Below are 144179 nucleotides of genomic sequence, written 5' to 3'. Positions count from 1 at the left end.
AGAGCTCAGACTCTGGGGAGAGGCTACCAGTTTTCAAATCTCAGCCCCATTGTTTACTAAATGAGTGAACTTAAGCAATTACTTAACTTCCCTGAATATCAGTCTTTCATGGTAAGATCAGAGATTATAATAGTATCAACCTCACAGGGTTGTTGTGAAGTTAAATGAGATAATAATATAGGGTAAAGTGATTAACCCCATGAATGGCACTTATTAAATTCTCAATATACATTAGCTATTTCTATTATCAACATTATTGTCATCATCCCAGCATACTATGAAACTTACAATTTTTTTTGTAGTGTCAACCCAAAAACAGAGTGCTTACAGAAATTTCTGGGAGTGAGCACAGATGATCATTAATAAATAAATAAATAACCATCTTTCTGTATTTTCACTGTCACTCAAAATATTTAGTTTTCTCATATACCAAAAGTAAAAATTAAATCCATGAGTTCTGAAGCAATGCATTTTAAATGTCAAGGTACCCGTTTGATATTAACTCTCTTATTTCTCAAATGCTCGGCTAATGCTATGCCTCCACCTTTATTATAACTAAGAATTACCTCTTTCATAGTTGCTGCCATGTAATAACAAGTGAGCACTCTTCTAAGTTCACTATTGAGTAGTTGTTTGCAGATTACTCTTAATAACAGTGCAATTTTGTTCTGAACCTATGATACATTGACTAAGTTGAGAACTAAAACGCAGAAGATGAGCCATAAATCCTGATTCTGGTGGGAGAAATAAAAATAGTTGTATTTTTATAATGGATAAAGAGGCAGTCTACACAAGATTTTTCAACTTGGGTTAAAAATAGAAATGTAAATAAAAGCAAAGAAACCACCAAGTAGTTAAGATCTACTTAAGCCAAAAAGAGCTACATCTGAGTTGAGCTGTATGTGTAATAAGGCCCACTGATGACCCCAGTCATTCTAAAATATCCCTTCATTTTCTTCTCTTTTCTCCTTAAAAGACAAAAACCAAACCAAACGAAAGCAAATGAAACCAAACCAAAACAAAACAAAAACACACAAAGGAGACAAGTTATATAATCTACACACTGCTAGACTAACCATTTTTATTTCTTATTGCAATTTGAATTGGAAAGGAACACTCAGTCCTAGAACATGGTAATTCATCTCCTGTTTCTTTGTCCGCAACTACAAGTAGGAGATAGTTCAGAGCCATTGCCAATCAGAAAACACAACAAAGCCCTATTAGCTTCTCATTTGTTTACTGGCAGATCACAGGCCACTTCCCTCGAGTCTCAGACATCCTGTTAGCTCTTAGAGACCCCATCCAGGCATACCTAGAGTACTTGGGAATAGAGAGGGCATCTGAAAACGCTCTTCTTTTTGTCTGTGAGCATGCCATAGTTGAGTTGAGTTTTTAAAATATTTCCACCCTTGTTTGTTTCTTAATGCAGTTCCAAGATGTAATTTGTACGGAAGCCAAAGTGAAGACATGCTGAATATGTGAATGCTGAGGAAGTGGTTTCCTTAGCAATAACAGGCATGTGAAAGTCAAAACTTCCTTTCCTTCTCATGTGACCTTTTTTTTTTTTTTCCAAAGCAATTCAGATAGAGGACAATAGAATTGAATTCCAAGCACCCACAGTGTTCATGAATTGCTAAGCAATGATTCACCAAGCACCCAAATTACCCTAGACTGCTTGAGCATTTTATTAGAGGAATTGCTTTGTATTTAAATTTTCCTTCCTCACTCTGCACATCAGTTTTACTCATTCTTCCGGGCCACTTTTCCATCACTCTGACGAAATGTAGATATGTGCACAGAGGTCCGAAACAGTGATTAATATAAGGACTTTAAAATGTTAGAAGTAGAACATTACATACAACATTCATAACTATTTGTTCCCATTGGATACATTGGATACTTACCAAAAAGTTTGTTTGATAATTGAAGTCCATTATTTATTCAGAAAAAGTAATATAATTTTTTGCCAACTCCTTAAACAATATTTTAGAAACACTGAAACTTTTATTCATTTCCATTACCGATTTATTTTGACTGACTTATCCTTAAAAAAAAAAAAAAATGCTATATTTGGCTTACAAATTACATGTCCCAGTTAGTCCTCAAAGGTTAAATGGTGGTAACTTCTTTAACAATATACTTAATACACCTTAAGGTATCATGTTCTTTTGCCTTTAATTAAATTGCAGTGTTCTTGAGGAACAAAGACAAGGCCATCCTAGAACACTTTATAGCCTCTGAATTGTGAAGCTCAAAGTCCCTACCATTATTCAACTTCTTACCATCATAATTCTGTGAAATGACTTGGAAGGGAGTCCGTCAGACAGTCAGACAGACACAGTACATGGGGAGCTGGGTGACCTTTCCCCTGTGATCCTTATGTGTCATAGGGATAAGAGTGACTTTCTAACTGGCTTATTATAGTCATAAAATAAGTAAAGAGAGGAGCTAGCAGAGCAAGTGTTACACAGTAGCTGCTTAAGTATTAGTTTTGCCTCTTGTTCTTCATGTCCTCTCCATCCTGATATCTTATATTCCATTTATGCTGATCTACTCCTAATTTAATGCCTCTTCTGGACTCAGAAGTGGTCCAACATAGAACCTTCATGTTCAAGTGGACCCCAACCATTATTTCTTAATAGTAAATAAAGGATGAATACCAACAAAAGTGGAAACATCTCCAGTAAATTCACTCTGGCCACTTTCTATAATGTTTATGAGCTTGTTTCACCAAGACAATCTGAGTTTCCCAGCCAGCAGGGTAATTTTCCATACCTTCAAAGACAGTGGATATATAAAATTCACAATGTTCTCTTTTGCCTAGCGCACACTGCACTTTGGTAGTGAAAGAGATCAGCCTTTGGGGATCCCTTTCTCAACCTGGATGTGTATCCCAATGTGTGTACACTAGGTACCCTCAGTGAAAACTGGTTCTTGTTGTTAGTGCCATCAGTGCTTTGAACATCCCCTTCTTTTCTACTCAAGGCTAAGTTCTAGAAGGTGGACACTGGCTCACATGGCTGATCTGACTAGACCTGCTGCCACTAGAACTGAAATCACTAGGAAAGTACTTGCCTGTCTTTTGGAGTAGAATGAAAGAATAGGGGAAGACAGTGGGGAAAATATATAACAAAGTGATAAGTAATTGCTTGCTGTAATGTTTTTAGTGTTTATTTGTGGTTGACTCAGCTGACCAGAGAAAGGTGACTCTGGAAGTTAATAGGGACCTTGGCTAAGTCACTTTATCTCTCTAGGCTCTGGAACCTTGGATTACATTTCAAACTTTGTTCCCTGGCGCCTTAGAGTTCTGCTGTGCTGGGGGCTAGGGAGAGTTGATAAAAGAGACACTTAAGCAGGTAGGATCCTGCAAGTCTGGGCTCAGAGAAGCTCTGCTCTTTTTTGTTTTTACACACTGATTTAACTTGTTAAAAGGGTTCTTTGGCAAAAAACAAAACAGAAAAGTTAAAGATATGGACTAGATATTTTCTGATTTCCTTCGAATCTTGACACTCTAGAGCTGCAGGAATACAGATTCATAGATTACAATTCATATAAGAACCGATTAGCAAATACAAAACAACCACAAAAACATGAATCACAAACTCTTTCAAGACCAGTCTATTCTAATCTTAGGGCCTTATAAATGCCTATGTTTGTCCACCAGGCACTGAGAAAGATGTCACAGATAATTCACAGCAAATCTGTAGTGATAGTAGACGGAAACAACAGAAAATGCAGCATAAGCCTGAGGTTAACACGTTTATAAATCAATATGGTTCTCCCTATTACTTGTGGGGAAAGAGGTCCCCAATACCAGTGATGCCTTTGGGGCCATCTCACACTAACCTATTTTACTAATTCTTTTTCACCTTTGAAAATGTCATAGGCACCATTGGATGTTCAAAGTGAAGACCTTAAAAGCAGATAATATTTCATCTACATCATCAGACATTAGGAAGAATCAGCCACAAAGGGATGGGAGGAACCCTCTTTCTAAGTGGTTCTCTTAGTAACAGACTTGGGATCATCTCTGTGCAGCCTATTTTTAAGAGGGGAATTTTTGATACCTGTTCCCTATTATCCAATGTCTTCAGAAAAGGCTGGAGGTAAAGCAGCCAGTCTTCTTGGCATGGTTTTACCCCCTATTAAAAAGGCTATTATTGAACTGTTCAAATTGGGATGCTTTGATTGTTAGCACGTTCAGCAGGCTGTGATTACAGTAATTACAGACCTGTGAAGGTCAAATTGACAAAACTGAATATAAACTGGAACTGAATATAAACTGGGACAACCCACTGCACTAGTTCTTTCTACACACCTTGAGATTTTCTGTTGTTGTTGTTGTTGTAACTGTTGCCAAGTGGTAAATCTATAATAAAAAATAAAAATGAAAGTCATTGATTTCACAATTTGGCTTTGACCACTTAGTCTCACTATTCGATGAACTGAAGTGAATGCTACATTGTACTTTCGGGTTCAGATATATTTTTGGCTCTATGACCTTCCTCCCTAGTCATGGCCTTGAGTTTGTATGATGTAGCTAGGTACTTCTAAAGCACACCATGAGTCTTCAATACCCCCCTCCCTTATCTGTCTCTTTGCAAGAGTATGATTCTGAATACAAAATGGACAGATACATTTTTTATTTGTACATGTGTGGTATTTTGGAATATTTAACAGAAACAGCTCTCGAGGAAAGAAAACCCACAGAATTATATGAAAAGAAATGAAATAATCTTCTTATAGTTACCTTTTGAAAAGCCAGAATAAAAATTATTTCTCAGGTACACTAAATATAAATGTCTTTATTTTCCTTTGTCCTTACTGATGGCTTCAAGCAATAGTTTAAGTAATAATTAAGCAAAAATAGAGTCTATTATCATGCATACAATGTGAAGGAGCAGAGAAAGGTAGAAGAAAAAAATGCTTTCTACACAACAGAGAGGGATGTTTGTAGAGTGTTAGGAAAAGGTATGGGGTCAGGCTGTGTCTGAATAAAGCCAAAACAGGAGAGGTGGATAGAAATTAATCAATTCACAAAAATCCAGATGTTTTATCTATTCAGAGCCAAGTATCTGAATTTGGCTGCCTGAAATGTTCATGTTTCCTCCAGATGTTTGCTTTCAGGTAGACATAGTCATAATTTCACATGCCTGATTTCATTATAATTTACCATATTGTTCAAAATTTAAAGTGTCTTATGACAAGAATAAGGATAGGATAGTATAAGCCATTTTTCATGTTTCAGTAGAAATGGCATTGTTAAAGCGTTATTTTTGAAGGATGAAATTATGCCTCTCATATAAATATAAAATGAGTATGTATCACACATCTTACTTAACTCATCGATGAATGACAAAAAAAGTAAAATGTTACAACTGGTTCAAAGGAAAATTCTAAGAACCCTGTGTGTGTGTGTGTGTGTGTGTGTGTGTCTGTGTGTATAAAGAATTTTGAGGAGAAATTATAAAGAAATGCAAAGTTGGTCTATCCAAAGGACAACAGTCAATTGTATTTTGCCAGACACAATTATTATTTTTTATTTCTGTGAATAAGAGTCACTACATTATTATCAATTTTCTGCAACTTACTAAAATGCTCAAAGACAATGAAAGGCAGAAATAACCCAGAACAGTGCACCAAACAGGACGTATGCCAGTCATTTTTATTCCAATTTCAAAGTCTTTATTATAATTTTTCATAAAAGACTTTGTTTATTAAATTAAAATTAAATACACAAATATTTCTGAGCTCCTACCATGTTTTTGTTTGTTTGTTTGTTTTTGTTTTTTAAAGATTTTATTTATTTATTTGACAGAGAGAAATCACAAGTAGGCAGAGAGGCAGGCAGAGAGAGAGGAGGAAGCAGGCTCCCTGCTGAGCAGAGAGCCCGATGCGGGACTCGATCCCAGGACCCTGAGATCATGACCTGAGCCGAAGGCAGCGGCTTAACCACTGAGCCACCCAGGCGCCCCATCTCCTACCATGTTTTTACTATCACCTAATCAACCACCTTTTTAGACATCCTCAATTACATTATTGATTCTTGTGTATGTCTTGCCGTATAAGCATCTCGTTGTTTTAATTGTCTCCTATTCACCCTGTTGGTGATGGAGGGATTCCTGCCCCAGGGTTTTGAGAATGACTAAATACACCTGACACTGGACAGGTGCATGCCATGCAGCTTCTCAGTCATATACATTCACAGCTCAGGGGAGGAGGACACCATGCCTGTACTTAGGAAAGAGTAAACAACCAGGGTTGTGGGAGGCAGGCACTGTACTATCAAAAGAATAAGGTGCTGGTGCCCAGACTCTTGGCATGTCTTCCCTTCTAGAGAAAGTCAATAAATAAAAAAGTAAAATACTCAGTATGACAAAGAGTAAAGAGGGCAATAAAGAAATAATAAGTAGGAGATAGAAAAAGAAAGTGCAGAATGATGAGGGTGGAAGCACTTTGTTGACATTTTAAACATGGTAATGGGGAGACCTCACTAAGATGACATTGACATAGGAAATAAAGCAGAGTGCCATGAGGACATCTGGTGAAAGAGTGTGCAGATGGAGAGACCAGCCAGCGCCATTGATGTGCAGCAGAAGAGTGGCCTCATGTTCAAGAGAAGCAAAGGATCCAGTACAGCTAGAGTGGACTGAGCTAGGGAAGAAGCAGAAAGAGATAGAGTCCCATACTGTGGTTGGTGTAGAAGCTGTGCAGGGATTTCTAGTCTTTGATTATTTTTAAAGATTTTGTTTATTTATTTGAGTGTGAGAGAGAGGAGAGCAGGGAGAACAGCAGAGGGAGAGGGAGAAGTAGACTCCGCACTAAGCAGGGTGGCTGGCACTGGACTGGATCACAGGACTCTGGGATCATGACCTGAGCCGAAGGCAGACGCTTAACCAACCAAGTCACCCAGGCACCCCTCCAGTCTTTGATTTTTCCTGAAAGAGTTGGGAACACATTGTAGGGATTTGGACAGAAGAATGGCCCATCATTTGATCGATTTTTCTCTTTTATCTCTTAGAGGGCCTACCAAAGTACAAAGAATACAAAGGCTACTCAATATATAGCAGTTAATTATAAAAGGGACAGACCCTTCCTTTATGGTTTTCTAGTTTTCTACCATGATAACAATTATATGTTGTATATGTTGAAGCTTCTCACCTAAAGGACACTCTCATGCAGAGAAATGGGGGCTCAGAAAATCCAACTTCTATGTAGCTGTTTCTGAGGGAATACATTTTTCTTCCCTGGTCACATCCCCTAAAAGATATGGTATCCCTTACATACATACAAAACATGGCAGGGATAGGAAAAACTAACACCCTTCCAGGCAGTGGGGGGATATAGACTTTTCCTGCCCATGGAAATTCTAGAATTTTCTGTAGCCCTCTACCATAGGACAAGGAACATTTGAGCTTTAATACATTAACCATATTTCAACTAGCTTTTCTTTATAAATTTAGCTTACACAATGGAAATATATTTCAAGAAGTATAGTAGTTATAAATTTATACGGAATGGACTCTTAAAATTTTTCCTTCTATGACCAAGTTCAAATATCAAAACAGCATGTGTTATAAATTCTGAGATCAGCAACTTGACTATATTTTGTGCAGTCTGACAGACAGGACTCATAATTTAGTCCAGTCATGCCTTTACTGCGTAAATATAGATCTATCACTGACATGATTATGCTGTCTTCCTTTTCCCCCACCTTGATTATGGATTTGATGTTTTTAACCATTAGCATTTAGAGACAGTGGAACATATAATACATTAAAGATCTGGCTGTAGAAAGAAAAAGTTAGAGGAATCACTTTATGTGCTGCAGGAATGTGCCATTCTGAACCCTGAAGCTGATTGTTTGCTTTGAATGAGGTATAGTTTCTTATATTTTATATCATTTTCAAAATACTAAAGGCTGTCATGGGAAAGAATCCCCAAAACAGGATGAGGAGAGAAAGTTGTCTGACGGAATTAGAGAGGGGCTCTCATGCATCCTTTTTCACACTCTTCAGTTCAGACACTTCTGAAAACCCAACACCACCACTCCCAACTCTGTCCTCCAACACTCATCATCAAGATTCAACTCAGGCATGACCCACTCGATGAAGAACTTTCTTCCTCCGCTCCCCTGCTCATCCCTTCCAGAATTGGCCATGCACTCATTGTATCCTATATGCATTTTTATTACTGTGTACAAGGCCACCATGTATTTCTTTTGGTCTGTTTCTCCTATTAGACTGGAAGCAATTTAAAGGCAGTGCCCATGTTTTCTATGTTTTTATCCCAAACACCAAGCCCAATGCCTAGTACATACAGGATTTAAAAATAACAGTTCGATCTTGTCATACTCACTAGGGAAGACATTATACTGCCCAAGAACAAAGCCTAACCCAGCTTTATGATTTGGGAAAGGCCATCCTTCTTTCTTCGAGGCAGCATCATTATGTAACAGAGCCACCACTCATGGCAGCCGAGTTTGGTTTATAGAGAGAAATGGGATCCCTAGCCTTTAAATAATTCTCTGTTTCAGCATTATGTTACAAGGTATTTATTTAATAGAGATTTTTCTCATATTGCTGCCTGTGCATTGTCACTGAAAAAACCCACTTGCTTTGTGTGAGAGATACCACTTTGCTGAGCCTTGTTTAGTCATGGGTATGTAATGAATGCACCTAACCTCTGTTCTCAGAGAACCCCTGACTTGTGAAACATCCAAATGCCCACAATTTGGAACCGAATTTACATATACTACATTCTTTTATTTATTTATTTATTTTTAATCATCAGTTGCCTCCTTGGAAGACAGCATGACACTGCTGGGATTATTATCAAATTCTGTAACAGTTTTTGCTTCCTCTTACAGGCCCAGAGATGGGGTTGGGGCTCTATGTTCTAGGAGGAGAGGGCCTACGAAAGGAAGTATGGGCCAGGGCACCGTAAGTGCCAGTTATCAGAGGCAAGAAGGGGGAGAAACCAAAGAGATCCTTTGAAAGGAAGCACATAGACTCTGACAGTGATTGTTTAAAAGCGTTTTCCACTCTGTATTTTAAATCCCCTCTTGTACCCTATGAATCTTCATTAATCCTGTCAAACACAATAGCTTTGGGTTGGGGAAATACGGGGATGGTGGCAGCGGCCTGGACAAGAATAATGAGATAGTTGGTGGAGTGTGGTGTGGGAGCAGTGGTCCCCAGTAAGAAGTGACAAGCAGAAGCTAGAATAACTGTATGCAGCATTGAGACATTCACAAGGGATTCTCAGAAATGTTCAAGAACAGCCCTGGACTTGCTTCAGTCAGGCAGGCTGAGAGCTCAGCTCACAGTTGTTTGACTCTCCAAAGAAAGAAGGAGCTTTGAAAAACTGGCAAAACTAGGGACACCAGTATTACAAACAGATGGCTTTTCTCAAAATATAAGGTAAGACTAAAATAGGCATATATTATAATAAGTCTCCCCTGAGGAGCAAAGGGTTCCCAGTGAAAATTCCGTACCCTTTCTGTCTTTACTCCTACACTTAATAAAAGGCATCCTAGATTGAAAAAGCCCTAGGTCTAGTCAGAAGAGGAGGCCAATGAGGAAGGACGGGGACAGGGAGACAAAGGAGGAGGAAGAGGTCAGAGAGGGAAATGTGGTAAGTTTCCCCGAGGGTGAAAGAATTCTTCTGGGAGCTCTCAGTGGCTTGGATTAGAACAAAGGCGACAGTCACAGAGAATAGGTAGCATGGCACCAGCACTCCCCAAACAGGACAAAGAACCAATCAAAACAGACCAAGTGGCAAGCAGGCAGGAAGGCCTGGCCATGCATGCTGGCCGACTGTCAGCAATGAGTCCTACAGACACCAGTCATCTCCAGCGGTCCTGACAAACTGGCCCAGATGCCAGCTCCCTAATCAGAGGGATGGCCTGGTAATAAAAAGTATCCTGTCTGTGGTGAAGAATTTTTCTGAAGGTGGATGTGTGCATGATTGGTAAGGAATGCTACCATTTGGTCAGTCTCCTTCCCCCATGTGCCCTTTTTCCCTCCCTACTTCTTTGCTAGGCTCAAGTAGGAGCTATTTTTCCTCTCCTCCTACTTTGTCTGTGTGTTCTGCAGCATGCACTCAGCTCTTTGGAATTCTGTGGGTGGCAGGGGTTTTCTCCTCCATTTCTTGTGCTCAGTGATGTGGAAAGGGAAGAAGTATGAACTCTGACACTTTCTTTTTGTGAACATTTTGATGACAGGACAAGTGATAGTCACAAATCTTAAAGTGGGTGGCAGAGATCTGGAAGACACCTTATTTATTACCAGCAGCAGGTCCTTTCTCAGATCATCCCAAAAATTCTGGCAGGTTCCCAACAGCCCAATTTGGAGAGAAGCCCATTTTATTCAAGCCCCAAATGGAATAAGCTATGCAATGGTTCATTGCATAAATACTCATTCTCTCCCTTCTCTAAGCTTTAGGTCTGTCCCTCTTGCACCCTAGTCATCTTTGCTATTTCTCTTTCATTAAATTCCTTTGAAGTGGTGGATTATTTTTTCTGTCTTTGAAAATTCCTTCTGGCTAGTGGATTTCAGAAGCGCAAGTGCTTTAAACTTTTCCCTCCTCTTTTGAATTAATACTGTACTCCACATTTTTTCTTTCCATTTTTGGGGACCAACTACTGTGTTGTTTTATATTGCATTTTCATGTCAGAACTGTTTGAAAATGGAACTCATGCCATGCACGTGAATATTTTGCCTCCTCTTAGCCGATTTAATCAGCATGGATACCATTATTCATACAATTGCATGAATAATTTATTTCACTGTTGTAAAAGTTTAATAAAAGTTTTCTTGTCTTTATCAAATTCCATGTTACCCTTTGTTCATTTTATGGCAGCAACATAATCAGAATATAAAGCAGCTCATATCAAAAAGCAGCAAATGGCATGGACTACATTAAAACTCCTGTGTATATTTTATTGCCATTTTATCTATGATTAAATTAGAGTTTATACATGGGGAAAATATAGTAGCTATATAGATCTTAACCCAACCACCACTAACCCATTGGTGCCACTTGTAGATTAGAAAAAAATTAGAATTATATTATTACAACAGAGAGGCCCAGCCTCATTTGTACCACTTAACAAAACACACGGTTCTTATCCATGTGCATATGTGCTTATGTGTGTGATCTCCCACTCACAGTGTAATCCTATACTAATGATGAATTCCTAATGCAGGATGATCGTTTTTTCTCACACAGAGGCACTAGAAACAAATATTTGTTCACAGTTAATTTTTCTGTTAAACTCCCAAATTGGCTACTTTCACCCTGTGAAATTACTCTATAGGTTAAAAGTATATCAATATTTACATATCTTCCTTTAATGCTAGCATGGTAGACTTTATGAATAAGAGCCATCAATATTTATATTTATTGTTAGCAAAGTCATATTATTATCAACTATGGTTGTTGAAATTGCAATTATGCTCTTTTCATATAGTTAGGTGCAAATTTCTTGAAAGTTATAAATAAATTCAAGACAGTCACAAAAAATCCAAAAAGGCATTTACCCAATAAAGGATGAAAGCATCTATAACTACAGAGAAAAAAAGATTGGTCGCAGTCCAGAAAATGCTCCTTTGCTGACACAAGTCCAAAATCTCTTATCTTAAATTCCTGGATCCAGGATGTGTTTTAGAAATCAGAATTTGAGGGACGCCTGGGTGGCTCAGTTGGTTAAGCAGCTGCCTTCGGCTCAGGTCATGATCCCAGCGTCCTGGGATCGAGTCCCACATCAGGCTCCTTGCTCAGTGGGGAGCCTGCTTCTCCCTCTGCCTCTGCCTGCCGTTCTGTCTGCCTGTGCTCGCTCTCTCCCCCTCTCTCTCTCTGATAAATAAATAAAATTAAAAAAAATTAAAAAAAAAAGAAATCAGAATTTGAGGGATTTTAGAAAGGTGATACAGTACATATATACCGCATCATGTAACATCACCTGGGGAGCCTAGAGCAGCACCCTACAATAAAATGTTTAATATATCCTAAGCTAAACTTATAAATGTTCATTCTGTGTAGGTTAATTAATAACTACATGTTTTTGTGTCAGTTCAGATCAGGTTTTCTTGTCAAGTGAGTTCAGATCAGGTCAGGTTTGCTACAAATTAGTCACTTTGGCTTTTTCAGATTGTGGATTTTTGTCTACATATTAATAAAACATTTAGAAGCATCAGCATGGTCTGGGTACTGTGCTAGATGTTGTACCTAAAATTAAATATGACAAAGTCACTTCTCCCAAAAAGTATACACTCTAATTGATGAGACACTTAAGCAAACCAATATTTACATGTTTGCATTGGATGATAAGGAAACAAAGAAAAAGAGCATCTAGATGACACTGAGAATCAGGGAAAGTTCTTAAAGAAGTTTCCATCTCTAATCTAATAAGAAATATTTTTCAGGAATAAACATATATAAATATTTTAAACACTTCCAGAAAAACTGTACTTCCATACTTGTTTTAGACACAAAGCCATAAACAGTACATAATTCTAACCCCCCAAAATTCTCCATTGGTAAACTTTTACCAGATTATGCCACCATAAGAAACAACTTCTATATTTCTATGGTTTACAACAAAAATTGTTTATTTCTTATTCATGTTACATATATATTGCTCTATGTATCTTCTTTGTTCTGGGGTATAGGCTGAAGGATCAGTCATTACCTGGGATATTGCTACTCTTAGAGCAGAGGGAAGAGAATAATGGCATTACTGGGGCACTTGGGTGGCTCAGTCAATTAACCATCGGTCTCTTGATTTTGGCTCAGGTCGTGATCTCAGGATTGAAAGATACAGCCCCGTGTTGGACTCTGCCCTCTGGGACTCTAGGAAGTCTGCTTGGGATGCTGTCTCTCCTTCTGCCCCTCTCCAGCTCTGTCTCCTTCTCTCTCTCTCACATAAATAAATCTTTAAAAAGAAGAAGAAGAATGGCAATGGCTCTCAGTGAATCTGCCCAGAACTGGAACATGACATTGCTATTCATATTTAATTGGACAAAGGAAGCTACATGGTAAAACCTGATAAGCATAATCTTCCCACAGGGATGGCTCATAGTAGTGCCCCATAAGGAGCAGACAGGCAATTTGGACATTAATACACTTGGTTTCTTTATTCTATGGTCTATGTCCTTCTTTGACAAAGAGATAGGACAAGGTGCCCTATTTCTTTGAGGCAGTAGCAAAGTCTATCTCTGTATTTGAACAAGTGGTAATCAACTTTCTCAAGTAGTAAGAGGACCATTCGCCTCAAATGAAATATGCATTTCATGTAGAGAAAATGGAAGTCTGGCATGATAGAGATTGATGAATGGATAGAGTATAAGAATGAGGAGCTTTAGGGACGCCTGGGTGGCTCAGTTGGTTAAGCGGCTGCCTTCGGCTCGGGTCATGATCCCAGCGTCCTGGGATCGAGTCCCACATCGGGCTCCTTGCTCAGCAGGGAGCCTGCTTCTCCCTCTGTCTCTGCCTGCCTCTCTGTCTGCCTGTGCTTGCTCACTCCCTCTCCCTCTATCACTGGCAAATAAATAAATAAAAAATCTTAAAAAAAAAAAAGAAAGAATAAAGCTTTAAAAAAAAAAAAAAAAAAAAAAAAAAAGAATGAGGAGCTTTAGAAAATACACTGGTAAATAATAAATAATTGGGCCCTTGGCAATGGGCAGAAAGATTTACCACCATTGGGTAATAGGTCAACAACAATAACCAAAAAAAAAAGAAACCATTCAAATATTTCTGAAACAATTCCAATAATTCAACTAAAACCTAAAATATTTCTGCATATAGCTGTTTTGAATATCTTCTTTAAGAAATGAAATATGCTGCGATCACTTAGAAAAATTAAAGTTAGAAAATTCATACACATATTTGATAACCTAGAAACATTTTTTTATACTCCTTATTCTGTGGACACATGATTATAAACAAATGTTTCTAGGTTATCAAATATGTGTATGAATTTTCTAACTTTAATATGTAATATAGAAGATTAATTATCTATTTGCAAAATCAACACATGATCATTTAATGCCATTTTGTCTGTGGAACATACAATGATCTTTGAAAGAAATAGGAACAGTTTTCTAAAAAATAATAAAACTAGTCCATACATTGTTCCCACTTGTATAAATACAATATCTAATTTTAGTTTTCCTATGATCATAGAATTATAAGAAATTGTAGTGGTCCCAGAAAAGAAGCAGGAAAAAATGATTAATGAAATCAAAATGTCTAAATACAAAATATTACATATTATATAAACTAATATATGTAATAAGTTAAAGGGTTATTAAGCCTGAGGCTATATAGAAAGATTATATTCATGTATTTATGAGGAAGGCTACCTTTAACTTATATTTTTTAAAAAAACTTGTTTCAGAACAGAAATAGAATGGAATTTGATTGAATTAAAATATTTAAGACCATGAGGAAGTATTAGTCATATTCATATATATTTGGCTATAGTAATTTCCAAAAATAATTATTTGACTGAGATTAAATAATTTAATAAATTAATTTATGTGATTGTGATTAAATTACTTTATTTCTCTTAATACATGATGAGTAATACCAATTCTGGTCCTTGTATGCAAACATCAAAAATAACTGACTAATTAAAGCAGAAAAGGAATTTATTATAAGGATACAGGTGCTTCTCGTCAGGATGTATAACATCATGAGACCACTTCTCCCACCCTAACAAAGAGAACAAGGCAGACAAATTATAAAATTATGGATTTTTTTTCCACTAGAGAGCTGAAGATAAAAAGATACATAGTTGGATCAAAGTACCAAAAAGAAATAACCTTCCTTAGGAGAGAAGAAACCCAAATCCATGGCCACAGGAGGAGGAGCAAACTCACTGTAAACATAAGTAAAGGAGAAACTAGCTAAATTTTCAATAAACGCTTTAGAGCCTCATGTGGCTGTCATGAAGGGGGTCCCAGGAGAGTGTGCTCAATCACCAATTTTATCAGAGCTTTCACTGAACACATGTATAGCCAACTGAAGAATAGAAGCTGAGCAGAGAGCAGGGAGATCTTCCTGCACTTGAAGTCTTACAGAGTGCACATGGTGGTGCTCTAAAGCCTGCAGACAGGGAAAGAAGATAGAGATTTCCTGAAAAGGTGGATCAAGTACACAGCAACTGAAACCTGGGTGCATGACAGGATAGCTGAGAAACATCATCCTCTAAGTCACACATGGCCCTTACCTGAGTGCAAGGCAGTAGCATGTCAAAAGCTAAGAGCACAGCAACAATGTAGAAATAGAGAAGCTCCAAAAGTCAGAAGCCTGGCTGAAGAGAGCCAAGAGAACACCATGGGAACCAAACAAAATCTAGGTGGCATGGAAAGATGGCTACTGGGCTGTAAGAAATAAAGAATTACACTGGTTCTCAGATAAACTAGTCCCAATCCTTCTCATAAAACATTTGAAACCTGTAGTGAACTACTGATCTAACTAAAGCTAGCACAAGCCTCAGAGCCAGTTCAACAACAGATCAGACTGCTCCAGCTTCATTATTTGCAGACTGTCATAGGCATGACACTTCTTATTTTTCAGTAAATAATATTTACAGTCCTTTTACACACAATTTTAGCATAAAATTAAAAATTATGTGGTATTTGAAAAAGCAGGGTGATGCCATCCATCAATATAACCAATCAATATAATCAACAGTCAAGAGAAGTAAACCCAAATATGATCAAAATGTTGGAATTAGTAAATAAAATTTTTAATATAAATATATATATTTTAAATTTTTTGATTTATTTATTTGAGAGAGAGAAAGAGCACAGTGGGAGAGGGAGAAGCAGACTCCCTGCTAAGCAGAGAGCCTGAAGCGGGGCTCAATCCCAGGACCCTGGGATCATGACCTGAGCTGAAGGCAGACATTTAACTAACTGAACCACCCAGGCAGCCCTATAAATACATTTTTAAAACTAATGGAAAAAGTGGTCAACATATGGATATAATGCAGAACTTCATTCCAGTAGAGCACAGTAATTAAAAAAAGAGGAAATTTTAGGATTTAAAAATATAATAAGTGTAGATTTATTTTATTTTACAGTAGCCTAAAAAGCCAGAAGAAAGGATATGTGAATTCCAAGTCAAATTAATTAAAATTATCCAAACTAAAATAAAAGGAGAAAAAAATTTTTTTAAAAACTGAGAAAAGCATCCAAAACCTGTGATCAAATGTACATGTACTAGATTCCAAGTAGAAGAGGAAGAAAATGTAGCCAAAGAAATATTTGAGGAGATGAATGTCAAGAGAAGTCCAAATTAATGAAAGATAAAATCCACAAATCCCAGACTCAAAAAAAAAAAAAAAATGTAGTGGATGTCAAATAGGATAAATATATAGTCAAACATCTGAAAACCAAAGATAGAGATAAAAGCAGATTCCTTCACTCTTACTCCCACTCCCACACACAAACACATGCTACATTCAGGGAAAAAAGCAAGAATACTGATGGCAGACTTCTCATTAGAATCAAGGAAAGGTATAATGACAATGGCATGACATCTTTAAAATGCTGAAGGAAAAAGATAAGCAGTTTCAAGAGAGTGTAGTGCAAATTATTTACATAAGTACTAGGACTCCTCTATTTTATTGGTTCTAAAATCATCTTTCTCAAGCTTCACCAGCCAAGCCCTGTACTTGGTTATCTAGGATTTAATATACCATGTAGCATATCCATCCAATGATATCTTTAAAAATTCTACAGACTGCTCAAATCACATTTCAATTTTTGAGGTTAAATTTAAGTTTAAAGTAATTAAATAAGCATTCATTCAATAGAAACAAGTCACAGAGTTACCACCTAAATAAATAAAATGTATATTTAATTTGCTTCAGTAAAAAAAAATAAAAATAGAATTCCATTACTGATATATAGCTTGTTTTCAGTTGTTGTAAGAATTCATAAGGGTGGTTATGTGGAAATTACTTTCATGAATATGAGGCATTTTTTTTCTTTTTCCTTTGACATACATGAATTAGAACAGTAGAAAATCATACATCCTCAAGCTAAAATCACACATAAGTATTCCCCCTTGCGAGAGGTGTGAGATGGTAGCTAACCCTCCAGCACTGTACTAGTTTAGGTAACACTAGCTACAGTAACAGATAAACCATCAAATCTTAGTGGTGCAACAAAAGTTTATTTCTCACTCACCTACCAGTCCATGTAAACATTTCTAGTTTGATAGAGACCCTGAAACTCAGCCTCCTTTCATTTTGTGGTTCTTCAACATATGACGTTCAGAGTTCATCTGGAAACCAAAAAGGTTGTATGAGGCAATCAAACCTAATCTAAAGAAAAATGGTTTATCACTTCTTTTGTTTCTTTAGTCACTAGGCAATAAGCTAATAGTGGGCATTAATCACTAGGGTTCTAAAATTAGACATTTTGGATAAATTGAAAAACTATTCATGATTACTGGTAGCATAATTCATGAGTAAGTTTACTCTTTGTTCACGTAATTGCCTCTGACATTTTTCCTGGATGAAAAACATACAGCTCTACTAAATAACAGATTTTATCTTTCTCTCATCATTTTCAAATGCATAAGAATTAAGATTCTCTATTAAAATTAATTTTTATGGTGTTCTATGAAAATGGTTCTTTTCTGCTGATTCTAAAGATATTCTTTACTTTAACAATTCCATTTGAAATTTATGGCTCAAAATGTGATGTATCCATGCCCAATGTAACTTGAATTTATTTCATCATATAGTGGCTTCATCCCAGTTACTCAGGTAATTTCATTTGGACTGAATGCTTATGATTTTAATTACAAAGTAAACAGATACCATGATATCATCACACAAAAATATATAATGGAGATATTTGGTCAAGATAGTACCATAGTTTGTGCTCTGACATACCCCTTTGCTCCAAATACATGTTATTAGTATTTTTTAAAAAGTTGTTTTAAAGAAAGCCAGAAAGAAACACCTAGGTTTAAAAATATGATAAACAAGTCTGTGGTTCAGAAATAGGATAAATACAAAGAGGTAAGCAGGAATAAGCTATAGGCCTGGGGATTTCCTAGTTTAGAAGCACGCAACATTAAGTAGGAGTTTGCTTCTTAATGGTATCAGGGATTTGAACTAGGCATCAAATGGCAATGGTGGGTCTGCCTTCTTCTCTGATAAAGAAGGCTCAAAACACAATACTACTGATCTTTACCTGTAGCTAAGGGTTATAGCAAGCTATGAATCTGGAGAGTCTGAAAGAAGGGAAAACTTTGTGACAAGACATACCCCTTGTTGGATAACTGGATCCATAAGATTTCCACAGTTACCAAGAAGGAGGAAGAAAATATCATCAATTGAAACTAATATCCTAAGACCAATTTCTGTACTGCAGTGCTGAGACCAACGGCGGGAGTCACAAAAGATATAAGGAAGGGGAGACACTGGAAGAGAGAAAGGATAAGAACATAATTAATAAACAAAAACATTTTCACTCAAAATTAGCCTGTAATCCAAAGTTCTAGAATATATGAAGAAATACAATTCTAAGAAAGATAGCCCTCCAGATGAAATTAGTATTATAAAACAGTCTAACAAAGACTTCTAATAAAAAGTATGTTTAAGATGATCAAAAGAAAAAAATAAATAAACACCTGTCACTCACTTAAAGCAGGAGTCTGCAAACTAACTTTTGTAAAGTGCCAGGTAGTAAATATTTTTTAGCTTTACTGGTCAAATCTCCTGCTATAGCAGAAAAGCGGACATACATAATACATAAATGAATGGATTTAACTATTTCAATAAAATTTATTTATATAAAAATAACAGTGAACCAGATAATGGCTATGAAACATAGTTGCATATACCTCATTGAAATAAATATGAAATTATTTAAAAATGGGTAGAAATGTAATAGGAATTGGTATGTATGCAAAAGAAATAAACTAGAAATCTTGAAATTAAAAAATATGATCATTGATATAAAACAATGTTTGAAAAGAAGGATTGATAAATTGCTTTTTAAAACAAAGCAAAAAAAATTACGTATTTAAAACTCATTAAGATCTTTGCAAAATTTGGGTAAAAAAATTAAAATATTACATAAATTTTAAACTTTTTAAGGAAATAAGCATAATTAAGTAGAAATAGTAAAAACATTTAATAATAATCATTAAAATAATAATAAATGTTTTATAGCTTCCAACCCAGCAGAGGAGGATAAAGGTTAAAGAGTCAATTGGACCATATACAAACATCCTATTCTATCTAGACACATGAAAGCACTGCATTTCCCTTCCCATTTGAAATCAGATATGTCCAAGTAACTTCTTTTGGTCAATGACATGGGAGTGGGAGTGGCCTATGTCACTTGTAGATGACAGCTTAAGAGCTAACTCGATGTTTGGCATATTTTCCTTTCTCTGCTTCTCTTAGGAAGCATGTATTGAGGTGGAGCCTGCATCAGTTTGGGTTTCTGAGTGACTAAATAAGTCAACACACAATGACCATGTAGAATGAGTTGAGAAATAATCTTGATTTGAAACCACCAAAAATTTAGGCTTTGTTATTCTAGTATTCCAGTATCCTAAGCTTTTCCTGACAGGTAGCCTCTAGCTTTTAAATTGAAACCATGAAATGGGAAAATTAAAGATGAAGAAAGAAGGCTGGCAAACAGAAAATAATGCAATCATAAATATATTATAAATCACAATAAAGGTAAATAGATTAAATCTGTCCATTAAAAGATTTGTTGGAATAGATTAAAAATTATATGCTTTTTAAAGATACACTTTAAAAGCACACACAATCACAGCATTCTAGTTCAAGTTTTCCAAGAAAGACACTAAGACAGTATTAAATGTGTAGGAAACTTTTTGGAGAAAATGTCTGTGAGGACAAAAGGAAAAGGTGGGAACAAAGTAGGAGCCTTCTGACTGTGATGTAGGTCTGAACCCTATGAAGGACAGAGGAAAGGAAGGATGGAGTAGGAAGAGTCTTGAACTGAGCAGTTCCAGTAAATTTTTTGACACTCTAATCTGGAGTCCTTGAGTCAAAGTCACCTGGTTGAGGAATCTATGTATCCCAGAAATGGGCCTGCATTAGTTATCTTGATATGCTCAGTCTTTGACTGAGGAAAGTGTTGCTCCTCATGAATATGGTATTGAATTCAGAAGACCAGAAGCCAGGGCACCTGCTTCCTGATCAGGAAATTTGAGATATGCATTTTTATGGCTACTTCCGGCAGACAGTTATATATAAAGTGATGAGAAATTCCTATTAAGCTAAACCTAAAACAAAAGAAAGCAGCATAAGAATAGTTATATCAGACAAAATAGCAGCTAAAAGCATTTAAAGGAATAAAGTAAGTAAGAATAAAAAGTCTGTGGTGGCTTTGTACTTGTCAATCCAGCTAAATTGGAACTAGGCTTCCCAGAATTCCCTTCCTTGTATATTTCCAGATTACAGTTGACCTCAGTAGAAATTTGCGTAACAGTTGGAACTCAGAAGTTAAGTAATAGCTACTTTTGTGCTCTGCAGCTCAGCTGTTGCAGTGCCTGGCAGTGCCCAGTGCTCCTCTGACTCCTGCTGGGTCTCCTCCTGAGGGTTCTTCAACTGCTATGTCTTTATACACAGTTCTGTGGCCAAAGGCCGCTAGCTTCTCCTACATGTCACCTACATCACCAAACATCAAGGCCAAGGCAGTGAAATACAAACATGGGTTCCAGTTTGTTCACTAGGTTTCCAGCTTGTCCTCCCTGTTCTGTATTTTTCTTGCTCTTCCAACTTCATGTCCACTTTTCCTTCTTAGATGTTCTCTTGTTGCCATCATGTCCAGCATCGGATAAGAGCCACACCAGAGTAAATAACCCAGAAACAACCTGAAGACTGGCAGAAGGGACCCTTCACATCTAATAGAGATGAGGTCACATCAAAGAGGGTAAGAAGGGCAGAGATACTATCAGGAGCTAAAGAGACCCATGGGATGGCCACAGAAGGAAGGGATGCTGTGGATCCAGAGAGGGGAAGGAAAACAGATCCTGGGCCATGGGGACCTGGCACAGGGAAGATGAATCCCTATAACATTTCACTTTGAAAACCAGAGGGGCATAATTTCCAGAGTTCTTACAATCAATGGGGTTTTAACACCTGGAACTTTAAAAATCAGCAGGCTTTGTTCTGGGGACCTTGGAGGACAAGAGTAAACTGAGTCTGTGCCCTTAAAGAGAGAGCACAACAAATAGCCCTGCTGAGATATAGCAGAGAAGCAGCAGTTTGAAAATCAGATGGTGTATATAGTAAGGAAATTTATTTACTAATCTCAGAGCACGTGTTGGAGGGGTAGGGATAGTAGAGAGACTTCTCCAGGAACAAAGGAGGTGGTGGGCATCAATTCTCTCCCCCAACTCCCCTACCCTTGACACAAGGAGACCTGTAAGAACCAGCACAGTGTCAACACTCTCAAACTAACTTGCTAAAACCCTGCACCCCACCCCTGCATCCTTCTGCAGGCCTGCCCCCTCCAATATGCCCTTGGTTAGAGCCATCCAAACTGGTATCACAAGGCTGGCAGTGTGCAGACAGCCTCAACAAGTACCAGACCACTCCAAAGTGACTTCTGCCCTGGTGAGAGGGGAAGAGAACCACACACACCAGTCCAACTGCAGCCCTAGCAGCAGGCTGGAAACAAACATCAATTCTGACTGTAGGCCCCACCCACCAACAAAAGCTTCTCAGGGTACAAGACAGAGAAAGTACCCTGAAGTTCAGTGTTATTTCATCTCTGGCAAATGCCTGGTCTGACTTAACTCAAGTGCAAGGTGGCCCCAGACTGGGGCCCACTAACAACGTAGAAACCAAATTCTGCCCACAACAGGTGAAGAGAGCCACTGCGGATGAGTGAACAACAGGCAAAAAAACTCAGCCACAACAGTAGGGTACATGCAAAACACATAGAAGAGACTACTGAAGTGCCATGTTCTGGTGAATAGGAGACATTACAATGCGGGGCACTACATGACCTTTTCTTCCTAAAGCCACTGCTTTCAAGAACAGATGACATAGCTGGCTTTCAAAACACAGAGAAACATACAAAGACAGAGAAAATGAGGAAACATGTGAATATGTCCCAGATAAAAGAATGGGGAAAAAATCAAAGTAAGAGACCTAAATAAAATGAAGATATGTAATACACCTGATAGAGAATTTAAACTAGTGGTCATAAAGATACTCACGGGACTTGAGAAAAGAGTGGAGGACTTCAGTGAGTCCCTTAACAAAGAGATAGAAAGCATAAAAAAGAACCAATCAGAAATGAAGAATTCAATAACTGAAATTAAAAATAAACTAGATGGAGGGATGCCTGGGTGGCTCAGTCAGTTAAGCTTCTGACTCATGGTTTCAGCCCAGGTCATGATCTCATGGAACATGAGATCAAGCCCTAAGTCAGGTCTTGCAATCAGCTTGGAGTCTGCTTGAGATTCTCTGTCTCTGCTTCCTCCTGCCCTCTCTCTTGAATAAATAAATAAAATATTTCTTAAAAATTAGAAAATTAAACTAGATGGAATAAAACTAGAAGAAGGAAAAGAATGGGTCAGTGACCTGAAGAGAGTAATGGAAAGCAATCAAGCTTAAGAGGACAGAGAAAAAAAACAATAAAAAATTAAAATGGGCTTAGGCAATCAGCAACATCATTAAGCATAATAACATTCACATTATAGGGATCCCAAAGGAAGAGAGAGACGAGGGGACAAAAAAAAGTATTTGAAGAAATAATAGATGAAACTTCCCAAGTTTGGTGAAGAAAATAGAAGTCCAGATCAGGAAGGCACAGAGAGGCCCCAACAAAATCAACCCAAGAAGGTCCACCCCAAGGCACACAGTAATTAAAATGGCAAAAAGTAGTAATAAGGAGAGAATTTTTAAAGCCAGACAACCAAAAGAAATAAAAGGCATCTAAATTTGTAGAGAAGCAAACCTTTTACTATGTGCAGATGACATGAATGTCTACATAGAAAACTCTAAAGACCTCATCAAAAAACTCAGACCTCATCAATAAATGAACTCAGTAATGTCACAGGATATAAAATCAATACATAATAATCCACTGAATTTCTATACACTAATATGAAGTTACAGAAAGAGGAATTAGGAAATCAATCCCATTTACAATGACATCAAAGGTAATAAAATACCTAGTAATAAATTAACCCAAAGAGGTGAAAGACCTATACTCTGAACACTATAAAACACTGATGAGAGAAATTAAAGAAGACACCAAGAAATGGAAAGACATTCCAAGCTCATGGACTGGAAGGACAAACATTGCTAAAATATCCATACTACCCAAAACAATCTACAGATTAAATGCAATCCCACCAAGATACAAACATAATTTTTCATAGAACTAGAAAAAATAATTTTAAAATTTGTATGGAATCACAAAAGACTCCAAATAGCCAAAGTAGTCTTGAAAAACAACAAAACTGGGGGTACTACAATCCCAGGTTTCATTATTTAGATATATATACACAAACACACTATAGAGCTATCATAGTCAAAACAGTACTGGCACAAAAATGGACACATAGGTCAATGGCATAGAATAGAGATAGAGATCCCAGAAATAAACCCATAATTACAAAAATTTCATACATATATCTATATGATATATATGTGATCTATGATATGATATATATGACATGAGATATATATAGATATCTACAGATATGCATATATATATAAAACTTTAAAAAGTCAAGATGAAATGGAAAACCACAATAAGGAAAGGAAGTTTATAGAAATTGGATTATTAATAGCTATATTATTATAAGATTTCACAAAGGACCTAAGCCCAGATGACTTTTTAAGGCAACCTTGATTCCAAAGAAAAAAATTATTATTGCTTTATATAAACTGCTCCAGAGAACCACAAGAACAACAACTACAAAGCAACAATCAATACCATAAAGAAACATATGAGAAAAGTAATCTCACATATAAATGTAAAAATACTAAATAAAATATAAGGAAGTGTAATTATACTATTATAAAAAAATATGCCAGGAACAAGGAAAGTTTACCCTAGGTGTCAAGATGGTTCAACATCAGAAAATCTGTTAGTTATAGACTTACAGTAACAAGTAAAGGGAACAATTATACAATCATATAAGTAGATGCTGAAAATATAAATAAGTTGTTAAAAATTACATTTACAATAAAACATTTTAGTAAACTCAAAAGATAAGGCTATGTCCTTACCTTGATAAAGAATATCTATGAAGGGGCACCCTGGGTGGCTTAGTAGGTTAAGCATCTGTCTTCAGCTCATGTCATGATCACAGGTTCCTGGAATTGAGTCCCACATGGGGATCCTTGCTCAGAGGGAAGCCTGCTCCTACCTCTCCCACTCGCCCTGCTTGAGCTTGCTCTCTTTCTCTCTGTCAAATAAATAAATAAAACCTTTTTTTTAAAAAGCAATATCTATGAAAAAGCTAAAGTAAGTGTTATCCTTAACTGTGAAACTTTGGAGCATTATTTTAAATCAGAAATAAGATAAATATGATCACCACCACCATTTTATTTAAGATTTTATTGGTAGTCTTAATCACTGTGATAAATAAAAGAAATAAATGAAGTAAGATTTAGAAAGACATAACTATCTTTATTTGCAGATGACCTAGTTGCATGTACATGTACAAATAACTTAAAATACCGGCAAGTCAAGAAAGTTTGTTGGTTGTGAGATTAGCATTCAAAATAAATTGCAGCTGAATACCATAACAATAACCACTAAAAAAAATATAAAAGAAAACCAGATTCTATTCAAAATAGCATCAAAACCTATAGATGTTAAGGTTCCGCCTAACAAAATGTAGATAAGACTCAAGTGTATGAAGTTTCAATTTCCCCCAAATTCATCTAAAAATCTGACATGATTACAGCCAAAATTCTAGCACATTTTTAAGGAGTTTGACATAGTTCTAAAATGTATTTGGAAAATTAAACAGCCAGGAATAGCTACTATAATTCTGAAGATGAGCATCAGACAGAGACTTGTCCCATCAGATAGAACTTTCTATATTTATTGTGATTAAGACAGTGATGTAGAAGGCCAAGAATAGGCAAACTAACAAAAGATACAGAACACAAAAATCAGAAATAGACCCGGACATCTATTAAAAATGAATATGCAATATAAGAATCATTACATATTAGTAAAACAATGAATTATCCAATAAATGGTACAAGGATGACAGGTTTTCCTTATGGGAGAAAAATCAGATATCTACTCCTACCACACACAAAAATAAATTTCAGATCTGGAGGAAGCAAGATGATAGAGGAGTAGGAGATTGAAGTATCATTAGGTCCCAGGAGTTCAGCTAAATAGTTATCAAACCATTCTGAACAACTACAGACTCAACAGAAGATAGAAGAGAAGTAGAGCAGCAATTCTAGGAACAGAAAATCGACCACTTTTGGGAAGGTAGGACATGCAGAGAAGTGAGTCTGAAGCAATGGGAAGATAAGATAAACTGCTGGGGAAGGGGCTGGCTCCCGCCAAGCAGTGGAGCAGCAGAGCACAAAATTGGAAATTTTAGAAGTCTTTCACTGACAGATGTTCCTCCAGAGGCTAAGCGGGAGTGGAGCCCTCATGGGGACAAGGTGCTCAGGACCCAAGGGGTCAGAGAAATACTGGAGGTGTCTGAGTATGGCAGAGTTGCCAGGTATCAGAGTGGGAAGCTGGCTACAGAGACAGAGATGAGGTGGGGGCTCTCAGCTTGGAGTTACCTTAAACCGTGATCCAAGGCACAGTCGGACTACTGCTCTTTGAGCAGGGACCCCAACAAGTGGCAAGATCCAGAGAGACACCACCCCTTCCTCCTCTGGGAGAAGTGGCGTGACAGCGCACGGCAGGAATCTGTACAGTTTGCAGACTCCAAATGGGGCCATGCACCATAGATAGAAACACTCAGTCACAGGCCAGGTGACCACAGAGTGCAGCTAGAGACCAGGAAGATGGGAAGAATTGACTGCTTTTCTCTGAGGCACACTAAGGAGTGGGCCCCAAGCTCTCGGCTCCTCTGGACCAGAGATTGGGAGGCCGCCATTTTCATTCTCGTCCTCCAGAGCTCTACAGAAAGCATTGAGGAAACAAACACTACTGAGAACAAACTGAGCAGATTATTTAGCCTGGCCCATGGCAAGGGCGGTGAAATTCCGCCTCGGGCAAAGACATTTGAGAATCACTGCAGGCCACTCCTCCAGAAGATCAGCAAGAACATCTAGCCAAGACCAAGTTTACCAATCAACAAGAACTGCGGAACTCCAGAGCTAGGGGAAAGCAACACACAGAATTCATGGCTTTTTCCCCATGCTCCTTTAGTCTTGCAAAGTTAAATATTTTAATTTTTTTTCTTATTCTATGTTTTGTGACTTCTCCTCTTTCCTCTTTTAACCTTTTTTTAACTATTTCATCTTATCAGTAACTTTTTTTTAAAAATCTTTTCAAATTTTCATTGTTATAGTCATATTTTATCCCTTCATGTATTTAACCTTATTTTTTGTATATATAGTGGTTTTTTTCTTTAAAATTTTGGGATATGATTTCTTCTAATAGAACAACATATACCCTAAATCAAGCTCCACCCTGATCACATTCTCTCCTCTTTTTTTTCTTTCTCCAAACAACTTATCTTATCAATTCATTTTTTAGAATTTTTTTTAATTTTCATCTTTACAGTCATATTCCATCCCTTCATCATGTTTACCCTTATTTTTGAAAATATATATGTTTTTATTTCTTTAAAATTTTGGAAGGTAATTTCTTCTAAGAGACCAGAATACATCCAAAATCAAGTGTGTGGCTTAGTTCTATTCACCAAATACACATATAGATATAGATATAGATATCCATATGTATATGTATATATAGAGATAAATAGATATAATATCTGCATATATATCTATTTATCTCTACATATACATATTTCTTTTTTATTTTTTAAATTTTTTAAATTTTTCCCCCTTTCTTCTCCACCCAGTTTCAGGTCTCTGATTTGGTTAGCGTATATTTTTCTGGGGTCTTTGCCACCCTTTAAGTATTTTATTCTCTCATTCATACATTCTTATCTGGATAAAAATGACAAGGCAGAAAAACTCACCACAAAAAGAGAATAAGAGGCAGTACCAAGGGCTAGGGACCTAATCAATATGGACATTGATAATACATCAGAACTCGAGTTCAGAATGACGATTATCAAAGTGCTAGCTGGGCTCAAAAAAGGCATCGAAGCTATTAAAGAATCCCTCTCTGGAGAATTAAAATCCCTTTCTGGAGAAATAAAAGAACTAAAATTTAACCAAGCTGCAATCAAAAAAGCTATTAATGAGGTGCAATTAAAATGGAGGCTCTTACTGATAGGATAAACGAGGCAGAAGAGAGAATTAGTAATATAGAAGACCAAATGACAGAGAATAAAGAACCTGAGCAAAAGAGAGTCAAACAACTACTGAACCACAAGGGGAGAATTTGAGAGATAAGTGATACCATAAGATGAAACAATATTAGTGATAAGTATATTAGAGCAAATTATAGCAGAGAATTTCCCTAATATGTAAAGGGAACAAGCATTAAAATCCAGATGGCACAGAGAACCCCCATCAATATCAATAAAATAGGTCCACACCCCATCATCTAATAGTAAAACTTACTAGTCTTAGAGACAAAGATAAAATCCTGAAAGTGGCTTGGGACAAGAGGTCTATAACATACAATGATAGAAATATTAGACTGGCAGCAGACTTATCCACAGAGCCCTGGCAAGCCAGAAAGGACTGGCATGATATATTCAGAGCATTAAATGAAAAAATATGCATCCAAGAATACTATATCCAGCTAGGCTGTCATTGAAAATAAAAGGAGAGATAAAAAGCTTCCAGGACAAACTAAAATTAGAAGAATTTGCAAACACCAAACCAGCCCTACAGGAAATATTAAAAGGGGTCCTCTAAGCAAAGAGAGACTCTAAAAGTAGTAGACCAGAAAGGAACGGAGACTATATAGAGTAACAGACACCTTACAGGCAATACAATGGCACTAAATTAATATCCTTCAATAGTTATCCTGAATGTAAATGGGCTAAATTTCCCCAATCAAAAGACACAGGGTATCAGAATGGATAAAAAAAAAAAAAAGAGCCATCAATATGCTATCTGCAAGAAACTCATTTTAGACCTAAAGTCACTTCCAGATTTAAGGTGAGGGGGTGGGAAACTATTTACCATGCTAATGGACATCAAAGAAAGTTGGAATGACAATCCTTATATTAGATAAATTAGATTTTAAGCCAAAGACTATAATAAGAGGAAGGACACTATCATACTTAAAGGGTCTGTCCAACAAGAAGATCTAATAACTTTAAATATCTATGCCCCTAACATCAGAGCACCCAATTACACAAACTAATTAATAACAAAATCAAAGAAACATGTCAACAATAATACAATAATACTAGGGGACTTTAACACCCACCTCGCTGAAATAGATCAGCTAAGTAAAAGATTAACAAGGAAATAACCACTTTAAAAAACACACTGGACCAGATAGACATCACAGATATATTTAGAACATTCCATTCCAAAGCAACAGAATACACATTCCCTCTAGAGCATACGGAATATTCTCAAGAATAGATCACATCCCAGGTCACAAATCAGGTCTCAACCAGTACCAAAAGACTGGGATCATTCCCAGCACATTTTCAGACACTAGATCTCAATCACAAGAGGAATGTTAGAAAGAACTCAAATACATGGAGGCTAAAGAGCATCCTACTAAAGAAAAACTGGGCCAACCAGGAAATTAAAGAATTGAAAAAATTCATGGAAACAAATAAAAATGGAAACACAACTGTTCAAAATCTTTGGGACACAACAAAGGCAGTCCTGGGAGGAAAGTATATGGCAATACAAACCTTTCTCAAGAAACAAAAAAGGTCTCAAGTAATCAACCTAACCCTACACCTAAAGGAGCTGGAGAAAGAACAACAAAGAAAGCCTAAACCCAGCAGGAGAAAAAAATAATCAAGATCAGAGCAGAACTCAATGAAATAAAAGCCAAAAGAACAGTAGAACAAATCAACGAAACTAGGAGCTGATTCTTTGACAGAATTAATAAGACTGATAAACCCTTAACCAGACTTACCAAAAAGAAAAGAGAAATGACCCTAATTAATAAAATCATGAGTGAAAGAGGAGAGATCAAAACCAACACCCAAGAAATACAAACAATTAGAAGAACATGTTATGAGCAACTATACACCAGCAAATTGGACAATATGGAAGAAATGGATGCATTTCTAGAGACATATAAACTACCACAACTGAACCAGGATGAAATAGAAAAACCTGAACAGACCCATAACCAGTAAGGAGATTGAAGCAGTCATCAAAAATCTCCCAACAAATAAGAGCCCAGGGGCCAGACAGAATCCCAAGGAAATTCAACGAAACATTTAAAGAAGAATTAATACCTATTCTCCTGAAACCATTCCAAAAAATAGAAATGGAAGGGAAACTTCCAAACTCATTTTATGAGGCCAGCAGCACCTTGATCCCAAAACCAGACAAGGATCCCATCAAAAAAGAATTACAGACCAATATCTTTGATGAACACAGATGCAAAAATTCTCACCAAAATATTAGCCATTGGGATCCAACAGTACATTAAAAGGATTATTCACCATGACCAAGTGGAATTTATTCCAGGGCTGCAAGGTTGGTTCAACATCCACAAATCAATCAATCAATGTGATACAATACATTAATAAAAGAAAGAACAAGAGCCATATTATACTCTCAATAGATGCTGAAAAAGCATTTGACAAAAGTACAGCATCCTTTCCTGATCAAAACTCTTCAAAGTGTAGGGATACAGGGCACATACCTCAATATCATCAAAGCCATCTATGAAAAACCCACTGCAAATATCATTCTCAATGGAGAAAAACTGAGAGCTTGGGGCACCCAGGTGGCTCAGTTGGTTAAGCAGCTGCCTTCAGCTCAGGTCATGATTCCAGGGTCCTGGGATCGAGCCCCACATCGGGCTCCCTGCTCAGCGGAGAGCCTGCTTCTCTCCCTCCCCCTCTCCCTGACGCTCTGCTTACTTGTGCTCTCTCTCTAACTCTCTGTCAAATAAATAAAATATTTTAAAAAAACATTAAAAAAAAAACAATTGAGATCTTTCCCACTAAGGTCAGGAACACAGAGGGATGTCCATTATCACCACTGCTATTCAACATAGTACTAGAAACTATAGCATCAGCAGACAACAAAAATTAAAAGCATCCAAATCAGGAAAAAAGTCAAAATCTTACTCGTTGTAGATGATATGATACTTTATGTGGGAAACCCAAAAGACTCCTCTCCAAAAGTGCTAGAACGTATACAGAAATTCAGTAAATTGTCAGGATATAAAATCAATGCACAGTAATCAGTTGCATTTCTATACACCAACAGCAAGACAGAAGAAAGAGAAATTAAGGAGTCAATCCCATTTACAATTGCACCTAAAACTGTAAGATACCCAGGAATAAACATAACCAAAGAGGCAAAGGACCTGTGCTCAGAAAACTGCAGTACTCATGAAAGAAACTGAGGAAGACACAAAGAAATGGAAAAACATTCCATGCCCATGATTGGAAGAACAAATAATGTGAAAATGTCTATGCTACTCAAAGCAATCTACACCTTTAATGCAATCCCTATCAAAATACCATCAAAGTTTTTCAAATAAATGGAATAAATAATCCTAAAGTTTATATGGAATCAGAAAAGATCCAAAAGAGCCAGAGGAATGTTGAAAAGAAAGTCAAAGTTGGTGGCATCACAATTCCAGACTTCAAGCTCTATCACAAAGCTATAATCATCAAGACAGTATGGTACTGGCACAAAAACAGGCACATAGATCAATGGAAGAGAATAGAGAGCCCAGAAATGGAACCTCAACTCTATGGTCAACTAATCTTCAATGAAGCAGGAAAGAATGTCCAATGGAAAAAAGACAGTCTCTTCAACAAATGGTGTTGGGAAATTTGGACAGCCACATGCAGAAGAGTGAAACTAGACCATTTCCTTATACCACACACAAAAATAGACTCAAAATGGCTGAAAGACCTCAATGAGAAAGGAATCCATAAAAATCTCTGAGGAGAACACAGGCAGCAACCTCTTCAACCTCAGCCACAGCAACTTCTTCCTAGAAACATCACCAAAGGCAAGGGAAGCAAGGACAAAAATGAACTATTGGGACTTCATCAAGGTCAAAATCTTTTGCACAGCAAAGGAAACAGTCAACAAAACCAAAAGACAACTGAAAGAATGGGAGAAGATATCTGCAAATGATATATCAGATAAACGGCTAGTATCCAAAATCTATACAGAACTATCTAACTCAACACTCAAAAAACAAATAATTCAATCAAGAAATGGGCAGAAGATATGAACAGACATTTCTGCAAAGAAGACATCCAAACAGCCAACAGACACATGAAAAAGTGCTCCACATCCCTCAGCATCAGGGAAATACAAATCAAAATCACAGTGAGATACCACCTTGCACCAGTCAGAATGGCTAAAACTAACGAGTCAGGAAACAGCAGATGTTGGCAAGGATGTGGAGAAAGGGGAACCCTCCTACACTTTGGTGGGAATGCAAGCTGGTGAAGCCACTCTGGAAAACAGCATGGAGTTGAAAATAGAGCTACCCTATTACCCAGCAATCTCACTACTGGGTATTTACCCTAAGGATACAAATGTAGTGATCCAAAGGGGCACATGCACCCGAATGTTTATAGTAGCTATGTCCACAATATCCAAACTATGGAAAGAACCTAGATGTCCATCAACAGATGAATGGGTAAAGAAGATGTGGTTTGTATATGATGGAATACTATGCAGCCATCAAAAAATGAAATCTTGCCATTTGCAATGATGTGGATAGAACTAGAGGGTATTATGCTGAGTGAAATAAGTCAATCAGAGAAAGGCAACTATATGATCTCCCTAATAGGAGGAATTTGAGAGGCAAGGCAGGGGATTGGAGGGGATAGGGAGGGAAAAATGAAACAAAATGGGTTTGAGAGGGAAACAAACCATAAGAGACTCTTAATTTCACAAAACAAACTGAGGTTTGCTGGGGGGGCTGGGGGTAGGGATAGAGTGGTTAGGTTATGGACATTGGGAGGGTATGTGTTATGGTGCATACTATGAAATGTGTAAGTCTGATGATTCACAGACCTGTACCCCTTGGGCAAATAATACATTATATGATAATAAAAATAATTTTAAAAAATAAATAAATAAACTTCAAGTTTAATAAATGCCTAAAAGTAAAAACTATAATTTTTAGAATAAAAACATGTAAAAAAAGAACTTTATGAATTCGAAATAGGTGAGAATTCCTTAAATGACACTCAATGAACCAAACTCCCTAAAAGAAAGGTTTGATAAATGTAACAACATTAAAATTAAAATTAAAAATAAAAACATTACTTATGCTCAAAGATATCATGGACACAATGAAAAACAAAGTACACATTGGAATATGAAAATTGCAAAACTTCAGAGTTGTGCTTTTAGTTTACAAGAAATCAATTCATATCGTATCTGATCTTTTTAATTTAAATGAATAGCTGTACTTGACCCATGGAAATGACATCTCTGCATGACTATTTCCTAATTTTTCTAGTGTTTAAGTCTGTCAAACTTTTATTTCATATATATTTTAAAAAGAACTCTTAAAATCTTCTTAGTTTTATGTCAAAAATATTTGTCATTCTTCCACTGTTGAAAAGATTTGTATAGTGTTACCCCGAATAACAACTGTCACTTCTAAAGCATTCAGTAACTGTAAAGCAAATAAAATATAATCTACAGGCTTAGCCCTTATGTTAACAACAATGAGTAATGTATCATTGGTAACCTGGGAGCTCTTTGTTGCGCCAGAATTAAGTCAAACAAAGAGAACTTTCACAAGATTTCAGTCTGTTTCTGTGAACTACCATCTTGAGTTGTGTTCTCAGACCCAGGCTCACTTAATCGGAAGTGTACCTTACACTTTCCCTCCTAGCCCTTCTCCTTAATTATTTGGCAGAGATAATTTTTACAGGCCAGTAGTAAGGACTTTTTTTCTTAATTAGCTAGGGAATGGTGTAGCGTTAGGGGCACAGGGAGTCTAAATTACTAGCACTGTTACATTCCCATTTCTAGTACCATATGGTTAAAATATGCTGAAGGGAAAAGCAACATATGGTTTATCTCTTTCACTAGAAATTTCGATTTAATAGTGACATACTTGATAACAGTTTGAAATGGAGGGATAGCATTTGAAGAAGCTTGAGAGAAGTTGTCCTATTAAGTTCCATTGACATACCAGTGCAAAAAGGGTCCCATCAAGTGCCCCCCTACTGTCATCATGAGAAGAAATATAGTGTCAGAGAAACTGGGGCATTGGAGAAAAGGGAATCCTTCAGAATGCGGTGATTTCTAGCACCCAATGGCATTTATAAAGATGGAGTAACTGAAAGGAACCACCAACCATAACATCTCTAAACTTCCACTGTGCTTCAATTACAACCTGAGTCCGTGGATTAACTATATTCAGTAAATGATTATAAGAATAAACCATGTTCCGTACAATTCAGAATACCCTTTTGTTGCATCTTTGATTGCCTATATAATTATTATAGCACCTGTATGCTTTTTTATGCTAATACAGGTTTTGGATTAGGACTGAAGGAAAGAAATTGCTATTTGTAGGTGTCTGTGCATGCGTGTGTGTGTGTGTGGGTGTGTGTGTGTGTTCATTCATCTGACATTCATCTGTCTGTCTGTAGAGATAGGACCAAGCAGATTTTGAAATCCGACAAACCTAGGTTGAATCCTGCTTCTTCTACTTATTTTTATGACCTGTACAAGTTACTTAGTGAACCCTGGTTTTCTCTTCTGTAAAACAGAATTTATGATGCATGCCAGCAGTAGTAAAAAGAACTAAGTATTGCTTTAGTGTGTAAAGTATAATTAAATGATATAATAATAACATAAACTGGTAATGGATTATCAATTTTTCAGTATTTTCAGTATTCTTACAGGTCTTTTAAATTTTTGGCAGTGCCATTATCTGAAAGAACTAAAATATTTCTTTCTACAATTGCATATATACTCTCTTGAAAGAAAATTCCTTAAAATATAATGAACTATTTTGTTTGTTCTCATTTTACTTAAAATTTGTGCTCATAATTAAAATGTATTGAAGCTATAAGTAGGTTTAAGGGCTGTTTATATTAATTTTAACCTAGATGTATCCACATCCATCAACAAGAACATAAGATCATAAGGATTTTATGAAATATTGAGCACAATCTTGATTGAAAATCTAGAATCCAGAAAACAGTGGGTTCCAAGTTTAACTTTCTGATAACTTAATCAAAGATGCACACATAATAGATTAGAATGTAAGGTCTTCATCAAAAGATTCAAAACTGTTTTAGATGAACCTCATATCATTCATTCAATTAAAAAAAAAGAATAATCAAGATCCAACCAAATTTTAATTACTCCTCTATTTGATCACCAAAGAAAGAAGGCGCTCAGAAGCCAAGAGTCTTCCATCTCCAAATCTTCCCATCACTCCACTGCCTTTCTCCATTTAAGCCTCTTCTGAATTATCAATTCCTCCAAGAACTCAAATCTCTATACAGAAGTAGCAAACTCTCCCTGTCACCCCCTTCTTTAATCACACAGCACTTGGGAATCCCTAAAGTCATTCTTAAATAGACAGATAATTCACTGAACATATTAGCAAATTGTCTAATCACCAGAATAACTCACCAACTAATTAAATATCTTCTGGGTATCTTGTTATTTGCATTGATAACAACGATATTTATTTATTTATATATAAACTATATTTTTAAAAGAAAGAGTACCAATTAACTTGCTCATTATAAGATAAACAATGGTGCTACATGAAAGTTACTTAGTTGTGTTTCTAGTAACTAATAACTCCTTAACTGTATTTCTTTCTCTGTTGAAGGCAATAGTAATTATAAAAACTTAGAAAATCTATTGACTGGACAGAAGGATTACTGTGCAAAAGGGCTCCCAAGCCAGCAAGATCAGAAAGGGAAGGCAGTTTCGGGAGAAAAGAAAGATGTAACTGTGAGCAGTAGGAGATGGGAATGAAGGTGCTGAGTGGGGGGAGAGGGAATAAAGTAGAAGAAAGTCTTGACAGCACGACACCTTCCCTGGTGCTATTTTATTACTAGAACTTAAGTAAAAGTAAAATATTCAAAGGAAGTAAAAGTGATACAAATTTAAGATGGCCACAAAAGAGTAAAAGGAAATTCTTAGAGAGTCAACTGTAGGTTTTGTTATAATTCAGCAGCCAAAGGCTTGCATACCCTTGTTTGGTTGGTTCTACCCACTAGCAGGTCTCCATCTGCATACTCCAAAGATTGTACTGATTACTTTTTTTAATTACCTTCCTGGTTGATAACTTAATCGATGATCACGTGATAACTCATTGTGATAATAAGTTCTACTTTTATTTCACTATCACATTATTTTAGAAACTTTTTATTGAAGTATAATATTCATACAAAAAGCACATATATCATAAGCATACTACTTGATGAATGTTCACAAAATAAACACACCTGTGTAACCAGAACCCAGGCTAAGAAACTATACGTTACCAGCACCCCAGAAGCCCTCCTGTACACAAGGGTCTCAATTATGTTGACTTTGAATAGCATGGATTAGCTTTGCCAATTTTTATGCTTTATATAAATGCACTCATACAGTATGCATTCCTTGAGTGTCTGGCTTTTTTCACTTAATATAAAGTTTGTGAGATTCATCTATACTGTGGTACGTAATAATAGGTCTTTTCATTGCTGTATAGCATGCTGTTATGTGAATATACCAAAATCAATCTTTCTATTTCAATGTTAGGAGCATTTGAGTTTTCATTTGGGGGCTACTATGACAGTATTACTGTGAACATTACATGCCTGTAAAATTACAATGAACTACCACATAAAACAATGTTCCTTGGGAAATAGTATGTTCACATTTTCAACTTAATAAATGTTTATGTGTTATTTTCTATGTACTAGCCTATATTCTCAGTACTTTATAGGTATTTATTTATTTTATTACCCTCTTGACCATCCTATGAGGTAATAATAAATTACTATTCCAATTTAACTGAAGAAATGGAAGCACAAGATAACATAGCTAGTAAATGGCAGAAGCAGAATTTAAGTCCAGGTAGTCTAGCACTACATTCTGTGATTGACTTTTAAAAATCTTTCTAACATGCACTAGTAGATATTGAATATTAGTTCCCTTCATTCCTTGGCACTTGGGCAATGGTGTTTGCTGTGATGGGTGCTTAGAGCTATGGTGCCCAGGGCGCCCTCTGTGAGGGAGACTCTTGGATATTTCTGCCATCAGAACCCTATATTTTTCTTTCCATGGATCCTATATATTGACTTAAACGTTTTCCTTTCCACAGAAACTATCCTGGAACTTCTGAGAAGTTTTAAATAGTTTCTGCTCCCTGCCCTAAGAAATGCCGCACAGTTTCACAATTTCTCCCTGCATTTCCATAGGCTTTGGGAAACTGTGCTAACAGAATTAGGAGACATACACATGCATCCTTCTCAGGCTAGCCCATCCACAACGGTTTTTCCTTCTCAGGGCAAACTAAGAAACACAGAAGTATATTCTCCTAGTATTTTTCATTCTTTATCCATACCAAAAATTTATTTAGCACATACTAGGGAACTAGAAAGTATTAGGTATCACAGTAAATATAAAACAGACTACAAAAGATTCAGAGATCTTAAAAAGCATACAGGCGAGGAGAAGAAACGAATAGGATTTCATTCTTTAAAGTAAGGCATATGAAGTACATGTACCTTACTTTAAAGAATGAAATCCTATACATTCTTTGGTGCTATTTAGAAGATTTAACACTTATCAAAATATAAACATTAGCCAATCAGAATTAAGTCATGCAGAGACAATGGCATGGCCATGTGCAGCTTCTGAATAGCAGCCTGGCATGTCAGAGGGACAGGACTGGACAGAAGGCTGTAGCCAGAGCATGGAACACTTCGAATGCCAAGTGACGTGCCTTGACTCTATTCTCTAAGCCCCACAGACGCCACGGAGCCATTCTGAGCATGGTTATGATACAACAGGGCTATGTTTATGGACCTGTTTCTCAGTCCTTTGGCCTACTGGAGACCCAAGGGCACAGAATACAGATTGCTCTTTCTTATTTTGTGACTTTATTTCTCAACAACCCATGACCCAAGCACCGGCGTATAATTTTTTCACTCACTATAGCTTTCCCAAAGTCCACAAAGACCAGATACGGTTAGTTGTGTTTGGACATTTGGAATATTGCAGAGTTGTCATCCATCAAGAAGCAGACAGCCAGCTGAGCTTTTGACTTGTGTGTGCCAGAGAACAACTGAAATGAAAAGCTCACAAGGGGATGTACAATATGACTGGAATTTCCCTCTGCCAGCTGGCTGCTCTGACACTTGTGCTTCTTTTCATAATCTTTCCCACTTTTGAAGCTACTAAGTAAGGAAGCAAAGGTTACGCTGGGGGCTAGGCAAATCCCTGTGAGTGAAACAAATGAAGGAATGTGAAAAGATGTCTAAAAGAGACACTTTTTTTGAATTAAATTCCATAAAAAGGTTCTCCTCAGCACCTATTTTTTCTTAAGTTTACCTTTTTGGTTTTGGTAGTTTGCTAATTTCTTCCATATGAACTAAGCCCTGTTTCATCCACCAAGGATTCATTGGCTAAACTTATCAACTTGGCTTATAAAACAGGGTTGAAAAATCTCTTGGCACACAATCTGGAGGGAGGATGGCATGGGGGGAAGAGTGTGAGCACTGGTCCAAGATTGCTTGGGTGTAACTTTTGGCTCTGCAATATGCTGTAAGGTCTCAGAAGGGTGTTTTGTTTTGTTTTGTTTTGTTTTGTTTTTGTAAGATTGTATTTATTTATTTGACAGAGAGAGAGAGCACTAGAAGGGGGAGTAGCAGGCAGAGGGAGAGGGAGAAGCAGGCTCCTCATTGAGGAGGGGAGCCCAATGCAGGGCTCAGTCCTGGCACTGTGGGATCATGACCTGAGCCAAAGGCAGATGCTTAACTGACTGAGCCACCCAGGCACCCCTCAGAAGGGTTTCTTATTGCCATTTTTCTCAACTGCAAAATACCTCATATGTGGTAGTGAAGGTTAAATGACTGTCAGTGTATGGAGAAAAGAACCTGACACATAGTAAGCACACACACATGCAAATGTGAGTTGTTTCATAATTATCATAAATTATTGTAATTACCTTGTGTTTTCCTGTGCCTCTTTCCATTCTTTAATACACTTTTGTTAATGAAGCCTAAGTATCTATAAGCCACAAACTACTAAAGATTCATGTATCTCTCCAAAGCATAAGTCATTAAAACAAACAAACAAAAACACCTAAAACATATAGAAACGTAACAGAAAGATTTTTGCACATTTTGCACATTTTTTCCTAAAAAATGACAAGTCTCCATTAAGACCTAATTTTCTGGATAAGCCAGGCTGTTCTGAATGCAAACACATAATAATTCTCTAATCAAAGATATGATAAGATCACTAAAATACATGCTAGCTTATTGAATAAAAGTATTTAATCAATATTATTGATTATCCCTAAAGCAGTAAATGTGAGGGTTTCACATTTAGCTGAACAAGTAACCCTTTCTTCCTCAATGGTCCTCAAGGTGTACTTGTAAAAGTGTTCTGTGCAAAGAGAACCAACTTCCCAGAGGGGGGTGCTGGCCAGTGATGGACTTCATAAACAATATACCCATTATAAAAGGGAAGGTTGCTCAGATGCTAAGGAATGGGAAAACCCATCTATCTGGAAATCACGTGATTTGGATCACAATATTGATTTTTGAGTGACTTTCTTTTGATTATAGTATAACTTCCCTGCTTTTTGCTTTACGTTGGTCATCTGTAAGATGGTAAGGATTGAAATGATTTTTCTTTACAATGACCCTGATGTACTTCTAAAGAGTTAAAAACAAAATAAAACCGTGAAGTGCTTTGAGTTCCACAAAGCAATCAAGGACTGGTACTAGAGAGTGTATCATGCACATCGACAGATGGCACTCTTTGTTAGATTCAGTAAGATCTGCACAACCAGCTAATTGTTGTGTTATTTTATAAGGAAGTAGGTCAGCAGAAAGCAACAAGCTGGAAAAAAAAAAAAAAAAGAAGAAGAAGAAGAAAAAATAGAATGTGTGTGATGATCAATTCTTTGAATTATTCATTCTCATCACTGATTGCTTAATTGAGTAATATGGATACAAAATTCCAAAGTACCCTCCAGAACTCAAGATATTAAGACAACAGTAAGTCTCTCTAGTTTCTCTGGCTTGGAAGGATCCGTCTAAGATAGATAAAGAGTTCTGTCTTAAAAGAAAACCTGACTAGGAGCCCCTGATGAAACTTTTCCTAACCTCTCACTCATTCATTTGAAGTTAAGAAAAATGTGAAAATACAATGCAAGGAGACAGTCTTACGCAAACCAACATCAGGATCTAGGAGGCATCTCCAGCAATCTCAAACAACTGGAAAAGACAGGAAGGTCCCTGAAAGCAGGGTACACTGGGAATTTTAGTTTTCATGCACTACAACTTCAGATGGGCAGAAAAATCTGGAATTGAGGCTTAGGTTTAGGAAGAATTCTGTCATAGGCCAACAAAATTGTCAACTACAACTTATGGTAAGAATTGTGCTAAGAACTGGCATAGCCTAACAGTGGAGAAATGGTGGTACTAAGATCCACTGACATACCACTTGCATAGAAAAAAAGATTGTCTTTTTAAGTGTCTATCTATTTAAGTGAGAGTAGACCAAAAAACAAACAAACAAACAAACAAACAAACAAAAAAATCCACAACAAATTGAAAATGGTGCAATTGAAGGAAAAGGGAAAAGGAACATAATTCTCAATTCCTATATTAAAAAGCATAATTTTGAAAGTTACTTTATCCACTTTAGAAAGATGTTTGTCATCCTTTATAAGATGCAAGAAAACATTTTCTTTATGAAATAGAAATTGAAAATTAAATGGAGAATGAAAGAAAAAAATGATAAAAGTATGAGACATGACTGATAAGAAAAAGACATACAAAACAATTAAAAACACAAATGTTACTCAGAAATTCCACTCACAGACATGTACCTAACCCTGAAGAGATTCTTTTCTCTCTTATATCTTATAACTGTATTAGGAGTTATATATCTGAATGTTTATCATGTAGTTATTTATAATAGCCAAAATCTAACCATAAATGAATGTCCATCAGCAAAATAAGAGATAAAGAAGTACATTCTTGAATATTTAAAATATCAGTAATTCAATTATATCCACAAAAAAAGCAATATACTCCAGAATTTGCATGAAAGGATCTTAAAGAACAAACTTGAATAGTTTTCTTAGAAAGCAGAGGAAAATAATGAAAAGATGAAAATCCTAAGAAAGGAGATAATAATCATTGAAGACAGAGAACCAAAACTCAAACTGAGAGTTACAGATAATTTCAAGAAAAAGAAAAAACAATCTATTAAAGTAGATGTGATCATAAAAGATATCCCAGAGTAGGGGGAAAAATCAATATTTTACAAGAATACCACCACTAAAACACTTTAGTATTAAAAAGTGTTTACCACACTCAAGGAAGAAATTCATTAAACAGGAAAATGAAATAGAATCACATTGAGTTATGTCCCGGAAAAAACCTTAAATTCAATAATTAAGAAAGTTTATTTTAAGCATTCAGGAAGGAAAAGAATTAATGGCTTCTAATAAAATTTAACCACATGCTATTTTAAGAGTTTATTTTCCACAAACAAAATTATGTAAATCCATTCAGCAACATCTCTGAATGGAAAAACTGTGAGGGCAAAAGTTGCAAGAGTTATGGTCCTAGAGAATGTGACCTTCAGATAAGAAGGAAACAGAAAGATAGTCTCAGGTTTGCAAGACCTCAGGAAATGAGTGGTCCTCAAAAAGGTTAAAGTTGTGCTCCTACTGACCAAGAGATGAACCTAATGAAGACCTCAAGCACAGAAGTCATGATATACATCAACCAGTACAATAGAAAGGCAATCTCAAGAACTATTGCTAATATTGCTGCAAAACAAAAGGCAAACATAGCAAGGAAAAAATGAATTTAGTGATAATTATATCAATCAAAACTTGTGGATTATAGTAAGGGAAAACAGATGTGAGGAAAAGACAAAGCAAAAATAAATAAAACAACTAAATTCCTCATTTTGTATGGAGTCAAATCTATCTTTTCTTTTATAATACTGATAATTAAAAATATAAATTAATAAGTATAATTTTGAAAAAGCCAAAAGAATTTTTTACACAACTAAAAAACAAATACTAGAGAGTGTAGAAGCTTATGACACAAGTAAAGTTACCAAAAAATTGAAGAAAATCACAAATCAAGATAAAAGAAATGTGAGTAAACATATTAGTTATAATAATAATTTCAGTGATTGAAAATTCCCTAATAGAAGGCAAAAAAACCTCAAATCCAGTTTAAAAACACTGAACTTCATGATATTTGTAAGAGACTCTGAAACAAACTGATACTGAGTGGTTAAAAATAAAGAATGAGCAAATATGCATCAGGCATTCACAAAAGAAAACAGGAAATACTAATTTAAAAAAGGACAAAAGATATTTCTTTTTAAGATTTTATTTATTTAACAGAGAGAGACACAGCAATAGAGAAAACACAAGCAGAGGGAGTGGGAGAGGGAGAAGCAGGCTTCCTGCAGAGCAGGGAACCAGATGCAGAGCTCCAAGGGGGCCTTGATCCCTGGACCCTGGGATCATGACCTGAGCCAAAGGTCGCTGCTTAACAACTGAGCCACCCAGGTGCCCCCAAAAGGACAAAAGATATTAATGGTGACCAAAGGGTCATTACATATTTATAAAGATACCTATCACAAGGAAAACAATAGTCATTCAACTTTACAAGCAGACTAAGATAAGGTCAATACATATAAAGCAAGGATGTTAGAAAGATTAGAAATGTGAAAAGAAAAGCATTTTGTTCCAGGACACTTTAACGCATCCTTCCTAGGCCCTGACAAACATACATCTTTTTTAAAGACTTTATTTATTTATTCATGAGAGACAGAGAGAGAAAGAGAGAGAGGCAGAGGCAGAGGGAGAAGCAGGCTCCCTGCAGAGTAGGGAGTCTAATGCAGGACTAGATCCTAGAACCTTGGGATTATGACCTGAGCCAAAGGCAGACACTCAATCAACTGAGCCACCCAGGCACCCATTTTTTTTTTTTTTAAGATTTTATCTATTTGTTAATGAGAGACAGAGAGACAAGCAGGGGCAGAGAACCTATATTTGATAAATACTTATAATTAGTAACTTTCAATCTACTGATATATTGACTTTTCTATCCTAAGAAAAAACATATATATACTAGGACACTATTTTCAAGATTAATATAACTTTTCATGAAAATTCAACAAATACTGTCACAAAGAAAATGTCCAAAAGTTATCCAAATCAGAAAGGCTACATTCTCTGACTGCAGTATAATAAAAAGGTATTTTGTTAAGTTTAATTAAAAACTCAAAAACTTTTTGCAAGTTATAAATGCACTCCCTAAATTACTATCTAGGAGAAATAAAAATAAAATTAAAATCTCCAACTTATTTTAAAATAATGAAAACAGGACTATGACTTATTACACTTTACAGAATGTGTGCAAATGTAGACACATGGCCTGAACTACTTTTTGTTCCAATTAAAAATGTAACCTAAAAAAATAAAACTGAGGGGCGCCTGGGTGGCTCAGTGGGTGAAAGCCTCTATTTTCATCTCAGATCATGGTCCCAGGGTCCTGGGATCAAGCCCCACATAGGGCTCTCTCCTTGGTGGGGAGCCTGTTTCCTCCTCTCTCTCTCTGCCTGCCTCTCTGCCTACTTGTGATCTCTGCCTGTCAAATAAATAAATAAAATCTTTAAAAATAAATAAATAAATAAATAAATAGATGTAACTTCAAGAAATTCAAACAGAACAAAGAATCTAAACAAAAGAAGAAAATATCTTAAAAAACATATACATTAATGTATGAGAAAAGAGAAAAACAGTAAAATTGGTCAACTATGACTTCCCAAAGAACAAGAACAGAAGAGTCACATCACCAAGATGGCAACACAGGTTGTTTCTGATTTCACTCTCCCTCACAAGAATAACTAACAACTACTGAAGAACAAGATGCCACTGAGAGAGTCCTAGAACATGAGGGTAAGGTAGACATAGTCCCTGCATCAAACAGACCTAGACAGATTGCATTAGAAGGGTACAAGTAGAGGCTACATGTTGACCACATTGCCCCACCCCCAGGCCAGCATAGCACCACGCAAAGAGGTCTCCCCTGAGCCTCCAGTTCCTTTATTAGGAAAAAAAGATCCCAAGGGGCATAACATCCAGCCTCCCTCAGCATTGTGAGTTGATTTGTGGGAACTCCTACTCTGATCTTGCACCATGGGACTGCAGGGGAATCTATAGCTCTCAAACACTGGTAATCTGCCCATGATGGAAAATGAGGGAGGAACTTGTAATGGCCAGCACTTGGATCTTGACAGCCTGGGTTTATTCCTGCAATGCCAAGTAGTAATCCAACCAGCAGTTTTGCTTATCTGCAGATCAAGTCAGGGGCATACTCTGCCCCCAGGAACTTGGTGGGGGTACAGATCTCCTTGAACCAGGTCCACAGATGAGGAGTTTTGCCAGCCCTGGAGACTGGTTTGCCTATGCCCAGGCAAGGAGTTGCAACACGGCCCCACCCATTATGGAAAGTATCTTCTGGCTCCATATGATCAGAATGTCTGGAGTCAAGACTTGGAAGCTATGTGGTCAGCGGCACTCAAGCTGAGAGACAGGCAGGCAGATCTGATAGTTTGCAAAACAAAGCTGCCCTGTTCCATCAGAGAACATGGGGTGCAGGTCAGCTTGAGTTAAGACAATAAATAAAAAGCTTTGCCAGATTTAGAGCTGCTTCTCTTACTAAGCCTGGGCAGGGAATATAATTTGTAACCCCACTTATCACTGAATACAGCCTCTCCAACAAAGGAACCTAACCAGAACACATGGAAAGCTGTGTAGCACATTCAGCATACAATGGCACTTGAATAGGAACCACAGCCCAAGGTTTCCTCTGTCTGCAGAGAAAAACTGGTGGACTCACCTAGCCAGGCAATATTTTACACACTCTGGACTGATTCAGTACTCAGTCCTGAACACCTAGCAAGCCTGACCTATTCTACAGTCTTGGGTAAGGAAAAAAGCCAGCAGTCCTATCCAGCTGTTCTCAGCTAGTGGCACACCCTCCCTATCCCTATCCTCAGAGCTTGAACAGTTGCCTCACCCCAAAATAGGCCATAATAGCAGGCCCCACCTACCCAAGAACATCATCAGCAGACACACCCAGAAACCCAAACTAAACTTACTGGCACAGAACTTTCTCTGCCAAAGCAAACCTGTAAAATCTAGAAGAGGAGCCTGACTACTCAAATGCACAGATACTAATATCAGGAAGTAAAGATCACAAAAAAATCAGGTAACTATGACAACACAAAACTACAAAAGCTCCAATAATTTACCATAAAGAAATGGAGATCTATGAACTGTTAAAAAAAAAAAAAAAAAAGAAGACTTCAGAACAAGCCTTTTAAGGACATTTGGTTAACTACAAGAAAACATATACAGATGACTAAACAAAGGTAGGAAAATAGGGTATGAACAAAATGAAAAGTTCAACAAGGATGTGGAAAGCATAAAAAAGAACAAAAACAAAAACAAAAAACAAAACCCAAATAGGAATAGAAATCCTAGACTGAAAAATGCACTAATCCAACTGAAGAACTCAATAGAGAATTTCAAAAGTAGACTCAGCCATGCAGAAGAAAGAATTAGCAACTTGCAGGACAGGACATTGGAAATGTCCTGATCAAAGAAGCAAAAAGAAAAGAGAATGAAAAATAGTAAAGAAGCCTATAGGAATGATGGTACACATGAGAAGAAACAATTATGGGAATTCCAAAAGGAGAGGAGAAAGAGAAAGGGACAAAAAGTATATTTAGAGTAAAAATGGCTGAAAATTTCCCAAACCTGGGGAGAGAAATGGACATCCAGATCCATGAGGCCCAAAGTACCCCAAGGGGTTGAACCCAAATAGGACTGTAGGAAGACACATTACAATTAAATTACCAGAAGTCAAGGACTGAAAGCACTTTAAGAGCAATAAGAGAAAATAGAGCAGTTACGTAGAAGGGACCTCTTCCCCATAAAGCTTGAGGTGAATTTCTCAACAGAAACTTTTCAGGTCAGGAGAGAATGGGATGGCATTCAAAATATTGAAAGAAATTAACAGTCAGCCAAGAATTCTATATCTGTTGAAGCTGTCCTTCAGAAAAAAGGAGGGATAAAGACTTCCCTACACAAAAGCTGAGAGTTCATTACTACCAGACCTACCTTAAAAGAAATGCTATAGAGAGTTCTTTGAGTGGAAGTAAAATAATACCAAATAATATCATAAAAACATAAAAGGTAGTAAATCTCACTGGTAATGGTAAATACACAGTCATAGTTAGATTCTACAATATGGTAGAGTGGTGCATGATCCACTTATAACTCTAGTTTAAAAGTTCAAACAAAACTAATGTAGTAAAAATTACCATAACTATAATAATCTGTTATTAGTTACACAATTTAAAAACCTAACCTAAAATGTTGAGGATGGGGAAGTAAAACTGGAGTTTATGAATTCTAGCAAAGATAAATTTCTAAGGAAAGACAGAACAAGTTTTCTAAGAAAAGAGAAAACAAAATTATACCTTTGGGAGAAAGAAGAAAGCAGGCGTCTTCACACTTACTGGTTTCAATCGATAGTATAAAACTATAGTCATCAGTCTTCTATTGGCACAAAAACAGACAAATAGACTAACAGAACAGATTCGAGAGCCCAGAATTAAACCCAAGCATATATCGTCAAATAATATATGACAAAGGAGCCAATACTGAAAGGTGAAAAGTCTTTTCAATAAATGGTGCTGGCATAATTGGATGTTCATATGTGAAAGAATGAAACTGAACCCACATCTTACACAACTCACAAAAAATTAACTCAAAATTTGACTCAAAAGTTAACTCAAAATGGATTATATCTTAAATATAAGACCTGAAAACACAGAACTCCTAGAAGAATATACAGGAATAAAGCTCCTTTCCCTGGGTCTTGATAATGATATTTCAGATGTGACATCTAAAGCACAAACAACAAAATTAAAAATAAACAAGTGGGACTATATCAACCTAGAAAGCTTCTGCACAGCAAAAGAAACCATTAAAGAGTGAAAAGAAAATCTAGAATGGCAAAAAGTATTTGCACACCATTTATCTGATACGAGAGGTTAACATACAAAATATATAAAGAACTTATACAATTCAATAGCAAAAAAAACCCCAAAACCTAATTTAAAAAATAGGCAAAGGATGTGAATACTCTTTCAATGAAGATATACAAAAGGCCAACAGGTACTTGGAGGGATGTTCAATATCACTAGCCATTAGGGAAATGCAAATTAAAACCACAATGAGATATGACCTCAAGTCTAGTCAGAATGGCCATAACCAAAAAGACAAGAAATCTCAAATGCTGGCAAGGATGTGGAGAAAAGGGAGCCCTTGTGCACAGTCCCTTAGTGGGATTGTAAACTGGTGCAGCCCCTATGGAAAACATTATGAAGGATACTCAAAAAATTAAAAATAGAACTACCATATGATCCAGAAATTTTACTTCAGAGAATATATCCAAAGGAAATTAAAACAGTAGTTCGAAAAGATATCATAGTGGTATTATCTACAATAGCTAAGGCATGGAAACAATCTAGGTGTCTATCAACGAAGGAATGGATAAAGAAGTTGTGAGATATATGTATTATTTAGCCATAAAAAAATGAAGAAATACTACCATTTGTGACAATATGGATGGACCCTAAATGCCTTATTCTAAGTGAAATAAGTCAACAGAGAAAGACAAATATTGCATGATCTACTTATATGTGGAATCTAAAACAAACAAACTCATAGAAAGAGATCAGACTTGTGGTTACCAGAGGCAGAGGGTGGAAGAAGGTGGTCAAAAGGTACAAACTTTTCAATTATAAGTTAAATAAGTACTAGGGACTTACCGTACAATGCGATGATTATAGCTAACACTACTTTAGATAAATAGGAAAATAGTTAAGAATGTAAATCATATAAGTTCTCCTCACAAGGAAAAAAATTCTTCTTTATCCTGTCCTTTTACTGTATCTATGTAAGAAGATAGATGTTAGCTGAACCTATTGTGGCAATCATTTCACAATACATGTACATCAAACCATCATGCTGTACGCTTTAAACTTACATAGTGACACTTGACATACTCAGAAGTCAATTATTTTTCAATAAAATGGAAAAAAGTATATAATATATATATATATATATATATATATTTCATATATATAACAGGAAAATCATCTAAAAGTCCTGGAAAATCTAATCAAGGAAAAAAGAGTAAATAAATAAAATTTGTAGAAATAATATATAATCCTAAAAGGATTTAGGGCAATTTGTTAAGTGGCCGACTCTTGACTTCTACTCAGGTCATGATCTCTGGGTCAGACTCTGTGCTCAGCCCGGAGTTTGCTTGAGATTCTCTCTCCCTCTCCCTTTCCCTCGGTCCCTCCTATTAGTGCACTCTCTCTCTCTCTCTCTCTAACATAAATAAATAATAAATATTTAAAAGAAAAGTAAAAGGATTTAATAACAGATTTATGAATGATTTTAAATATGATTTTTTTTCTTTGTGTATTTTCACTGAAATTCTAGTTAGTTAACTTACAGTGTAATATTAGTTTCAGGTGTACAATATAGTGATTCAAAACTTCCATACATCATCCAGGCTCATCACAAGAACTCTCCTTAACCCATCACCCACTTAACCCATCCCCTCCACCCACCTCACCTGTGGTAACCATCAGTTTATTCTCTATAGTTGGGAATTGGCTCCTAGACTTTCCTCTACTTTTTTTTTTTTTTTTAAAACCTTTGTTGGGCTTAAGTGGGTAGGAGAAGAATAAATGAAACAAGATGGGATTGGGAGGGAGACAAACCATAAGTGACTCTTAATCTCACAAAACAAACTGAGGGTTACTGGGGGGAGGGGGTTTGGGAGAAGGGGGTGGGATTATGGACATTGGGGAGGGTATGTGCTTTGGTGAGTGCTGTGAAGTGTGTAAACCTGGTGATTCACAGACCTGTACCCCTGGGGATAAAAATATATGTTTATAAAAAATAAAAAATTAAAAAAAAAAAAAACCTTTGTTCATTTGTTTCTTAAATTCCAGATATGAGTGAAATCATATGGTATTTGTCTTTCTCTCACTGACCTATTTATTTTAGGATAATACTTTCTAGCTCCATCTTTGTTGTTGCACATGGCAAGATTTCATTCCTTTTTTTCCCTCTGAGTATTATTCCATTGCGCGTATATAGTAAATCTTATTTTAAAGTATTAACATAAATAAGTTAGCTTAATAAATTTGAAAATCTTAATAAAGAGCATTCAAAGATAATGAAGAAAAATATTTGTGGGCCAAAATTTAAAAGATCATTATCAACGGAAGAATTGAAACTGAAAAAGTTTTCAATAACTACCTTCAAGACAGCTGCAGAGTCATGAGTCTTATCAATGAGTGCTTTAGTTTCAGAAATAAATCATTCCTGTGATATATAGTCTGCCTGTGCATGGGGGAAAAAAATATGAAAAATGTTCCAATACACTTTAGAAAGCCTGGGTGACCCTCATAGTAAAACCTAAAAATGCTTAGTATAGATGCAAAAATTTGAATTACAAATTAGCATATTTGAATCAGATTATAGTAAAATAATACTTTATTCTGAATAACTCAATATTACCCTAAAAATTCAGATATATAATTCCTAATGAACAAAAATCACACCAATAGACTGCAAGATACATAAATGTCTCAATAGATGTAGAAAATAATTTGATAAAGTTTAATGAACCCTTTCTGGGTTTTAAAACTTGCTTAATAAGTTCAGAATAAAATGATAATTCATTGGCATAATAAGGAATATTTATCTTTAACATACAGCCAACATCATATTTTATAACAATACACTGTCAAATCACAAACTAGTCAAGAACGTCTATTCTTAGGAGCACCTGGGTGGCTCAGTGGGTTAAGCCTCTGCCTTCGGCTCAGGTTATGATCTCAGCATCCTGGGATCGAGCCCTGCATCGGGCTCTCTGCTCAGTGTGGAGCCTACTTCCTTCTCTCTCTGCCTGCCTCTCTGCCTACATGTTATCTCTCTGTCAGATAAATAAATAAAATCTTAAAAAAAAAAAAAAGAATGTCTATTCTTAACACTAACATTTCCACCTGTTCTAGAAGTGATAGCCAAAACAAACAAAAGAACCCCAGAAACATAAGGTGTATTTGTTAATTTAAAAAATTAATTGGGGACAGATACAATTTTATTTATAGATAACATGATGTTTTTACCTAAGTAATCTAAAAGAATTAACTGAAAAAAGTAAACAAGTACAAAATAAATATATATAAATCAATCAGATTTGTGATACTAATAATATATAATCAAAATATAATGAAAAGGAAACAGTCAACAAAATCAAAAGACAACTGACAGAATGGGAGAAGATATTTGCAAACGACATATCAGATAAAGGACTAGTGTCCCAAAATCTATAAAGAACTTAGCAAACTCAACACCCAAAGAACAAATAATCCAATCAAGAAATGGGCAGAGGACATGAACAGACATTTCTGCAAAGAAGACATCCAGATGGCCAACAGACACATGAAAAAGTGCTCCATATCACTCGGCATCAGGGAAATACAAATCAAAACCACAATGAGATATCACCTCACACCAGTCAGAATGGCTAAAATAAACAAGTCAGGAAATGACAGATGCTGGCGAGGATGCGGAGAAAGGGGAACCCTCCTACACTGTTGGTGGGAATGCAAGCTGGTGCAGCCACTCTGGAAAACAGCATGGAGGTTCCTCAAAATGTTGAAAATAGAACTGCCCTATGACCCAGCAATTGCACTATTGGGTATTTACCCTAAAGATGCAAACGTAGTGATCCAAAGGGGCACGTGCACCTGAATGTTTATAGCAGCAATGTCCACAATAGCCAAACTATGGAAAGAACCTAGATGTCCATCAACAGATGAATGGATCAAGAAGATGTGGTATATATACACAATGGAATACTATGCAGCCATCAAAAGAAATGAAATCTTGCCATTTGCGACAACATGGATGGAACTAGAGCGTATCATGCTTAGCGAAATAAGTCAAGCAGAGAAAGACAACTATCATATGATCTCCCTGATATGAGGAAGTGGTGATGCAACATGGGGGCTTAAGTGGGTAGGAGAAGAATAAATGAAACAAGATGGGATTGGGAGGGAGACAAACCATAAGTGACTCTTAATCTCACAAAACAAACTGAGGGTTCCTGGGGGGAGGGGATTTGGGAGAAGGGGGTGGGGTTATGGACATTAGGCAGGGTATGTGCTTTGGTGAGTGCTGTGAAATGTGTAAACCTGGTGATTCACAGACCTGTACCCCTGGGGATAAAAATATATGTTTATAAAAAATAAAAAATTTTTAAAAATATATAATGAAAATATCCAATTAATAATAAATCAAACATCATAAGAAACAATTCCTAGAATAATCTTTAAGACTTGTGTGGGACCTATAGAATGACAATAACAAGTACTTGGCTGTAAGAAGAATAAAGAAACTTTCATGAATTGAAGAACACACTTTGAGGCTGAATAGGGAGAAAATAGGTTAATTTAATCCACCAAAATTCCAACATCCATTCTTGGAGTACTAGTGCAATGCTAAGACATCTTTTCAAAGCAATTCCCAAAGTTTATCAAGAATAAATAGGAAAAAACAAACAAAAAAAATTAAAAATTTAATGGAGAAAGTGTCTCACCAAATGTAGTGGGATATGAAAACAGACAACAAACCAACTCTAGTAGATTAAAACAAAACAAAACAATGACAGGAATTAGAAAGCTCTGTGTGAGATAAAGGTGACATCATAAATCAGTGAGGACATAAAAGAAAATTCATTAATGGTATGAGGCAATTATTTAACAAATGGAAATAAAATTAAGTTAGTTCCTCACTTTTTTTATTTTTTAAAAAAATTTTATTTATTTATTTGACAGAGAGAAACACAGTGAGAGAGGGAAAACAAGCAGAGAGAAAGGGAGAAGCAGGCTTCCCACAGAGCACACAGCCTGATACAGGGCTTGATTCCATGACCTGAGCTGAAGTCAGATGCTTAACAACTGAGCCACCCAGGCACCCAGCTCCCCACTTTTTACCATAAAACTAACTGTAGAATGATTAAACTATTCTAATCTTAAAAGCTGAAAACACACACACAAGCTCCAGGAAGAAGATATGAGCACTTAACAGATCTCAGGATGTGCAATAGCTTTCTAACTATAAAAGCATTGAAAGAAATCATGCAAGAAATAGTATAAATTTGACTACAGAAAACAAAATTTGAAATCTCCCTATAAGAGCATCAAAAACTGAAATTAAAACTTCATCATGATGAAAAAATAAATATAATCTAAAAAATATATACAATTGGGAAAAATACTTGATGGGTTTACTACAAAAAAGTTTCATATAGTTAATATATAAAGAGCATATGTAAATCTTAAAACTGCAATAGAAAAAAATGGCAAAGAATATGAAGTATTTACTTCAGGACAGAAAAAAGAAAGAAGGAAGGAAGAAAGAAAGTGATGGGAGGAAAAAAACAAGGAAAGTAAGGAAAAAAGAAAAAAATAAACATGAAGGAAAAAATCAAATTACTCAATTCCAAATATTTTTGTTTTAAAGGCTATCTTTTTCACATATCAAATTAGCTGAACTTAACTCTAAAGCCCAGTATTGTGAATGTGAGATTAGAAATTGGAATGACTTTTCTGGAGAGTAAGTTCAATGATCTACATCAAGAATTAATGCTCTTAGATTGAATAACTCTACTTTGAGCCATTCATCTTATGGAAATAATTAGGGAACATTTGAGGGCAGGAACATTCATTGTCACGTTATACATGTATTAGCTGAATTTATCATTAATCACCAGAGCTATGTCACAAAATATCCAACATCATTGGTGAGGGGTATCACAAGTAATTCATTTCTATTAATAGTATATGTGGTAAACTAAACATTATTTAGTAAATTAGAGTGCAGTCAAGGTTATCTCTGTAATATTATTCTTACTCCTATTACAATATACTTCATGAGTGGGAAGAAAAGGAACAGAGCAGTGGCAAATGCCCAGAGAAATCTGCATAAACCAGAGCCTTTTTAATCTATGTGTACATGAGAACTCACTGGCTTGTGAATAACATACATCCACATGTGTTACAGAGGAGAAAAAAAAAAAACTAGAAACAGAATTGCAGTCATTTAAGATAAGCAATACAGATACTTTAAATTTGTTTTGGAAGAAGTCTGATAAGACGGGTAAATGTTCACTATATGGTGGAAGCAAAAAGAAGGCTTGGGCACACAGTGACACCTGTTTTATAGAAGAGCCAGTGGAAGTTTACCTGTGTTGGAAGCAGTTGTCTCTGGGAATTATTTTTCTCTGTATGCTTTCCTGAATTTTCTAAATATTATGTAGCAATCAGATGTTATTTTATGGCCAGAAAGAAATTATTAGTGAAAAATACTGTACAATTATAAAGAGGTACAGAATGTTTACAAAGTAATCCTGTAATCCTCTTTCCTTCCTGATCCAATTAAAAATATATTATAAATATTTACAGAAGAGGGTTTATGCCTTTCTGATTAACCTCATAGAATTAATTCTGTCATATACTAAAAGGAAAATCTCTGACAGCACAAAGTAACAGTGATCTTCAACATGTAATCAACTAACCTGCCAAAGACAATTCTGTAACTCTTTTAAGCATTACACACTTAATTAGAAACTAAAACAAAATATAATCATGACATATCATTTTATCCTTCATGAAAACATACCCTGTTCTTGGAGGAAAGGAGTAATAAAGACCAAATGGGTAAACTTTAGTTAACAGTCTTCATTCTTATTTACAAGGAACTAAATTAATACCCTCTCTAGGGAGAAAAATTAAAAAGCATGCAGTAACCTTCATTGAACTTCATGCGCTAATCAACTGAGAACATACTTTTCAATGCCCTGAAAAACATGCTTCAGGCTTATGGGGTTAACACAATACAAAATGCTGCCAAACTTCCTGTTATTGTTGTTATTGTTGTTTTCTTAACCCAGGAATCTTCCTATGAGAACACAAGTTTCACACTGGGGTGACGGAGAGGAGGACTTCTGTCCTGTATCCAGGCATCTTGCCCCAGAACAGCCTTTCTAATAACTCATGATTCTGAAGGGCACAGAAAAAAATCGTAGTAAGTGCATTTTGTGTTTTCATTTATTTCTTGGGAGAATAGCAGTCATTATTAATGTATGTTCTTGACATATCATTGGATTCACATTCCCAACTGTTTTGAATTACTACCTAAAATAGTCTTTTGAGGAATGTTAAATTAAAAAAAAAAAAAAAGCCATTCTCAACTAGGTTGCTGAAGCACAGTTGCTTTCTGTGAGTTTCACTATTCCAATTCTCCTTTGTTAAACACGGTGATTAGCTACCTTAGGTTTCTCAATTTTTAAAAATTATTTTATAACACAAAAATGTACTAGAATAGCTCTTTTATTTTTACTTTTGGGGGAAATACACTTTTATACTTCATTGCTTGAAAGAAAACATAAATAAGGACTGATTTCTTTAGGTTTTGAAGTTGATAGTACCATTTCATTTATTTGCAAATTAAAACAGGGTTTCTCAGCCTGTGCACTATTGACATTTTTGGCTAAATAATTATTGGGCGGGGGGGTTGTCCAGTACATTGTAGCACGTATAGCAACATCCCTGGCCTCTACACACTGGATTCCAGTAGCACCCTGTCCACCCCACTCCCCTGTAACAACCATAAATATCTCCAGACACTGCCTGTAGTCCCCTGGTGGGGGGGGGGCTGCAAAATCTCCCCGATGAAGAACTCCTGTCTAAGTCATATCACTCACAGAGAGCCATGTGAGTCTTCAAAAAGTGAAATTCCTGGTTTTCAAATGTTGAGACTACGTGCTAGTCTATTACTTTACTAGTCCTTAACTATTCTACCTAAAGTAAACTAATAAGAAACTAAAATTTCCCACATCTTTAAAAAAAAAAAACCTGATCAAAAAACTAGAATTTAGAGGTTGGAGATAACTGTCATGTTGAAAATTCATTTCACTTCTCTTGACATTATCTCCTAATTTTTACTTGGTCATAAAAGGCATCTAAATTATTTTATCACAATGAATATTCAAACTTTTAGTTCAAAAGTCCAAATAAAGAGATTTTCAGTAAGAAGCAGATAACTTCATATAATTCATAAAATGCATAAACTTTTTTATTCATAAGCTTTATAACTAATGTAACAAGATGGAAAACAGAATTTTTCTGTCAGTTATATACCTTTTTACTATTTTAATTTTAACATGTTCATTGGAAAATTATCAGAAAAGTATGTAGATTACCATAATCCTACTACACAGAGATAACCACATTTGGCTGTTGATCTTTCTATTCTATTCATCTATTATCTATTCTATTCCATTCATATATATACATCCTATACTAAACCCTTAACAAATCACGATTGATACTCCACTCTGTGAATTAAACATGTTTATTAGACTTTAAGGGCAAAATTTGTAATAATAAATATTCTTGGCTTTCTCAAACAAATATTTTTTACGGCACTAAAGCACACAATGTTGGGTACCTATTTTCAGCACTAACCTCTACATGCTACAATTTTTCTGTTTCTCTAACCCATAGGCTTCAGCATAACAAGAGAGACGTGAACCTGCAGATACATTCAAGGTTGCTTTTTTTTTTTTTTTAACTCTACTCTATGTGTCATCTAGATATAGATGTCCAAAGTCCTAATTTTTTGGAAAATTCTAGGTGAAGGAAGAGAAGGTCTTATAAGGTCACTCCTTACTTTCCTTTGCTCCACATGGATCCACTGAAACAAAACAAATAACAACAACCCCCAAAAAAGTCCCTCCCACAAGGCTATATATCTGTTTAGAAAGTGTCACTGAACATTTCCCCTTGAATATTAGAAATCCTCTCTCCATGTCTCTTCTACTCCCACGTTCAGGAAATCTTCAGGAACTGTTTCATCCTTTGTAGTTCTTAACTCGTAACACCTCCTTGGTTCTTTGTGCCCTTTCTCTTCTCTCTGGAGCAAGAGAAATTCTTTTCTACAGAGCTCTTCACCTCCACCTTGGTTGCATACAAGCCCTTCTAGGTCAGTGGAGAGCCTTAAGAGAGCTGATGAACCAAATTCTTGATTATTGTACAATTTCCAGTCAAAGTGCCCTGGTAACCAATTAGTCTAACGATTCAATCCAAAAAAGAAACTGAGGAAACCAGCTGACTATTCTAATTTTATATTTATTGACACAGCTCAAAGCACGGATCAAAGTAAGGGAATGAACACTTGTGAATAATTAGAAGACCTGGGGGTCTGGGGCCAGGGACCCAACCTATGTAACTGGGTAACAGAGGACTCATCTCAATCATTGTGACTCCTTTCCATTCTCTGTAAAATAGGAATAGCACCTAACTACTAAGAACAATGGTGACCCACATAATGGTCCACAAAGCATGTTCAAACAGACTGGCTGCTTCTGCCCTCAGAACAACACAGCAAAAGAGATACAGCATCTATAATTATTATCATCCTCATTTATAGGCCCAGAGGAATTAGTGGCCTGGTTGAATCCCACTGAAGTAGCAGAGCTGAAATCTGTCTTTGAATCGAAATACGACGCCAAGTGCCTTCTCTCTCTCTCTGGAGGGAAATTTGTGAAGATCTAATGACATTGCATATTATAAAGGTTCTTTCCAAATGGAGAAAAAAAAAGTTAATGAAAACCCAACACTTATTGCTGTATTTATTTTCAGATAACTTTGGTAAGACGCAACCATATAAGAATGCTTTCATGAGAGTTCAGGTATTTTCCACACACATTTTTTGCAAATGGCACAGTACATTAAAAAATAAAACTTAACATATTAGGATTAAAGCATTGCACTATGGGGCACCTGGGTGGCTCAGTGGTTACGTGTCTGCCTTTGGCTCAGGTCATGATCCCAGGATCCTGGGATCAAGTTCCCGCATCGGGAAGTCGGCTTTGCCCTTTCCCACTCTCCCTGTTTGTGTTCCCTCTGTTGCTGTGTCTCTCTCTGTCAAATAAATAAATAAAACCTTTTAAAAAATTACATTGTGACCGTAGTTTTTACTTCTATGATGACTCTTTAATTTTTCTTGACTTGCATTTTAGATTTATCCCGCTCCTTATCAACTGGCAGGTGATCCAAACATATATTTAGCCTTACCTCTTACACACAAGCATGCTTGCTTGTGCACATGTGCATACACACACCTCTTTTTTTTAAGATTTTATTTATTTATTTGACAGATAGAGATAGATCACAAGTAGGCAGAGAGGCAGGCAGAGAGAGAGAAGGGGAAGCGGACTCCCTGCTGAGCAGAGAGCCCAATTCGAGGCTTGATCTCAGGACCCTGGGAGCATGACCTGAGCTGAAGGCAGAGGCTTTAACCCACTGAGCCAACCAGGCGCACCCACACACCTCTTCTATCTCCATGGTTTCTGTTGATTGTTTTCCCGTTGGCTTTGACTATTTACAACACAGACTGCAAGTCCCACAGATTGATTTCCCAAGATGAACTAATTCTAAGAGACTCCCAGGAGCATTTGACAGTGGCCCCCATATTCTCCTTCACTCTTCACTGGCACAGAAAATTAACAATGCATTGTATCTGAAAAATTTGAAACCCCAAAAGCTCAAAAATGTCAACTCTTCAAATATTCCAACTTTTAAATTTCTAATTCCTTTTGTAACTTTCCATCTTTTTCCATAATTTTCATTCATTTCTCAAGCTATGAAGTTCACAATTGAACACATTTTCTATTGAATTTTCGTGTATGCTGAGTCAAACAGTTTCAAAGGATACAATTACTTCATCAAAAAACAAACAGGCATTTAACAAACTCTCTTTCCATATCCAGTCTGTACTAGAATCTGTGGGATCCAAAGGCACAGTTGTTCTCAAGTACAAAAAAGAAAATCTATTACATTATGAGTTGCTTTTGAAGGAAATAAAATAACTTCACTATATATACATTTTATTTCTTAAAAACTACCACATATATTCCTGTTAATGTTTGTATGTCAGTATACTGGGATCCCAAACATTGTATCCTACCCTAATTACCTTATAATTGTGGTTTAATTTATATATTGATACCCTACATTTATTTTTAATGAATTTCATGCTAAGACTTTTTTGCAATATGAAAAATTTCATAAAAACAATACTCACTTGGTTTTTAAAAAAACAGACAACAATCCTCACACACAACTGAAATACTTTCAAAAAGGAAAAGTCTTTTAACTATGTCTACTTTTAGAAAACTAAATAATAAACTTCGTTGAAAAATATAAAATTTGGATAATGGAAAAACAAGTATATCTTGCTATCTACCACATAGAGATGTGCTTGACTCTAATCTATGTAAAGTGAGGTTTTAGTTCTTCTACTGTAGCACTTTTCAAAGTACCTCTGTAATTTTGATGATCATATTATTATTTTACATTTTGTTGGTTGTAAGTTGGAAATCTCTAGTTATACTTCTGTTTCTTGTCCAATAAATTTTAGCCAGTTTCTTGACACCACTCTAGGTGGAATAAGACTATTAATGCCTCTACTCATCCCTCAATTTTTGCTACCGTCTTTCACCTTCCAACTCTGTCAGTTAGCTATACATTTACTTTTACTTTGTTAAGGCTATAAAGTGAACCGTTAAGTATTTGAGCTAATAAAAAAATGTTTTTTATGGGTGCCTAGGTGGTTCAGTTGGCTAAGTATCTGCCTTCAGCTCATGATCCCAGGGTCCTGGGATCCAGCCCTGAGTCATTGTTGCGAGGCAGGGGTAAGGGAAAGGTAGGCTGGGGGAGCGGGGAGAGAAGGGTTTCCTGCTCAGCAGGGAGTCTGCTTCACCCTGCTTATGCTCTCTCTCTGTCTCTCAAATAAATAAATCAAATCTTTAAACAAAAAGAATGTTTTTATAATTAAGTTAAATTGAGTTGAGCTTTCTACCACAACAGAAACCCTCTTAACTTCAGAGTACCTCCTACCTGCTTACCTGCTTGTCAGGAAAAAAGATGCTACAATCTACTTTGTGTAAATAAAACTATCTTTTTTTTTTTTTAAGATTTTATTTATTTATTTGACAGAGCAAGAGATCACAAGTAGGCAGAGAGAGAGGCAGAGAGAGAGGAAGCGAAGCAGGCTCCTCGCCTAGCAGAGAGCCCGATGTGGCGCTCGATCCTAGGACCCCGGGATCATGACCTGAGCTGAAGGGGCAGAGGCTTTAAACCACTGAGCCCAGGCGCCCCTAAATGACACTATCTTAAAAGGACATGATTTTATAATACATCAGTTATATTTAATTAAAATACATCTTATAAAACAAAACAAAATGATAGGATGAAGCTCTGCAATAGTCTAAGACAATATCTTTCTCAGGAAAAGTCTTTCAAAAATAAAGCCATTGTAGAATATTATTTGAAAACAGGGGGATGCATTGTTTATTTTCTGAAAGAGACACTAAAATTGAAGGAAATAGGTGTATAGTGATCCTAGTGAAAAGATTTATTGCATTTGAAGCATATTCTAGAGGTTACTGTCTTAAGTATAAAAGCTACTGAAGGGCAAATGGGAAGTGACCATGACTTAAGTATAATTTATAATATGAATTTCAGTTTATATTTAAGTCAAATATTCTTTTTTCTTCCAATGAGACCTCTGAGTTTGCAGAAAATATCCACAAATAAATTCTTCTAATAACTTTAACTTTAAAAAACAAGTATAATAAAGCTTCCCTATACTGTACTATACTTTTTTATACCTTTCTGCCTCTCTGAAAAAGGTCTTGAGATGCTATGCCTAGTGAATCAGATTCCTCTTCCTTTGTGAACAAAAACCACAGCGATCTTCTTCATGTTGTCCTCACTACACATTCTGCTTAAGGTATGCTCAGCTCAACCCCTCATAAAGTAGGGTTTATAGATGGTTTAAAATATGTTATTCATGCATATAATAATTCACCTGAGAAAGTATTTTAGGTAGCTTAAATAAAATATATGCATACAAAAGCTAGTAATACATAGGTGAAAAATAATAAGCCAAATACAATGTTTATTTTTTTTAAAAAATCACAATGAAGCAGGCCATAATACCTTCCTAAATTGAGCTGTAAATTTAGTTCTGAGCTTCCTGATAGTTGAAATAAAAAGGAGAAGTAACAAAATTTCAATTCAGGGGAAACCAAACTTCTGCTAATACTAAACTCTAAAGGAAATTTCCCTTAAGGACTATGTCCCAAAAGACGAGGAGGGAAGACTAGTGTGCCCGTCACCAGTGTTTTCTGGAATTTTCTCCCTGTTCCTCCCTATGTATATGAAAGTGTCTTGCCATAAATACATCCCACATTGAAGAGTCTGCATGGTTAGGTTCAAGAAATCAGAAAAACTACAAGTTTTGTAAAAGAGTTAGAGGGATCTGATGTTGTAGTTCACAAAAGGAATTTTCCCTCATCTATGTCAGTATCAGAAAGAAAAATGAGTGAACTGTTTTTCTATTTCCTCTATGTAGATACTATTCACTATTCCTAATAACATCATTTTCAAATGAGTAAATTGGATTCAGTGAATTAGAGAGAAGTCAAATGGAAGTCTGATTTATCCAAGACACATAGAAATTCAGAGGCATATCAGTGACCTGAATCTGAAAGATATGAATCAAGTTATTCATTATACTCATTGATAAAGCAATCTTATACGACAGCATTTAAATGTAAAAACACAGAAAAAATCATATTAGTCATATTACCACAGACCATGTGATACAGATTATAAAAGACATTATGTCTCTGTATTTTAAAAAAATGATCTTTACTAATGCTAAAACTACCCCCAAAGTCACAGCTTCTGTAGTAAACATTTAAATGTATGTTAAAACTGGCAGCTCTCTAAGAGTGACAGCTCTCTTGCTCCATATTGAACAACTGATGAAGAAATCATTGATGAAAAACTTTGAAAATATCATTTAGTGAATGAAATATCATGTTGAGGTCAGGAATATTACCTTATTGATAAAATATTCATTTCCTGTAATAAATGGGTTTGGAGTCATCAATTATCAGGAAACTATCAAACACTGGTTTTGACTTAAATATATTTAATAAGTCATGTTTATTGGATTCATATTGATTGATTCTTCCACAATTTTCACTCAGAAAATGAAATCTGTGCAGTTAATTAGTTGAAAATAACAACTGCTGGTTCAATTAAATTTAGCAAATTTCACATTCTAGTTTTACCATATGTACATTTGTTTGAAGTAATAATTCAACTTCTGTACTAGATTGCATATTTTGGAACAAAGTAAACAAATTACATTATGACATGGAAATATCTCTAAAAATACACATTTGATTTCCTCTTGGAAAATTAAGCACAAATGGCTTAAGTGAATCCCTAATAAACGACCACAAAAATTACTTGATTACATGGGTATAAATTTGACTTAGCCATTAATAACTTTTACATAAAACTATGCATATTGGCAGTCATACGATACATTAAATTTCTCTCCTAAAACATTACCCATTAAAAAAAGGATGAAGAAGAAGAGAGAGGGAGAGAAAGGAAAAGAAAAGAAAAGGAAAGGAAAAGCTTGGGAGTGCTGCTTTGCTCTAGAATTAAGAAGCCAGAGTTTTATTCATATCTAAGTTGTGGGAAAACTGATGGGATCAAAAAATATTTCAAGTTGGAAGAATGTGCAGTCAGAGGAAATACCGCTGGGCGGCTAGTAAGTAGGTACCTTCGTCCTTGCTTGTAGAAAAGCAGAGAAGAAGTATATACACATTTAAGGCTGCTGAGCACTTGGCACAACGTCTCACAAAATCTTAACAAATGCTATCTTGGTTGGGTCTCATTGCACTTTGATGACCCATGCAGAGTTGGGGATATTGTCTTTTCACAAGAGAGTTAGTCATTATGAGATGTGCTCAAGGTCAATCCACAATCTGGACCTTCTGACAGAATTTAGGCAGGTAGTCTATGCCTAAAACATGACAGCTATTTGAAATACAAATAAGTATGATTTGACGTTAATTAATGCAAATATGTGTTACTACAAACTGTTTCAGTCATGGTGTAGTCCGCTTTCAATAAAGAGCTCAATAAAGTGTATGTAACCGACAATACCAACAGCTAACTAACCCTATTCATATCAAATAAACAACTATAGAGCGACTACTACTTGCAAAGTTCTGTGATTAACAGCTAGTCATGGATAGCAGGTGGTTTCCTGGGGTCCTTTCTCTTTCTCCTCCTGTATGTATGTATATAATTTTCTATTCAACTAGTTTACCCAACCTTCACTGAAGATAACGTGTGACTTTATTACAGAAATAAAGTTCACAATACAGAGGATTTGTTTCTAAAACTACCTTTCCACTCTTGAACGCAATTTTCTTTTAGAAAGGAAAAAAAAAAAAAAGTTGGCAGTGCCATGACCACCCGCGTTTTAGAGCAGGAGACCTCTATGCCAGATACCCGGTGTTCTGGCAAACTTATTTATACAAATGCATCAACCTCCGTGCTGTCTGGATAGACACCTTAAAGCAATGTTCTAAAAGTAAGGGCCTTAATTTGCACCGTCGATAGTGCTACAACGTGTTTGTGCAGTTTTCCTTCACATAGAGGAACTTTCACCACAAAAGGAGTTTAAAAGTTCAGGGTAGGGATTTTGGTGACCTACAAAAGCCGTACGTCCAGCGTCCCCATTTTCCTCAGCACCTTATAGTATTATACAGTAATTTAAGCACCAGACCTGCCTTGATAGCGTCTCACTTTGTGACACAGCTCCAGCCGGACTTGACTTGCTCTGGGCGCCAGGATCAGGGTCGCACCGCAACGCTCAGAGAGGTTTGTTCCTAGTGGATCAGGGCGGGTGTGTTGCCGGAGTCGTGTTCCATTGGCTACACTCTCGGGGACTGGCCGGGTTTTCCGACACTTGATTGGATGGAACTTCCCCCTGTAGGCCAAGATCATTGGAGGGTGCGGGAGCCAGGGGGCGGGGCGGGTTCCCCAGGATTCTTGACCGAGCGCGCTCAGCTGCGGAGCAGGGCGCCGGGCGCCGTCCTGGAGCTGGTTGGGAGGGCAGACCCGGAGGGAGGACGGGAGGGTCCCGGCGCGGAAGAGGTCTGGAAGAGCTAGAGCGGGGCCGGGGCTGGTCGCCGGCCGCCCGGAGGGCAGTCCTAGGTTCCCCGCGGCGGCGGCCGCTCCAAGACAGCATCTGTCAACGCTCTTCCTCAGTCCTCCTCCTTTGGCCGGGCCGGGCTCCGCTGGCGGCGGCTGGGAAGACGCGGGACCCACCGTGACGAGCCCATCAGCTGTCAGGCGAGCGGCGAAGCGACCCGAGGGCGGCGAGAGACACACAAAGAACGCGGTGAGCGGCGGCGGCGAAAGGGGGCGGCAGATTCGGGACGGCAACTCCCGGCCGCGCCCGCTCGTGCCGCCGCCGCCGGAGCTGGGTCCGAGGCCGCGGAGACAATGCGGCCGGGCTTCGGCCCCGCGCGCCTCAGAGTGCGGGCGCCTGCGCTCCCCTGGCCCCTATTTGACCGTCCTCGCCTCGCCCAGCCCCCTCCCGGCCGGCTGGGCCCCCGCCCGGGGAAGGGGCGCCCCCTCGCTCCCGCAGCGGGGAAGGAAGTCCGTCCGCGGCCGCCGAGCCCGGCAACTTGCGAACGGGGAAAAGTTTGCGGCGCCTCCGCAGGGCGGCGCGGCGACGCCCGCCCCTGGCGTTCGCGGTCACAGCCGGTGACTTTCTGGACTAGTCGTCAGTCCGGGCCGCGGCGCGCCAGGCGGCGACTGCGGGGAGGGCCAGAGTCCGTCCGAGGGCGCCCGCGCCCGGGGCTGCGGGTGAGTTGGCTTTTGGGGCGTGATGGGTTTAAGCTGTCTGGGGCACCTAGGTTTGGGGAAAAAGCAGGGGGAGTGCCTTTAATACTTTTGGGAGCAGGCGGGGAGAACAAATGTAAGTGCGATTGCTTAAGAGTCGCTGACATGCCGCTGGCTCGTGAACCGTATCGGTGGGAACCTTTTAGGAGCTGGGGCTACTGAGGGCCTGTGCAGGGTGGGGGTTGGGAGGTGGAAAGATAAGAAGGTCGCGCACCAGCCTTGCCAGTAACTGGCTCTGCGTGACCTTGGACAAGGGACTTAATCACTTAGCTCTCCTCATCCGTGATACAGGAGGCTAGAGCTACGTGATCTCTGGTGTCTTACGTTTTTAAATACATCTCGGTTTGAGATTTTCCTTGGGCCTCAACGTGGTACAGGAGTTATGAACCAGTAGGCCAGGATATATTTACAGGCGCCTGGAGTCACCTTTCAGCCTACGGAGAAGTAACTTCTAAGTCTGATGCTTTCAAACAGTAAATATTGGAAGGTTTGGAAGGGTTTTTTTTTTTTTTTTCAGTGAAAAATAACTACCCATTGTTTAAAAACACTTCTTTAAACTGATCTACTTGGCTGCAGCGTTTGGAGTAGTAGCAGCCAGGCTGGGGACAGAGAACCAAGCTTGAGGGTGAAGTGGCAGGTGCCTCCAGCGATCCCTTCATCCCTTCTGGATTCCGTTTAGGGGGAGAACAAGGCTTTTATTATACATAGGAGAGAGTAAACAGGGCAGGTGTTTTGTTGTAAGTTTTCTGTATTGCTTCTTTCTTCCGAAAACTTTTGTGTGGAGGGCAGTGGGGGAATGGCCTCTAACTTTTGACGAAGGGAAAGAAAATGACACTTCTTACCAAAGTAAATCTTAAACTAATGTAAATCTTCCTTACAGGAACAGTAACACATAATGCAAGTACATCTTGATCTAATTTTAATGAAGGATTGAAAATAGCTGCTGTGTTCAGTATCACTGACGCCAAGATGGCTCACTTACATAATCTTCTTTGTTGGGATGTGTTAGTGACATGTATAATTTGGATAATTTATTAATGTTAAAGGTTTGGTCTGGGAATGGTTTTGGAATATTTTCATCACAGGTTGTGTTGCAACACAATGGAGTGTTAACTTTTAGTTATGATAATAACCTGCATTTTTTTTTTCACTGAAAAGTGAAATCAAGCATTTTCCCTAACCAAAACTCTTTCAACTATTAAATGTTTATCCATCTGTACTGAATACAGGATAAATTATTTTGTTCTCTCAATGATAAATTTTCCCAGTTTTTTCACTATTCATGAGCATGAGGAGTCAGGTGCTCCACTGGGATTTCTCTTCTCATGGAGCTTATAATAACAAAAGCTGATTTCTTTTAATGTAAGTGCATACATATACTCAGTAAATATTCGGTGGATAAAATACCCAGTGCTTAGATAAGAAATAATTTAAAATTCTTTTTACCCATCCTTAAAGAGAATTATCATGCTTTAGGGGGAAGAAAGAAGGTGTCAAAACTGGCAGAAAAACTGAGTTGAATTCCAGTATCTATCCTGAAAGTTTATATTTTAAAATTAGGGATACAGATTTGGAAAGAGACAAAGATAACTGATAGGGTTTCCAGGAGAAAGATAGCAATATAGATTTAACATAATACATTTTATGACCTAGCTTTCTTTGAGGAACACAAGCCTTTGAAAGGTAGGTTTCTTAAATTATCAGTAGCTATTTGCATTGTGATTGAATGTCTAATTATAACCTAATCATAACCATTATATTTCACTTTAGTGATATCTGATTCTTAAACTCATTGTTAAAATAACATGAAGTAAAACTTTCAGAGCAGTTGCGTGAAGGAAAGTATACCTTTTGAAATCAACTAAATCTGCAATGAGAAAATTACCTCTAATCTTACACCAAATATAAAATAAGCACTGGAAATAGCATCTTTCCAAGAAGGTCTTCACTCTAGACAAATGCTATGTGTGCAGAGGGATACTATGTGGACTACATCATATTTAAGATACTCTGGTTTTCCTAAGGGGTCTGTGTAATAGTCTATTTATTGACAAGGAAAGTAATCCCCAACATTTGTAAGCTTGGAAACTTGTGGAAAGCCTCTTGGCCTTATTTAAAAGTGACTACTCAACCTAAAACATAGCACTGATATTTGAACAATGAGCTCCCAGTAGAATGTGCATTCTCCTTATAGCAGGTTTTCTGGCTGGGCAGCTTTGCAGGGGGTTAGAACCCTGAATCTGAGAATGTGGTCTTTAGACCACTTGTATCAGAATCTTCTGTAGCACCTGCAAAACTTCAGACCTCTGGATAACTTTCTACACTTGAAGAATCAGAATGTCCGTGAGCAGAATCTAGAGTCTGTATTCTTAACAAGCTCCTCCCAAAGTGAGACTCACACTAAATTTCAAGAATTAGTGTTAAGAGTTTTCTTGCCAGTGGTTAATGGCAACCGTTGCTTCCCCCAGGAACATTTGAAAAGTATCTCCCCCCCCCCCCCGCACCCCATTCTTACTGCTCTGATCATTTCCCCTCTGACACCAGAATTGGTGGCTTCATCTCTTAACTTTGGCCAAGGAGCCCCTCACAAACTGCTTCTACAAGCAAACCAAAATACCATCTATAAGCAGAGTTAAGGCAGCTCTGGAACACAGGGCCAAGAGACCCCTTCTTCTATGAGGTACTTCCACCACCCTCTCCTCCAGCTACTTCCTCATCAAGGAAGGAGATGAGGTTTCAGGAAGATAATTGGGAAAACACCCCAAGGGAAAAAACAGAACTAGAATGCTGGATGGAAAGCTATCCCCTCAACATAGTTTAACATTCATATTTGATGATTTGAGTTCTAAAGCTGATAATTTGGCACTCAAGTGTGAGGCATAACCCAGGCCCCTTCCTGTATATTGGTAAAACTTTCATCTACAAAACTGTATAATGCTCCTGTTATCTCTGTATCCATAAAATCCCTAGCATTTCAGTATTTTCATGTTTATTGAAGAAAAAGGGAAGAGTTTAGGAGAGAAGTTCAAAGCATAGTCTAAGGAGTCAGCACACCTGATTTAATTCCTGGCTTAGCCCCTTACTACCTAGGTGACTTTTAGCTGCAACCTTGACCCTGTAAGCTTCAGTTTCCTTCCTTGGAAAATGAGAATAATAGTACCTGCCTCACAGGAGTTGTTTTGAGAATTATATAATACACAAATTAGTGATAGATGATAATTATCAGTCACTATATACTCCATATCTGTACTTTTAATTTATTATAGTAACTTTTTAATTTCTTTTTTAGCCCTGGAGAGTTGCTGTAGAAGAGGGATAAGAGAGGAAGACAACGCAGGAGGAGATAAGTCACTCTGGACACAGGGAAGGTCACACCACTAAATAATAATTGTTGAGCAGAGGGGAAAGGGACAAGGGAAGGATGCAGACTGCGGCCCTTCTAATAACCTAGGCTTCCTCATGTGTCACCCTGGTTCAGGCGCTATCTTCTCTACCCTCCTCCCTTTTCATACCACTTGATATACTATTTTTTGATTCACTTTGAGAAACACTGATTAATTAGTCTGCCTCAAAATGTTAATCCTGGTTTTGGATTTTAGTATCTGGATCCTCAGCTTTGCGGTAGCTTAGGGCTGGCAGTTTTCTCTCCTCTTGACATCTAGCCTTTGGAGTTATTGAAGAGAAGAGATTTCTGTCTCTAACCCCAAAGAAATCCAGAATCTAACTCCAAATTTGCCTTTTCGGAGAAGTGTATGCCATCCAGATATGGCGATGTGATGAGAGAGGCCACTGCCCTCTGACTTTGAAAAATACCTTTACTTTCCAGAGCTCTTCTACTTTTCAAAGTACTTTGTCTCTTATTAGCTCACTTTTCCCTTACAGTCCTATAAAATATCAACATTAGTAGACAGACCCCTATGAGGCCTGTCAAATCTTTCTCTTCTCCCTACCTCCATTCTCTTGCAAACCTATTGCAAGGCTAGTCTTTGCTATCTTCACAACATTTTTCTTGAAATCAAAAGACTTCCATCACTTTCTATGTGTCCCCATGTCATATTGAACCTCCTCTGCCTGGTTTCTATGGTGGCCTTAAAAATAGTGTCCCATCCTACTCTAAATACATTCTTTCCATAACTTCTGCAGTATGGCCTACTTACTTACCACTGGGCCTAAGCCCATATTGCTTGCCTCATCAGAAGAGAGACATCAGTGATGCCTCCTTTTGAACCACCTAGATTCTAACCATTCTTCAATTTCCAACTTCTCCTCGGAGCCATCCCAGATCATCAGTTCCTTAAAATTCCACCTTGCTCCTAACTCCAGTGGTAGCCATGGCTATTTGGTCAATTAGAGCCTGGTCTTAAAGTCCTAAGGGAGAAAAAGTATAGCATAAATCTGATACAGAAAAGAAAGTACTAGACTAAAAAGTTTTATTAAAGACCTGATGTCTACTAAGAGCCGTGGGAGGAAAGCCAACTTGCTCTACCTTTGTGGTTCTACATTTTCTGAGCTGTGAACGTAGAAAGGTTTGGGTCAGATGATGATGGTGGTCCCTTCTCATTCTGAGGTTCTGAGACAACTGGCCTTCCCTGTGTGGGATGGGATTCCTACTGAGTTCTTAGATGAAAATGTCAGGAATGGACACTCAGTGTCTTCGGGACTTGTTCTGTCCCACAGATCTCTAATGCTAAACTTTGCAGTTTTTGAATGCCGTGTACCTTTTTTACCTTGCCTTTTAACCGTAAGCATTCACAGAAGGCTAGTAGGGGTGAATTAGGTAGCAGGATGATGCATTACAGATAATAGTTATCTTGTGACTGACTTCCTATGATGGAATAAATAGTGTCTGCAATTAGATAATCCTTAGAGCATAGCATTTAAAATTTTGCATGTTATCTTCATTGGATAGTGCTATATGTTAAATCAAGTTATATTTTCTTTTAATCATTTCATAAATGGAAACACATTAAAACAGTCAAACTCTAGGATAGACAGTAGATGACTTTCCATAGTAATCGGGTTAGTGACATATAAACTTGCGTCTGTATGTATATATATCACATGCGATTTATACTTAAATTAAGAAGGGTATCCCTAAATTTTGAGGTGCTATTATACATTGACCAGATTTAAGAAGAATATCTCTTTAAAATGTGTTGACATTTAATTGACCTTTGAAAGTTCATTCTGTTAATCATACTCAAAGTGCTAAAGCTATGGTTGACTGCTCTGGTGTTTTTACATTCAGTCGTGCTTAGCATATAAATTCTTCAGCATAATTGCTACTTATTTAGCAAGAGTTTCCTTTCTTCTCTGAAAATATGAGTTGTGTTTTATTTTTGCATCTTTTTTTTTTTTTTAACTTTGCTTCAGGCTGCATGGTGTTAGAGGTTTGAATTGAAACGCTTTCCTGTCATTAGTTGTATGGGGTGTGGCTTCTTAATATAGGAGTAATGGAAATTTCTTGCTTAGTGGAAGTCTACTTCTGGCAAAAGTTCGAGGTATGCTGCTAAAATTTAGAGTCACTTAACACCTCAACACTATGTATTTTTAATTTAATAAACTTCTGAAAATCTTTCAGTTCCATTTGTGTAGATGAAAACTATCAATACTAGTACTTCTTATTAAACAAGGATTCAAAGGATTTGTTTTCATAGCAAACTCTAATTTTATTCCTTGAGTTGCTATGAGTGGAATTTAATTTTTCTATAAATGATGTACATGTTTTTAAAAAGTCAAATCTGTTTCTTTTTTAAAGCTTAACATTTTATTACTATCATCTAGAGAACATCTGCTGAATTGTTTAAAAATTTCTGGATATTCAACTTATGAAATCAGTCTATGGAAATAATTTTTAATATGGTTAGCTGTCTTACAGTCTTCTAAATTAATATTCCCGACGATCATAGAAAACTAGCTAGCTTTTGCTAAATGTCAATAGAAAAATAAAAGCATATAATTTCTGATTTTTTGCTAATTTCTCTTTGAGACTCCAGGCATATTTTTTCAAAATATTTTTATCTTAAAAGCGGTTTTTATAGAGAGAAGATAAAGTTTAAACCAGAATTTCTTATTTTTATGAGGTCATTTTATACCTTTCACATATGTAGCTCCATGTTTGTAGTATATCTTGTTCCCTGGTTGGAATAAGTTTTAATCTTGTTGTATCTTTTATTTATTCACATATTATAAGCATGTTAAACCGTCTCATCTCATGAAACTGACCTTATTTTCTCATTATTGTCTCTTCTTCCATATTGTGCTTTTTTTCTGTCTTTTTCTGTTTCGAGTTTTACAACTTACAGCTGTCCTTTTCATCTCATTATACCCCCACCTCCAAGGGAAAATAAGTTCTTTTGCCTTAGTCCAAACATTTAACTTGAAACTTTGTCCTTTTTTACAATATACAGTGAAGCCTCTTAAATAATATTATCTAAATAATACATAAAAATTTCAAATGACTACAGTGCTGAATAGTCAGATACGGGATATCCTAGACTAAGGGTGAACTCTCACACTTCCATTTTGTAAACTGGTTTCAACACATAGATTTATTTCTTCCTTGATAATATAAGTATCTCAAGACCAGGCTAGAATTGCCTCAGTACAAAATGTTTAGATAAAGCCTGGTTCCTTGGGTAAGCTCTCTCAGTAATTCAACTGGATTGATGACACATACAAAATCAAGACATTTGTTCTTTTCTGTTTGAAGTCTGTTTTACCATCATAAAAATTTTTTTGTCATTTGAATCCATATATATGTATTCACAGAGAATTTATTTTCATTTTATTTAATAAATTTTTATATCATTCTTTCATTTACCGCTGTCCTAAACACTTTACAAGTATTAGCTTCTTTAATTATCTTGACTCTATAGTTATGGTTATACTACATAATTAGAGTCATTATCATTGTGCAATTAAGAGAAGAGTTTTATTTTGTGGTAGGCCTTAAGTGAGGGGAGACTGATGAGTATAGGCAGAGTGGATAACTTAAAAGTAGTGCAAAGAATCAACAAAAAAAAGTGCAAGAGTTTTGGGAAGATGAGTCTACATGGAAAGGGTCAGCCAAAATTAGAGGAGACCCTCCACAGTCCTGGGAAGTGATCATTGCATCAGAAGTGACCATTGCTATGGGTTTCAGCTGCATGGTGAGGTGGGCTGTACTGCCTCATTGTGATTCGTGTGGACCTTTATGCCTTTCCTCACCCTAGCATTTATCAGGACAAGTTTCTTTTTTCCTACAGTTTGGCTTTTCTCTTAGCTCTAAGTTTAGGCATTGCAAATACAAACGAATGTTTTGTTTTTGTGTTGTGTTTTTTTTTATTTTTCCCCAGCCTTAACCCCAGCCCAGTCCATTTACTCTTCTGGCCCTAATTTGTGCATTACTTTGAAAATACTATTCAGTAGTGTTTATGTATGTGTGTGTTGTATGAAGTTTAGGGACTGATGTTAAGTAGTGAGATAAAAGGACAAAGTTATCTTTTCTGTTGAAATTGGAGATGGAAGAAGAGGAGAGAACATCATGGAAAAGAAGAGATATGTGGAGGAAAAAAAGATGGTGAAAAAATGAAGAAAGAGAATTACTGATTTGCTTTACACCCACACCTCCTCCCCAACTTCACAGTAACAGAGGCAGTTTCTCTCTCTTTTGCCTGACATGAGGTTCACCAGGAAGTTATGCGCCGTGGGAGTGGAAAATTTCTCCCTTTTGCATTTTGAGACTTGGGTGTGCTGCTTTGAGATGCCACTGGTATCTAAGTAATATTTGTTTATACTGGATATTTTTCTCTGTAGCCTTTGTGGATAGGGCTTAGAATACAAACAATACTGTTAGCAGAACTGTAGGTACTCGATTGCTATGTTTATTTTATTAGTTAAAAAACTGCCAGAGCCCTAGGACTTCTGAGCACATTTAAAAAAATACCAGAGACAATTTCAAGAAGTGCTTTGGAAAGAAAAAATAAGAAAAGTTAGGAGTTTCAGGCTCTAAAATGCCAACCAGTGTTGGTAGGTTTCTTTTAAATTAATGTCTTCAAAAACTCTAAGCTAGGATAGTTTCATTAATTATTTTTTAAAGTGAGTTAAAATTACTCTTCTGTATATAAATCTTTTCTTGGTAGATAGCATGGGTGAAAAAAAGTGTGGCACTTGTGCTCGCTTCGGCAGCACATATACTAAAAAAAAGTGTGGCACTTTTGTTGCACAGAATATAAAACTAATGTTAATTCTTCAGGGAATTTAGGATTTTCTGGATGCTGCTTAAATCATCTCTAATGACTTGGTCAGATGACAGGTCCAAAAGTATCTCTTACTGATTTATAATTGTATTGGGACAGAATCACTGAAATTGTGATGTTCCCAGAAAATCTAAAATATGGTCACTTTTATCCTTAAATTTTCTGAAGATTCAATTTATGGTCCCCTGAAGTCTCTTTCTTTATCCTGTTCTCAGTAGAAAGTTAATATTATTTAGTAGCATTTATGAAAAACACCCAGTTTAAAAACTATTGAATAAATCAAATGATAAAAGTATTGATTTGAAGAAATTAAATTATTTTTAAATGGTTATTCATGTCTCAGGTAGAGGGCTCTGATCTTAATAGGTTTGATTCGATCCCCGTTGGTAAAACAAAGTCAAGATTCTTTTTTTTTTTCCCTCAGCCATTGCATGGCAGTAACGTATTATTTAGACATTTCAAGAATCACTAACAAATTACCCTTTTGGAATAGAAATGGTGAAAGGGGACTCTTCTTTCTCATTTATTCTTTTTCATTTTATCCTTTCCTATTCACGGAAATTTTTACTTTATTCCACTGTTCATCAAAAGTTTCCCATTTGAACATCCTAGATTACTACCATACTAAGTTTCCCTAAAACTAGGCAGAAACAGAACCTGGCTCTTTAGACACTAATGGAAACCATCCCATGTTTTCTCAGATTCTCCTCCCCAGATGCAAGAGGAACAAAACAGTAGTGTGTGGTTTGTCATTGTTGCTTCTGTGGCTGTCCTGTTTGGTTGACCTAAGCTTTTTTGCCTCCATTCTTAATGCTGAAATCTACAAATGAAATTAGGGCCAGTCACACTGGATTTCCCTCATCAGCTATCCCTAGTGGTTCAAATTTAGCACACATCTACTGTGAGCACATATTAATTAGGCTAATAGAATAGGATGAAATGATAACTTGAGTTTTTCAATAACTATATTTTGAGTTGAAGTGTGGTTTTACGAGTTTGCAGCTATTTTGTTGGAAATCTAGAAAATCCTCATGTGAGCAGCTAAGCTACTGATAGCCCCAAACAATATAAGTTAAACATTAATTTGCTGTAAACTGCTGAAAGTGTCTTTGATTTTGAGATGCAGTGAGCTATTTCAAATTAAGTTGCCATTTCTAAGTGGAATGGTGTGGAGGTCTTGCAGCCTGATTTCAAAGTTAGACTCTGAATAAGAATTTTTTTTGTTCCTGTTTTCTATACTGTGTCACTGTCACAGGCATAAGGTAGATGAACTCCTATTCGTTTGCTCTTTATAACCAATTCCCATGCCAGACAGTATTGGAGATAATTAAGTTCTTCTATAGAAAACTTCATAAGTCAGCTACTGACTACTGTGTCTGTAAATATACTCTCAAACTGTTTTGTAGTCCTATTTTTAAAAAAATGTGTGGGTGTGGGAAGTGATGGTGAATGAAGTCAGGGTAATTGGTGCTGCTTTGTATTAAGAAAAATCACACTAGTTAAAGGAAGTCGGCTTCCATGATTTGTATATGCTTAATTTTTAAAAATTCTTCTACCCCTTTCCCATTTCGGTTCCTACCCCTACCTCATAAATTAAAGCAATGAAAGAATTAGAGTCATAGGATTTTACAGCTGGAAGGATTTTAGAGAGAATCTGATTAACTCTCTTATTACACTTGAGGAAATTGATGTTCAGTGAGGTCAAATGAGATCATGTAGCTGTTTAAAAGCCCAAATGACATTAGTAGTTTATTTCCATTAGTAAACCCTGTTCTGATTAATCTCCCTTAACATGTTCATAATCAGAAAGAAATAATAAGGAAAAATAACTAACTTGTACATGGTACTTTCTCAAACATATCTGTCACTTATCAGAAGAGCTCTTAAGGTATAGGTACTTTAGTTCCCATCCACAGAGCAAAAGGGCTTAGCAGTGTTCAGAGATCTGTCCATGCCAGTCTCTATTCAAGGGCCCAGAGCTCCCTGTCTTCCCACCTTGGTGGAAGCCTCAGCTGGTCTCAAGATAGTTCTCATATCTTTGTACGATAGCTTTGACTCTAAAGTTGCTCTAATTATTAACTTTTGTCTATTTGATCACTTTTAAAGAGGAAAAAAATTTTAAAGAGCTATCAGCTTATAAATTTGCAAAAGAAGAATGCTGGATAATTGTAAATAAGGTGTGTTTTAATAATCTCTTTGTCAACATTTTAAAAATACAGCCAATATATTTTGAGTACCTTACTACCTATAAAGCAAGTGATGGGCTGCTGCAGTAGACACAATAGTGATTGAGGCAGAATGATGGCTTTCAGGGAAGAGGCTCATGCAATTGTCTCTCCTTTCAAAGATATACCTGGATTGAGAACTATGCTTGAGGAATGTCTGATACTGTCTTTATTACTCTTGAGATAAGAAAGCTGCTACAGTTGACCCTAGAACAATGTGGGAGTCTGGGCACCAATCCCCTGCACAGTCAGAACTCTGTGAACAACCTGTGACTCTCCAATAGCCTGTTGATCGCAAGTCTTTACTGATAATACAAACAGGTAGTTGACACATATTTTACTTGTATTATATACTGTATTCTTACAATAAAGTAAGCTTAGAGGAGAAAATTATTAAGAAAATCATAAAGAAAATACATTTTTAATACTGTGCTGTATTTATCAAAAATAGTCATATGTAAGTGGACTCTTGCTGTTCATACCTGTGTTATTTAAGGGTCAGCTGTAATTCTTATGTCTAAAATGGGTCAATTTCTTGTGATTATTTGTATTTAAGTATTCACATTCAAGAAAACTTGTAAAATACAGAAAAGTAGAAAAAAATCATATGTATATTCTGCATCTTACCATGGTAATATTTGTATCATACATACAGGTTTTTTTTTTAATTTTATTTTACCTGATGGTCATATCATTGCATAGCTTTGTAAAAATGTTTTAATGATTACATAATTTCAGAAAGAGTCAGTTTCTATGTATGTCAGTAATATGGCTATTCTATGACAATTACAGATAGCTACTATTTTACAAAAATGGTTAATCAAAGTCTTTAACCTGGGCTACTACTCAGAAATACTTTCTAAAACTATTTGGAAAAAATAAGGAACCAAGTTCAGATTATTTTCACTTCTTTCTTTAAGAGCATCAGAATCATTCTGTTTGCTTAAAATGTCCATGGTGCAGTTGACCTACATGAGAAATTGATTTTTTCAAATTGTGAAATTTATGAACAGAAATATTTTTAAGATACAGTTTCCATTATAGAATTTTGTTCCTCTGAAATAATTTCTCATTACTGTGAAGGTATAGTACTAATCATGTTTGAATTTTTGCCATCTGGGCAATTTAATCTGACAGCTTTGATTAAAAAAAGAAAAAAACAAAGACTTCTGAATTCTGCCGTGGGATTATTACAGTGAAATTTATATTAAATTCACCTAATGGCCCTCTCGAAATATGATCTTATATTTCAATAGGGCTAGGAGGGTATTCCTAGGTGAGAGTTGCTCTTTGTGAAGAATCTAATGGAACCCTGAGGTGGGGAAGAGCTGAGCCAGCAGGTTGTCAGAGGGATGCAGCCTGGGAACTGCTGACAGTTATGTGCCTGAGGGAAGGGAAGGAGATGAGAGGAGAGGAGTTGGACGGAAAGTCCCTTATTAGCCTGAAGGCTAGGATGCCCTGACCCTTGGAATCCCCCTCCCTGGTGGGAAAGCCAGCCAGAGTGGGAGGGGAAAGGCTGGGGCAGATGAGGGAGTAGGCTACTAACAACCCGAAAACTCTGATAAGCTTAGAGAGTTCCTTTCTGGGGAATCCTGGCCTAGATTGTAAATCAGTATTATTTTAAGGAAGAGTTTGGCTAATGAGTAAATACATCTCAGTTAATATGGATGACTTAATGAATTGTCTTATCACCAAACAGTCTGGATATTTGTTTTTACTCTTAAAAGTTTTTTCATTTAATTTTTTATACCCAATTTATCATTTGAATACAATTTTTATTGAATTTTCATTAACTATCTCATATTTATTCAAACCAATGCCTTCCCCAATACCACAAATGATTCAGAAGAGCTCACAGTACAAAAAACATCAGAATAGGAAAGTGAGTATATGATTCCAGCTCTTCAAGCCTAGTGTTCCCATCTGCATGATGATGATGATGATGATGATAGTAAATGTTTCATCATACCATGGCAGGAATAAGATGAGATCGGTGCATAAACATTGCTTGGCATACAAAAAAAAAAAAAGATAACATTAAAGTTAAGGCTATAAACTTGATACACACAATTTATCAGGCTAATTCTCTATTTCTCACTACCATTTTATTAGAGAATGTTAATTGAACAAAAAATGCTTATTTTAATTTCTAAAGTAGAAGATTTTAGTTTTGTAAGTCTCAGTTCTTTACAAGAAAATGCTTTTCTTCCTAGAATTTGAGTTTCTTAATCTTCCACATACACACAATACATGGGAAAATGTTCCTAGTAAATTTCTGCAGCCTTCATCCCTTTTCAATAGGCAACAAACAGGACTATATTTTTTTTAAGATTTTATTTATTAGAGAGAGATCACAAGTGGGGAGGGACAGTAGGGAGAGGGAGAAGTAGACTCCCTGCTGAGCAGGGATCCTGATGTGGTGCTTGATCCCAAAACCCTGGGATCATGACATGAGCTAAAGGCAGATGCTTAGCCAACTGAGCCACACAGGTGCCCCTGTATTTCTATTAATTTCCAAAAAAAAGCAAGGAAAAGTTCATCATCATTGTCATTAGTAAGAAATATAATGAGAATTAGAAATCTTTGAATTAGGCTAACAACAGTGTGAATCACTAAGTGTAAAGTATAAATAAAAGAAGGTGAAGATGAATTTTGAAGGGCAGAATTTTGTTTGTGCATTTATTTTACTTCCAGTCCAGAATCACTTCTATGTATATACTTTCTACAAAAGGAAGCAGAAACTGCTTGTTTCTTGTCTTAGATGGGTTTTCTGAAGGAAGGGACAGAGTCCAAATAACAATACTGTTGATGCAGCCTGGGACCTTGGCCCCCAGAGAAATGGTAGATGGAAGGATGCAGATCAGAGCCTGGCCACGAGGCCCTGTGCTGACCTGAAGCACCCATTCCTTGGATGCTGCTGTAAACATTTGGAGACCAGAACAGGTGGAGGTTAGGTGAAGGAGAAAGGTGGAACCAGAAAGAGAAGCCTCACTCTAGTGAGGTAGGGTCAACTACATGTACCTTTGCATTTCCGTGGCCAAGGGAGAGTTCTAGTATAAATAAATAAGTTGATAAGTAAAGTAATTGTAACTCCCACCACCTGTTGATAAGTGCCTAAAACCTCAATATTCAAGAATGGGCCATTTAATTTAAAAAGTCTGCTATCTTAAAATCCAGAGAATTGTGTGTATAAGTGGGAGGAGGTGAGGGGGCTTGAGTAGCTATAATATTTTAACCTGTTTTTAGTTACACATTGTTTAGGAAAAATACATGATTATAGAATCAGTAAGAGGATTCAAGACTGAATGGTTCAGGGTAGCTAAGAAAAAATTTTAAACTTTAATTGAGACCAGTCCTCAACTGTCCACCACCAGAAGGAATTAATCATTCAAAGAGTTAAAACCAATATAAGGAAGATTATAAAAAGTGATAAGGATATAGACCTCCAGAGCTACACCTTTGGGTGGAGAGAATTTTGCGAACCTTATCTAACAGGGCTCAAACAGCAAGCATTTCTATGGTTTTTGAATTAACAAAGTTTTTTACAAATATATCCAGGGTTATATAAGACAATATATATAGGGTCTGATGTATTGGGCACAAATTAGTCTTATTCTGCCATATTGGGTTGGTTTTTGTTTGTTTGTTTGTTTATAATTTTTTTATTTTTTTATAAACATATAATGTATTTCTAGCCCCAGGGATACAGATCTGTGAATCACCAGGTTTACAGACTTCACAGCATGCCATATTTGTTTTTAATTCATGATTTTTTAAATGGATTTACTGGTGCTATTTCTCAAATAGTGGCAAGAATTTTTAGCCTCAAGCAAATTTATTTGGTTTTATCTTTCTAGATTAGTAGTTCTCTGCCAGGAACATATAGCAAAATCATTTGATAGATTTTGCAAAATGCACACACTCAGTACCCTCCCCTTCTGAATAAGAATTACAAAATGGATGGGGCAAGAGGCAACCTAAGTATGTGGGGTTAAAAGAAACTATCTTGATAATTCTGTTACCACCTTCTCGTTTTGAGAATTGCTGTTCTAAATGGAACCGATATTGCTCAATTACCAGGAAACAAGCAAATAGTTTCAATAATATTGAGTCCACTTAACTGGCAAAATTGTTCAGCAACTTGTTGGGGTAAATCTGCTTCACCTTCCACACAGATTTCATCTAGCTTGGCTAAAAAGGAAGCCTGTACTAAAAAGGAAGACGTATACTATATTGATGCTTGTTAAATACCCTGACATTGATGCACCCTTGTAACTAAGATTTTACCATCGTCTGTGCTTTGCAGATTTTTTTATGTTTATTCATAGAACTCTGAGCAAAAGGCTGGATATTCAAAGCTGTGCTAAGGCTTAAGACTTCTTTCACATGTTCATTCAGTTGTTACTTGAGGTTGTTTGCCCAATTTGTACCAGTCACTTACTGTTTTTAATTTTAAGTGGTAAGATTCCAAGACAAGTAGGGGATCTGTCACTTTAAGAAAAATTTATGGAGGTAAAAATATTTTCTTTTGGTAAATAGTTACTGCTATATAATGTCTTCACGGGGTGTAAGACTTGGTATTTAACTGTTTTAATTACAGAGTACCGTGCCTATATGTGACTAACTTAAAAGAAGTGGGTGTCTTGGTGAGAAGTTCACAAGGTTTAGCTGTCGCTGAGTTTGGTGAACTGACTGAGCTCTAGTCAGCAATGGTATATGAGAATGCTAAGTACTAAGAATGTCAGGAATGTAGAATTGCACAGCGCTGATAAAGTTTGCTTTGTTCCACTATGTGACTTGACCCATTGAGAAAACGTGGTTCCCTAGGAAGTTTTAATAGTTCTGAGTCCTTAGTTAATAAAGGAAAAGACCTCAGCATAATTCAGCTTGTTTTCACCTGCTGCCTCAAAGATTAACGTTCTTAACCTTAATGGGATAGAGTTACCCTTTGCTTTGAAAAAGTAATTTAGGGAGCTCTTCACATTTGTTAGTTTCAGTAAACATGACACTGTTTGTGTGGATTTGGTTTTGGGTTTGGTGTCACAAACTGCTAAACTTGTGCAACCTGAGAACCTTATGGTTACTTCTTCTGAAAAGTCTTGGGGAAAGGCACACCCAGTGTTCTGTATCAACTTAATCTTTCCCTAGACTAGGAAGCATTCTAAATTCCTTCTGGAGAGTAGTGACTGATAGAGCTTAGCCTTCAGCTTTCCTCATTTATTTTCGTAAGAGAATGGGAGTGGAATTCAAAACATTCAAATTTGGAGTTAATGTGCGTCACTCTGTTACAAGTGATAGGTTCTGTGTTTTTCCAGTGGGGAACTTTGATCCACACACTGATGTATGCCTGTTATAGACCTCGTTATTTCTTTCTGTTTTTCCCCTGATTGTTGCATATGCTTTCAAAACCCATCTGACGATACAAGTTGCGTCTGGGAGCAGATTTCAGAGCAAAAGTGGTATTATGAAAGCACGTAAGTCTTTTTTGTCAGAGTTTATAATGTTTGAAATAGACCTTTTATATTTTCATTGAGAGTCTAAGTTCACTTAAATTTAGTATTTAATGTTAATGCGCACTTTATGTTATTAACATTATTTAATTTCTGTGTTTGTTCCTTTTCACTCAAAGAAGGATTTTAATTGCATAATACATATCGGAGCCCTATTAAGTAATCCTGCCTTGTTTGTTTCTTAGCTAACAATAATGGATGAAAGCAACTTGCATACATTGTCTTAGCCTATCACAAAATCCTACAGGAACTTGGTAAATGAATAACAGACATGAGCTTTTTGTTTTGATTTTTTGAGACATTTTTTAGAATATTTCTGTGTTAGAATGAGAATTTTGTAATGTACAAAATTTCTGCTTGTACATCTTAGAAACACCTGCTAGGGACCAGTCTTTAGGTGAACCAAGCAGAAAGAAGGTATATCCCTTCTGACAGTGAGCGACTGTAAACATCCTCGACTGGAAGCTGTGAAGCCACAGATGGGCTTTCAGTCGGATGTTTGCAGCTGCCTACTGCCTCAGACTTCAAGGAGCTACTTTAGGAGCAATTATCTTGTTAACTAAAACTGAATACCTCGCTTTTCCCTTTGACTCATTTTCACAAAGCTTGGGTTAAAATGATATAAGTTAAATGACTTTTAAACCCTCTCTTTGCATCTCTAGAGGACTCAGGAGGGCAGGAGGAGAGGTGCTCTGTGTGTGTATAGAATTTGCTCTATCAAAAAAGAAAGAAAGAAAGAAGAGAAAAGAAAAGGCGGCAAAGTATCCCCTGAGAGAAGTGAGGAAACTTATTACAGTCTTTTTGTTCTAAAAAATAAAGTGTACTAGGGTAATATTTCACAAATCACTCTAAAAAGTGATTTGTCCTACTTTTATATTTATCTGTAATTTCAAAATACGTGCCTTGTAGATCCATTCACAATCATTTTATAGATGAAGTCTAAGTTACTTGAAAATGGAAAAAAAAAAGTAAAGGCCAGAATGAAGAGTTAATTCACTTTCACATTATTGAATAAACTTTTTATTTCCTTATAGGTTCAGTCTTTAAGTAATGAAGTTGTTGTCAATTTATTAAAGTGCCTGAGAAAACCAATATTTGAAAAATCTACTTGTTCTTGTTTTAGCTGATGAAAATATTTTAGGCCATTATTGATACTGTCTCCATTCAGTTGAACTGTTAACTTTGCTCTGTGTAATAGCACATATCTCTTTAAAATGATGCATGCATCAAATGCTACCCTAAGTATATGAAGGCAACCTAATACTTTTAAAAGAATTCTGTTGTGGACTTCTGTGAAGGATCTAATAACTTGTCTTTTTCATAAATATCTGTGTTTGTCTTATGGCAGATTTGTTTAACATGAGACACTTAAATAGTAGAAATGAGACATCAAAAGGAGAGGAAAATGGCATCCTTTGTCCTCTAAAACATGGTATTTTCTAAACATGCAGTATTGTCATTAACATAGAATTTATAGTTTCTGTTTCCTATTTAATACCCAGTGATAATGTCAGTAAGAGGTGATGCTAAAACGGTGTGACCACTATTTAAATTTTGACCACTATTTAAAATTTGACCAATTTACAGTTGAACATTCTAATTAGCTGGGATGGAAGGAGATGTGTATAGAACTGCCTTTAAACTTAAAGCCATCAAGTGAAAAACCTCAATTAGTCATGCTGGGCCGTGAGAGGTTAGAACACTGCCCCAGAAACAGGGATGGGAGAGATGGAGGCTTTCCATCTGCCAGGCCCTGGGATCTAGAATGGAGAATGCGTCTTGTTTTTTAATAGGTAAACTTAAAACACTTAGAGGAAATAACTCAGCTATGTCCCACGGAACTTAACCACATTTCCTAGGTAAATATAGGTCTGGAGAAATGGGTAAACTTTTCCTGTTCTTTGACCTTCACTTTCTTTAGGTTCTCCTCCTATGTTATTTCATATCCCCTTCCTCGCCTCACTGCCCTCTAAGTGTTCCCTTTCCCACCAATTTAGTTATTTCCTTCATTTAAGTAATTACTTATTAGAATATTTTAATTTGCAAAAATTACAACTTTCTCTAATGTTCCTAAACAGAGAAATACAAACCTCCGGAAAACATGCTGGAATAGTTTTGAAAGTAATACTTGTAATTTATTATGCCTTGGGCCCCATATTTCACTAGAAAATCTAAAATGCTGCTCTAAGATAACATCAAAAATATGCTGTTTATATTTGGGATAAGCTCTGGATGCAATTTTTTTTACTTCACAAAAATATCCAACTTTTAAAATTTACAGTTTTACATATCTACAACTACATAGACAAAATTATTGTTCATTTAAGTAGGATAAGTTAATATTTAGCATAAATTAGAAACTCTTGCTAATTGCTTTCATGTGGTTTTTCCCTCTTTACAAATATTTTTCTCTTTACAAAATTTTTTTGAAATGTTCATTTTGGCATAATAAAATATCATATATGATTAGAACATAAAATTCTTGAAATGGGCCACAGTATATGAGACTAAAACTTTGTTGAATGTGTGCTAGATAAATGTTACATGACTCTTGCTATAATCATCATAACTGTTGTATGTTTAGTTTTTATTTGTGATTTGCAAAAATAAAAATGGGTACATCCCTAAAAAGGATAATTCTTTAGGAAGTTTGAGAGGTCTAAAAGTGGCAGTGGTAACTCATTTAAAGGATATAAATTTTCCTGACCATAAAACTCTAATTTGAACCTGAACTCCATTTTGTAGTGATGCTATCCATAATATTATACCTGTGTGAAATCTTTCCTCCAGGAAAGAATAAAACCAGAGGACAATGAGAGCAAAGGAACCTGAGTAAGAATATGCTTCTGCATGGAATTAGTTGCTATACCTGTGAAACACATCCTCACCCAAACAGATGCTATTAGAATTGCCTTGTGTTCCTTAGCTAAAATTGTAGCTATTACAGTTGGGAGGAGGGGATCTTTCTTTAATGGTGTCATTTCATGGTGGCTTAAAAATAATAATGTAAAGATGCCAGTTTTTCTGTATCAGAGGTGGAACTGGAAGTTATTTCTCTTAATTTTTTAAATGACTTACTGAATTCTTAAAGGTGGTTCTTAGTGAACTGTCTCAGCAGTATCATTACAAGAATGAACAAGACTTTCTTTGTATGGTATTATATCAGAATAACTATTTTAAATAGATACAGAAGATATGGTTGATAGTATGTACTATAGTTGTTTGTGTGTGCTCAGCTATTAAATCATTTAAGAGATTGGGGCCTTTATGATTATTGTTTTTCCCCTTCATTTTTTCTCTTAATGGCAAAAAGCCAGTAAATAAAATTTTTAAAAAAGTCTCATCCTCTGAATGTGCTTATTATTAGAAATAATAGTCGGTGATTTAAGTATTTTTAATAGGCTTCTTCAGTTGTGCACAGATAAGTATCTCTCACTAGTATACACTCTTCAACTCTTCAGTGTGAAGGTGGTGGGCAAGTTAATGTTGCCAAGTGATACTTAATCTGCCTTTCCTAATTTGTATATCTAATTATTATATAAACTTAATGATGCAGTACTTTGAGAGTAGAGGCTTTTTAATGCAAATTAAAACAAAGTAGATTGGGAATTCATTCAGCATAACCACTAAATGTGAACTTACTGTCCCCAAAGGCTCCAGTGCCCTGCATGGTTAGAGAAATTAATGAATGAACTCCTTCAGGCACCTTAACAACTGAGTAAAATCAGAATCTCTCCGCAGCTCTCATTTCAAAAATGACACCAAGGAGATCTCACATGTGAGATACCTTACTAGAAAGAGTGTTAGAAAATATAAAATGTTATACAGTGGGATAATACAAGCTCGTTATCCTCAGTGTCCTTCCTTGCAGAGACTGAACTACCATTTCCAAATTTTGGATTTTGGTGTTTTTCAGTTAAAGAGTTAAACTCTTGAAGAGAATAAATGTTTATTATACCAATGATGAAAAATTTACTTAAAAAGTGCTTTATGCCATAAAAGAGTAGCGCTTGCAGTGAAGATTTCCACAGTAGAAATACATTTGCGAGATGTATGATGTTAATGAATAGAAATGGTTGTCCTGTTTAAATGATTTATTTGCACTGAGTGTTAAGTATTTTGTAATGAGTGAGAGAATTGGTAAAATTTGCAAATCCAGATATTCAGCTTTGAGTATTGATGTTTTACACATAATAGATCTCTTAAGTGCATATTAAGGAAATTATTTTGCTCCAGCCTTACTCCTTAATTATTGTGTTAGATTAAAATTATCTTTGGAATTATAATCTTTCAACTATGGAATGCGCATCTGGAGAATTTGATTTTGAAACATTTATTCTTTTTCATATACTTTCAGTAGCTTTCTTGGCCATATCAGATATATAGTTTTCTTTTTCTAATTTTCATTCAACTCTCTTACCACAGTAAATCTGTATTTTGCTTAAAATAAGTTCTGACAGTCAGACATTGAATAAGAAATTAGGAAATTTGCACATTGTTTGTTCATAGGAAGAATAATGTTCAGTTGTATCATGAACCAATCATCTAACCTTTTCTACACTTTAGCTTCAGTGTTTGGGCTGATTGTCTCTACTTCTTGTAACTTATTCCTAAATCTCTTGAGTAGTTGAAATAAATTATCATGAATTATTAGAAATTCCAAAAATGGAAGGCTTAACTTAATAGCATAAATTCAACTTGTCAAAATTCAGTTTACTGAAATATAATTTTTTGTGTTTAGAAAAGAATCTATTCAGATTGTTGGTACAAATTCAATGTGTGTGACATGCTAATAGCTAATTAAAACCAGCTTTAAAAATGGTTTCAGTTTCCCACCTGAGATAACCCCAGAACTAGAACTAGGAGAAGTTATGGTTATACTTAGGGTTAGAAAACAAGCTCCCGAAGGGCTGATGAGCTATCCCATCCACTGAATCTTGGTTGTGGTAGCTCATTTTTCCTAAAGGAAATGTAAAAATCCTAGGGGTGACTGATACCTAGTACTACTAATTATTTTTAAGTTAGGAAAGAATAGGGGAATACCTGTAAAGGTTTTTTTCTTACGAAGATTTTGTTAGAAAGATTTTTTTTTCTTACAAAGAATGGTTAGTCTGTATCTTAAATTAAGAAAGTACATGAGGGCCATGTGCATAAATGCCCTACTACACCTCTTTTGCATCCTCCTCTGAAAGAGCCCTTTGTGATTCGGCTCATGGCCCATCTTCTGCTGTCTTGAGCTTTTTTTTTTTTTTTTTTTTTTTTTTTTTAAGATTTTATTTATTTATTTAACAGCCAGAGATCACAAGGAGGCAAAGAGGTAGGCAGAGAGAGAGGAGGAAGCAGGCTCCCTGCTGAGCAGAGAGCCTGATGCGGGGCTTGATCCCAGCCCCTGAGATCATGACCTGAGCCAAAGGCAGAAGCTTAACCCACTGAGCCACCCAGGCGCCCCTGTCTTGGGCTTTTTGACCTGAAGCCACATTGACTTTCAGTTCTGCAAATAACCTTGCTCTATTGTTCTGCATTCCAGGCCTTTGCCTTACTTACTTCTTCCCTCTGCATAGATGGAATACTCTTATTATCTTACCCACCTCTATCCCGAAACACATACAGCCATGCACACATATACGCATGTACACTCAGACTTCAGGTATCATCCTTCATGTCATTTCTTCAGGGGAAGTGTTACTCCCTTTTCTTCAGGCTATGGGATCCTTCTTTGTCCTGAGATAGGAATCAAAAGAAGCAGTTTATCGTGTGAAACTCTGGGGGAAAAGTATTTCAAGCAGAAGGAACAGCAAGTGCAGAGGAGCAAAAGTTGGATCAGGCAAAAATTATAAAGTATTCTGGTTCAGAGTGAGCACAAGATAGGATCAGAGAAGTAAACAAGGGATGGGCATTATAGTGCCTTATAGGTCACAGTGACGAATCTGAATTTACACCAAATTTTAGTACTTGTTATTGTGAAAAGTTCTTTAATTTTGAATTCAGTTTAATTAAATGATAGGACCTCAGTCATAGTGACTGACCCTACCAGAATGTGGCTAATATTGTTTTAAAGATGAGTTCAATAAATATTGAACTTGCTTCAATAAATATTGAAGGCCCACTTGTATAAACAATAGTGAATGGTAGGGGCTAAAGGATACAAAGTTGAAAAAGACTTGATCCCTGTAATTGCTAATAAGGGTGGAGTGAGATAATGTCATGTGGACCAGAAACCCAGGATTACCAAAATTCTACCTGAGATTAGCCACCCCTTCCTGAAGAGGTCTCACAGGAAATACATGCTAAGGAAAGAAAAAGGAAACAGTAATAGCACTAAGTAGAGCATCCTCTTCAGCCCCAGTAGGGAATACTAGTGAAGCAGGCTGCACTAGGGAATTGTTTATTTCACACTCTTTTAGTCTAGAGCCCCCATACTGGGCAGTTCTCTTTACAAGTGATCTTGAAGAAGAGTGAGAAGGTGAAAGAGAAAAACAAGGACCTATCCCAGAACATACCTCAACACTTATTCTTGGAAGAACAGCCACAAGAAAGTTTGTCCAAATGGGATAAAGACTATGCCCATGCCTCCATGAACCTTCAACTGATCACCCCCACCCCCACCCCGATGTCCGCAACATTCCCTATCATAGCAATAGTCCTCCTCTTTGTGTTATGTATCTGAGGCGGGAGCAGGGGAGGAAGAGGGAAGCGGGAATGAAAGGGTGCTAATATGTACCCGTATTCTCCCTAGATGCCAATAGTTGCCATCAAACAATTTTTGTTTAGGTGGAGTTGGCAAAATACATGTGGAATAAGTAATAGTGGTGTATCATGTCCTAAGTAGTGTAATAATAGTGAAATACAGGCTGATGTTTATTGAAGGGGTGCTATTACCAGGCATTGTTCTAGATGCTTCGTTTTAACTCACAGTTTAATCTGTACAATAGCCCTGTGAAGCGGGTGCTGTCATAATTTTATAGATAAAAAACCTGAAGCACAGAAAGGCTAAGTGACTGGCTCAAGGTCACTCTGTAAGTGCAGAGAACCTAAAATAAAAAATAAGAGGTGCTGAAGGATTGTGGCAAGTATTTGAGCTATACTGTGCTCAAGTTGAGGACATGAAGTATGGGGTGTGTTCAGAGAGAGAAATGTTTGAGTGCAGGGAGTGTGCATGCTGGAGAGGTGCCTGGACTGCCCAGATTGTTGTTCATTTGGCCCCTTAGCAGGTCATAGGGAACCCGGAAGCCACAAAGGCAGAAGTTGTGCTGGGATATTATGGAGGTTTAGAATATGTGACACACAAAAAATATCTCTTTAAGCTTACAGCAAGCTATACTTTTAAATAGTGTTGAATTATAGGATAAAGTTATTATGCAGAAATGTTTTGTTTCCCTTGAAAGCTAGAAAACAAGGAATGGCTCTCCCTGCATCTGTAAATAGGCTGCTGTTTTTCTTTCTTTTTGTAGTTGTAAAGAATCATTCATGCCAGCGCAGTTAATGAGCTTCTGCAGCTGTTAAATGAAATTATATATTCTGTTCAACTAGGGCCTTCTAATGCTGCCATTGTCTCCTGGCCGTCTTGGTATCTTCTCTAGCACCAGGATACTTCTAAATCACAATGGCGTGAGTTGTTCTTAGTCCAGGAGATTCTGAGGTCTGGGTCAGATAAGCCTGCAGAAAGAGGCTATTTTAGCAAAGGTAGCCATAATAGAATGTTATTTTTCTATATCACAGCTGCCCTCTTCAGCAAGCACTGTGACGACTGCTAGAGAGGAACTATTCACAATTGTCTAAAGAGATTTTTTAAAGCAAAATTGTTATCCATCAAATTATACACAGACACTAACTTTCAATCTTCCAAGTAGGGCACTTAACCAACTACATAGACAGCTGTGGCTGAAGGACTCGACTCCAACTTGCTTCTCTTCCTTCATGATGGTTCTTTGTTCCACATAGGTCAGAATTGGAGCTTCCAGGTCAGGTCTTTTAGTATATGTTTGAAGATTTTCCAATCTCCCAGTCTATTATTGTTCTAAATTCAGACTTTCACTTCTAGTCTTCCTCAACTGTTTCTCTGAAATGCTCACTTTCCTCTTGTGCACTCAAAAAAAGAAAAGAAAAGAAAAAAATGTCATCTCCCCACAAGCTACCAGGAAGTCATTTCTCATTCTGGTGCCGCCAGGCTCCAATCTGGGTCTCTGATACGCAGTCTGCTGACTTCTTCTGCACTGTACTGTCTCTGGGGATCTGCCCTCTGCTGTGGTAGTGGGACTGGTTACACCAGACACATTTTGGGGAAAGGAAGGAACTCCAGATTGGGACTAACTCTGTAAATCTCTGTCATTGCACAGGAGTTACAAAACTCTCTTGCTATTTCACATATGCCCCCTTTTTTACAAACACCTAATTCTCTCTCCTCCTCCATTGAAAAAATATTTAAATTCTTTCCACAAACATTTCTGCCATATATTTACCGTAGGAAAAAAATATTTGCTAGACAGTATTTGATAATCTGCTACTTGAAAAATCAAGTCTATGGCTACCAGGTACCAAGAGTTAATCTTGGTGAAGTATTAATTTAGCCAATTAAATGATATTTAAGAACAAAAGAGAACCAGTGAGTAAGCATAAGAAACAAAGATACTTATATGAGCAGATGTATGCAGACATATGGTAGCTCTGTGTACTTTCCATTTCTTTGCATTCCTGGCTCCCTTCCTTCCATAGGTGGCCAGTTGTTTGTTCTTTACAAACATTTGGGCCGTTTGCATAATGAATGTTGTTGATCTAATTGTGTTAGTATGATCATCAATTACATCTTCCTGTTCTTAATACTATAGCAATATATACACTCTCTTAAAAGCTCTTCACTTCTGCATCTCTTCACCTTTGAAGAGGAAATTAATTTCAATTAAAAGTGATGAGGAAGATATTTTTGAAGAGGAAAACCATTGCTAAATAAAGAAGAGAAAGCCACAAGAGCTTTTCATGTCTTGGCCTCTGTTTATATTACTAAGGAGATGTTAAAAATGTAGTCTGGAACCTAGCATATATTCTGTTACTAGAGCATGGCTATTTGCTGCCACGTAGGCCACTTCTGAAATATTGCTTAATAACACACTTTCAAATAATCTGATGGCATCTCTGCCAAATTAATCCCTGAACTAATGAGAGTCCTTTCTGGGCTTTGCAGATCTGCTCAGAGATATGTAATAAAAGCTTTATATTCAAGGACTGCTGCAGTGATGGTGTTTACGCAGCTTGGCTAGTAACATTCGCCCTCTCAACATGGTGGGTGTTTAAGATGAAGACTGTCCCTGGCATTGTGCAGCACAGTAGGAACGTTGGCCTGCTGACTAAACAAATATGATTGCCAAAGTGAATTATTAAATTCCAACTGTCCTCACTTGCTAGAGAATTTCACTCCTTTCTCTCCCACACAGCTTCCTACTTTTTATTAGATGAATAGTTTTGAGCCCTTGCAAATAATTGCTGTATTTTGCTAGTCATTACTACAGCAGTTTCCCACTGTTTATATTTTGAAACTAGCACTTGGAAGAGTCCCGTTGAAGCAGAACAAATAAATATGTGTGTGCATCTGTGCAAATATTTATCTTAAATTTCATTATTAAAAGTCCCAGTGAACTTTCAGTCTAACCGCTGTGCCTTGTATCACTTCTGAAACAATCACATCATCAGGCTACTGTTACTTTACTAAACATGGGTGACTTCATTCCAGTGTTTCCTTTAGAGGACTATTTGGGAGACTCCCTTCCAATAGAGGAAGTGGGTTGATGAGGGCCAGTGTTCTCATTCCAGATCCTTCACATCTCTGAAAAGCTGCATCCTTTGTAGAAAATAGATCTGTATGTGTGCCAAAGTGTAACCCTGATGTTCATCAGGGGAGGGAGAGGAGGTCACATTTTCCTTGTCTGTTTCAGCAGTAATCCTCCCATTTGGCAGGAGTTTGAGAGGAAGTATTTAACAATGGGATTTTATAAAATTCAATGTAGTAAAGAATGTTTTTATATTTGAATGGATCTAAGGAAGTTTTCTTTTTCTCCCCCCGATAAGTGGAGGGTATTTAAGGGTAATGGTATCTGTGGATTTGTTGGGAGGATTTGGCTCTTTTATTGAACTTTGTGGAATAATTATCTTTCCATTTTATCATTTCCATGAAAGGTAATCCTCAGAATAAAAAGCTGTAGCCTCTTCGTACTGATCTTAAATATTTTGCTTAGGGGGAATTAGTGAGGAAATAACAGTCTCTCAGGAAGGTTTAAAAATGTGATTTTATTCAACAACCAGAGCTCTTGTAATGTCTCTGACCATGCCAGAAACTATGAAGTTTTTTTCTTTTGCATACTCACCATAAGACTGGGTATTTTAAAAAGCCTTAAACATAAAGAAGCTTTATGTTAAAAATTTAAACACACATGGGCTCACACACACACACACACACACACACACACACAGCAGAGGAAGTGATGTTCTTGTTATGATCTCCTGTTTGCTTCCAACCATGTGAGGTCTCCAGGGGCTAACCACAAGTTTCCTGGGTCTGGAGTACCTATCGGATAGGGTCAAGTGGCTAGTTAGTAGTTATAGTAGAAAGAGGTCTTCTGCTGAGGAACAAAGATAGACCTCTTTCCTCTAGGACCTACTAGGTTTATAAGTCTAGAATACAAAAATGGTTTAGGTCTTCATTAGCCAGTAACCCATGCCACCATAACCCAGAACAAAAGTTACCCAAAAGTGTTTCAGTTAGTGTCTGCTACCAGGAGGGGGGGGGCAAGATAATCACTGATGTACCTATCAATTTACTGTACAGTCTATTTAGACTGTTAATATCTAGTCTTTTTTTTTTTTTTAAAGTAACTTTAAGTAGATTTACTTGGTAGAGGATCATCAGAACGTCGTAAACTCTTCTCACTTGGGCCACATCCCTGTCAAATGGCAGCTCCCCAGTGGGTCATCCAGATTATATTTCATTGTCTCCTGATCTCCAGCATCCCATTTCACACATACAGAATTCATCCATTCGTGTGATAGGTGTTTAATGAGCCCTTCACACAGAGATACAGCAGAGAACACTGCAGCCTCATTTCAACGAGTTGGCAACTTAAAAGTTGATAAGAACATGAGAATCATTGATGGAATGAAAGAACCTATGGTAGAAGTCCTGTTGAGAGTTTTAGGGGGAAGGAGTGTACAGAGAAGAATCAGGAAACAGTTAAAAAACTTTTTGAACATCTTGAGGGACAAGCAGACCCTGGGCAAGTGGATGATTTGAGCAGATACACTGGAAAGATAAAGAGCCTTACAGAGGATGGAAGTGTAGAGAGCAGAGCCTACTCAGGAAGAGCAACTGGTGGGTCATGCTGCCCAAGTAAATGAGAGGAGGACCATGAACATAATTAAGGAACTGAGAGGAGGAAGATGCCAGAAAAGGAGCGGGGAGAGGAGAAGGGATATGGAACTACAGGGGTAACGGGTTTAAATAATTCAAGGAAGGAGAAGTCAGCGGTATCAATAGCTTCACAGAGATGAAGGAATTTTAGTCTTGAACGGGAGAGGTATATCTTCCTGTGAAAAAGAAATGATAGATGGACACAGAACAGATTTGAGCTGGGACACAGTAATGTACTTTATGACAGAATGTACCATATGAAAGAGGGAGTGAGGGAGGTCACACCTGAGAGGGATGAAGAGGGTAGAGGAGGAGGTTGGAGAAGCTGCTGTGAGCATAGAAAAGAAAATTGTGTGTGGAAGCTATACTGTGCTTCGCTGAGAGTCAGCTGAGTTTAGAGGCCATACATGTGGAGAGGCATGTATCTACTTGTTGGTGTCACTTTTTTCCAGCCTTAAATTCAGTGTCCAGGGGTACCTGGGTGTCTCAGATGACTAAGCATCTGCCTTCTGCTCATGCCATGATCTCAGGGTCCTGGGATCAAGCCCCAAACCAGGCTCCCTGCTCAGCGTATTTCTCCCTACCCCACTGCCTCTCCCCCTGCATGTGCTCTCACTCTCTGTCAAATAAATAAAATCTTAAAAAAAGAAAATTCAAAGTCCAAATATAGGCACAAAGGATGGAGGGTCTCATGTACTGGAAGTCCATCTAAGAAGAAAATGTGCCATGGGTTTGGTGTGGAGTGCACGATCGCTGTAAAGGGAGCATGATGTGTGCAACTTTTGGCTATTTTGGTAAATTATATGTTGGACCTACGTGGAAGCAGCTGTTTTCCCCCTGTCCTCCTGTTAGCACCCCAAGTTGCTGGTTGTGCCACGACCTCCAAGTGCTGAAAGCCCACAGATCTGGCTTGGCTCGATAGAGTTTGGAGTGGAATGCTTCATTTCTATAACTTCTCATGCTTATTTCCCTCCTTTCTCAAGCATTACAAATTGGCCTGTATACTTCAGTGCTTCACTGTGTGCAGTAGTACCTGATTTATTGACCCCATTCAGGGATGAGCTGATCCTCATAATTGAATTTTCTAGATAAGTGAATTATATCCCATTTAAAATTAAAACAACTAAACAAACAAAAAAAGACAACTTCTGAGATGTATTTCTATCGGTCTATACACAGATTTTAGCCCATGGTTATAAATATCAATTAATGGACCTATGTGTGCCTGTGAAGTGTATTCAGGCCTCTGGGCTTTTTTGTTGTTGTTTTCAGTTTTGGTTTTGTGTGTTTAGGAGTTTTGAGGGGCCATTTCCTTGATACTGAGTCTGTCAAATCACATATCTTACATTGTTTTCTGACTGCTAATCTTCTGACTAGAATGTCAGAAGCAAGGATTTCGTGCCTGATATGTCTCTATCCCACATAGCACCTAGAACAATGCAAGTAGAAGCTCCATAAATACTTGGTTGATTTCTAAAAGAAAGCACAGTTCTCTTAATGTTGGCTAAAATCACATTAGCTTTTTAGGGGCAGTCATCAGTATTACTCAAGTTGGGCTTAATGTCATTTAACTCATTCCTTTTTCACATGAATTGCTCTTTTGCCCCAGTTGGTAATTGTTTGGCTCATTACCTGAATTTAAAGTAGGTATTTACATTAATCCATAAGACATCCCACGAGCTGCAGTTACATCACCTTCATTCTGTAAGAAATTTCTTAGAAATGCTCCTAATTGTTAGAATCAGTCCATCGCACTTATCTGTCAAAGGCCTTTTGGATCCTGACTTAGTTACCCAACAGAATTTTATGTAGAAAGCCAGTTAAGCTAGAGAAGCTTAACTGAAGATAGTTGATAAAGTTTTAAATCATTGCACAGGAAACGTACATGCAAGGACAGCACCATAACCCTGGCTCTCAGTGCTCTCCTCCAGGTTGATCTCTAGCCCATCCTCAGTTCCTCTGGGCACAGTTGTTCAGCAGTTGTGAACCTTCCTGGTTATATTAGGATCCAGACTACATTTCTCCACAAGGACATGAGAGACTTGGTCAAATACAGTTTGCCCGACATATTTTCTCTGTATGCCTGTTCAGTAAGCCTGTCGAAAGGGGAGGAAATAAAAATCAACAGTCACATTGTACTAATAACATATGCCCACCTTCTCTCCCAGGTCCTTCTCAGAAAAGGTAAAAGATCATCGTTGATCTCAGACAGAAGACTTCAGACATTGGTTCATTCATTTAGCAATTATTTATTAAGGAGCTATTCTAAATTGAACCATGTGCTAAGAGTTTAGGAGACAGCTGTAAACAAGTCAGACATGGTCCCTGCCCTCCCCAGAAATGTCCATTATTGCCTGGCTGCTCTCAGAGAGGCTGAGGGTAGGGCTGGAGTGTAAAGCAGCTGTTCTAAATAGGAGACGGACCAAAGCTGGGACATAGCATGTGCAGAAGCAGAAGCATTTCAAGTTACTGAAATTATAACAAAATATGGTGTCAAGGTCTAGAGATATTGGGAAACTGGCTGAACTATGTAACAAATAAACCCTAAAAAGCTGACATTTGGAGCAGCTTATTTTCTAAAACATTTGGTGTTAATGGACTTCGCTCCAGTAATTCAAGTGCATACTAGTGATAACTTGCACACACACTGGTTAGCATGCTATTAAAATAGCACTGTCATTGAAGACAGTGTCTTTGAACTTAGAACTGCCATGTGAGAATTTCAGTTCTTTTGCCACAGGGGGAAAAAAGACCTAGCAGAACAATGAATCAATTTTTTAACTATATTGCCTAAGTCTACTATTCTTCGGAGAGTTTTCAGAGAATTCCTTACGCAACATCCATCTCTCCCACTGTTTCTCGAAAGGGCTGTATTAACCATTTTCTGAAAGTCCTTCTTTGTTTAGGTGTGGGTTACACCTGAACTGACTGTTATACAGAGTTCAAAGTTAATCATACCCCTTGCACAGGACCATAGGTGTAGATGGAGAAGTATAAGACAATCAGCCTAAGACCCCTTGGTTTACCCTAGCTTGGTTCCTTTTCCCACATGCCAGTGCAGCATATTCCTGAGTCTAAATTTTAGTAGCCCCACTAGGAAAAAACTGCATAAAAGTAATATTCATTCTTCTTTTGGTGCCTTTCAAGAACCTACTTGTCCAGCTTTCTCACCACTTTAGAGATCCTGTAGGCCAGTGTGTTTATGCTCAAACCAAGAAGCTGCAAATGAGACAGAGGGGAAAGCAATGTTTTCTTTTCTCTCTATTGCTGTTTTCTTCCCCTCTTCTTTTATACATGTTTCTGCCATTCTATACTTCCCAGGCCTTTCACACCCCTATTTCTCTATATAGTAGCTTCCAGTAATGTTTGCAATACTCAGTTGTTACACACGAAATTCAATAGACAAGTGATGCCAGACATACACACAACCTGCCCCCTTGCTTTATTTAGTCTTGTTTCATTTAGCTTCAGTAAGAAAGGCCTTACCTGACCCCCACCTTCATTTAAATAGCACTCCTTCCCAACTGATCACTTAACCAGCTGTACTTTCCCTTGAAGTGTTTATCATACCTCATACCTGTCAGATTGTATGTTAATTTCTTAATTGATTTTGTCTCTTAATGGATACCATGAGATGAGGGACTCAGTGCTAGTTACATCCCTAGAGTCTAGAACAGTCCCTAGTACGTAATAAACCCTCAAATTTCTTTTAAAGGCAGAAGTCCCTATTAAATTTTGACAATTAAGAACCTTGCGGTTCATCTTAATGAGGAAGTTGCTGTTATCATCATGTGTTTTAAAGCTTATTATATTGAAGTTAAGAGCTTGCCCAAGATCACACAAGTGGTAAGTGGAACCAACATCCAAACTCAGACCTGCTGACTCTTTATGTATTCATATGACCCTATAAAATGTCTCAAGTAGAGATAAATTAATTTTATAAATATTTATTGGTATGTCTTTATAGAAAAATCATAGGGAACATAAAGGGCAGTGCATTAAACTTTATCACAAGTAACTGCTTATCATATGTCAACTTATCAGAATAAGGCCAGAATATTGATTATAATTAATCTGAAGGTTGTACATCAATCAAGTGCTCGAGTTTTTCTCCAGAAACTCTTAACATGGAATATTTATGAAAAAAAAATGGTCAATTCAATTTTATTTTTCATTCCTTTTGTCCAATTCTAAGGTAACTTTTCATTCCTCAACATCTAACTTGTGTTGCTTTATTTTTCTCACCTTTGGAGAGAGGGGTGACATAGTGGGGAAATACATCTTTCATGTTTATAAATTAGTCTCCTTCCAAAACCACAGATATCTCTTGCTTCCCAAGAGACATTTGGGCACTGATGGTTAAGCAACTAGATTTGGAGGCAGCCAGATTTCTTTTTTCTTTTTTTTTTTAAAAAAGCATCTGAACTTTTTCTTGCTTCCCTTGCAAACTCCTCAGCCTTCAGATGGGTTGGAAAGGTTATGTATAGCTCTCAGATATTAGAGTTAGTTTCTTTCTTTCTTTCTTTCTTTCTTTCTTTCTTTCTTTCTTTCTTTCTTTCTTTTTCAAAGATTTTCTTGGTGGGGAGGAGACAGAGTGGACTGGGCCAAAAGCTTTGATTTTGCAAAGGTAACAGGATTACATATTCCTTTATCATAATATTTTTTTTACTGAATTATAACTGACCTACCATTTTATGTTAGTTTCAGGGTCACAAGATAGTGATAGGACATTTTTATGCATTATGAAATGATCACCATGATAGGTCTAGTTACCATCTGTCACCATACAAAGTTATTATAATATTATTGACTATATTCCCTATATTGTCTATTATGCTCCATGATTTTCATAAGATTTTTATCATCATTTATGTTTTTCATCTGAAACATACTTATTTTAATATAATGGAAAATATGGATATCTGTAATTAATCTGTCTGTATAAACACAATTAGAAAGACATAGAGATTAAGTACTACTGTAACAAAGTCCTGAAATATTTTACTACAGTTTGCTTTTAAAAATTTAGCACATTTTCTTCTTCGCTTGAGTCTGCTGGGTTCTGTTTTGTATCACAAGAAAACATTCTGTCATGTCAATATACAATAGCAAAAAACTGCACAAGAATACCACCCTCAGTGCTGCTGGAAAGAAATCATTTTCAAAAGTTTTCTTAAAATATATGGAGTCACCTGCTATTCAAGTTTCACTAAATATAATCAGCCACCTGAGACCTTTTTTATATTTTTGTTACTATTTTAAAAGCACAGTCGATTGCTGTGTGGTGAGCAAACATCTCTTATTTGAACAACCTAAAAAGAACATTACATCATTTGTCTAAATTTCATCATTTTGAAGCTATGTGTTCTCATGTCTTTGTTTTCTTAAAAAATGTTGAAACATTGAGAAAATAGTAACCAAAAGTTCCCCCCCAAAAAATGATTCATTTCATACTCTTATTATTTGCAACCAAATAGTTTAGTTTTTGCCTATTAATATACAGTGTCTCCCATTTAAAAAAAAATTTACTTAAATACAATTTAATTAATGTATAGTATATTATTAGTTTCAGGGGCAGAATTTAGTGATTCATCAGCTGAATAAAACAACCAGTGCTCATTATATCAAGTTGCCTCCTTAATGCCCATCACCCAGTTACCCCATTCCCCCCAGTTCCCCTCCAGCAACCCTCAGTTTGTTTCCGAAATAGTTAAGCATCTCCTAAGGTTTGCTACCCTCTTTGTTTTTATCTTATTTTATTTATCTTCCCATTCCCCTATGTTCACCTGTTTTGTCTCTTAAATTCCACATATGAGTGAAATCATGTGGTATTTGTCTTTCTCTGACTGACTTATTCCATTAGTATAATACCTTTTTGATAGCTGATACTAATACTCTTTTTGATAGCTAAGTAATATTCCTGTGTGTGTGTGTGTGTGTGTGTGTGTGTGTGTACCATGTTTTCTTTATCCACTTACCTGTTGAAGGACATCTGGGCACATTCCATCTTTTGGCTATTGTGAAGTGTCTGCTACTTTTGTTTACAGATGCAGTCATATGATACATTGAAAGTAGTGTCATGCCTTTTTAAAATATTATATTATACTTAAATATATTAATCACTTAAATAACTATATCATGATATACCACATATCAAATTACTGTACTATTAAAATTGTTTTCATTTTGATGACAAATATTTCCATCTTATTTTTATTCTATCCCTTATTTTTTATGGTAAATTAAGCAATATTACCAAGTCAAAAGCAGATTTTTTAGCTACACATAAATATAACTGATTTGCTGCAGCCATGCCTGTGTGGTGTGTATGTTTAAATGTTGCTAATTTAGCAGTTGCAACATGCTGATAACAAAAATTCATTTACTTGAATTTTTTAATTACAAAAAAGCAGTGCTCTTTGTATGTTATTTGTATTTATTCTTTTGGGAGTTACATATTCATATCTCTGGAAGCAAGCATTTTTTGACTTCATTATTGTATATTGAAACATTGATAGTCAAGGAAAAATAATGATATTGCACAATCCCCAGAGAATTAACTTGAAATTTTATATAGTATCCCATGAAGTTATAAGAGCCTATAAAGTATCCAGATAAATCTGATCCTCTTGTACTTTTCTAGTAGCAATAGATAGTAATATGAAGCTTTTAGAACAAGAATATATTTCCATTCTTTCATACTTTCTCTGTTTAGGGTGTGCATATTTACACAGATGCTGAGAGAAGTAAACCTGAGTTTAGATCTTAACCCCTGTATGATTTTGAGCAAGTTTAAGCCTCAATTCCCTCATCTATGTGGGTTTATTTACAGCATTACAGTAATTAGCATTTGGCATGGGGCTTGGAACATGAAAAGCACTAAAAAATGTTAGCAATTATTATTAAAATCTGATCAGTCTCAATAACCCAGAACTGTTAAGTGCTTTATTCAGGTAATTCAGTGGAATTAATTTTATTCAATGCATTTTCCTTTTCTGATTAGGGAATTTATAATATTCAATGTTAACAGTTATTGATGCATTAGTTTCAAACATACTGTACCAGATGTGTTTCCCGAAGCAAAGTGAAAGCATGCTCTCTTCATCATGAGGTGCGTCTTGCCTCTGCCTATCCACATGAACTAATTGTTCAGCAGTTAGTATAATGTAGCAAACATGAGGGCTGCCTATTTTGACTTCATAACGTAAAAGGCAACACCATGACAGGAATAGAGACAGTTGCTTTGTCTTTCATAAGTTGACAATGAATAAATCATAACAGACTTCATTTAGTAAGAAACAAACTGTTATAATGGGAAATAAGCTAAAGAGATTAAAGTTTAAGCAAAAGGAAATAGAGGAGCCATAGTTGGACCACAGGTTGAGGAGTAATAAAAAATTCAGGCATCCTGCTGTATAGTAGGAGTATAAGCTTTAATATCAGGCAGACCCAAATCTGAACTTCTCTATCATTTACCTGCCTGTTACTCTGGATATCCTCACTGAATCTCAGAAGAAGGAAAAAAAGCTTTCTCACTTAAGAACACTCTTTGTGGCCCAGTAGGCATATAGTAAATACTTCTTTTCTTTTTATCTTCCTCTATTATTCACAAAGGTAATGTGAAATACATCCCAGCCAAAAATTTTTTGAAAACTGGCAGTGACTCCTTCAACATCTTCATCTAGTAGAATATAAGAGAACTGGAGTTATTAAATTTGGAAGCCCATTAACAGAAATTAATTTTCTTCTTTTCTCACATAGGCATTTCTAATATTAGCATATACATTTCCTTCTAAGCATGTCTTAACTGCATCCCACAAATTTTGGTGTTGTGTTTTCATTTTCATTCAGTTCAAAATAATTTCTTATTCCCCTTGTAATTTATTTTATGACTCATGGGTTCTTTACACATATATTATATAATGTCCAAATATTTGGGGATTATATAGATTCCTTTTTATTATTTTAACTTATTTGCCAAGAAAATCTTCTGTATAAATCCAGTCCTTTTAACTGTATTGAGGTTTGTCTTATGGTTGAACACATAATCTATTTGATTAATGTTCTGTGTGTACTTGAACAGAATATGTGTTCTGCTGTTGTTTGGTGGAGTGCTCTAAAAATATCAATGCAACCAATCTGTTTCATAGTTTTGTATAGCTCTGTCATTACTGATTTTCTATGTGTTCTCTTCATTACTGGAAGAAGCATATTTAAATCATCAACTTAACTGTAATAGTAATTGTTTATTTCTCCTTTGAAGTCTGACAGTTTTTTTGCTTCACATATTTTTTAGCTCTGTCATTGGATACATATATACTGAAAATTGTTATAAATCCCTGCTATATTGACTCTTATCAATATGAAATGTTTTTGACTTTTTGACTCTCATAATACTTCTTTAAGTCTATTTAACCTGTTCCTGATATAGCCACTGAAGTTTACTTATGCATACTGTATATCTTCCCAAACTTTTACTTTTCAACTTCTTCTTCTTCTTCTTCTTATTCTTCTTATTATTATTTTTAATTTAAAGTGTTCCCTTACAGATAGCATATAGTTGAGTCTGGCTTTTTTATACAGCTTGGCCCAATAATGTATACCTTTGATTTGAATATTTAGTCCATTTACATTTAATGTAACAAGTGATATAGTTGAATTTAGGTATGCCCCTGTGCTATTTGTTTTCCATTTGTGTTGTGTATTTCTTGTTCCTTTCCTACCTTCTTTCATGTTAAACAAACATTTTCTAGTGTATCTTTTTAATTCTGTTGACTTTTTATAGCCATAGTTCTTTGCATTATTCTTCTAATGGTTACTGTAGGGATTACAGTATGCTTCTTTATCATGACCAACTTAAAATTATTATTGAATTCATTTTGGGTATATATATGTGTATACACACACACACACACACATATATATATATATATATATATATATATATATATATATATATCTCCTACAACTGTATAGTTTCATTTACCTCCCCTCCACCTTTTGTGCTATTATTGCCATATATATTACAGCTATATATTTTAAAACCCAAAAACATAGTGTTATACCTTTTGCTTTAAGCAGTGTTATATCTTCAAGAAATGAAGGGTTGAAAAGAATAAAAGTGATGTTAAAATCTATGGGTAGTTATTAAAATGAATTATGTCTCTAAAATCTTATAAATCATAATTTTATCACATATGAGAATTTCCAACTGGTTTTTTTTTTGTTACTTTAAGATGCATACCAAATATCCAGTGAAAAATAAGAACAGTCAACTAGATTCACTTGTTCTCTGATAAAATCTTCATCAAATGATACATCATTATTATCATGGTCTTCAGGTTTGCCTCCCAGAAGGCAAAACTGAAAATACAAAATCCTTGACCTCCAAAGATCTACTGCATTTTAAATCATTTAGCATTCATTGTCATTAAGTTTTTCTTTTTTAAATGAAGGCTTGTAGTGATCCATTTATTCAGAATTTAGTAACTGTAGTTTAGTAACTATGATAATATAAATAAACAACATGGAAAGCCTTGTAAGATAGTATTTGCTTGTAATGTACATTTCTTCCCAGCTGAATGGAGGAACGACCAACATTGCTTTAGGTTACAGTGACACCTGGTGGTACTGTTTTTTTAGAATATTTTCTGATTTGATCTGTTTTGTCTGGAACTTTTTTAAAGTAATGGTTTTTATCAGCTAGGATGTGCCTTAAGAGGATGTCCCTTCCCAGCCCTACACTGTTTCTGTGGCAGGGATTCTTGAGCCGGAAGCCCCACTGACAAGAGCAGCCAGTATCCATTACATTTCCACATTGGGCTTAAGAAAGAGATCCCTGCCCTTATACAGGAGAAAACTAATTAAGGCAGAAAGAATAGACATGTTAAACATGAAATACTTAGACTACTATTAAGACTAATAACATGTCATGAAGTGTTATTTTATCATTCTATACATGGAAAAGCTGAGGCTCAGAGAGAGTTCTAGAGAGTACCCAAAGCTACAGTTAATTAATTTGATTAAATCTTTAAAGAGGCCAGAACTCCAGTTGAACCCTATGTAATTTTTTTTAGAGAATTTTAATTTTAATTTAAAATTAAATCTGTATATACATAGATTTTACAGATATATACAGACATAATTTCATATATATGTATAATATATATTATTTAGATAGAACTGTGAGTACATTGTCTTTTTAAAAAAAAAATTTTATTGCCAATAAAGTTGAAATTTTCTTTGATACCTAGCCCTAGTTCCCTTCTCCTTTCCCCAGATGTCACTACTCCTGTCACTGTAAGTGTAGCTTTCCTAAAACACCCTCCACACACATACATACAGGCAATTTGTTTTAAAAATAGGGATGAGTTATGTATTTTGTACATAAAAAAATAGCATCTGGCCAGAGTAACTGTATGTTGGCAAACCTCTTTAGTAGAGAGATAAACCTCATCAAAATATGAACTCATGCCACTAAGTAATATAATATTTTGATACTCTACAGCACTGACTGTTACTTCTAAAGTTAATCAGATGTCTGTAGTAAATGCTTAGGACTTAACTAAAATCTTGGCAGGCCCACCATTTGAGTTTTATAATGAATGTTAGTGTCGCAACACTGCCAGAACACCTTTTCTTTTGTCAGTGTGACACTCCCATCACTATGGATGGAGCCAAAATTGGCAGACTTTTAAACACAGGAACCATAATTATTTATCATGGCTGAAGTTGTCAGAATAATATGTAATTTATAACATCGCTCACAGAATACACGAGGAGAGGACTCCAAAAATTGCTGTTTAAAAAGTGCTTTTGAACCCAGTTTTTCTACCACTTTCACTGAAAATCCACATATTTTTTTCTAACCTTTAGCCCCCGTAACATTAAAAAAAACACACAACTTTGAAACTGCATCCTTCATAGGAAGCTAATTGTATTGGTAGATAGTAAAACATATTAATTCATCCATTTTCTTTTTTTGTCTTCTGGGTACAAAAAAATGAAATAGTAAGTGTAAAGGAAAAAATAACTAGAGAAATTAAGAGCCCCCCAATATTTTAAGGCAAGTGTAATTGAACAGGTTACATCACACTGACTAAATCTGTTCATGGCATTCTACACAAAGATGACACAAATTTTTTGCTATTCCTCACAGCTATAGAAGTTTTTAGATTTTAGATTCAAGCCGCAGTGAGAACCTGAGACAGAATGACTTCCGGCACAGATTCAAAGGACAGCAATTTAGGGATGAGGGTAAGAGCTTTTTCTCCAGGATAAATGTGAAAGGTTAATTAAAGAAGGAGTAGATTTTCTCAAAGCAAATGATTGGAAAATAAAACCATGGAATTTCTGAGTTGGATAAATCTCCAATTCATAAAATCTTCAATTTTATGAAGATATTCTGCACTTCTATTTTAAAGTCACTTTTTATCATTGATTATTCATGTATTATAGTGGTAGTAACATGGTCTGTACTTGCAGTTTTCCTTTAGGATCTCAGATAAAAACAAACCAGAGTAAGTTAGAGTAAAGTTACTATACATGAAGGAGGTTCAAAACAGAGTGCATGTCATCACATTTAAATAATTGTCATTTTCTCATAGTTGTTTCCTGGAAATTTCTATATAGGCTGTTATTCATTGAGGATATGTTTGTCACACTTGGATTTAGTTTCCAGCTGAAAGGGGTGATGGTTTCCTATTAAATTTTCATCTCACAAAATGGGCAAAATGAAATTGCATAGGAGGTGAAATGGCAAGTGGATGGCCTGGGTGAGAGAAGAGAGCAGGCAGTAAGTGGCTTGTGGAGATAGGCCCATGGAAGAAGATATAGTGGGCATCCTCACCAGGGAATTTGCAACAGTTTAAATGGTAGGTGACCTGGTGCCTTGCAAAGAATTAGTAACATTCGTGATCAGGCAAGGCATGCATAGCAGGAAAACCCTGAGTACACAAGATAAGTCAAGCTTCAAAAGTGGTCACAGTGGTTTTTCTCCAGTCATTCATAGTACTATGAAGCTGCTACATTTTAACTTAAAAACAGATATGGAGAAGGCCAGTGTGTATCCTGAATACTAATGGGTACTATTGCAGAATATTTCTAAATCAGGTAACAGATAAAAAGATTTTTTTTAAGACAAAGATATAAAATGTAATGATACATAATATACACTTGAAATAAATACCTCATTTAACACTCAAAGTGACCAAATTACTGGTTTATCAGAGGTTGGTTTTATGTAACTAAAATGTGTATGAAATCAGAAGCCCTGCTTGATGAGAGTAGATTTCTTGCTAAAACAGGAACTTCTCTGATTTGTCTTTGAGTGGTTAAAATAATCATTATATGTAACTAAAATGATTTTAATGACTGTATTTAGTTAGGGTGTGGTTCTTCTCAGTCAGAACATTTTAAACTCTTAAATGATTATTCAATAGTCAGAACCAACTATTAGGGTCATTTCCTTTCTTTCTTGTCCATTTATAAACTGTTTACATGCACTTCTCCTCTGCACTGTTTGTACCCTGATTTTTCTTCATTTGGAATCCATCACAAAAAAATTAAAACAAATCATACTGCCATCAAGCAAAGTTAACTTTCCAAAAGTTTGGAAACCTTTTGGTTTCCAAAGCTTTGCTGCCATTTAATGAAAGATAGCTTTTGCTACAGTAATTTCTCTTCTTAGCCACAAGTTCCTTGGAAAAGTAAAGCAGCCTAATGTTGAATTATTTGGGAGTTTAAAAATACACGTTCAGGAATTGGTTAAGTACTCATTATAACCTGGTACCATACATTTACTCATCAATTCATTCATCAAACATTTACCAGGAACCTCCTATAGTGCCAAACAAACTTGGTTACAGGTTGTAAAAAATTTTTAATTAAATGAAATGAAGAGAAATGAAACGTGGTGTTTTAGAGAGAGAGAGAAGCAACTAATTGCAATAAAGTGGGGGAATGAAGAGTTGCGCCCCAGGCTGGGGGAGGGGCACCAATATTAGGGAGGGATGGAGATGGCCAGAGGAGGCTTCCAAAGACAAAATACCGGATTTGGGGTTTGAAGAATGTGTGGGTATTTGCCTCCTGTGGGGGGCAAGTGGAGGCACAGAAGCAGGAGAATAAAGGACAGACAGCTGAGTTAGTCCTTCAGAATGTCTTCATCCCTTCAGTTATGATAGAATTTCCCTGAGAAATTCTCAGGGAATGTGAATTCATAAACTTTCCAGCCCAGATCCACCACTAAAGGTACTATTGGTGTTCTTCCGAGCTCTTTCCTTCACTACCTCTCTTTATAGTCATTCCCTCCTGTGTGAAAGGCCTTGTTACCCGAGCCAGACTTCTTCACCCCCTCAAGGAGTCACTGAGGTCTGTTCTTTTTCTAATTTCTTATATTTATTTTCTTTGGGTCCTTACTGCTACTTCCCTAATTAAGACTCTCATGATCTCCTCTATACCATTAATCCTTTTCTTATTTTCCTTACCCACAGCCTCACGTTAGAGTAAACTCCAGAGGACAGGCATGGTCATGCTATTTGCCTGCTTATAATCTTTCACTGGCCTCCATCGTTTGGAGATAATACCCAAATTTCTTAGCCTAGAATATAACAACCCTCATCATCTCCCACTCTGTTTTACCCCTAACCTCACCTCCTTTTGCCCACACACTTCTTTGGCTCTAACTCTACAGAATTTTTCAAGGTCTTAGCATACATTATCTTTGTCTTTCTTTCTCCAGCTTAGTGACTGTTCTTTCTGGTACACCTACACCTACACTATCCCCTTTCCTGCCCACCCATTCCAAAACCCATATTAGCACCATCTTGGCTTAGCCAACCTTATTCAACCTTCAAGACTCAGCCTAGGTTATCAGCCAATTCAGAAGTGTCATTTTGACCCACCGCAACAATTGTCACTCTTACAACAATGGCTTATGTATCTGTCTGGAAGATTAGGCCCTGTTTTTCTTTAAGGAAAGGATGATACCATTCATTTCTTATCACTCAGAATTGAACACATGGTTGTATATGGCAGGCACTAACAGATGTTTGATGAATGAATGAACAATGTCCAGTAATAGTTTGAAATTGGGTTTACAGTGTGGTGTGGATGATTGTTTTGTGATATATTATTGATGTTTTTCTTTTTCACCCAACTGTTTAGTACATCATAGATCAATAATAACAAATGAAGTCCAGGAACCACTTGAATAAATCATTTTTGTAAAAGAACTCTAGGTATTGACTAACTAACTCCATTCATGTATATGCCTCTAATTACAGATTTACTTCCTTCCAAGTATATTTGATCTTTTAAAATTTCAGCATTTTCTTAGCAATTTACAATGCACCATTTTATGCATATAACCTGTGTCCTAGCATATTTACATTTTCTCATTTGATTGAGCTTATGACTCTGTAACCTGTAATTAAAATAACTTTCAGTAATTACACTGATGGATGGTTTTCTTGTCTACAAGCACAGTTCAGCCATTGTTCTCAGTTACATGCAGGAGTGAGCTGGAACAAAGTTGTAGGGCTCAGAGAGTGAGAGATGCTGGATTTCACATCTTCCCACATGCAGAAAGGAAAGGGGTGCCATTTAAGGGGTGGGTGAATCTTTTGAGACTGTTTTGGGAAATCGTAAAATATTGAATATCTGACATTAGCAGAATCCGTGAGTGGGCAAGGCCAAAGTAGACCCCAGGAATGTCCTAGGTTGTGCAGAGCAGGAAGACAAAAACTCAGCAGGCGGCAAGAAAATAGTGTCATGTGGCCTCCTCACCCACCCTTCTAGCCCCAGTCCTAAAAGAGCCATAATTTACTTCCAAGTATACTTTTCGGATCTTTTCCTGTAACACATTATGGTATCTTGAAATGATGCTGGGTTTCCTGAGGCTTGTGCTGCTGCCCGCCAACCCCACCCTGAGCGACAGATACTGTAAACATCCTACACTCTCAGCTGTGGAAAGTAAGAAAGCTGGGAGAAGGCTGTTTACTCTCTCTGCCTTGGAAATCAACTACAGAGAAACGGATTTGGAGTATTTTTATATGTGTCTTGTAATTAATCCTATCCAGTATTTATTTATGAGGTCAACTCTCGAAGGGGAAAAAAAAAGTGCATTGACTGAGTCATACTAACAAATATAAAATAATTTGTCCGATCAATTATCCTTAATCTGTCCAACACCGTTTAGGGGGAAAAATAATGCCAACTACCCAACAGATGAAAGTTCTGGTGACCCATATAAGACAGAGGCTACATTTCGTGAGTTGCTTTAACCATTAAGTGCCTGCACATTAGGCTGAACAATTCTCCATCAACCTGCATAGCATTCTATCCTGAGTTTAGCTGTTTTTGAAGCAGAAGTTCTGGTGTCCTGGGACTTGCTATTTTGTCAAGGGTCAGATGCAGTCTAGTGACCCAGGCTTAGAGTAGTAATGATGAGCAATATGAATAAAGCCTATTTAAAGCTAGAATTTGGTTAGTAACACATCTTGAGGAAAGATAGGATGGCAGGGGTGATGCAAGAGAATGTTAAGAAAAATCTACACAAACTAATTCTTAGGTTAAGCCTTAACTAGAAAAACCATGACTTTTCATTTTTTTCTAATATACAAATATTTTAAATCAAAGATTTATTGAACTTGGCTTAATTATTGTCAAGATTATTGAACTTGACAAAATCTGATGTTTTATTTTTCCTAATCTATATGAAATGAGTCTTCTCATAGAACGTATTTATATAATAAGGTATATTCTAATATAGGAAGCACTTAAAAAGGTCAAAAAACTTACTTAGTGTTTGTTTTGAGTATTAAATCTGGACACAATTATTTGAAGGTATTGTCTTGGTATATCAACATATGCCAGTCGTTTAAACCAAGAGACACTCTACTGCTTTAAAAGTATTAGAGGAACTTTTCATTTCTCCTCCTTGCCAAGTGCAGGATCTAAGACAATAGGGGCAGTTGTTTCATGTGAGTATCAAAAAAAAAGTGTATAAATACAATTACCTTAGCATGTGATTCCAAGGAAGTATTTGAACAAGCTGGCCTTGCAGCAGTGGCAGACATTGCGGAACTCCTCGCTGAGCAACTCCAGCTTGGTTGAGTCATTAACCCTTTTAGATTTTGCCTGCAGGCTTGAGGAGGACCACGTTGAGACAATGCTCCACAGTCTTCTCAAAGAAATCATTATCATGGATGTTTCAAATTTTACTTTGGTTAGGAGAAACAGATTATTTGGGTAAATGCAAAGGCAGCTCAGAGTAGGAGAGGAATGGCCCATGTAGTGTTTCATAGCATTTTGGTTATTTTGCCTAAATGAAAAGTGGAAATCTTCAGATATTCAGATATAAGTTGATGTTGTCTTTTAGTCATGAATGTAGCTGTTTCAAGTTTACTGAAATTTGTGCTGATAGATATTCCATCAGCCAACACATATTCATTGATCACTTTTTGTGTGCCAGTTTTAGCCATTGGGGATACAGAAGTGAACAGAAAGAAACTCCTTACTCTCATGAACCTACAAATAAATATATAACGTGTCAAGATATAAGCATCTTCTTTATTCTGTGTATCTAAAATATCCACTTTTATTCAGTGATATCATCTTTTTCAGTCCTTCAAAGCAAAATATATTTAAATATTCTAGAAAATTTATTCCATTGTCTATGAAAAACCTCTGGATATAAATCTATATAATATTGTTAGCCTTTACACTTAACATTATTCTTCCAGTATGTTCTCATTGTTACTACGCTGTTTTGTGACATAGTAAGTAGTATTAATAAACATGCTTGAGAGGTCACTGTATTTATATACATTTACTGAGAAGATATTGCTAAGCAGTTAATAGAAGGTAATATAAGGGTTAAATGTATATGTGTTCTTACATATATATATGTGTGTATATATATATCTATACAGAGTAAGATCCATGTTAATAAAATTTGCTTGTCCTACATACAATGATAATTTGAATATATAGATATGTGTATAAATATGTTCCAGTATAATGCAATATATTATATATTTTCAAATTATGATATATTGTACAAGTGATTTTATCAACTTAGACCTTACTTTGGTCAAATATATAGTTCTCCAGATACTGATAAGTATGATTTATCTTTCCACTTTATTTGTATATTTGTTGTTCACTAAGCAAATGCTATAAATATTTTAAAGGCGCAACCTTACTCTAAATATAAACTTCTGTTTATGTTTGAAAAAAAACTAAGCTTTAACTGACAATTCTTTGCAAGCCTAATTGTGTCAAAAAAAACTCAACATAAATAAGTCTAATATATACTGTATTATATTATGAAATCATAGTCTCTTGTCCTTATTTGTTTAAATTAGTGTGTCTTTATTATATAAATATTTTTCTGCCTAGTGGTGATCTATTTCTGTAAAATTCTCTTGCTTAGATTTCTCTGGATCTAAATATAGCTCCTTTTTCCCTTTTAAAACTGTTGAGAGCAAGTTATCAATCACAACAGTGGTTCTTGGGTGTTACTTCTGTTAACTCTATCATTGAAAAGTTATGTGAATAATATGCAAAAACTTGTTTTATTTCCTAAATCAACAACAGACAAAAGTGAAATTTTAAAAATACTGTTTATAGTAGCAACAAAAACTTAAATACCCCAAGGAAAAATCTAACAAAAAACATGTAAGACCTTTACACTGGGAAATTAGTATTAGTGGAAGAAATTAAAGAAGACTTGAATAAAGTGGAATGGCATAACGTGGCCATGGAGAACAGGCCAAATTGTTAAGTGGCTAATTCTTTCCAGGTTGATCAAGGACCCAAACAAAATTTGAGAGAGAGAGAGAGAGAGAGTGTGTGTGTGTGTGTGTGTGTGGTGTTTGGAAATTGAGAAATTCTAAAAACATACAATTTAATGGCAAAAGAGTAACTAATGCAGTCTTGAAGAAGATAGAGAAATTACCCAACTATATATCAAGATCCATTATAAAGTCATAGAAACTATAATAGTGTACTATTTGTGTAGCAAAAAACATACAGACAATGAATGGGAAAACAGAATAGAGACAGTATTATGAGAAAGATGATACTGAGTATATTAGGGAAAGGATGACTTTTTCAATAAGCAGAGCTAGGTTAATTTAATACCTTTATTAAAGACGATTAATTTTTAACCTCTACCTCACACTATGCACACAAAAAAATTCCACACAGATTGTAGATCTCAACATGAAAGATAAAACAATTAAGCTTCTAGGAAAAACAAAAGAACATATTTGTGTTCTTTTGGGCAAAATTCTTTTTTAAAAAATCATAAGACAATACTAGTGGAAAGAAAAAAATACAATTTGGAAAATAATAACAATTTCTCTTCATCAGGACACCTGGGTGGCTCAGTTGGTTAAGTGTCTGCCTTCAGCTCAGGTCGTGATCCCAGGGTCCTGGGATCGAGTTCCGCCTAGGGCTCCTTGCTCAGTGGGATTCTGTTTCTCTCTCTGCCTGCTGCTCCCCCTGCTTGTGTGCTCTCTCTCTCTCTCAATCTGACAAACAAAATCTTTTAAAATTTTTTTCATCAAAAATCTTTAAGGAAATGAAAAGATATTTACAACAATATACCAAACAACTTGCACCCAGAATAAATAAAGAATTCCTGCAAATTAATAACACACACAACCCACTCAAAAAATGGGCTAAGACTTGAACAAAAAGAGAATATGCAAATGACCAATTAACATAAAAAGTTGCTCAGCCTCATTAGTTATCAAGTAAATGCAAATTGGAATCACAGCTCAGTGCCAAAATGCAACTACTAAAATGGGTAAATTAAAAAGAAAAAAAAAAATGTTGGCAAGATAATGGAGCAACACTGCAGATGGAAGCATTTGTTGGGACAACCACTTCAGAAAACTGTTTAGTGGTATCTGCTACAGCTGAATATATCCATATTCTATGTCCCAGCTCTTGTTTTCTACCCAACAGAAATTTGTAGAATGTTCTCAAAAGAAATAACTAAGAATGTTCATAGCAGTATTATTTGTAACAGCCCCAACTTGGGAACTACACAAATGCCCATCAATGGTAGGATTTATAAATTGTGGTATATTCATACAACTGAATACCAGAGCACTGAGCATGAACAATTTACAAGTCACTTGAAATTATCAGTGAATTTCACAAACATAAAGTTGAATGAAATAAGCGGGACACAAAAGAGGACATAGTTAATATTTCTATTTATAGTAATCGCAAACACAGGCAAATCTAATCTGTATGTATGGTGATAAAAGTCAGAATATCGTTACACCTTGCAGAGTGGGAAACCAGTGACTGTCCATGGGCGTGAGGGACAGGATGTCTGGGATGCTGGCAATGTGTTGGTCTAAGTACTCAAGTGTGTCACTTCATGAAATGTCTTCAAGCTGGAATTTATTTTTGCACTTTTCTGATTGTATATTTTTCTTTAATAGAAAGTATTTTAGGGGCGCCTGGGTGGCTTGTGGGTTAAGCCTCTGCCTTCAGTTCAGGTCATGATCTCAGGGTCCTGGGATTGAGTCCCACATCGGGCTCTCTGCTTAGTGGGGAGCCTGCTTCCCCCTCTTTCTCGCCTGCCTCTCTCCCTACCTGTGACCTCTCTCTCTCCGTCAAATAAATAAATAAAACCTTGGGGTGGGGAGAGAAGGTATTTTAAATTAAATTCAAAAAATTAAATCATCTGATCTGGAATTAAACACGTAGAACTTTTAATTCAAGCATTAACTAAGAGAAATTCTTTCTCCCAGAGTATCTTTCTCTCAAAACATAGTAACAGCACACATCTTGAAAAACATTCTCTGAAACTGGCACAAACTACTCAACATCCGTAAGTTCACATAGCAAATTGACTTTTAAGCAAACATCCTTTTTCCTTCAAGATGCTGTCCTATTTCACAGAACACCGTTTTTCTCAAAATTTCATTGTACCTATTCCATCAAGTCACCAAGTTACTGAAAGATCAGAGGGAATGGCAGATGATGGGTGGCCTTCAGCTATTGCCATGCATTACATTGTTCAGTTCCACGTTTCGGGGAAGTTCGAGGCATCAGAAGGTTAACTGACTGACACAGGATTCCACAGGTGTCAGTAGCCACTGAGATCTGGAAGAGACACTACTAGCTTGACTCTGTGAGGCCTCAAAGTATTTCCAAAACCAGGTAATCCAGGATCAGTTTAGAAATATATAAGCCCTCTCCCAGTCAGGGTCAAATACACAGATAGATTGTAAATTTAGCATTCTTATTTTTTAGCTTTAGAATGGTTATTGTGATTGAATTTTTGTCTTTCCTGTGAACAAAAGATTGTTTTGTGGTGGTTAAAATTGTCTTTTAAAATTTATTTTTTAAGAAAAGACTTCAACTTCAAACACAAACTAGTTTGAGGATGTTTTTATATTCCGCCGAAACTAAGAAACCTTGACTCCTTCACACATCAAATCACATGTGCTAACAAGCTCCACTTAATGATTGTCATCTGGGAACAGGGCAGCCCCATGAGGGTGTTTGGAAATGGGTGTCGGCATTTTCAGTTGTCACAATAACTGGGAAATGACAGTCTTATGAGGCTTGGAACAGTCCCAAACAACAAAAACTAATGTTGACTAAAGTAATAGTTTGCCTATCCATCCAAAATAAAATTACACATTCATAAAGATAATTTACTTTTGAATCTTACGTTTGAATGATGCATACTTTAGAGTCTCGGGTTTAACACACCTCTGTAGTGTACTACCTGGGAGCCCGTAGATCTGAAAGAGAGAAATATGATGATCTGGATCATCTTAAAAATAATCATAATTAAAACATAAACGATTGCCTCCAGACTGGCCAGAAAAATACCCTATGATCTTAGAGTGACTGCCAAACATGCTGTAATGTTGAGTTCATCAAAAGCTTTGTCACCAAAGAGCCAAGTATGGCCTTAAAGTGCTGCTTTTTTGACTCAAAGAGAAAAATGCATCCTATTTTAACCTCCAAGTCTCTAGGGTAAAACAGTTACTTCTGCAGTTTGGTAATGCCCATTACTTGAGAATCTGCCAACTTCCAAGACTTCACTGTACAATTCAGTCACTTGGAAGGTTTGGCATTTCTGGATGGACAAAAATGCTTTTAAACACCTGGACTTAGACATTCCAAAAAAAAAAAAAAAAAGGCAAAAGGTCTTTAAAACCACTTCTGAATTTTAAAGTAGTCTGGTTTTAGTGTTGCTTCTAGCCCAGTCATGCAAGTATACTGCAGAGGTCAACTCTCCACCTTCCTTCCTGTGCCTCTGATTAGACATTGTTCGTACAGAGCCATTACTGCAGTTCGGCTGCGCCATTTCCATCTCGTCCCACTCCACAAATACTCATCTCCAGAATAAGATAGCGCAGCGATGGCCCTGGACAAAAGTGGCAAACAACTAAGATGCCTCCATTACTTTTGTGGGGACCACCCTGCTGCCCTTGCTCCAAATCTATGCTTCAATGAAACTTTCTAAGTTCTACATAATCCATTCCAGGTCAGTATCAATGGAATCTGATTCAATTTTTACTGACTTTTTTTGTTTTTTTTAATTTCACAAGTATCAATAAGACAGTGCTGGGCAACAGCAAGCGTGGCTTCAATTCAGGTAATAGTAATTGTCATGATAACTACTAATCATCACTAAAGATTCTCTGTGTTCTGGAAGCCACACTAGGGGCGAAAATTAAATACATGGTGTCTTTATTATGCACCAGGCACTATTTTAAACACTTTGCTTGTATTAACTGATTTACCTCACAAATGATAGGCAGTCATATTCTTTTTCAAATGAGGACTCTGAAGTGACAGAAATTAAGAAAAGTACCCAAAGTTGCACTAACAAGCCTTAGAGCTGAGATCCCAACCTGGACCTTAGGTGCCGGAGATCTGCTTCTACATATTACATGATAGGCTCAAGTACCTTAGATATTGCCTCAGTTTTTCCAGGGGAGGAAACTGAAGTTGGTTGTTGAGAAGATGTGGGGTGGTTTATAAATCTTCAGTTCTCTCCTTCTGGCACATGAGAAGTGTGCACTTTTCCATATCTTCTGAGTTCAGGGGTGACTTGCTTTGGTTAGTGAAATGGGAACAGAAGCACTGGGGAAGCATCAAGGGCCTCTATACAATTTGCCGTGTTTCTTTCCCCTGTGTTGGTGAAATGCTTGTCAAAATGGAGTCTTTGTTATGTGGATCCTTGAGTGACTATGCTAGACAGTGGCCCTCTGCTGGACCAGCATTGGACATAAAAAGGAAATTTTTATTTCTTCTGGTAAGCTCCTGAGATTCAGGTTGAGGATTGAGGAGACTATTTGTAACCATAACCTGATCTAGCCGAAACTTAATAATTTGCCCAAATAACTTGCTCAAACTCCTGTAGTTTGTGGTGCTAGATATATGTCTTGAATCCAGGACTCTCTGACTCAATAGGTCATTTTTTTTTTCATTTATTATCTCTCTTGATATTGCATGACCTGTAGGAAACTAAACTTAGTTTCTTTTTTGCCTTTTAGTTTTATGATAGCAATGAAAGTGCTTAAAAAGTATAATCTGATATTTACGGTTAATCTAAGATTGATAGTATGTAGAAGAAAAGTTCCTCTCATTCTTTGGTCCATGTGTTTGGTCTGGAATTTAATATCATGATCTGATGGCCTCTTTTCTGCCTTCCTTAATTCTAAGATTCACACTGTGGCAACAGACCGTTAACAATAATGTTAGGTAAAGAAAGCTAATTTGTCCTGAGTCTTACTCAAATTCCTGACAGTGCTTATAGTTTTTATAGTGCAAGTTGGTACATGTCTTCACCTTTTTTTAGGTTAACTGTCCCTAAGATACTATGACTCTATAAAGTCTCCCCAACATCCAGGTATACATTGCTTTATCTGTTTATGGAATCACTAAACTGTCCAGGTTCTCATGTTTAAATTCAGAGTTGTGGAGATTTCCAAATCCATCTGCTAAGTACACTAAGCTGTGTAGCACTGACTACCATGGCAATGAACATGAGAGGTTCTGAAGCTCTTTCCTGAGGATTATGCTCCTGCAACCTAAGTAAACAGAAGATCCTAAGGACCCTACCTTTTGCATTTTTTGGATTATTAGAATGACTAATGCCGGTAGTAGGTGTTCGTGCAGGATGAAAAAGACAAACTTCCCTAAACTAAGAATTGCCTTTTTAGAGAATTGTGGTTTTCTCTATTACTTGCTGCAAATTACCATAAGGCTACTTTAACTCTGTAAGGTTACTTTATTCATTTAATCACAAAATTCCTAACCCTTCATTCAATAGCTTTTTTGAACTGTTTTAAGTTTGTTTCTAATCCTGCCTCAATACAGAAATGATTAGAGGCAATTGCTGTGCCTATGTTTCACTCAGTGAATAGCTGTTGAATGATACTGAGCTAACTCATAGAATGATCTATGTGATGGATAAATTGTATGGCTGTTTTCTAACTTTTTATTTTGAAATAACTAGATTTTTAGGAAGCTGCAAAAATGATATGAGGGAGTGAGTCTATATACTTTTCACCCAATCTCCCTCAATAGTTACATCTTACAGTTATAGTACCCTATCAAGGCTAGAAAACAATGTATATATGTAGTTCTGTACCATTTTATTACACGTATAGATTCATGTCACCACCAGGACAATTAACACACAGACTATTCCATCACTACAAAGATCTCACTCTTTCCTCTTCCTCCCCTAATTCCTGACAACCACTAATCTGTTCATCCTTATAATTTTTTCATTTCAAAAACATTCTATAAAGTATTATTTTTTAAGGAAATGGATATTTTTAAAGTTATTTCTCATGTGTTATTTAAAGCATTCAAAACCTGGGAGATCTCAAACATATCAAGATTTTTGTTCATAGGAAACAACGATGGTTATTATACAAATTTGTTTTGGGATAACTTTTTCAATCGTTTTTTGTGTAATCTACATATATATTAATTTTTAATTATTTTAGAGGGTAAAGACTTTCTTGATAACTTGAACAGCATTTTCTGTTGATAATAGCAACTGGCAAATAAAGGCTGGATGAAATGACATGGCTGTGCAAAGTGTGGCTCTTCCAATCTGCTCTGAGTTTTGTCTAAGACCTCTTTAATTATGGTAAGCCTTTGGGTTGCTTCATTCTGGAAGTGGGAATTTGATATAAATCCAAATGTGACAAACTTTCATTAAAAAGAAACTTTGACCTTCCATTTAAAACAAGATGGTCATTCACTGTATTAAGCTTACATGGATATATTTTATGTAGGAGAATTTTACAGGAGATAAATTCCTGTAAGATATATTCATTGCTGAATAGACATTTTTCCAAAGAAGACATAAAATGGCCAACAGACACATGAAAAGATGCTCATCACTCTCTGTCAAGGCAATGCAAATTAAAGCCACATTGAGATACCACTTTACACCTGTCAGAATGGCTAAAATAAAAAAACACAAGAAATGACAAGTGTTGGCAACGGTGTGGGGAAAAAGGAACCCTCATATACTGTTGGTGGGAATGCAAACTGGTGCAACCACTGTGGAAAACAGTACGGAGGTTCCTCAAAGAAATAAAAATAGTATTATAGTATGATCCAGTAATTCCACTACTGAGTATTTATACCCAAAGACAATGAAAACACTGATTCAAAAAGATAAATATGCCGTTTTATTTATTGCAGCATTATTTACAATAGCCAAATTATGGAAGCAACCCAAGTGTCCAACCATAGATGGATGGTTAAAAGAGATGTGGGATATAGATATATATATACACACACACACAATAGAATATTAGTCATAAATAATGAAATCTTGCCATTTTCAGCAACATGGATGGACCTAGAGGATACGTAATATTAAGTGAAATAAGGCCATCAGAAAAAGACAAATACCATATTATTTCACTCATATGTAGAATTTAAGAAACAAAACAGATAAACAAACAGATAAACACAGAGACCAAACTGGTAATTGCCAGAGGGAAGGTAGGAGGAGGGGAATGGCTGTAATAAATAAAGGGGATTAAGAGTACACTTACCTTGATGAGCACTGAGAAATGTATAGAATTATTGAATCAGGGGCGCCTGGGTGGCTCAGTTGGTTAAGGGACTGCCTTCGGCTCAGGTCATGATCCTGGAGTCCCAGGATCGAGTCCCACATCGGGCTCCCCACTCCATATCCTCTAGGTCCATCCATGTTGCTGAAAATGGCAAGATTTCACGATGGTAAAACAAAACAAGACAAAACTATATAAATATATATATAAAACTATATGTGTATATATATATATATATATATATATATATATATATATATACATTTTATCAATATATGATATAATGTCCAGAGACGAAGAACAAATTATCGCATTCTGTTTTATATTGGGCAGACCTTCCAAGTAGTTTTGTGTTCATTTCTGTAGCAGTATAAGTAAAGTAGGACATGTCTAAAACAATGTGGACATTTGGTAAAGGAGACTCAAAATTGTATTGTTGAAGACAAGGATCTATTTCTGACTTCCAACAATAAAGCACTAAAACAAGGATAGAGGTTTAGATTTGAACTTTGTTGACCTCAACCACAAAGTTGGCATAACCTAAACTAAAGTCAAAGACACACAGAAGTAGAATTCAACACAACCATAATAAAAAGCTTTTTAGCCATTTTAGAGAATCCAAAATTTTAAAGGCAGAGTTCCTTACCAGTGGAGATATTAAGCAGAAATTTCAATAGCCACAGTGGGTGTGTGTTATAGCAGTGATCTAAGAAACAGAAATGTTACAGTCTCTTCAACTCTGAGAGTTTATTAAATGTGTATCAACAATTCCCAAGCGTCCCACTCACCAACTTCTTGGGTATCACTTAACTTCTCTAGGCCTCAGTTTCCTCCTATTCAAAGGACCAGAGGTGATAGTACTCACAAAGCTGTTAGAGAGATTAAATGAGGTTGAAGAACAATAGCAGTAGCTTGATTCCAAATCTCCCTCATGACATTCCCAAAATAACCATACAATTAACAAGGAGAAAAAATAAAATTACACAAGACCTACGACGAAAACACTTATAGGGAACAGAAAACACTGCAACTTTCAAGTCGCTTACGAGGGGAAAAAAGAAAAAAAAATTCTAACAAAGCTTCTAATACCTGCAAACCATCTCAGGAAACTTGTTGCTTAGAAAGGTGGGTTTAGGGAAAAATAGGAACAGGGGAGACACACAAAAATGTCAAACATACATTGGAATTTGGTGATTCACAGCCCTCGCTGTGAATATTATGATTGTGATAATTGTGCTATAAGTTTACAAGATGCTACCAGTAGGAAAAAATGCATAAAGAATACATGGGATCTCTCTGTACTATCTTTTATAATTTCATGGTACTCTTCAATTATCTCAAAATTAAAATTTTTTTATTTTAAAAACTTATTTTATTATATAAGGTGAAAAAATGGGCAAGATGAAACTATATTGTTTAGAGATTTATATTTAGGTGGTAAAACTAAAGAAAAGAAACTAATTGTCATAAATGTCAGTGGACTGGTTTCCTCTACAATGGGAAGAAGAGGTTGTCACTGGAAAAAAGTGACATGGACATGTTTCCTAACTTCATAAATTTTACTCTCTGTGTATACTTGTAAATAATTCATTAAGTTCTCCATTTATGTTTTTTTAAAAAAAAAAGTTACAAGGAAAGGTACAGACCTCCAGGCCATAGTTTGCAAACCAGTGTTCTAAAACACAAAGAGAACTTTGATATTTACTGTAAAATGCAGTACTAAAACTGATCTGACCACAATGACATAAAACTGGGAAATAAGAATAAAAAAAAAGATAAAGGGCATCTCACCTGGAAATTAAAGGTCTTGCATGGACTAATTCTTAGGTGAAAAGGGGATAAAACAAAATTAATGTCTTTATGAAAAAATAACAATAGTAAAAACATTCTGTACCAGAAATTTTGGAATACATTTAAAGCAATGTAAAAAATAACTTGTAAACCTATATTCCAAGATCAATAAAAATGAAAGAATAAAAATAAGTGAATTAAATTTCCAACTCAAAACATTCCACAAAGAACAAAATAAGTAAATCAAATGAAAGAAGGAATTATTAAAGTTAAAATCAGAAAAGAATTCAGCAGAGAAGAGAAAAACAGTAGGTCAAATTAATCACAGTCCTGTTTCCTTAGAAAAATGAACAAAAATAGACAAATCACTAGCTTATAAAGAAAAGGAGGGAAAATCACAAATACACAAAAGTAGAAATTACAATTTGGGAGTAATTATGATCCAAAAGAAAAATTGTTTAAGTCATTAATACTACTTTTGCATCCCCTTTTACAAATAAAGTTGAAAACTTAGAAGAAATGGATAATTTCTTAGGCAAATATACTATACCCAAATTGATCCCAGTAGAGATAGAAAACTTAGACCAATTTTTACAAAAATGGGAAAAGATTTCTACCTATTCCACATGATAGCACCAGGCCCAGATGATCATACAGGAGAATTCTACCAAACCTTTAGAGAGAAGACAATCCTAATGAAACATAGATTGTCTCAGATAATAAGAAGTCAAGAAGTCTTTTTATGAAGCCAAGTATAACATTGATACCTAAACCTGATAAGATAGTACAAAAATTTGTAGACCAATATCATCTATGATATGGTATAAAAATTTTTAATAAATAAAATACTACTGAACTGACTCTGACAACACATTAAAAAATTAACACACCATAATCTAATACGGTTTATACTAAATGTAAAAATGCTTAATATTAGATTAAAAATTAATTAATTCACTATTTTAATGTAAAACTCATATGAATTTCTTTATATGTGTTGAAGATTGTCTTTGGCAAAATAAAAGACCCATTTCTCATAAAAGCTTTGAGAAAAATAGTAAGGAATGGCTATTTCCTTACTTAATAGGGAAACACTAGAAGGATTTTCACTAAGGTCAGTAACAAAGTTAGCAAGCCCACTATCCCCGCTGGTTTCCAGCATTGTCTAAAAGAAATAATCAATACAATTAGACTAAACAACCAGAGGTATAGGAGTAAGAAGAAATAAATCTACCACTATTGGAAGATGATCTGATAGAATCCATGGAATATCCTAGAGAATCAAAGATAAAATAAATTCAAACAATGAAATATTAGGTAAGGTCACAGGATATAAAACATGTAAAAATTGGTAGCATCCATATACACAAATATTAACCAGCTAGAAAATCTAATGAATGCACAAAACCACTTACAATGGTAACAAAAAAGACAAAATATTTTGGAGCAAATTTCACAAGAAATGCTAAAAAACTACCTGAAGAAAACTGTAAAACACTTCTGTAAGACACAAAAATAGGCTTGAAAAAATGGAAAGACATCTCTTACTCTTTATTAGCACATCTCAACATTATCAAGATGTCAATTCTTTCTAAGTTAATTTATAAGTGTAATCTGATCCCAATGCCAGTGGGTTTTTTAATAAGGCTAGATAAGTTGGTCTTAAGTGTCATATACAAAATAAACACACAGAGTCAGAGAGATGTGGAGAGGAACAAAGAAGAAATGAAGAAAAGGGGTGGTGTGAGAGATTCAAACCATTGAAAACGGCTGACTGACTTGCCATCGCTGTCCTTGAATGACTTGGCATTGCTGTCCTTGAAGACAGAGAAAGGGGGTCGCTGGCCAAGAAATGAAGGCAGATCTTAGAAGCTGAGAACAATCACCAGGGTACAGCCAGCAAGTAAATGAAAACATTATTTCCTTCAACCACATGCAACTACATTCTATCAACAGAATAAATGATCTTGGAAGATGATTCATCTTCAGAAACTCCAAAAAAGAATGTAGCAGCCTTGATGACACCATGATTACAACTTTATGGAATCAGAGCAGAGAACCAGCCAAACAGACCCAACATCTCACCTATGGGAACATACAAATACTATACACAGATTGAAATGCATCAAACAACTAAGTCTGTCAGTGAACATGGAATGAATATGTGTGGTATGTTCTGGAAAAAAAAAAAGAATTATTAAATTACATGAAACATCATCTATTTTTAAAACATAGGTAAGAATAGTCAAGAAAATTTTGAAAGAATATACTGAGAAAGACTTGCTTTGCCCAGATATTAAAATTGCTTCAAAACTACAATAATTAAAATACATTAATAAAACAGAAAAGAGAGCCTGCATACAAAATTATGTCCATGATAGAGATCATTATACACAAATAGGTAAAGAATAAGTTATTCTTTAAATGGTACTAGGACAACTGGTTATCAGGAAAAAGAGTTAGATCTTCACCTCATACCATATAGCATAATAAGTTGGAACTGGATTAAAAAGTTAAGCATTTTTAGAGGCACCTGGATGGCTCAGTAGGTTGATACCTGCCTTCAGCTCAGGTCATGATCCCAGGGTCGTGAGACTAAGCCCCATGTCTGGCTTAGTACTCAGTGGGAAGTCTGCACAAGATTCTCTCTCTCCCTCTGTCCCTCTACCCCCGTGCTACACTCTCTCTCTCTCAAATAAATAAATAAATCTTTAAAAAAAAAAAAAAGTTAAACACTTTTTAAAAGTGAAATAAGTGAATATTTATATAATCTGAAGATGGGAGAAAATCTTTCAAACATTACAGGAATTTTTAAAAATCCACAATACAAAAGACCAATATAAATAAAGATAATTAAAACATTATGTATCTAAATATGCCAAACCAAATATGAAAACAAATAACAATTTGGGAGAAATTATGACAGTGAGAGGATTTATAGACATAATATGCAAGAGACTCTTAAATAATTAAGACAGAGACTTTAATAGAAAAAAGGGGAAGATTCATCAAATAATAATTCACAAAAAAACATTAAGCTGTCTGATAAAAAGATAAAAATGCTTTTTAAGTTTCAATAGTAAGAATAATCACAAAGTTTTCTAAAATGAAAGTTCTTTAACCTTGAAGGCAATCTCTTCTGATTGAAAAGTTAAGCCTTTGTGAAATGGTCCATTGCCTTATCATTGGCACCTAAAATTGAGAACCTAAGTTGGCGTAACATATCTTGTGAGCTGCTTTTTCATTTTTTATTTTTATTTTTTGAGCTGCATTTTTTATTAATTTCAATTAGCCAACATATCAATTAGCCATCATTTGTTTTTGATGTATTGTTCAATGATTCATTAGTTGTGTATAACACCCAGCACTCATCAGATCACGTGCCCTCCTTAATGCCCATCAGTGATTTACCCCATCCCCCCCATCCACCTTCCTTCTGCAACACTCAATTTGTTTCCCAAACTCCAGAGTCTCTCATGGTTTGTCTTCCTCTCTGACTTTGAGCTGCATTTTTTAAAAACTTTGGACTATCTCAAAAGAGTATAGTAGTCTATTGGTCAACTATAATATGTGGTTTGAACTTGAGATTACAAAATTTTTCCAGAATTAATGGAGAGAATGGCTCTGTTTTTAATGAAACTTGAAGAGGGATATAATTTTTTAAATACTAATTTATGCCACAAACAAGAGAAAATGTACTATGACAATAAACATAAGTTCCATAGAATCTGAATTTTTTTTAATTTTATTTATTTATTTGACAGACAGAGATCTCTAGTAGGCGGGGTGGGAGGGTAGGGGGGAAGCAGACTCCCCACCAAGCAGAGAGCTTGATGTGGGGCTTGATCCCAGGACCCTGGGATCATGACCTGAGCTGAAGGCAGAGGCTTTAACCCACTGAGCCGCCCAGGTGACCCAGAATCTGAATTTTTAAGACATATCTGTGTGGACCACTGGGGTCAGCAGATATGATTTCTTGAATCAAGATTTGAAGGGGGTAAAATTGACTGTAGTTTTGTTTACTCTAACTTAAACTAGCATGCTTTATCATGATGGACTCAGGGCTGGTTTGATCTTCTCTGGCTTCTCTAGGGGCACATCAGTATAGACACAATCCCAAGGCAGAAGCAGTGGGCTACAATCACCTTGAGTTAGTTTTAGTAACACAAATACATATAATGGAGGGCTCTATTCATTCAAAGAGTGATAAGATTAAAGATGGTTTTCAACTGTAAATTCCAGAAGAAGGAGCTACCAGAACATGATGATGGCCTGGTTTTCTTTCCCCCTTGGTGGGATGGGTTATTGGTGAGATATGAAAAGTAAGAAGAACAAGAAGATATTAAAAATAGGCAATAACATTATTTTTTTCAAGGCTGTATTGAACTGAAATAATTTTCTTCTATAGTCAACTCATAAAGAGATGAAATAAGTATTTCTTACAGTCAGGAATAAAATGGCTATCATTCTTCTCTGTTTACAAAAGCAGTTCCCGGGCGCCTGGGTGGCTCAGTGGGTTAAGCCACTGCCTTCGGCTCGGGTCATGATCTCAGGGTTCTGGGATCGAGTCCCGTGTGGGGCTCTCTGCTCAGCAGGGAGCCTGCTTCCTCCTCTCTCTTCCTGCCTCTCTGCCTACTTGTGATCTCTCTCTGTCAAATAAATAAATAAAATCTTTAAAAAAAAACAACAAAAAAAAACAAAAACAAAAGCAGTTCCCACAATCCAGGTTTAGTATGATTTAGTAATAATGATATAGTTAAGCCTCCTGTGGGTTGATTAAAATTTTAGTTTTATTAAAAACTAAAAATGAAAAATAAAAAACAGAAGGATAGCTAGGAAATTACTGACTATGAAGATCTGTAAGCTTATGAGTAGGGGTTTGGGGACAAGAGAAAGAACTGCTACCAGGTATAAAAATGGGCTACATTCATTAAACAGTATGGTATTGGCACAAGAAGGAGTCATCAGACCACTGAAATGAGTGAAACCTCCTGAAATAAATCCAGCTACATATACAAATATAGTTTATGACAAAAGAGGTATCTCGACTCACAGGGGCAAAGATGCTCTGTTCAACATACAGCATAGGGATGATTGGATAGCCACCTGAAAAATGGTAAAACCAAAACTGTTCTTTTCATCACATCCAGGAATAAACTTAAAATGGACCAGAGATCTAAATATAAAAAGTAAAACCATACAAGTACCAAAAGAAAACGTAAGTGAATTCTTCTAAAACCCATGTATAAGGAGAGGCATTCTAACTATAATAAAAAATCCCAGATACAATAAAAGAAAAGGTCAGTAAATATGACTATTTACTAATAAAACTAATAAAATGTTTTGCCTGGCAAAAACATTAATGAACTCAAAGATACCTGCCAAATGAGGAAAAAATATTCACAGCATGTGTTACAAATAAAAGGGTAATTGATTAAGAATTCTTTTGAATTGAGGAAAAATTCCTATGGAAATCTATTTTCACTAGTCAAAATGACAACACTCAAAATCTTAACAATATACCCTTTTGATGAGATGGTGGAAAGACAGGCACTAATCAGCACTGATATTGCTGATTGATAGAAAAACAGTGTGATTCCTAAGAAGGGAAATTTGACAATATCTAACCAACTACATATAACCAAACCAAACCACAACACAGAATTCCCTCTATGAATATATCCTGACCGCCTATCTCCAACAATATGAAAGCATGAATGCACAAAGTTGTTTACAGAATATCATTTGTCATTGTCAAGCATCAGAGATTGGTAAAATAAATGATGGTACATACACACAATGGAGTACTACGCAGCTGTGAAACATGATTGTGAGGAGCTCTCTGTGCTGATATGGGATGATTTCCAGGAAATATTATTACTGAAAAAAGCAAAATACAAAAAAAAAGTGTTTAGTGTGTTAATTTTCGTGTGAAAATAAAGGGAAAACTTTAAAACACATGGTTTGTCATTACAGAAAGGAACATGAGAAGCACGAACCAGAAAACGATGAAATCGTTTTTCTACAAGAGGTTGGGGAAATTGAGTAGAAGGAACACAGGAAGCAGTGATGCATTTCTGGTCATGCCTTTTGTTTTGTTTGACCTCTGATATGCAGTGTTCTACATATTCAAATATAAAATTAAAGCAGTAAAAATACAAAGAAAGTGCTACAACTGAAAGCAAGCTGAAACACGTGAAACTAATTTGATTTCAAATGAATACTACAGCCACACTTAAGGAAAGAAGGGAGACAGGGAGAGAGGGTTGGGAAGGACCAACCAATCTAAATAATTTATAAAACACGCTCAGTCTTGGGGTAGATGGGGAGGGAGACTGCAAACAAATCCCAAACTCTTCTTCATACATTGTTTATTATAATGTCACAGGCAAAGCAATTTTGAAACGCTTAGATGTACTAAAGTGTTTAAATATACAAATGAATAAAGGTGTGGACGCTGTTGGAAACTAGAGTTCTCTCTATGGAAGAAGGAAATACAAATATAAATTCTGGAAGGCAAGAAAGAACCCTCTGGGAGTGTATTGCGACTGGAGGAATTGGTGTAAACTCATGAATTTTAAAATATTTATATGAATGTTTATGTGTGCATATATACACCCATATATGTATATGTGTGTGTGTGTCTCTATACCGATATGCAGGCATGTGCATACATGTACATACGCATCATAGGTCTCTTCACTGAAAGGGTTAAAGAGCAAAGACCAGAGTAGCAACAAGCAAACCTAGCTCCCAGACCTTGGTCCCACTGAAAAGAATCAAGGCTTCCAGGAGAAAGGGCTGATTCCAGGGCTGGGAAGGGTAGCTTAGTTCCCAAGAAGATAGGCTGTGTCTGGCATCCACCACTTGCTCTCCTCTTCAAATCATATGAAGCTGTACACGGGTTCTTCTGCCTACTATTGACATGGTTTTCAGTCAAGCTCTCTGGGTGGCTGGGAGCGGATCCTCGGGACTCTGAAGAACTCCCACCCACCCCAAATTGTCGCTTATGTTTCTCCTGCGTTCCTGCAAACATCCCTTGAAAGGCCATATAAAACTCAATTATAATTTCCATCCTGGTAAGCTTCTCTTACTTGCAATTGGTTCCACATTTCTACTTCCATACATTTGTCTGACAGTATAGTTCCAAAGGTCTTCCAGAACACCAGTGTTAGGGAAATTGCCACAACTAACTAAACAGTACGCATTGTAGAAGCACACATTCAGGATAGCCTGGTAAAAACAAAAACGAAAACAGAAACGAGAACTTCATTGGCTGAGAGCATTTGCGGCATGCCTGGGCCACGTCTGTGCCCTACAGGTTCCCTAGCGGACAACACAACCATTCTCGGAGCACGGTTGCAGGGGGCGGTGAGGAATACATCTGAGACAAACTGTATCATCACAAACTGACCCTTTATCATCTTCCAAGTGTCCACCTAACATTTTTATTACCAGAAGCACTGAATTGGAGACCACCGCTTACCTCGGCATGTCCATAATAAGGGACCCTGGCCCATGGGACAACCTCCCCGAGGAAGGGCCACTAGGCAACAAGGTCCTCTCAGCCAGCGCTGCTGCTGCAGAGACTGGCCTCCCGCCTACCTTGAGGTGGTCTGAGCTCTGATCCAGACCTGCTGAGCTTTGGGAAGCAGGAGCAGAACAGTCACCAACCCCAGGCCATGCCTCTTCCCTTAGGGTAAGAGTCGGTGAGGGTGAGGGAGGGAAACTGAAAGCTATTCTACCCAGGGCTTCGGAAAAGGTGGGAGTGCCTAACTGATGGGCCCAAGAAGGACCTGTGTGTTATGGCAAATGTCTAGTTCTGTAGTTTGTTAAGTGTGAGCTCACTGCTCTTTGGCAGGACACGCTGGCTTCGACTCCACGCTGCTAAGCCATTTTCCCTTTTTTGTATGTGCTTTTGCGGCTGCTTCCGCTGACTAATTCTGGCACCCAGGAGAGGCTCAAATGACTGTGTTATAAGTTTGAGGCTCATCCAATATGAATCTTAGTTTTATGCACCACATTGTCCCCAGTTTGAATGTTTGCTTCATTTACTTTTCTCTGGATGAAAAGAAAGGGAGATTCAAACATTGTGGAGAAAACCTTGATTTTCTTCTTTTCCCTCTCACCCCCTAAACCTGCTAGTGCAGGACTTTCAAGTGGATTATGGAAAGGATTAAAAGTGAAGGGTTAAAAGACAAATAGAAGTGGTTTCTATCATCAGCCTCTGAAATTCCATGAACAGACTGAAAGTTCAATTGAGGTCTATGAAAATATTAGCAGATGCCAAAAGGCCAGCAGCCAGGATTTGTGTCTTTGTGCAAGAACTGAATAGCTACCAACAGCTAGAAAATTTTTAAAATCGTGGCAGTGATGGAAAAGCCCTATGAAAAAGACAGAGAGAGAGAAATAATTCTGAAGTGATGAGATTTATGAACTCGTAAAAAGAATGTACGCTGCAGGTCCTAAGCCTCTCAGCACGCAGGTAACTGGAATATTAAGACTTGGAGATAACATATATTTATTCTTTAATGATGCTATTAGTAAGAACAGTTAAAATGAATCTGACCTAATGAGGTCTTTTACTGAAGGGAACTCATATGCATAATTATTAGTCGAAATTTAAGTTTGCAACAAGCTTAAGAAGCTGTTTTTAAGTTATTTTGAATATTAATCACATTAATCACATGACATCTTAAAAAGATGGAGATGTTTTTCTCGGTAGTAAATTTAGTTAATTACATTAATAAAATCAGGATTGGCCCTCCTTAGTTATTTTGGGCTTCTGAACCTTTCATTTGGAAATATATCTACTGGATTTATCCTTTTAAAAAAAGGTGTTAGTCAACATAAAAAAATTCAGCTATCTAAAATAAATTAAAACCAATGCTAAAAGTTGAAAGTGTTCTTTATAAAGTAGAATTTGCATTTTTAAGGTCAAAACATAAGTGACAAAAGAATGATTAAGGCAAGTACTTGGGATTTTCTTTGCAGATCAAATAATAAAATGTGTAAGTGCTTCAGAAAAAGTCAATTATAATTTCCTTTTTTATAATTAGAATCACTAGTTTTAACTTAGTTTTATGAGAATGAATTTATGGCTTTTGTTTCTATAAGGTTAACTTTTCTAGTAAATCAAGTATCTTAACTGATATTTGGCTGTAATGACAGAAAATAACCAGGAGAGGGCACTTTAGCTCTCTAGCAAAATAAAACCTCTTCTATACCCTTTTATAAATCAGTAAAACAGACAATGAAAGGATTTGAAATACCTGGTAAAGGTTAAACAAAAATGTAAAGCAAGTTCCTCTGCTTCCCATAGCCTGATTAAAGATATCTCAGGTAAACGGCAGTTTCTTTCTTTAATCATCCGTAAATCAAGTGAGTAACATGAAAAACAGAAGGATTCTCAGATCTGCAAATCCATGATTCTAACATTTCAAGAGTATTTCATTCTAAAAAAAAAACCCTCACATTTACTTGAAAATTGCCCAGTATATTGAATGTACTTGATTTAAATAAATAAATTCTCATTATCTGGATTTTTAAGCGGTAGACTTTCTAAATATGTAAGAAGTAGCAATACATAACACTATATATTTCTTACATCTTGATTCTGTGCTTACTAACAATTAGCCTGTGCCCTTACTCATGTTATTTAATCAGTTTCCTCCAAACTTATCTTTATCATCATCATCATCATCATCATCACCTCAAGACAAGGCTTCTGCCTTCAAGTAGCTTCTAATCTATTCTTCTATTCTTTCTATAGTTGAAAAAGGTAACATAAACATATGAAACAGCAAACAATAGAGAAGATAATACACCATTAAATCTAAATTCTATTATTCAGTGTGCAAATATTCCCAGGCAAGTTATTCTAATTCCCAGGGCTTCTGTGTTTCTATATTATGAGGTTCTGTACTTGATGATCTGACTAAAATACTGTCATCATTCTTATTTTGTTTATTATTCTATCATATTTGATTATTGAGTGACCAGGCTCTCAAAAGATTTACCATGGTTCTTAACCATGAGATTGTAAAGACCTGCTTAAAAATCTTACAGAAGATGTGGAGCTTATCGTCCTGAGAAAATGCTCTAATATATTTCTTACTCAAAATGAGTAAGATTCATTTCAGGAGATTTAGGGACTTTCAGAAATCAATCTATAGGCTCCCGAGTGGGTTGTTTAGCATAACAAACTCTTAACTGCATCAAGAATGCATGATAGAGGCACAAATTATACAGTTCCTGCATATGTTGGGTGTTATTCCTAGAACTTTCATATGTTGTTGTTGTTGAGTCAAGATGGCTGATGAGGTTGGAGAGAGGTATGCCAAACTAAACTATTTTGGACTTTATCCCATAAGCAACAACAAGTACACTGGAATGTTTAAACATGAAGTGGAAGATACGTACTTAAAACAGCAAAATCAGAGAGTAGAATGTAAAATAACAGAAGAAGGACAGCAAGCAAGGAGATAGTGGGTTTACAGAACAATGATCCGGGTGAGGTATAGTGAGAGCCTGTTTGAAAATCTCTCCAAGGGGTGCCTGGGTGGCTCAGTGGGTTAAGCCTCTGCCTTCGACTCAGGTCATGATCCCAGGGTCCTGGGCTCGAGTCCCACATCCGGCTCTCTGCTCGGTGGGGAGCCTGCTTCCTCCTCTCTCTCTGCCTGACTCTACCTCCTTGTGATCCCTCTCTCTCTCTGTCTCTCTGTGTCAAATAAATAAATAAAAATCTTAAAAAATAAATAAATAAAATAAAATAAAAATCTCTCCAAAATTAGGGATGTTCCCTTTTCCAAGATAGGCCTATTTTGATTCTGTATAATAAATAATAAACAGACTTTCAAACACCAAGGGACATTTTGAAACTTGATGAAGGATTGTTCTGCAGTTCAATTTATTTTCTACTCAGGGCAGTAGTGGCAGCCTTGTGTTGGCATTCTTCTGCCTACTAGAAGAGGAGTACTATAAAATTCTGAGCAGCCTGGGACCCACCAAGGAGGAATGGCTTACTCTTCCTAAAAAAGCCAGACCTAGGGGGCTTTGCTCCCTATTCATATCAGGTTCAGGAACAAGTGTTCTGTCCTTTCATTATATCCCTTAGGGCAGGAATGAGTGGCAGGAATCATGGACCACTCATAATGTTTTTTGAGGCTAGACCAATGAGGAAATATTTCTCCATTCTGTAGTAGCCAAAAACAATAGGCAAGCAAAATTTCTAGAGAGGGACATTTCTCACAGAACTATAGTGAAAATTTAATGGAATAAATATGTATGTGTGTTTGTGCGTGTGTATAGATTTTCTAGGAAATTTGCACATAGATCCTGATATTGTCCTATATTGCCAAATCCCATTTGTTTTCTATAAGAAAAGAAAAAGATAATCAAATACTGAGGATTGGATAAGGGGAACTTGGCTGAGAGCCCCCAAAAATAAGGGCAGATAGAAGACAGAGTCAGTGACATTGGAGAAAGTATATTAGATTCATACATCAGTCTATTGGTTCTACTCAGAATTTCATATTTAGTTACATGTGGGATATGAAAGCAACAGTTCCAAAGTATCTATAGAACAAAACCCATATCCCTCATTCAAGGCACTTCACGGTCCAGCCCAACTCACCATCTGCATTCCAATGACATCAGACTGCTAAACATACCACACACCTTGAGGTCTCTGTGAGTTTGGGCACATTGTTACCTTGGCCCAGAATGCCCTTCCTCGTGACCCTCCATCTGGTGAAATCCTATCCTTCCCCACGTCTCAGCTCCAAAGCCACCTTCTCTGTTAACCCCTTTGGTAGGGCCCTCTGCCCACTTCCTGAAAAAAGAATCCCCCTCCCCCCCGGGGCCACCTACACACCATCCCTGTGTGTGCGCTCATCAGAGTATGTGGAAGTGAGTATCGTTCACATCCTTCTTTCCCGCTGCTTTGTGAGCTCCTCACAGAGGGAGCCTGCTCTGTGCGTTTTTTTCCCAAGCTTCCAGCACAACGTTTGCACAGTCTAAGGACTAGATCAGTATTTCTTAAAGAAAGAAGGGGAGAGAGAGAAAGGATTCCAGTTAAAAGGCTATTATAATAAGCCAGACAGAAAGTCTCATATGAGCCTAATGATGGGAAGTGGCATTGGGAATGGAAATTCACAATTATGAAAATAGAATAGGTTCAAGTTGCCCAGTGATTAAATGTAGGGAATGAGAGAGGAAAATGAGTCAAAGTTGATCTGACCAAGTTTTCCAGTCCAAGAGACAGAGAGAACAAAAAGAGATGATCCTGAAAATATATGGAGATCAGGAAGGGGACAGAAAATGAATTACTGTTTCAGACTTTGAACTTGGCACCCATTTTAAGGTGCTTACCGGGTAGTTGTATTTTCAGATCTGGAGCTGAGACTTTAAGAAAAGTTCAGGGCTTACAGCACAGCAGTGGAACCTATGGAGTGGATGCCATTGATGAGAAGGGCACTGAAGACTGGATCTGGGGCTTCCGCCTCTAAGAAATAAAGAAAAGAAGGACGACAGTGTGGGGCACCTGGGTGGCTCAGTGGGTAAAAGCCTCTGCCTTTGGCTCGGGTCATGATCTCAGAGTCCTGGGATCGAGCCCTGCATCAGGCTCTTTGCTCAGCAGGGAGCCTGCTTCCTCCTCTCTGTCTGTCAGCCTCTCTGCCTACTTGTGATCTCTGTCTGTCAAATAAATAAATAAAATCTTAAAAAAAAAAAAAAAAAAAAGGAGGAGGGCAGTGAAGGAATCTGTGAGAAGCCAAATGAAGAGATCTAAGGAAACTGAATGTCCCAGAAGCCAAGAAAAGAGCCGGGGAGGTCCAAGTTCAGAACATTGACAATGAGACAGAGATGGAGTGATGGAGAGCCACTGTAGGAGAGCAGCCTCACCAAACAGCGGAGCAAAGATGGCATCAGAATGGAATTAGAGAGGGACGGAAGACAGGAGTATGACCTGCTCTTGAGAATGCTGGTCATAACCGGGACGAGGGATGTTTCTATATAATCTGCAAATGATTTCTGGTTGTGACCTACATTGTCTTTTAATTGAATGTTGGCTTAATCGAGCTTCATTAAAGTCAACCGCCCACAGCAACTAAGATAATTTTTGTTTCTTTAAAAAATTAGAAATAGAATCTATGTATGGGCCTGGAGTTAGGGTGAGGAAACAGTTCGATGATTCATTCATATTGTCTTTTAAAGTGTATCATTTAATTCTAAATATGAATCCACTCAGTTTTGGTTTTTCCCTAAAGATGAACCCAGAAGATCTTAAATAGTCCCTTCCACAAAGAGAAAGAGAAAAAGAAAGGAAGAAAGAAAAGAAAAAAGAGCCTGCTTCCTCCTCTCCCTCTGCCTGCTTCTCTGTCTACTTGTGAGCTCTATCCATCAAATAAATAAATAAAATCTTTTAAAAAAATGAAAAAAGAAAAAGAAAAGGAAGAAAGAAAAGCAAAGAAAGAGAAAAAAGAAAAGCAGAAAGACTCCCCTTAAATCCAGCTGGAACTGTGTATGCTCCACTGATCTAGGACTGGGCCTGGAAATACGGTCAGGGTTTAACTGTGAGTGCTACACACTCGAAGTCATTCTTTCTCATGTGGCTCCCTCCTGTCTCTCTAGATTGCAGGTTGTGTTGTTTAATGTAGCCTTCCTCACAGCTGAGTACTTTTTATTGTCCCATTCCCTATTTATTGCTGAGGAGATCTGTGGATTTTAGATCATCAGTGAGACTTGTGGCTGCCTTCACCCAGTGCCATGCCGGCCTTTCGTGCGATAATGCATTGATTTAAAAAAAAAAAAAATTTTTTTTTTTAATTCATTTGACAGACAGAGATCACAAGTAGGCAGAGAGAGGAAGGAAAGCAGGCTCCCTGCTGAGCAGAAAGCTCGATGTGGGGCTCAATCCCAGGACCCTGAGATCATGACCTGAGCTGAAAGCAGAGGCTTCAACCCACTGAGCCACCCAGGCACCCCAATGCCATTGATTTTAGAACTAAAGACCTGTGAGTTTCAGTTTGGTTTTAACCAATTATGTTTTTGATGTATTTTCTGAACTGGTTTTGGGAAATGTATTAAGATTGAGTTAAAAAGCAGACTTCGCAGAGATCAAAAATATTCACTAAACAATACAAGCAGGGTCATTTTTCTCTGTCAGTGACTTTCCGGAAGTTATATTTGATGGACTTCTGGAAAGGAAGTATTTCCTTCCCTGAAGAAGAAACAGGAAGCCAAGATGAAAGAACCTAAAAGGGGCAAAGAAAACATAGGGAAGAGACTTCCGCTTCTGGTAATAGCAGATGAAGCAATTGTTGCCGAAAAGCAATTTTAAGAAAAGCTGTGCTTTATAGAAATATATTTATCTAGCTATAATTGATTTATGTATTTTGTTCACGTGCATATTAAAGTCTCCCTGCTAGAATGTAAGCTACCAAAAGGCAGGGGTTTTTATTTTGTTCTCTTATGCGTCCCAAGCACTTAGAACAGTGTCTGAAACAAAGTAACTATCCCATGACTATCTGTTTGGTGAGTGAATGAACTTTCAAAAATTCCCAAGTCCTGGGAGCATTTCACTTTCCTACCACAGAGGACCTCACGTTAGCGTTTTCCCTTATCTCTTTGCCCGCTTCTCCCTGCCAGCCCACTTCCACGATAGCTCCCTCCCCTGGAGAACACCGTCCTCTGGGAGAGGAGCTTGGCTCTGCTCTACAGGTTAGGGAAGGGAAGCCTCCAGGAGTCTTTTGTCCAAGTGAAACCAAAGGGCCCGCCGAGAGGCCACTGGGTTGGTTGGGGGAGTGGGGGAAAAAGAAAAAACTGGACACCAATCTTTGGACCGAATCCCACTGAGACCACAGAGACCCTGGATTTAGCATGGCTTCTGTCAGACTCTGTGAGGATCCTGGGCTCTACCCTTCAACAGCAATTTTTAATTCTACAGTCCCTTCCTATTTAACAGGAATGTTGTTGCTGAATGTTGGTGAAGGTCGTGGTAAAAAGGTGATGTATTTAATCTCTGCAGATTATGATCTTGCCCACCCCACCCCTTGCTGAACAATTCCCGCAGCTAGGTGTTATAGGGAGGCAAGAAACCAAGTCACAAGTTTACAATATCACATCACCTGTCCCTGTGTACACTTTGGCTGGCAGAATCACCCTGACCAAAGAGTAGCAGCTATCAAAATGTAAGGAAGTGGGAGAAAAGAGAAGAACTTGCACTTCTGTACTTACAAAGACCCTCTTATCTCCATGTGGTGCCCATGAAGACCACGGCCTAGACCCCCTTTCAAGAGTTCCTGTGTGGGGACCATGTTTGCCCCATGGCCTCCAGGCGCTACATCCCTGAGTCTGCCGCAGCACTCAAAGCCAGGCCCTGCTTCCCCCAGACTTCTCCCAGGCAGGGCTGCGGCAGGCAGGGCTACGAGAGACAGGCCAGCCAGCCCAGTGCTCAACTCTTCTAATGGGCAAACTGCTTGGGGACTCCTAGTGGGCCTGGATGAGACTTTGGCACCTCTCATCCTGCCTTGACACTAGCTTTTTGGAGGACTTGAACTCATTCACCTCCAATAGTCAGTAGAGCATAACTCACAAAATTCTTGAGTATCAATATTATAAAAAGATACTATGGATAAAGGTGTGATCTCTTTTTTAAGATTTTATTTTTTTATTTTTGCAAGAGAGAGAGAGCACAGAAACCAGGGGAAGGGGCAGAGGAAGAGGCAAGGCTCCCTGATAAGCAGAGACCCTGATGTGGGACTTGATGTGGGAATCGATCCCAGGATCCTGGGATCATGACCTGAGCCAAAGGAAGGCACTTAAGCGGCTGAACCACCCTGGCATCCATCTTTTGAAAGCCTTCTTGGGGATACTGTATCCCCAAATGTAGGTGGCAAATGCCATCTCTCACCAGTGGAACCAATGAAGGAGGTTCTTGACCTTGGGTTCATAAGCAGCTTTAGGAGTTCCTGAGCTCCTTGAATTTGTCTGTATTATATTGAGTGTGTATGTAATTGACCCTGAAGAAGATCTACAGCTTTCATCACAATCTTCTAGAAAATTCTCACCAGTGGCAACTCTCAGGTAATGCAACACTTCAAAAGTCCTATTAACATGAAATCTGTATTACAATGTAACTTATTTTATACAATAAACAATCATGCCTCTATTTGCTACCTGGAACTAAATGTCATCTTTAAAGCCCTGCAAACTAAGACACTGACACAAAGATAATCAGTACTGCATTCTTCTTCTAATCCTGAACTTTAATAGAAGTCATGCTCTAATTTAAGAAGTTATTGGCATAAAAGAAGTAAGTAATTGAATAATCAATAGGTTAATCTATCATAGCAGAGGACTGAATATCAGTAGTAGAAGCTTCAACTCTAAGCCCAGACAATGCTTAAAGTCAATCCACTGGAAGATAGCAAAAAAAGCCCCTCTAGCATCTGTTCTCAAGGAGAAGGTTTATGTCAGCACCATTTACATCAACTATGCACAGAACATTTGTGTCAGCAGCATAAATGCTGACATGTCAGCATCTCTATTTTATACCCCCCCCAAATGTGTATAGTTTAATTAGACCAAAGACAGGAAATGGTTTGTTGATAGCTCAACCTGGAAGTAATGGCTTCCTAAGGGAGATATTCCTGCCCCACCCTGGGGAACAATCAAGTATGTGTCACTGAAACACCAGAGAGTTCTCTGCAGGAAGGTAATCACTTTTCCCCTGAATCTAGTGGAATGTTTGTGGTAAATTGGGATAAATAATCTTCCTAGACACCCCAGACTTCTGTGCTCCACTACTAGCAACTTTAGCCAGGCACTCTGAATTCTTCCCCATGTGGGCTTATGCTGTTTGCTGTTTCTATGCTCATTTTAAATGTGAAAAAGAGGGGCATGAGGGTGGCTCTGTCGGTTAAGCATCTAACTCTTGGTTTCTGCTCAGATCATGATCCCAGAGTCGTGAGCTCAGGCCCCGTGTCAGGCTCTGCATTCAGCTCCGAGTCGGCTTGAGATTCTCTGTCTCCATCTCCCTCTGCCCCTTCCCTTCTCACTCCCTCTCTCTAATAAACAAACAGCCCTTTAAATGGGAAGAGGAAAGCTTCTGCAGAGAAAACTAGCAGATCCACAGAACAGCCCTACAGTCCACTGTTAGGCTAGAACAAGCAGGTCCTTGGAGGGGAAAACAAGTTTCCCTGAAGGAAGAGTAAATCCATGAGCAGCAAAGGCTTAAGATGGGGTGGATACAGGACTCTCTCCCTCTGCCCTTAAATGTTCTTTGAATATATTTTGCCCTTGCCTTGGCAGAAAATGTCTTGCTCAGTACCGTTGACTTCTCAGTTCCAGATAGTATTGAATGATAATTTTAGGAAGCACCTTAGGTTCATTCTTGGAAAACTACGAGAGGAGATTTTGTCAGAGGTGGGGTGGGGAAGGGCAGCAGGTGTATAGTTTGCAGTCTTTTTCAGTCACCAAGGGGGAAGGGAGAATTAAATCTAGGAAATCTTAGAAAATACTGAATCTCTGAAGCTCTCTCCATGAGAGCCAGGTAGTGGGAATAAACGTCAGAGGAGTGTTAAAAACTGAGCTCAGGCTTTTGAAGCGAAACCAGAGATTCCCCACGTTGATGATAATCAGATACTAACTTCTCCCAAAACAGATTTGTTACCTCCGGCTAAGTTCCTTCCTGACCACTAGCTGAGTTCCTTATTTATATTTCTTTCCCTACTGGATACTTTTCTTTTTGAAAAAAGTAGTCATCTACATTCTGAATTAAAACATCTGTTCTGAAACACACACACACACACACACACACCTGTGCACACACATGTGCACAAACACATGCACTTTTAAAACATGACTTTTATTTCTGTTTTTGTTGTTGTTGTTGTTAACATATACTGTTTTATTTGCTTTAGGGGTACAGGTCTGTGAATCGTCAGTCTTAACACAATTCACAGCACTCACCATAGCACATACACTCCCTAATGTCCACAACCCAGCCACCTTATCCCTACCCCCCACCCCCAGCAACTTGCAGTTTGTTTCCTGAGATTAAGACTCTCTTATGGTTTGTCTCTCTCTGGTTTCATCTTGTTTCATTTTTCAGTGTAGAGATTTAATGGGATAGTCAGCAAGTATAAGATGGCCATCATAATGATTAAGACCAAGTGTGGACTCTTGTCTGAGTGTTACATATTTACTAAGAAATCTTTATGCCAGGTTCCTGACAGAGACTTGGAAAGGGTTACAGAATCCTCAGCTTGGGGTACCAATGTCCTCAACCAATAGCCCTGAATGCTCCCCAGAATGCCCATCAGCATAACACTGCTGGCTTAAATTTTTTAAAAAGAAAGAGAAAAGAAAAACAAAAAAACTTTGCTTCCAGTTTGATCAATGTCTACTGCACATTTTAAAAATATACTTTCATAGACATAATTCTGAAAAAGCCAGAGTTAAGGACATGGAGGATCAGAGTAAAATATATTAGGTGTCATATGTTACTTTGTTAACACAGAGTAATAATTTTTACTTGCCCGGCATCTTTTTGAAGGATCGCAAATTGCTTTACTGCTGTCACCACAGAACCACTGTTCAATCTTACTGAGAAATTATAAAGGACACACAAAACACATCTAAAGATGAAAGAAGGGAAATGTTTTCGCTATCTAATAAAAAAAAAGGGAGTGTCACAGGAAATTATGGACTGCTAGACTTATATGAGTACCAGAGCGAATGATCAAAGAACCCATTATAACATTGCATAAAATACATAGCAGGGAACATAACTTTCTGAAGAGCATCATTCTAATGAAAATATGTAAGGTTTTGTTTTGTTTTGTTTTTGCTTTTTTGAAGGAATGACATGAACAAAGCAGTTGTAATGACAATAAGGTTTCTAAGCCCACTGTGTTGAACAAGCAACATACCGCCATAAACTAGAAGTAAGAAGACATGGATCTATGCTTGACTCTTCCATAGAGTCTCCCTGGAACTCTGAGTAAATCATTCACCCTTTATTTCTTGGATCCTCCTCCAGTAAAATCAGATAATAATCCCTACTTGTCAATGTATCCTGGCCTAGATCCCTGAAGGAACTGAGAGGAGGGGTCCAAAATCCCAAGGGTATTGATATCTTAAATGCATGCTAACTAGGGTGACTGCTTGACTCACAGAATCTCCACCTTCTGCAATTAATCCCTTGATGCAGAAAGTTTGGGATAGAAAATGATCATACCTGGAACAACAGGATCCTATTCTCTTCTCAGCAATTTCCGCAATAGCCAAACTGTAGGAAAAGCTGAGTTGTCCATCGACAGATGAATGGATAAAGAAGATGTCTATCGATCATCTATCTATCTATCCACACACACACATACACACACACAATGAAATATTACTCATTCATCAGAAAGGATGAAATCTTACCATGTACATCAACATGGTTGGAACTGGAGGGGATTATGTGGAGCGAAATAAGTCACTCGAAGGAAGACAATTATCATATGGTTTCATTCACATGTGGGATATAAGAAACAGCGCAGAGGATCATGGGGGAAGGGAGGGAAAATGGAATGGGAGGAGAAATCAGAAAAGGAGACAAACCATGAGGGACTCTTGACTCTGGGAAACCCACTGAGGGTTGGGGGAGGGGAAGAGAGTAGGAGGATGGGCTCACTGGGTGCCAGGCTGTAAGGAGGGCATGTGATGTGATGGGCACTGGCTGGTATACAGAACTGACAAATAACTGAACTCTGCCTCTGAAAATAATGATGTACTATATGTTGGCTAATTGAATTTAAATAAAATAAATACGTTTTTAAAAAAGGATATTTTTCTCTTCGTCTGCAGCTGATTAGTGCAGGCATAAGCCCTTTATTTAAATTGAGCTGATCAAATTCTCTCCTTCAGGACATCAAATGAAGAGAGAGAAAGGCAAAAAAGATTGTGGATTGTCAATCTAGAGAGTCACTAGACATTTTAAAAAAATTGTGAAATAGGGGCGCCTGGAGGGCTCAATGGGTTGAAGCCTCTGCCTTCGGCTCAGGTCATGATCCCAGGGTCCTGGGATAGAGCTCTCTGCTCAGCAGGGAATCTGCTTCCCTTCCTCTCTCTCTGCCTGCCTCTCTGCCTACTTGTGATCTCTGTCTTTCAAATAAATAAATAAAATCTTTTTAAAAAATTGTGAAATAACAGGTAAAATAGATCATAGGATAGTGTTCTTGGCCCCTCCCCCCATGCACTGGAGTGGAATTACTCTTGCTTATTGGCACAGCATTTCTTTTGCAGAATTGTATGAGATTGAACTAACAGGATGGTGCTGACACCCTGATTTGGGAACCCACACACCACAGAGGTTCCTGAAAGTGGTCAAAAAGCATTACTAGTAGTAAGAATAAAGTTTGTTTTGTGAGACTTTTATTTCATATGTATATTTATATAATTTATATATAAGTATTATATATATAAGTAATACATGTGAAAAATATTTATATAACATCTAGAGATGTTTCTATAAATATGTTTATATTATACATTTATATTTATATACATTGATATACATTTCTTACTGTGAGTAAAAATATTGCCCCTGGTGAACTTCTACCTTCACTTAAAAATAGATTAGTACATGTAAAATGAGTGTTGATAAATGGCAGTAGCCACACATAATATAATGTAGAGTTTATCTCAAGTAAAACAACTTAGAAAAAGTAGAAACAAGATGTTTATTTATAATTCCATTCACACCATTCCATTCCATTCCATTCCATTCATGATCCTTTCATGAGTTCAGTAAACAAAGAAGATACATTCTCTCTTTTTTTTTTCTTTTTTTAATTTAAATTCAATTAACCCTTTGATAAACTGGGCAGAACTAGAAACTCATAAACTCCAAACTGGACAAGTTGTAAATGGAGAAAGGTCACATAAACTTTAGCTCACAACGGCATCTCTTAAACAAGGCCAAATAAACAATCACCTCAGGGCCCATTCAGACATCTGAGTCTAATCATTAATGCAAAGATCTAAAAGTTTGACCTTTGCATTTCATTACCTCTATTCCGTCTACCATTTTGCACTGGCTTTTTAAATTCTGTCATGTTATTGATCAATAATTGAATTGTAATCCTATTATCTAATTATTTAAATTAGATCTTTTAATTCCATATGGAAAGTAAACTCATCACAATAAGTTAAAAAAAATTTCAAAAGTTTTGCATTTGCATGATTCCTAGAAATATCAAGCATATTTCTAAATTTCCCTTAATCCATTCAGTCAGTTGTGTTGAGACTCAACATGTTAGCCCTGTCAGTGCGTGGCCAGCCCTGAAAGAATCAAAGTATGGCTCAGGGCTAAAAGGATAGTTTCGGATGCTTGAAAAGCTGTCAACTACCTCATGATTTCTTCCAGCTTATGGGTGTTCATTATAGTAGCGTTCACCACTCTTAAAAATCCATCATGACTTACTGCCAAATATACTTCCTTCAATTAAGGAGTATCCTCCATGATCATGTCTCTTAAAGTATACTCCTTTTTTTCTTTAGAAAGTGTGGCGTTATTAACAACTATAAGAAAATAGACTTGATCATCACATTCTTTGACAGATAGCATCTCTCTGCCTATTCTTTTCTTTGAGATGCCACACCTTTTTATGTTCATGCTGTCTGTATGACATCTATCACCATGAGCCGTATCTGCTAGGGTAGAGATACGGCGCCATAGGGAGAGACAAAGCTGGCCAAATCCCTTGTAGATTATGTCAGAGTGAAAGATGATGCTGGAAGCTTGCAGAAGAACAGCAGAAACTGTGAGAGTCTAGGATACTTTATCTAGATCAGAATTTGTGCAAAGCTCCTATGTTGAGTATTTTCTTGAACATTTTTCATATTCAACCTAAGCCAAAATTTTATCTTTAAGGCCAAATCATTCCACATCCCAAGTAACTCAACTAAGGGTATTTTTCAGTATTTGTTATCCAGTCTGATGAGTACACAATAATTCAATGCTTTTAGGAGAGCATCACAGTCTTATAAGAAAATGATATAAAAAAATGGGAAAATACAGTATTGGCTTGTGATGGTCAATAGCTTTTCTTAGAGAGGAGAACTACTGTGTTCTCTGTTATGTTTATTCCTAACTTTTTAGCACAGCTTTAAGCCCTTTAATTATTTCTCGCTTATCTTTCATTATTGCTTGGTTAATGTGGTTCTTTAAAAGATACCCTAAATTACATCCATGCCCAGCAATTTTCAATTTGAAATCGCTTTCATATACCATGCTTCAGGTGCATATGAGCCAGAAGACACGCATGGAGGAAAGCCATTTGGCTACGGTGAAACATAAATAGCCACTTCAAAGCTAAGCTTTTGCATTATCTCCAGATGATACTACACAGTCACATATATACACTGACAAGATATTCATCATTCAAGGGTTTGTCATATGATTTTTTTTAAAGATTTTATTTATGTATTTGACAGACAGAGATCACAAGTAGGGAGAGAGGCAGGTAGAGAGTGAGGAGGAAGCAGGCTCCACTGAGCAGAGACCCCGATGTGGGGCTCAATCCCAGAACCCTGAGATCATGACCTGAGCCAAAGGCAGAGGCTTAACCCACTGAGCCACCCAGGTGCCCCTCATCATACGATTTTTAATATACCCCATCTAGGTCTATACTACCTGGATATATTTTTTTTAAATAAATCCTGTGATTTCTTTTGAATATCTGTTTTTGTGTGTGTTAATGATTTTAATGTATGAAAGGTAAACATTTAAAACACTGAGAGTCACTTGCGTTTATTCCCACATGTATATGCCCGTTTTGATAGTTATTAAAAGTATGTAATTTCATTAGATATTGAACAAACAATGAATGAGTGCAGCAGAATGAAAGTTCTATTTTTGTCCAATGTATCCCAAAAGTTTTGGGGGAAATAGAGACGAATTACAGACACACACACACACACACACACACACACCCCAAACAAATCATGGGGGAAAGCACTATACACAATGAGGGGGGAATCTTAAACATTTAGAAGGATTCTACATTCAGACTGATTGCACATATCTCTAAGTCTTTTCTTCATCTTAAAGAAATCACAGTTGAAAAGCTGCATGAAGATCTGTATGTGTGTGTGTGTGTGTGTGTGTGTGTGTGTTTCTGTGTGTGTGTGTTTCAGGAGCAAGGTAGAGCTCCAAACAATAGTCCCGGAGTTTGTTTGTTTTTTTTTTTTTTAAAAAAAAGGTCCTGGCTTTACATCAAAAGACTGGCAAATTAATTCATTAAAATAAGATGTTCAAGAAATACCCTTTTAAAAAGCTTTCCCTTCTTTATTCTGCTTTTCAACAGGAACTAACAAATCCGTGATAAAAGACCATGGGCTGAACCCTGTCCAGCCCCTAACCTTTGCAACAAACACTGGGTAAAAACCTGGAGCCTGACAAGCTAAGGAAGAAGGTGGCTCCCTTCTGAAGGGAAAATTGAAATGTGAACCCAGGCACTACCTGTGGCCATGAGTCACCTTGTAAAAGAAGCCGGAACGAATCAAGAATGTAAGACAGAGAAACAGAAAGCCTTTGATTTGGGTCCCAGCGTACTACACCTGAGGACGGGCACCCCGCTTCCATTCTAGGAGCACTCACACAACAGCATCTTTTCTTTATGCTTACCTTCAGGCAAGCTGGGTTTCTGTCCCCAGCAGGCAAAAAGAGTCTAGTAATACAAAAAACAAAAGACACCACTACTTCATATGTCTTCATTATTGTGGAAGTTGCTAGTTGACTCAACAAATGTCATTAGACATCTCCTCTGTGCCAGAACCTCGGACAGACCAGACCGAAGGCCAGGCTCTCCTGGAACTGACAGGCTTGTGCCCTGATGGCTGGAATTAATTGCAAATGTAAATTGTTTGCTTCTACCACACTAACACTTAACACCATAATATACTTGTTTCCATTATGCATAAATGGTTAATGGGTCCAACATGCACATTAAAGGAAGTTAGAATGTTTTCAAGGGAGTAGCTATAACCCTGTCCAATGCCAGTGAGTGTAACAGCGCCTAAATCACAGCTCTGTGCCATTGTCAAATTTAGAATTCGGTGTTGGAAGAACTCTGACTAAGTGAGGCAATGTCTTCTGTTAGCACAATATAAAGATACAAAGAGTCCTTGTTTGGCTTGGTGATTGCTCATTGAGAGCGCTTGTAAAATTTCAGAACTGAAAGGGGCCCACTTGTAGGGAAAATAAAGCACAAGGAAATGAAGCCATTCACACTCTGTCAGCTGAACCGGGAGTGCCGCAGATCTCAGCCAGATGTCAAGATACCTGGGAGGCCACAATCGTTTGGAAGTGTATCACAATCGTTTGTTGCTACTAATAAAATAGTGACATGTGGGTAGTGGGAGGGAAGTGTGTCGGTCTATTCCCGGGAAAGTGAGTCAGGAATTGCACACTCAGGAAACCCCATGGGGAAATCAATATTATGCAAATCAATAATATGAGTGTTTCCTGTCCCTGCGACAAAAAAGCTGACAATCATGTCAGCTGGTAGAAAATTCAGGACTAGAACCTAGCATCCTGAGTCTTTTCAGAGGGTTGTGTTTTTTAAATTAACTTACAATGGGGCGCCTAAGTAGCTCAGTGGATTAAGCCTCTGCCTTGGGCTCAGGTCATGGAATGGAGCCCCTCATGGACTCTGCTCAGTGGGGAACCTGCTTCCCCCTCTCTCTCTGCCTGACTCTCTGTCTACTTGTGTTCTTTGTCAAATAAATAAATAAAATCTTTAAAAAAAAATTAACTTACCATGAAGGATAGGCTCAAATCAAGGAGGGAGAAAATTTAACATGTGGTTATTAATGGCCCAAGGGAAATAAATAAACCTTTATCAAACGAGGCACAGTCTGTGATATCCGCAGATCCCTTTCTTCCTCACAGAGTAATTGCACTGATCTGGAGGGAATTTTATTTTTATCCTTTCTAAAGGATAAAACTTCTGCTTGCTGTAGAGGAGGTTAATGTCTTGCCTAAACTTGAGCTTCACAAAGTGGTATTAGCACCCGCCAACTAATGTCTTACTCAAACACCTCAGATGAAACAAAACATCATTGACTTGGGCCTGCTCCTGTAAACCTCAATTTTCAAAAGCTTTCAGTGTCAATTACCTCTCACAACAAAGCAGTCCACAAGCCTCTTGATAATGCTCAGAATGTCATCTCATCGATCCCGATCTGTTTACGCTGCACAGTAAAATCCAATTCCTTGTAGCTACCACTGAGAGGTAGGCTGCCATAATCGTGGAATTCCTGAAGAAAATGAGCATCTCAGAAGGAAACCTGAACCTATTAAAACCAGCTTCCAATCAGAATTTCCAGTGGTGATGGAGCTTCCTAACTCATTTCATTCAATACATGCTACTCAGCAGTTTCAAGGATACATTTTCTAGACTCTGGTAAGATCTCCCCTCCATTAGAGGAAAAAAAAAAAAAAAAGAATAGAATGCAATTCATACAATATTAATAACTTGTTCTACTTTACAGCTTCGTAATAAAGTTATTTATGCTGCCAGAGGCATCTTGTGACATTAGCAGTGGAAAGATAGCAGGAGACAGGAGGGTCAGGCCTGTGCCTTTAAAAAAGGACAGAACGGCAGCACCTCCCTGCAAAGCTGCTCAGAGGGACTGTGGCCAAAGGGAATAGCCCCAGGACGAAATCTCTGTACTATACACGGAAGGAGAGAGAGTCTAAATCAATCTCTGTCCTACCTTTTGGAATAAACGAATAGCAAAAATTATAATTTAGAGTAACATAGGCTGGGCAAAACTCACCTAGTGACCACAGCACAAGTCTCTTCCCTGGATCAAAAATATTTCCTCCCATATTTAAATGACACATTGCACATAGCTCCTTACGTCAGCACAAGTGAAGCTCTCAGCCAGGCTAGCCCCCCCACATACATAATGTACTTTTAAAATATGCTTTATATTCTATTATTTTATATTATTTATTTCAAATTATGTTTCCTACATTCAATGCTAAGCAGCTAGAAAGCAATCATCACATGTTACCCAGGACCCCTCTAGCCCCCACAGCACTTGGCACAGTAGTAAACTGAAGACCAATGCTGAAGAAGCATTTGCAAATAAAGAAATATGATGCCAAAGTATTGTGTGATACATGGTTATAATATGGTCATTTTCCATGATTAGATCTAGGATGTGCAAACAGAAGAAAGTGAAGGCATAAATAATTCAAAATAGATCATTGGAAAGTCATTTAGATGTTACTTGGAAATGCATGAAGGCTAGCCACAGTTTTATGGACATTTATAAACTGGCCAACGGATGGTGAGTTGTGTGCTGCGGTAAGAGAAACGATGGAATGCACACGGAAGACATTTGTCCTATTTTGTCAACCCAACAT

The 144179-nt window shown here is 36.8% G+C and overlaps 2 long non-coding RNA genes across 2 annotated transcripts; both read left to right on the top strand.

Moving 5' to 3' along the window:
• The first annotated feature begins 63369 nt into the window (after positions 1–63369).
• Positions 63370–143919, top strand: LOC309864361. Its single transcript, XR_014311472.1, has 2 exons — positions 63370–63457; positions 141109–143919. It is a non-coding gene; the product is annotated as an uncharacterized lncRNA (long non-coding RNA).
• LOC309864364 lies at positions 112514–124820 on the top strand. Its single transcript, XR_014311476.1, has 2 exons — positions 112514–115017; positions 123725–124820. It is a non-coding gene; the product is annotated as an uncharacterized lncRNA (long non-coding RNA).
• Positions 143920–144179: the final 260 nt, after the last annotated feature.

Source organism: Mustela nivalis (genome assembly GCF_964662115.1).
Source record: "Mustela nivalis genome assembly, chromosome: 5".
Taxonomy (NCBI): domain Eukaryota; kingdom Metazoa; phylum Chordata; class Mammalia; order Carnivora; family Mustelidae; genus Mustela; species Mustela nivalis.
This window is presented reverse-complemented; position numbering and strand designations above follow the sequence as displayed.